This window comes from Mesocricetus auratus, unplaced genomic scaffold (genome assembly GCF_017639785.1).
Source record: "Mesocricetus auratus isolate SY011 unplaced genomic scaffold, BCM_Maur_2.0 Super-Scaffold_6730, whole genome shotgun sequence".
Lineage (NCBI taxonomy): Eukaryota > Metazoa > Chordata > Mammalia > Rodentia > Cricetidae > Mesocricetus > Mesocricetus auratus.
In genome coordinates this window covers 56,550,128-56,694,306 of record NW_024429184.1, presented here as the reverse complement: position 1 = coordinate 56,694,306, position 144,179 = coordinate 56,550,128, and the positions used below count along the sequence as shown (strand labels likewise).

Sequence of the window (144,179 nt, the reverse complement as noted above, 5' to 3'; positions counted from 1 at the left end):
CCATCTAGTTTTAGTTTCAGATGTCAGCACTTGTTCTGGGTTTTTATAAGATCAATGAGAATTTAAATATAGAAGACTGTAAGATTTATCAGCTTCTTGTATAATCTACCATGAGCCATTACTGTATGTATTATACTCAAATCCAAGCATTCAAATGATGGTGTAGCCATCTTTTTCCATAAAATATAGTAATTTCATCAGATGGTACATTTTAAGAAAACCAATTCCATAGTGCATACTTACATCTCATTAAAACCGCATAAACTTCTTGTCACATTAGAACCAAAAGAGCATGTAACATGATGAATCAAAGACCCAGATACTTATACATGCCACATATAGATGAAAGTTTCTTTCCTACCCAGTCCTGCAGTTGTTTAGGCCCAAATAAACACACAGAGGCTTATATTAACTATAAAGTGTTTGACTGATGGCTCAGGTTTCTATTAACTATCCCTCTCTTAGTTATTAAAAATTTCTATTAAATTGTGTATTGCCACTAGGCTGTGACTTATCAGTAATGCTCTGGCATGTTCCTCCTTCAGCAGCTACATGGCATCCCTCTGTCAACTCACTTTCTACATTCCTCTTCCCAGAATTCTCCTAGTCTTGTAGACTTGCTTATGCTTCCTGCCTGACTATATCCTCTTTGTCCATTGGCTGAAAGAGTTTTACTCATCAACCAATAAGAGAAACATATATTCACAGCATACAGAAGGACATCCCCCATCAAGAGCAAGGTAGAGGGCTAAATCTGTAAAGATCTTGCCACATAAGTATAAGCATGACAGAATGGGGCATAATATATAAAGTTACAAAACCAGGTAAAATAGTATTTTTGAAGTAACTTAAATTTTTCAAATGTGTTATACAAAAACTCAATGCATTAGTGTTCTTGTACTGTAATTAACTTAGTTTTTATTTTTATAAATTTCTTCTTCTCTCATACAATACATACTGACTTCACTTTCTTCTCTCTCCACTCCTACTCACTGTCTCCACTCGTCTTCTATTTCCCTTGAAAAAAACAGGAGGACTCCCAAGGATATGAACCATGTGGCATAATAAGACTAGGCACAAGCCCTCCTTTCAGCGCTAGACAAGGAATCAATCCATATGAGTAAAAGAATCAAACGCTGTCAAGGAGTCATGGACACCCCAACTCCCACGGTTAGGAGTCCCAGAAAAACACTATGCTACTAACTGAAGCATGTATGCAGAGGACAAAGTGCAAACCCATGCAGCTCTGTGATTATCTCTTTAGTTGCTTTGACTTGCTATTAACCCTGATCAGTTCAATCAGTGGGCCATGTTCTCATGACATCCTGACCCTTTGGATCCTAAAGTTCATCCCTGCCCTCTTGCACAGGGTTCCAGAGCTCCACCTAATATTTGGCTGTGGGTATCTACATGTGTTCCCATCAGTTGCAGGATAAAGCCACTCTGATAATGATTGGACAAGGCTCCAATATATGAGTATAGGAGGATATCATTATAAATCATTTTATTGATTAGGTCTCTGGACTATCCAGCCTCCACTTCTTGGCTATCCAAACAGTAACAATTTGAATTAGAAAATTGCCCACATTCTTTTCTTCACATATGTTGCTTCTGCTCACTAGTATATTGGGAGTGGTGATCTACTAAGGGTTATTTTTATCCTTGGAAGTTAGTCCAATCCTTATCTAGTGACAAGTTTTTAACAATACTGGCTTTTCATGACAAACTTACATTTAATGATTTTTGTTCATTTATTCATGCAAATATTTTTTAACCTCTGGATAAAGGCAGAGTACAAAAATAAAATATTCTAGGTTGACTTTATTAACCATATTAAAAAGAAATATTGTAACATGAGTCCACAGTTATATTTTGTTACATTGAAAGAAAGAAATGAGAGGTGAACAGCGGGTCCAGAGGTGAAGGGATGAAGTAAAACAGGCCCTGCATCCAGTCCTGCATTCTAGTGCCTGGGGATTGCCTGGGGACTGCCACAGAGCTTCCCATCCTGGCAGGATTGAAGCACCCCAGATCCCAGGTCTTCTCTTCCACCAACAAGACCAGGGGAGAGGTGGGAGACTACGCACCCCAGATTCCCGGGCTTCTTCTCAGGACCATAACTAGGACTAGGAATAAAAGAACTACCAGAGTATTGGACTTGCTTGCACCCAACGAAAGGGAATTCTGGTCCCCTAACCACCAGACTAGTAAGGGGGCTCTTTCTGCACCCGCTAAAAGGAGAGATGGGAAAGAGACAAAAGAAAAACACACTCAGCAACAGAAAAACAAATATGACACCATCAGATTCTAGAGACTTCTAGAGCAAGACTCCAACAATCCAATGCAAATGAAGCAAAAGAGAATGACCTTAAAAACAACTTCATGAAAATGATAGAGGCCCTAAAAGAGGACATAGGAAAATCCCTCAAAGAAATGGAAGAAAAAACAAACCAAAAAAAATGCAAGAAATGGAGGAAAAAACAAACCAAAAAAGGCAGGAAATGGAAGAAAAAACAAACCAAAAAATGAAAGGAATGGAAGAAAAAACAAAGCAAAAAAATGCAAGAAATGGAAGAAAAATCAAAGCAAAAATTGCAAGAAATAGAAGAAAAAATAAACCAAAAATTACAAGAACTGGAAGAAAAAGCAAACCAAAAAATGCAGGAAATGGAAGAAAAAACAAACCAAAAATTACAAGAACTGGAACAAAAAGCAAACCAAAAAGGCAAGAAATGGAAAACAAATCAAACCAAAAAATGCATGAAATGGAAGAAAGAACAAACCAAAAATTTCATAAAATACAACAAATGGACAAAAAGATAAACCGAAAATTGCAAGAAACAATTCAAACAGTACAAGGGTGAAAACTGAAATAGAGACAATAAAAAACACAATCTGAAGAAAGGCTGGAAATAGAAAAGCTGGGCAAACGGTCAGGTACTACCAATACAAGCATTACCAACAGAATACAAGAGATGGAAGAGAAAATATCAGGTGTTGAAGATACTAGGAGAAATGGATTCATCGACCAAAGAAAATCTTAAGTCCAACAAATCCTTAACACAAAACATCCAGGAAATATGGGACACCATGAAAAGACCAAAAGAAGGTGAAGAAAACCACCTCAAAGGGGTAGAAAACATATTCAACAAAATCATAGAAGAAAACTTTCCCAAACTTAAGAAAGACATGCCAATAAAGGTACAAGAAGCTTGCAGAGCACCAAATAGAGTGGATCAAAAAAAAGTCCCCTTGCCACATAATAATCAAGACCCCAAATATACAGAATAAAGAAAGAATATTAAGAGCAGCTAAGGAAAAAGGCCAAGTAACATATAAATGCAAACAATCAGAATTACACCTGACTTCTCCATGGAAACTCTGAAAGCCAGAATGTCCTGGATAGATATTCTACCAGCACTAAGAGACCATGGATGCCAGCCCAGACTACTATACCCAGCAAAGCTCTCATTCAGTATAGATGGAGAAAACAAGATATTCCATGAAAAAACTAGATTCAAGCAATATGTATCCACTAACCCAGCCCTACAGAAAGTTCTGGAAGGAAAACACCAACCCAAGGAAGTTAACTACAACCAGAAAAACATAGGCATTAGAGAATCCCACTCTACCAACAGCCAGAAGAACAAAGGGGTGGAATTCCACATATAATTCCACCACCACCAACCATTCCAAATCAAAGAAGAATGAGCAATCAATGGTCATTAATATCCCTCAAAATCAATGGCCTTAACTCACCCATTAAAAGACACAGGCTAACAGAATGGATTCAAAGACAGAAACCGTCCTTCTGCTGCATACAAAAAATACACCTCACCCTCAAAGACAGACATTACGTGAGAGTTAAAGGTTGGGAAAAGATTTTCCAATCAAATGTACCCAAGAAACAAGCAGGGGTAGCAATCCTAATATCTAACAAATTAGACTTTAAAATAAAATCAATCAAAGAGATGAAGGATGTCATTACAAGCTCATCACAGGCAAAATCCACCAAGAGGAAGTTTCTATACTGAACATCTTTGCCCCAAATACAAAGGCATCCACTAAAACTTAAATCACATATAAAGCCCCACACACTTATAGTGGGAGATTTCAACACCCCACTCTCACCACTAGACAGGAATACCAGACAGAAACTCAACAAAGAAACAAAGGGTCTAATAGAAGTAATGACCCAACTGGGATTAACAAACATCTATAGAACATCTCATCCTAATAAAAAAGAATATACATTCTTTTCACCACCACATGGAACCTTCTCAAAAATCGACCACATACTTGGCAAAATATCAAACCGCAGCAGCTACAAAAAAATTGGAATAACTCCATGCATCTTATCAGACCACCATGCTTTAAAATTAGAATTCAACAACAACACAAATTGCAGAAAACCTACAAACTCATGGAAATTAAATAATGCACAACTGCACCATTCCTGGGTCAAAGAAGAAATAAAAAAGAAATTAAAGACTCCCTAGAATTCATTGAGAATGAAGACACAACATATCCAAACATATGGGAAACTTTGAAAGCAGTAGTATGGGGGAAGTTCATAGCACTAAGTGCCCACATGAAGAAACTGGAGAACAGTTATACTAGAGAATTAACAGCACAGCTGAAAGCTCTAGAATACAAGGAAGCAAACTTCCCCTAGGAGGAGTAGATACCAGGAAATAAACTGAAAGCTGAAATCAATAAAGTAGACACTAGGAAAATAATACAAAGAATCATTGCAATGAAGATTTGGTTCTTTGCGAAAATCAACAAGATAGACAAACCTTTGTCCAAACTTACCAAACAGCAGATCATGAACATGCAAATTAACAAAATCAGAAATGAAAAGGGGGACATAACAAAAGACTCTGAGGACATTCAGAGAATCATCAGGTCATAGTTTGAAAACCTGTACTCATCAAAATTCGAAAATTTAAAGGAAATGAACAATTTCATGGATAGCTATCACTTGCCAAAATTAAATCAAGAACAGATAAGCAATATAAATAGACATATAACCCCTATGCAAATAGAAACAGTCATCAAAAGTCTCCCAACCAAAAAAAGCCCAGGTCCAGATGGCCTCATTGCAGAATTCTACCAGAAATTCAAAGAACAGCTTGTACCAATTCTTCTGAAAGTATTCCACACAACAGAAGCAGAAGGGTCTTTGCCAAACTCTACGAGGCTTCAATAACCTTGATCTGCAAGACACACAAACATACAACTAGAAAAGAGAACTTCAGACCAATATCCTTCTTGAACATCAATGCAAAAGTTCTCAATAAAATACTGGCAAATCGGATCCAAGAACACATCAAAACAATCATTCACCACGGTCAAGTAGGTTTCATCCCAGGGATGCAGGGATGGTTCAACATATGAAAATCTGTCAATGTAATCCACCATATAAACAAGCTTAAAAACAAAAATTATATGAGCATCTCACTAGATACAGAATAAGCCTTTGACAAAATCCAACACCCCTTTATGATAATGGTCTTGGAGAGATCTGGGATAACAGGAACATACCTAAACATAATAAAAGCTATATACAGCAAACCAATAGCCAACATCAAACTAAATAGACAGAAACTCAATGCAATTCCTCTAAAATCAGGAACAAGACAAGGCTGTCCACTCTCTCCATACCTTTTCAATACTGTACTTGAAGGTCTAGCCAGAGCCTGACAACAAAAGGAGATCAACGGGATACAAATTGGAAAGGAAGAGGTCAAACTTTCACTATTTGCAGATGATATGATAGTTTACATAAATGACCCAAAGAACTCTACCAGGGAACTCTTATAGCTGATTATCACCTTTAGCAAAGTGGCAGGTTACAAGATCAACTCAAGAAAATTAGTAGTCCTACTATATTCAGATGATAAAAGAGCTGAGAAAGAAATCAGAGAAACATCATCCTTTACAATTGCCACAAACAACATAAAATACCTTGGGGCAATGCTAACCAAACAAGTGAAAGACCTGTATAGCAAGAACTTTGAATCCTTAAAGAATGAAATTAAAGAGGCCCTCAGAAAATGGAAAGATTTCCCATGCTCTTGGATACGTAGGATCAATGTAGTAAAAATGGCAATCCTGCCAAAATCAATCTATAGATTCAATGCAATCCCCATTACAATACCAGCCAAATTCTTCACAGACAATGAAAGAACAATAATCAATCTTGTATGGAAAAACAAAAGACCCAGGATAGCCAAAACTACCCTGTTCAACAAGGCAATGTCCGGAGGCATCACCATCCCTGACCTCAAGCTCTGTCCTGAAAACAGCTTGGTATTGGCACAAAAATATACAGGTAGACCAATGGAATCAAACGGAAAACCCTGATATTAACCTACACATGTATGAACATCTGACCTTTGACAAAGAAGCTAAAAATATACAATGGAATAAAGAAAGCATCTTCAACAAATAGTGCTGGCATAATTGGATGCTGGTATGTTGAAGAAGGTGGATAGATCTATGTCTATCGCCATGCACAAACCTTAAGTCGAAATGGATCAAAGACCTCAACATAAATCCAGCCACACTGAACCTCTTAGAAGAGAAATTGGGTAGTACCCTTGAATGAATTTGTACAGGAGATAGCTTCCTGAACATAACACCAGTAGCACAGACAGTGAGATCAACAATTAATACATGGGACCTCCTGAAACTGAAAAGGTTCTATAAGGCAAAGAACACAATTAGCAAGGCAAAAAGGCAGCCCACAGAATGGGAAAAACTGTTCACTAACCCCACATCTGACAAAGGGCTGATCTCCAAAATTTACAAAGAACTCAAGAAGCAAGTCTCCAAAACACCAAAGGACCCAATTAAAAAGTGGGCTGCAGAAATAAATAGAGAATTTTCAATAGAGGAGTCTAAAATGGCTGCGAGGCACTTGAGAAAGTGGTCAACATCCTTAGCCATCTGGGAAATGCAAATCAAAACAACTCTGAGATACCATCTCACTCCTGTCAGAATGGCTAAAATCAAAAACACTAATGACAGTTTATGCTGGAGAGGATGTGGAGAAAGGGGAACACTCCTCCATTGCTTGTGGGAGTGACAACTTGTACAGCCACTTTGATAATTAGTATGGAGATTCCTCAGAAAAATGGGAATAAACCTACCACAAGACCCAGCATCTCCACTCTTAGGCATATATCGAAAAGTCATACAACAAGGATATCTGTTCCACTATGTTCATGGCTGCATTATTTGTAATAGCCAGAACTTGGAAGCAACCTAGATGCCCCTCAAACAAAGAGTGGATAGAGAAAATGTGGTACATTCACACAATGGAGTACTATTCAGCAGAAAAAAACAATGGAATCCTGAAATTTTCAGGCAAATGGATGGCACTAGAAGAAACCATCCTGAGAGAGGTAACACAGTCACAAAAATACTCTCTCATATATGGATTTTAGACATAGATCTGGGGAGTGCCAGCTTACAATGCCATGGCCAGAGAGTCTGGGAAACAGAACCTTCACTCAGTGGCTGATGGAATATGAGGCAGACTCCCACAGCTAAGCACTGAGCTGAACTCAAAAATCCAGTGACAGACGGGGAGGACTGATGACCAAAGGGATTAAGATTGGGCTGGTTTAACCCCAAGAAACAGCTGACCTGACAAGGGTTAGCTCTTGAATCCCAGACTGATGCCTGGGAATCCAGCATGGGACTGATCAAGACCCCCTGAATGTGGGTGTCAGTGAGGAGCCCTAGGTAATCTATTGAGCCTTGGGTAGTAGATCAGTATTTATCCCGGGTATTCAAATGGACTTTGGACTCTCATCCAACAATGAGAGATGCACTCTCACCATGAACTCTTGGAAGAGGGTCCAGGCTCTGTCCTGGATGAAATGACAGACTTTGGACACCCCCATGGAGGGCCTCCCCCCTCCCTGGGGAAATGAGGGGATATTGGGGGGGGGTTGGTGAGAGGGCACGGGAGAGGGGAGGGAAAGGGAAAAGGACCTAGAATTGACATGCGAAGCAACCTTGTTACTAATTTAAATTTAAAAATAAAAAATATCTAAAAAATAAAACAAAACAAAATTCAGATGTGTGAAAATAAAAGACACAATAATGAACCAAATATGAAAAATATTATCATTTAATTATAATTAATAGTCAGAATGAATATCGTATCTCAAGCTTTCATTAAAATAGTTATATGAGCTTGTTGGTATGGTTATTTGAATATTATAAAATAGACAAATAATCTTACAGCAAATGAATCAGATTTTCCTTTTCTGCAGTAGGGCCAGTGAAATAACAGCAGAACAAACACACTAGAAATTCAATGGTTCCTACTGCTTATTAATTTTCAATTAACTTTTCCTCTGTTTTTCTCCATTTTTCTATTAAGGATGGCAATTTAGCCAGTATATACAGGACCCGGGACTGTGAAGAGAAATTCCCGAGCACTGTTGAGAAGTCTTCTTTTATTGAAGAATTCTTTGCTCTGTAAATAGAGGTGAGCATTGCATTGACACACAAAATTCAATAATCTTAAGTATATTTTTATTATATTTGCTTAATAAGGGTGACTAAACTGATGACAAAGGTATGACTTGATTGCTTAATCAAAAATACAATAAATGTCATCCCATGTATCAGATATGTAACATTAGTTATCCTGTGAGCACAATTTAAGTTTCATCAACTACAGTTTTATCCTTTTTAAAAGAATCTGTTATGACACCTTCCCTATTCTCATTTAGTCATCAACAATCCTCAGAGACTGTATTTTATGATTTTGTTCTACCAAAGTTATGGAAAGCTTGCCGATTTTTGTTCACTTGCTTAAGCACAGAGGGAGGAGATTCTTAGAATTCCTCCAGGACTAAAAAAGTAAACGGTTCTCAACTTTTCCAGCTCATAACATGCTGAGCTTTCTTCAGTTCTAATATTTAGAACAGACTCATGAGTTTCAGGTTACTGAACTCTGAAATAGCACAATATTGCTACTACAGAAATAAGTTACCATTACTGGGGAATGTCAGAAGAATAAACTAGCATTTGAAGGGGTATCACAGAATCAGAAAAACATAGCTAAAGAAAAATCTGAACAAAAAGTTTTGCTTCATTAAGAGAGAAATAAATAGGTAGGGGGAAATAATTGAACTAACATTCTTCATTTTCCCAAATCGTTTGTGAACAACACTGTCCATATTTTTTTCTTTTGAAATAAAGTATATCTCATCCAGATAAATACATAGCATAAAGTAACAGTAACGAACCTGAATCCCCACATATGTGGAGTTTTTGTTTATTTACTTTTTAGGTGTGAATTGTATATTATCATTTAAAATAATTGCAAAACCTAAAATTTAAATTTTAAATCTTTACCCCTAAAGTAAAATTAATGCCTATAAGGTCTCAAATGTCTAACTTATTAATTTTTCAGTTATTTTAAAAGTTCAAAGTGTACTTCACATGACCATGTTCCTGAAAGAAATGCTGACATTTCATATGTATGCAATTGTGATTGATCCCTTTTCTGAGTAAGCTGCAAACATTCCAAGGGTACTGCAGTTGATAAAGACATTTGAGTCACTATTTGAATTCTTCATGCATAAATTATTTACATTTTTTATTTCAATATAGAATTTTAATAGTTACAATCCATTATGTAGCCATTATATTTACAATAATAATGTAGAGAATTTCCATTTTTAACTGGCTCAATTATTTCATGATGTTTATTCATTTATTTGTCCTCAACTTTAAAGCTTTCCTAACTTGTATATATAAGTTTACTTACATTACTGTTGCAAAATGTAAACAAACAAAAAAAACCAAACCACCAGATTGTCTTAAATATCAGAAACATAAGCTAGCTCTGTAAGATAAGAGGCCAAGGTCAAGATACTAAGGGCTCCAGAGTAAAGTCAAGAATATGTTCAGTGTCCCTCCTTGCTTATTGTTAATGAGTAGACTCCTCCCCTCTCCTCTTCTGTCCTCTTTTCTCCTCACCTTTTCTTGCCTCTCCTCTCCTACCTTCCCCTCTGCTCCCCTCTTTTCTCCTCTATTCTCCCCTTCCTTCCCCTTCCCTCTCCTCTCCTCCCTCCCATCTACTCTCCTTTTCATTTTCATCCCCTCTTCTTTTTACTTTTTTGTTTTTCTTTTATTTGTTTTGTTCTAATATTTCATTTCTTTCCCCTCCCTTATTTCCTTTATCTCTCCCTCTTTCTCCCTTTTCTCCTCTCGTCTTCCTCCCTTCCCCACTTACATTCTGTTATCTTCTCTTAGCTGTGAGTTGCTCATAACTTTATAGCCAACAATACTTAAAGTTCACATCAAGTTCATATATGATAAGCATTATACTCTTGATTTTATTAGTTTTTAATTTGGTATACAAAATGATGATTTCATTATGACTTGAGTGCTCAGTACAAGAGGACAGCATCACACTGAATTCAGAAATTATATTTGGCAAGAGAGACCAGATATGCCAGCAACTTGAGTGCCTTTTTTCTTTCACAGAAACCAGTCTTCTACAGGGTTTCCTTATGATGACTTGTTAGAGTCTTAAGTATCTGTTCCCCACATCTGAGTCCCATCAACAAATCTGTTATAATGATGTATCCCTGTTATCTTAGTACTCAGGATGCAGAGGCAAAAGACTTAATGACAGTTGAAGGCTAGCCTGGTCAATACAGAACACTCCAAGTCATCTTGAGATACTTGGAAAAACGCATTCACACCAATAAAAGAAACAAACACCAGCTGTCATCAGCATAGAAGTAAATAGATTGTTTCTAACATATGGTCTGTGAATTCATGACACTATATATGAACTAAAATGTGTTTAGTAGATCTAGAAATAAATATGCATTTAGATTATTGAATATTATTGACTCAATGCAATAGAGACAGAAAAAGATTAAAGGTTAGACTGCACTACCATTCAATCATTTTTGTCAACAGGCACTGCCAACATAGTAAAAGTGAAATTCATACGATAATGAAATCCAGAAGACACAATGCAAAAAACAAACAAACAACAACAACAACAAATCCCTGAAAATGGCTTGGCATAAAAGTGCATAGACAGAATGTGTCTTCTCAAAGCAGTAGGGTGAAACATAATTCCCAACTTGATGGTTTTTGGACCATCTCTGAAAGGTAATTAGGAAGTGAGGGCTAACCGTAACGAATATTAGTGCTCTGTTAAAAGTAGATCTGGAGAGCTCCCTTGCCCGTCTACTTAGTCTGGACTCATGAGAAGACAACCATTTATAGACTAAAAAGCAAGCCCTCCAGATCTGCTGACACTCTGACTTTGTATTTTTAATATTCATAACTATGAAAAGTAAAATCTAATGTTTAAAATCACATATACAGCATATTTTTTCTATGGTAGCCCAGGCAAAATAAAGTAAAAAAGATAAAAGAACATTGCAGTAACATAGGCAGGACACTTCAGAAATGCTTTAGATTAACAGAGAAAGACTTTCGTAAGAATATATGTATGTACTCATATATGTGTTTTGTATAATTATGATGTATATAAAGTTGATAAATTGCTTTTATGTTACCATAAACTGAAATTCAGTAACTCACAGTTTCCCTATGCAAGAGTCTGAGAACAACATAACTGAATCTTTTGTTAGATGTTTTACCAGCTATAATCAAAGCTTTAACTGGAACTATGCCAGGTGAGGTTCAGGGTACTCATTTAACTGAATTCATTTACTTACAATTGCATAAGCTACAAGGTTTCACTCCTTTAGAGCCAGTAGCCTAGTTTGTATTACCTCTCCATTTTGTTAAGAGGTGCATCTATTTAGCTCTGACTCATCTAAAGTAATCTTCCATTTTATGAACTCATAGTCAACTGAAAAAGCACCTTGTTAGCATCTTTATAATTCTGCCTTGTTCTCACAAAATATAACCTAATGCTAGAAGGAAGATCATTTATATTCACTTGATCCATCTGCTAAATGGGAGCCTTTTCATTGCAAGTAAAAAAGAAGGCAATTCATCTCTCTCTCTCTCTCTCTCTCTCTCTCTCTCTGTTTCTCTCTTTCTCTCTCACTGTGTGTGTGTGTGTATATGTGTGTGAATTTGTGCACATGTGAGTGTATTCTTGTTATTGAGACTTCTTATTACTGCCTATAACATTAACTCATATTTATTAGCCATTAGAAAAACATAAATAAATCTATAATAAAGTATTTAATATGTACTCAAAGGAAAATTATAATTTTGAAAAGACATTCTATATCAACAAAATTAATTTGCATTTACTGGTTATAGGAATTGAAATTACTATAAACATCTATAAAGTATTATAATAGAAACTAGTAGACATAAAGCAATGTATATATTATAACCTTGAGGACCATATATACACCTGTATCTGTAAATATCATTTATAGGAAAATTATATTGGGCTATTTTATTTTTATATAGACAGAGACAAAAAAGAATTAATATTAAGAGGGTTGTTGATTTCCTTTTTGTAGATATAACAGTTAGAGAAAGAAGTGTTGATAATATTGTTAATTGATCTTGTAGATGTTGAAGTAATTTTCTGAAAATTCATTGATGCTTATATTTATCTTTTTTACTTTTTACATATGATTACTGTAAGTCAATTATTTTTAAGGTAAACAAATATAGAAAATTTGACTTATTTTGTGATTTTATATTTTGAATTCTCTTCTCTCATCTTATTGCTTTTTTTTTTTTTTTTTTTTTTTTTTGGTTTTTACGAGACAGGGTTTCTCTGTATTGTTTCGGAGGCTATCGGTCCAGCCCGGCCTCGAACTCACAGAGATCCGCCTGCCTCTGCCTCCCAAGTGCTGGGATTAAAGGCGTGTGCCACCACCGCCCGGCCATCTTATTGCTTTTTATCTAGTGATTTGAACACTGCTTTGAAAATGAGTGGAGATAGTAGACATTCCTATGTTGTTCCTTATTTTTAATTACTTCTTTAAAAGTTTCATAAGGCATGTTTTGATCATATTTGCCTCTCCTTCATCTCTTCTCAATGTTCCCATTTCCATACCCATCCAACTCTGTATCTTAAATAATTTTAAACAATCAGGATCATTTTGTGCTGCACAAACATTCTTGGACTTGTGGTTTTCCTCCAGAGAGTGGCTGATAACCAGGAGCTTTTACACTTTTAGAGAAAAGTGTACCAACATCTCCTAGCAGCTAAAAATTGCCAGCAATCCCATGGCCAATGGTGGGATTGTGAATTCAATTATTCACTCCATGCTGGGATTTGGTCTCATTTAGGTATGCACAGATTTTGCACATGCTGTCTCCCCTGCTCTGAGTATACAATGTAGCTGCCTTGCTGTATTCAGAAGCTGTTTTTTCCTTGTAGTAATTAACAGTCAGATTCTTAAACCCTTCTTGTTTCCTTTTTACAGTGTCCCTTGAGTCTTGAGATGGGGATACGAGTATGGCATATATGTTCCTTTTAAGGATGAGCATTTGGTGTTTCATCATCTACTATAAAAAAATTCCAAATGATAATTGAGAGATACGTTTATCTAAATCATCAGGAGTCATTCAATAAAATAGTATGTCTATGTAATGGTTTAGTATTAGAATGTTCTCCCTAGATTATCATATGTTCTTAGGCTAATAACCTTGTAAAGCAGGTCTTAAGTACAATCAGAAAGTTGTTGGTTACTCACTCACAGAATGTTTGTGCCACTACTCCATTAATGGGCAGGTCATGCCAGGCCAGCTCACTGGATGCACAATGTATGATGGATGATTATGTTTCTCCTCCATTACCTTATGTAGCATCTTCCACCAGAATAAAACCTAGCTATTAGGGATGTCATTCACCAGATAACTACTGAAAAACAATTAGTTCCTTCTAGACACTGGTATTTTATTCACTAGCCTCTTGTACCTAATAGGGACATTGTTACCCTGATTTAAATAGAATTGCTGTGAGTTTTCTGAATTTAAGGTAATGTTCACTGTGGGTTTATTGTGTTTATGTATGTTGCCTCCATTTCTACTCCTGGAATATGAAGTCATTTTGGATTTTTGCTGAAGAATTTTTCTGAATCTTCTAAGATGTCATATGGTTTTAATGACAAAACTGCTTTATATGATTAATTACATATTGAACTACCACCACACCATTGTAATTAAATCAACTTGATCATAATATATTGTCTTTTTGATATATGTTTGTATTTGGTTTGCAAGTATTATATTGAAGATATTTGAGTATATATTCATCACCAGTATGGGCCTGCAGTTTTGTCTTTTCTTGTGTCTTTATTTGATTTTGGTATTAGAGTAATACCGGCTTCCGTAAAGTAGTTACAAAGTGTTTTTTTTTAAATCATAGACCAAATAGCGTTGTATGTATATTTGCAGGGAACATTATTTGGAATTGAATAACCAAGTGGTGTGTTCTTTCCTGAGGAAGACTATTTCCCTCACTGTCATCATTCCTTAGCTCTTGTAGTTCTTTGAGCAGCATTGAGGCCTCATGCAAGTTTTCTGCCAACTTTGGGATGTTTGTGGGTGACATCTTATTCAATCCAATTTTGGGGTACTATGTTGTTGAGATTTTATGGGTGTAGTTTCTGAAATTGCTAAGAGAATTAGTAATATATACAAAAGATAAATTCATGTATGCATGCTATAACAGTTAATGCAAAAGCATCCTCAATAAAAAAAAACAGGAGAGATATATGTAAAAAGTTACAGGGAGAAAGGGGAAGGGAGGTATGTTGTAACTATGTTATTATCTCAAAACTAAAAGGAAATAAAAAATATCAGGATCTAGTCTTTGCTATTAAAAAAGATTTTTAAGTGTATGTTTATGTGTATATGTTTGAGTGTGTGAGCATTTGTGAGAGCAAGTGTACCTGCATGAGCATAGGCTAGAAGAAGACAGGGAATATCTTTCTCTATCACTCTATACTTATTCCTTTGAGGTGTGGTCTTTCCCTGAAGATAGGGTTCACATTTTCTGAGATAGGATGGAAGGTCTAAAAGTCCTAAAAGTAAATAACTGTCAATCAAGATTGCTATGTCCAGCAAAGTTATCTCTTGAAATTAAGAGATGAATAAGAACATTTAGAGACAAGCACAAGGTAAATGTCAGCTAAGGTAGTAGGGCAGAAACTTCTCAAAAGGATACTATATACAAATTACATAGAAAGCTTCATCTGCAAATACATAAGAAATTATGTGTCTGATATATGTCATGAAGAAATAGCTGGACAGAGAAGTGTGAAGAAATCAATCATGTCTCAAGTCAAATATCATCAAATATCTTATGCATGAGGAGAGAGAGGAAAAACCAGCCAACAATAAACTATCCCACCAAGACACTGAAGAAAATGATTGATAATAACCCCATCTAATAATAAACTTAAGTATGAATGACCTTAATTCACCAACTAAAAGTTTCAAAGTAACTGAACCTATAAAACAGAAGACCTTTCTAGCAGATGCCCTCAAGAACCTGCTGTAACTTAAAAAGATATTCATATACTAAGAGTAAAAAGTAGGAAATTAACCTACCAAGCAAGTGAAAGCCTCTAAAAAACTGTCATTGCCATTGGAATATCTGATAAGTAGAACTGAAATTAAAACTAATCAGGGGAGATAAAGATGGCCACTGAATGAACATAGTTCAGTGGTGGTGGCACATGCCTTTAATCCCTGCACTAGAAGGTAGAGGTGAGTGGATCTCTGTGAGTTAAAGGCCAGCCTGATCTACAGAGTGAGTTCTGGGACAGCCAGAGCTATAACAAATCCTGTCTCAATAAGCAAATAATAATAATAATAATAAGAAGAAGAAGAAGAAGAAGAAGAAGAAGAAGAAGAAGAAGAAGAAGAAGAAGAAGAAGAAGAAAATGAACACAAGAAACAATTTATAAAGAGGGTATATTTATCCTACTATTGTAACTATTTATACACCTAATCTTCAGGCCCCAAACTTCATAAAATAAATGTTAAAAGCCATAAAAGGGTACATTGGCTCTGGAGCAATAACAGTGGGGTACTTCAGTCCTCTGTTAACCCACATAAATAGGTTTTTCACAGTAAAATTTGATGAAAATTCGTCAAAAATATTTATACCAAAACCTAACTGTGTGTAACAATTGTCTCTAGGATATTCTATTCAACAGATAAGGAATATACATTTTTTTCTTAGTACCATATAATGCCCTCTCTAAAATTGTTCATATTGCATACCAAAGTGAAAATCTAAATAAAATATACAAAAACATTAAATAATTTCCTGAATCATATCAGACCAACATGGTATAAAAATATAAAAATAAAATTATACCCAGGAAATGAGCAAATACTTTTAAATGGAATAATATACTCTGAAATGCACATTGAAAAAATTAAGGAAGAAATTTAAAAATATTTCCTAGAATTAAATGAAAATGAGACAACATTCCAGAACCCTTCGGATATAGCCAGAATAGTGCTAAAACAGAAGTTTAAGCTAGCAAGGTTCACGTAACTAAATCCTTATTCTCATCCCACACAAACATCAACACCAAATGAATGGAAGACCTCAATGTATAACCTGAAACTCTGAAACTGTGAGAAGTAAAGATACAGGGTGGGCTATAAAATATAGAATAATTAAGGACTTGTAAAACTGGACATTGGTTGTTCAGAAAATAAGGCAGAGACTTCACAAAGGGGCCCTCATACACCAAAAAGCTAGAGGAAAACAAAGAGATTAATCAATCAAACAAACAAGGAATTTACAAAATGTTAGAAGACTCTGCCAGCTGTATAGCTGTTGGAGGATTACTCTCTAAAAAACAAATCACAAAACAGCAACAAAACAAACAAACAAAAAACAGAAAATGAAACACCAAGAAAGCCAACAACTCAACTGAAAAACAGAGACTTCTCAACATAAGAAGAACAAAGGGCTATTAAACATTGCCCAACTTTCCTTTTATTTGCCACTATTAAATATTCTGACAAACAGTAACTATAGGAGCAAAGAGTTTATTTAGCTTACAAATTCAGGTCCATTACTGAGGGAAGCCAGGGCAAGAAACTAGATCAGTAGGCATGGAAGATAGCTGTTTGCAGGATTGTTCTCTCACTTACTGGCTTCTGCTCTTTATGTTGACCAGGAGTGCCTTGCTAGATATGATGGTGTCCACAGTGGCCCGGACTCTCCTATATCACTTATTAAACAAGACATTCCCTTTTAAAAATGCTCACAGTCAAATTTGACCTCTATGATTTTTTATTGGAGACTTCTTTTCTCAGAATGTGTCTTAGTCGACAGTTAGGACTAAGCATAACAAAGAGTTTCAACATTTTGGCATTATTATCCGTCAGGGAAATACAAATAAAAACCTTTGAGATCTAATCTCACTGCATTCAGAGTGACCATCATCAGGAAATCCAATGACAGCAGATAGAAATGGTATGGGAAAAGAGGAACCCTTGTTCACTGTGGTTGGGAGTATAAATGGTTTAAGTCACATGTAAATCAGTGTCCAGATTTCTTAGAAAACTAGAAGTAAGAGCTATCACATGGTTCATCCAAACAACTTTTGGACATATATGAGTTTATATCCTACTGTATGGATACTTGTTCATTCATGTTTATTGCTGCCTTATTTACAATAGGAAGGAAATGGAGCAGAGATGAGCACTAATTGATGAATGGATAACGAAAATGTGGCTCATATGTCCGGGTTTGACCTGAGGAAGCAGTCAAAGCACATCTAAAACCCTGGATTTTCTAATCCTGAAAGTGGCAGAAGTTTGCCTGCTTTCCCTACCTTGGTTGGCATGAACAGAGTCCAATGGATAGACTTCTCCAGGAACAGATGTGCATGGTGTATGTAGTAACTGATAAGTTCATGTCTATCTAAGGCTATCAGTACTGGCTGCTGTTCATATGACCACTGAAACAACCTGGGCTGGACTTTCTTTCTTTTGTATATGACCATATAATATTCCTTCCCCTGGCTCCTGCTGCTCCCAAGTATGCAGATGAGGTCTGCCTTGATGTTCTTGCCTTCTTGCCCCAAACAATAGCATGTCATCATATGGACTCAACCTGCCTTTCTTCCTGCAGTATTAAGTCCCCTGCCCCCTCTTAATAGATGAGCTGTCCTCTAATACAGTCTCCTGGGTGTTCTTTCTCTTTGTACTAACAACCTCTCATACTGGTATGAAGCAGGACTTTAGTTCAGCACATATTCACAATTGAATTTAAGGAATCATAAAGAAACATAAAGGTTAATTTTGACATATACATATGTATATATATATATATATACATATGGCAACAATATCATAGTCCTTTTAATAAGCAACAGGCCTCAAAGTTCCCAGAAGGTGAGCTATATACGTGTAGTCATGCTGGTATAGATGTAGTTCATTTACTGCTAAGAAAAGTTAGAGGTAGCATGGAATTTCATCACAGTACACAGAAAGACACACCACTTAAACAAGAATTGCTTATTTCTCAAATTTTCTATTCAGTATTCTCAGACAACACTCTAAGTAAGTACAAAATCAGAAACCAAAAGTGCAAATATGAAAATTACTATAATTCTAAAACCATTTAAACACCTTTAGAGGAACAGAAAACAGTAGAAGCTTCTGGTCTTTATATGAAGGTAGCAAAAATATTAACCTATAACAATACTTTAGGTTACTATCTGCTAAACCACTCCTCACAGAATGAACAGAATGTCATGTAGTCCTGCTTGTTTATAAATGAGAGTTATGTAACTAGGAAACAGTACCCTGAAGACTGTTAATAAGGAAGCCGTGAGCCTTATTTCATGGAAGTACTTGTCTAGCTGTCTCTGGATTGGACTGGTTGATACTAAGACACACATTTAACCTTTAAATGCCATTTCTCCACGTGTTATGTATGTCCTCTTATGGCTCCAGAATGCCTCATATGTAGATAACTTCTTTATACTTGCATTACTATTAGTCAGCAGTCAATAGTTTCTTGATGAATGCTTGCTCTCAAGCAGTCTGCTCCCAAGGTTTCTAAGACTTCCCATTTTCATAAGCTCCACTACCCCTCTCTCTTAAAAGTCCATCTCATATTTCTTTATGTTTAGATGAGAAGGTAGAAGTTTTCTTTTTCTTCTGGGGCAACAAATCTGGAGTACATTGAACATTTAGTTTTAGTTAGAGTTATTTAATAATATAGTGGTTACTTTAGGAAGCAACATGTAGAATGGCTGCATTAAAACCAACAAACTTGGATGTATTTATAAAATTAAAAGTAAATAAAAGCAACAAACTCAAGCCAAATGTTAATATTATAAGTAAATATACTATTTTTCAAAGTCAAGATTAAACACTTAAAAATGCTGATTCAGTTAGTGCTGAAACCCAGAATAGGAAATGCTAAAGGCAGAACAACCCAAGGGATAGCTTACTTTTCTCATTGTCAACTTTTCCTTCCCTCTTATTGTAGTCACCATGATGTACTGTCTGTCATTCTCACTGGGCCCTATCATGCAAACATTTCCTGAAGTCTTAAAGTTCTACTCTCATAAAGACTGAAGCAGGCTTTTGGGATAAACTAGTCGAATTCCTTTCTGAGGACACTAGGCAGTATCAGATTTCCTTACTGATGAAACCAAGTGTCTGTCCTGATTGAAAGGGAAATGCTACAGAATCATATACCTACTGTTCCAAATGCAAAGCATAAGATTAGAGTTAATGCTTTAGGAAAGGGCTAGAAGTAAGTTAATTCTTTTGGGGTCTTGCCGGGACAAACATAAAGTAGTAGAGATTAGGTGTGAGACAAGGTGTTGAAAAAACACTCAATTAAAGGTAGACTACCAGTGGAGAGGAGGGAAACTGGGGCTTCAGATCAGCAAAGTAGCAAGTCCAGACATACAGGACTCCCTATACCTGAGGTCTGGAGCAGGCAAACCAGCTTGAGTCCATCTATCACCATAGCAGTTATTGGCTGCAGGGGCTGTTTGAACCCCAGATTCCTGGAGAGAGCATAACACCACAGTGACTACATCACAGAGTTTCTGACCCTGAGATCCAGTAAGTAGATGTCCATAAAGTATGGATCAAGAGGTTTGGTTCTTCCTGGGCTCTTAGCTCTGCTGGGGAACAGACATTCATCAGAGAGATAAGGCTCAAGTTCCAGAGATATTTCTTATGTATTAGCAAGAGCCAATCTGGGTCATCCCAAAGAAAAACAGCAGGCCATTCGCCACAGCAGAGAAGGCTCAGGGAAGGTACAGCTGTGGCCATCATAGAAGGTTTGGACCTAGTGCATAATTTTATTATAAATGATGGAATCACCACGAAAAGCAAAATTCCTGTGGTGAGATAAAGACTAATCTTCCAGTCCCAAATAAACATATCTGTCTATTTTCAATTGATTTGAGGCATATTTTATTTCTGGTAGGTATGAATAACTATATGCAAATTTTAAAGTGAGATTTCGAAAAACTTTTAAAATGGAGTGCGAGGTGTTTACCTATCACTAAATGAAAGAATGGAATGCTGACATTCCACAATTATAGTAACCCATGCTTATATGCCCTGTATGTGTAAGCATAAACAGTATAGGGGATGTTACCTTATATGTCTTTAAATGTTACATAATAAATATGTAAACATAATTGAAGATATAGATCTGCATATATACACAGATACAATATAGGTGAATCTTGATATTAATAATAAAATGTCATATGTACATATGTAATGATATATAATGGTATATGTACATGTACATAAATATGCATACTTAATATAAACATGTAACTTTTTTTGAACATGCAATTAAGAGAAATATGGTATATTGCTAAAATAAAATAGATGAGATGTAGTAGTTTATAAAAAGATTTATTTAGCTTACAGCAAGTTTCTAACATCAGTCCCTGCCCCAAAAGCCTTATGATGGGAAAGTGTACAATAAGAAATCTCATGGCGAACCAGAGAACCAAAAAATAATATAAAATCAAAGCTAACCTCCAATTGGTACTTGAATTCCTTCACAAAGAAGTGTTTTAACACCCCCACTTGCTTGCCATTTATGCCTTCTAAATGTCATCACTTCTGCTTAACTATGAACAATGAGGACCAAACGCCTAACACAGGAACCCTTGGGAGACAAACCCAAACCATATACAAGTGAAGCAAATAGACAGCATGTTGTTCCTTGAGTCAAGTCATGTATAGAAAACATTTTTTACTGTCACTGCAGTGGAAGTGACTTTTGCATGCTAGATATCATGAAAAACTGAGTGATGTGAAAATATGGTGGGTTTTTTTTTGTTACAAAATTTGGGTTAGAATCATATCCTTTTCTTTTTTCTTTTTCTTTTTCAAACTTTCCTCATCTGGCCACTTTTTTTCTTGCCTTTTCTAAATTAAATGTGTTTTTTAAAATTTCATTTTACATTCAAACAAAAGATCTCCCTTCCACCCATTCTCCCGCCACTACCCTTGCCTACCTCTACCAAGCTCAATCCCTACCCATCCACTCCTCCTAACAGATAAGGGCTCCCATATTGAGTCAACAAAGTCTGACACACTGAGTTTGGGCAGGGACAAGTGTCACTCCCCCCCATCCCCTGCTGCTTTAAGGCTAAACATGGCATCCCCTCATAGAGAATGGTCTCTAACAAGTTGGCTCATGCACCTGGTATAGATACTGGTCTAACTGCCAGGGGCCACTCAGATAGCCCAAGCTTCACAACTGTCTTCCTCATACAGAAGGCCTAGTTCTGTACCACACAGCTATTGGTTCAGAGTTCACAAGTTCCCACAAGCTTGGTTCAGGGGGTCTCTGTAGATTTCTCCATCATGATCTTGACCTCACTTGCTTGTATATTCCTTCTTTGCTCTCTTCAACTGGATTCCCAGAGCTCAGTCTGGTGCTTGGCTATGGATCTATGCATCTTGTTCCATTAGTTACTGGATGAAGGTTCTATGATGAAAGTTGGGATATTCACCAATCTGATTACAGGTGTAAGTCAGTTTGAGAACACTCTCCACTATGAGAGTATGAGTCTTATTGGGGGTCATCCTTGTGGATTCTTTGGAATTCCCCTAGGAACAGTTTTCTCTGTAAGCCCATAGTGGCTTTCTCTATCAAGGTATCTCTTTTCTTGCTCTTCCTTTCCTTTCCTCCCCTCCTCAACTATTCCTTTCCTTCATGTTCTCATTCCCCCATTCTCTCCTCTATACTGACCCCCTCAAGCCCAGTTTACCCAGGAGATCTCATCTAATTCCCCTTCCATGTTTCCCCTGCTAAGGTTATCCTTGTTACCTAAATTCTCTGGAGCTGTGACTTGTAGTTGTAGTCTGATTGTCCTTTGATTTACATCAAATATCTACTTATAAGTGAGTACACACTGTTTGTCTTTCTGAGACTGGGTTACCTCATTCAAGATGTTTTTTCTAGCTGCATCCATTTGCCTGCAAACTTCATGATGTTCATGATGTCATTGCTGTTTTTTTTTTCAGCTGAGTAATACTCCATTGGGTAAATGCATCACATTTTCTTTACTCATTCTTCGCTTGAGGGGCATCTCGGTTCTCTGCAGGTTTTGGTTATTACAAATAATGCTGGTATGAATGTTGTTGAGCAAGTATCTTTGTGGTAGGTTGAGTATCCTTTGGGTATATACCCAAGAGTGGTATTGCTGGGTATTTATATAGACTGATTGTCAATTTTCTGAGAAACCACCCTATTGATTTCCAAAGTGACTATACAAGTTTACTTTCCCAAGACCAGTGGAGGAGTGTTCCCCTTACTCACAATTCTCTCCAGCATAAGGTGTCATGTGTGTTTTAGGTCTTAGACAATCTGACGGTTCTTAGAAAGATCTCCCATGCTCTTGGATAGGTAGGATCAATATAATAAAAATGGCAATCTTACAAAAAGCAATCTACAGATTCAATGCAATCACCGTCAAAATGACAACACAATTCTTCATAGACTTTGAAAGAAAATATACTCAGCTTCATGTGGAAAAACAAAAAAACCAGGATAACCAAAACAATCCTGTACAATAAAGGAACTTTCAGAGGCATCATCATCACTGAATTCAAGCTCTACTCTAGAGCTATAGTAATATAAATAGGTTGGTATTGGCACAAAAGCAGAAACATGGACCAATGGAATCAAATCAGACATCTTGAGAATAACCCACACATATAAGAACACCTGATTTTTGACAAAGCAGTCCAAAAGGTACAACAGAGAAGCCAAGTATCCTTAACAAATGGTGCTGGCATATCAGGGTGTCAACTCTTAGAAGGTTTAAAATAGATCCAAATATAGTGCCATGCACAAAACTCAAGTTTGAATGGATCAACGATCTCAGCATAGATACAGTTACATTGAACCTGATAGAATAGAAAATGGGAAGTAGCCTTGAATGCATTGGCACAGGAGACCACTTCCTAAATATAACAGTACCACAGACACTGAGAGAAAAAAATTAATAAATGATACATCCTGAAACTGAGAAGCTTCGGTATAGCAAAGAACACAGTCAACAAGACAAAATGACAGCCTACAGAATGGGAAAATGGAACTCCAAAAAATAAAAAGAATACAAGAAACTAGACATCAAAATACCAAATAATCCAAATAAAAAATGGATACATATCCATTCTCAACAGAGGAATCTCAAATGATGAAAGACACTAAAGGAATTGCCCAACATCCTTAGCCATCAGGGGAATGCAAATCAAAATGATGCTGAGATACTATCTTACACCTGTCAGAATGGCTAAGATAATAAACACAGATGACACCTTATGCTGGAGAAGATTGTGAGTAGAGGAACACTTTTCCATTGCTGGTAGGAGTACAAACTTGTACAGCCACTTTGGAAATTGGTTTGGTGTTTTTTTTAGAAAATCGGCAATCAATCTACATGCAGACACAGCAATATACCCAAAGGATGCACAATCTACCACTAGGATATATGCTCAACTGTGTTCATAGAAGCATTATTTGTAATAGCCAGAACCTGGAAACAGCCTAGATGACCTTCAGCTGAAGAATGAATAAAAACAATGTGGTACATTTACCCAATGGAGTACTACTCAGTTATAAAAACATTGATATCTTGAAATTTGCAAGCAAATGGATGGATCTAGGAAAAAAATCCATAGTGAGGTAACCCAGACCCAGAAAGACAAACATGATATATACTCACTTATAAGTGTATATTTGACATAAAACAAAGGATAACCAGCTTACAGTCTAAAACTCTAGACATGCTAACTATCAAGTAGGAACCCAAGGAAGACAACCCCCTTGGAAGGGGAAATAGATCTCTTAAGTGTGGTAAAATATTATTTTAAGGGGTATGACTTTTATTTATGCTGCGTTTGCTTAACTCTGTGAAGCTGTGTTACTGTGCCTGCTAAAATACCTGGTGGCCCTAATAAGGACCTGAACAGCCAACAGAATTGCATGAGCAAGGCTAGATAGGTCTGAAAGGCAGAGAGTGTAAATAGAAGGAGAAAGGAAGAGTGAGGAGAACAATGAGAGAACAAGTTGAGGAGAACATAAGAGGTCAGTCATCCAGCCACCCAGCCACCAAGACAGCCATGGGGTAAAAATGAAAGTAAGATTTATAAAAGAGAAATAAAAACTGAGAGGGAAAGGTAGATGGGTTATACTGAGATAAGAAAAGCTGGCTAGAATTAAGACAAGCTAAGGCCAGGCATTCTTAAGTGAAAATAAGCCTTCTTTTGTAATTTATTGGGAGCTGGGTGGCAGGGCCCCTCAAAAAGTCAAAAGACTACATATGAGTAATCAGCAGAATGGGGGGAAGGGGTGAGGGTAGAAGGGGAGGAAGGAAGGAAGAAGGTGAGGGGGAGAACAAGTGGAATGGTCCATTTGGGGGTGGGACAGAGAATGAGATCAAGGAATGAGTTATCTTGATGTAGGGAGCCATTATGGGGTTACTGAGAAACCTATCACTAGGTAAATTTCCAGGAATCTACAAGGATGACCCAATCTAAGATGCTAAGCATTAGTGGAGAGAGTGCCAGACCTGGCCTTCCCCTGTAATCAGATTGGTGAGTATCTTAATTGTCATCATAGAACCTTTGTTCAGTAACTGATGGAAGCAGATACAGAGATCCACAGCTAAGCACTGGGCCAACCTCTTGGATTCCAGTGGAAGAGAGGGAGCAATAACATTAGCAAAGGGGTCAAGAACACGATAAGAAAATTTTTAGTAGGTCATAGCTTGTAACTGAATTTAAGAAATAAGGTAGCCATATCACAGGATAATTGGAGGATAAGGAATGTGCTGGCAGTCCTGTTATCATCAAGACCTTTTATCATCATTGAGGCAAGATGTGCTTGGACAGGGAAGTAGCCATAGTATTATAGTCTATCCTGAATACAAGAGGTACGTACTTGTATGCTTTTGCAAAGCATGAAGATGTGTGCTCTAATATAGTACTGAACACTAAAAATTGCCCATGCCTGAAGAGAGCTTAGGATGTGATAAGAAACGTTGAAATAAAATATTAGATGTGTATTTATTTGTATTATCATAAATCTTATGATATATATATTTTATGAGCATGAACATCCATGGAGACTTACATCATCTAGTGGATTGGACAGATATAGTTTTCTGAGAAAGTGTGTTTGGATATGAATAAGTGATGGGTTAAGCATTTACATGGAAGGAAGAAGGATTAGAGAAACTGTCCTAACAATGGAAAGAAAACCAGCCTTTCTCTATTAGTGTAAGTTGGGAGAAAATGAAGCCATTGAGGTCAGCATAGTCAGAAATCTTGGCATGTAGGTTAAAATTTGTACTTCATCTGTGCACATCCTGTAGCTGGTGAGCATCTGTGGTTGAAATAAGAGAGCGCTGCAATCAAAATAGTAATTCCTGTTAGTGTTTCTCCAGTTACCTTCTTTCTTTCTGTATATGGCATGATTAAGTGATGTGGTGAGCCCTAATGAAGACTGATAGCCACCCTTTCTGTTTGTGAAACAAGAAGAATGGTTTCCTGGCAATGTTGGAGTGACGTCTCCTTTCTTTACCACTGTCTTGGCTCATTTTCTGTAGAAAAACATAATATTTCTACTACTACAGCACAGAGGCTGAAAAACATGTGGGAATTATAATCCAGTTTCCTCTTCCATGCACCAAACCCTCTGGTTGTGGGTCAAACACTATAGAAATCAACACAAGAAGTAAAGTATCACAAAGATTTTGTTCTCCTAAGAGGGTCCTAAGCCAACTAGTCAACAAGGCTACAAGATATGGTAAGGACAGATTGTACTTGTGCCCATACAAGTGTCTGTACAGAGACATAAGGGACTGCATAAGGACAAGAAGTACCTGTAGAGACATATATAAAGAGACTACTCAGTACTCCTTGCTTTACTTTATATTTCTCTCATTCAATAACTGATCCTAATGTTGTGAACTGTCTTATTCCTTCAGCACTCTCTGGATTTCTTTTTTACTTTTGTAAATGCATTTTCTTTTAAAAAAGGACATAATAGCCTAAGGTAGAAGGCTCTGCCTCAGTCTTCTGGTTGCTATGGATATTTTAGGTTGACATTTTCTCCTGCTGTAGTCATTACAGTATTCCATTTTGTTTACATTTCCTTCACATTTCCCCACTAGAGGCTTTGGTAGTAAGTGCTAGTCTTGTTCTCATTATTATTTTATTCTTACATTTAGAAACTAATATCTTCAAACACATAACACCATTATTTTCTTTCCCAAAGTTAATAAAGTAATGAGTATTTTTGTATTATTTTTTGAAAAAATTTATATATGAATACTGTAATCACATTAAACTTCCTATCATTTCCTTCCTTATAGTTCATTCCTAGCCTATCTAGGGTCTCATCCTTGGAGAGATTGATCCTCTATCTCACAGCAACCTTCAACCGAGAGTTGGTAACTCCTCTTTTATGATGAATTCTTGTAGAACTGTTCTGGTCACATTGGTGTATGTCTTAGTTGCCTTTATATTGCTGTAATATGAGACTATGAACAAACTTATAGAAGAAACAGTTTATCACAAGCGTATAGTTTCATAGAGTTAAAGTCTACAGCCATTATAGCACAGAGCACGTCAGCAGGCAGGCAGACATGGTACTAGAGCAGTAGCTGAGTGGTTAAAAGTTGGTCTACAAGCATAAGGCAGAGAGAGCTAACTGTGAATGTAATTTTTGAAACTTCAGAACTTTGAAACTGGGTGTGGAATTTTTGAAACTTCTAAGCCTGACCCCATTGACACACCTCCTAATATTTTCCCGAACATTTCCAACAAACACTCAAATACATTTGTTTATGGTAGTCATTCTCCTTGAAACTGTCATAAATAGCATATACATAGCATATGAATTGGTATTCCCAAGTGCATGTCTAGAAAACCACATCTCACAAATGATATCCTGTCCTGGTCCTCTGACTCTTCTAAGTTTTCTGCCCTCTATTTCCATGAGGTTGCATGTGGGGTTGTTCGTAATTGTTTAGTTGAGGACAGTCAGTCATTCTCTTCATCTTGACCAGTTGTGGATTTCTACAGTGGTCTCTGCTGCAGAACAAAACGCTTCTTTATGGAGCGGTGAGAACTACATTTACCTGCGGGTATAGGAATAAGAATTTAGACTGCAGTTAAAAATTATGGGCCCTAGAAGAGAACTTATGATTGCCACATACTCCTATTATTTCTGTAGCAGGGTTCAGCTATGGTTGCTTCTAGTTATGGATTAATGGTGGAGGGAGAATACACATGTGACCTGATTGTTTCACTGCAAGGACACATTTTACCAGTTTAGCACAGAAGGAATAGTTTACCAGAAAGAACATACATACTTTAAACATCTTGTTAAATAACCTAATCCGTAATGCAATTTACAAAGCAAAAAAAGGAAATAAGAGAAATCAAGTGCATAGAACCCTTTCAAAAAATGCATTATTAATTCTGCAATAGTGAGCTCCAGCGATTATTATCTATGGGGTATCACAAAGAATTTAAAAAATAATTATATGGTTGTTTATGAAATCATAGATCACACATAGATGAATGCATACATTCACATTAATGCCCAGTAAAATAAATTCAAAGAGAGTATAAGGTGTCAGCTGAATGAATAAAGATGCCATGCAAGTTATTAAAATCAATTCAATAAGTATTAAAATAAAGTTATTCCTCTAGAAAATAAGATCAAAGGTAAGAAAATAAAAAGTGTAAGAGGAAAGCCTGGCCACCTGATTGGAAGAATTACATAGCTTGATAATGGCAAATAAATTAGACCATATAGACAATGATAATGACATAATAATAAAATGTAAACCAGCAAGATATATGAGATACCATTTAACTTTCAAATTTTGTGAATCATGAGCACAGGAGAATTTGGAGAATATAATAGAAAATACATTGAATAAATTTAGAGTAGAAAAATTTCAAAATCTAGAAAAGGAGAAGACTATTTTGATACAACAAACCAAACTGACATTACCAGAAAATAACCTCCCCCTTCATATTATAGTTCCAAAAATAAGAAAGCAGCACAAAGGAAGAATAGTGAGAGTGAAGAAATGAATCACTGAGTCATATATTAAGGCAAGCACATCAAAAAATAACAAATTTCCCAGCATAAACTCTATAGTCCAGAAGAACATGAAATAAGGTATTTCACATTCTAAAAGATAATAATTTCTTACTCAGATGTCTATATCTTTCAAATATATACTTCATAGACAAAAGAGAAATAAAACTTTACATTTATGAACATAAACTAAAGAAAATTGATCACCACTTACAGACATCATTAACATGCTCGTAGAATCCTACTTACAAAAGAGATAATTAAATATTTCCTTGGGTCATAGGAGACAACAGAATGCATACAGTAGGACAAGAAATTAAACAAGCCAAGACAGATTAGAAAAATACCAAATACTATAAATGAACAAAAGACAGAAATATATGTAATTATTTCAGTATTGACTAGTCCCAATTATACAATTGAAAGACGCAAACAGAAATTAACATCAAAAGAAAAAACAAACACAGCATTAGAGTGGAAGGATGGGATGAACATTGCAAGGATACAAAACTAGAAAACATGTGATTTTTGTGAGAAAGGAAATTTCAAACCAAAATTAACAAGATGAATTACACTTCATACCCATCAAAGAAACCATCCATGAAGAAACTGTTATAATTATAAGTCAGCATACACACACACACGCACACACACACACACACACATATATATGTATATATATATATATATATAAATTCACCAAACACGGACATTCCCAATATTATAAAACCAAAACAGTGTAACAGCCAGACTGTTATCAACAATATAATAGCAACTTCAACACTAAACTCCCATTAAATAATTATTCTATAAAACAGAAAGTGAAGGAACACTACCAAACTCATTCATGAAGCCAGTATTTTCTTGACATAATAGCACAAAGAAAAAAAATCAACAAATGGTGTTGGTATAACTGGCTGTCAACATGTAGAAGAATAAAAAAAATAGATTTGTATCTATCACCATGCATAAAACTCAAATCCAAATGGATCAAAGACCTCAATTTAAATCCATGTACACTGAATCTCACAGAAGAGAAAGTGGGAAATACATTTCAACACAGGCACAGGAGACCACTTCCTAAATAGAACACCAGTAGCACAGACTCTGATAGCAACAATTAATAAATGGTACTCCCTGAAACCCAGAACTTCTGCAAACCTATGAACACAGTCAACAAGACAAAAACGGCTCCATCCAGAATGGGAAAAGATCTTCACTAACCCCATGTCTGACAGAGGGCTCAGCTCCAAAAAGGGAAAAAAACTCACGAAGCTAGACATCAAACCACCAAATAATCCAATTAAAAATGGGTGCAGATATAAACAGAGAATCTTAACAGAACAATTGCAAATGGCGGAAAGACTCTTAAGGAAATGCTCAACATCCTTAGTCATCAGGGAAATGAAAATTAAAACCACTCTGAGATCCCATCTTAAGCCAATGACTGCATATTCTGGAAGCCATGTGGAGAAAGTGGAACACTCCTACATTGCTGGTGCGAGTGCAAACTTGTACAGCCACTGTTGAAATAAGTACAGTGATTTCTCAGATAGTTAGGGAACCAACCTACCTCAAGATCCTCCAGTACCACTGTTAGGCATATACCCAAATGAGGCACATTCATACCACAAGGGCATTTGCTCAACTATGTTCATAGCAACATTATTCATAATAACCATATCTTGCAAACAACCTAGATGCCCTTCAACTGAAAAATGGATTTAAAAATGTGGTATATTTACACAATGGAGTACTATTCATCAGTTAGAAATAATTACATCCTAAAATTCACAAGCAAATGGACAGAGCTAGAAAAAAACATCCTGAGTGAGGCAACTCAAAACCAAAACCAGAAAGACAAATATAGTATGTACTCACTCATAAGTGGATATCAGACATAAAGCAAAATATACCCAGCTTACAATCTACAACCCCATGGGTGCTAGAATCCTCTTTCAGAAACAGATGGAAGCAGGTGCAGAAATCCACAACTAACCAATGGGCCAAACTCCTGGAGTAAAATCAAAGTGAGGGAGAAGCAATAATATGAACAAAGGTGTCAAGGCCATAATGGGGAAACTCACAGTCTGCTGACCCAAGCTAGTGAGAGATCACTGACTCAGGTCTGACAAGTGGAGAGACTGCATAAGACCAAACTAGATTCCCTTAATAGGGGTGACAATGGTGTGGCTGGGACAATACATGAGGCCACTAGCAGTGGGTTCAAGACATATCACTAATGTACAAACTAACTTAGTGGAGCCCATTCTATATGGAGAGATTCCTTGCTCAGCCTAGACACAGGGGCGTGGGGGTAAAGAGGTGCATTGGTCCTGCCTCAATGAGATAATGGGAGAGATTTAGTAGACATCCCTAGGAGAAGCCTTACCATTTCTGAGGAGCAGATGGGACATGGGGATTGGGGGCAGTAGTGGGAGGACAGGAGGGAGGGAGAAGTGGGATTGGAATGTAAAAATATAAATTAATAAAAAATTTAAAATATTTTTAAAAAGCAATAAATAAAATTGTAAAACTATCACTGTTGAATGTATACGCAAAAACTTTTAATACAACACTGCAAACCAATTTAATAACATATTAAAATATCATTGGACATGGCTAACAGGGTTTCTTTAAAGAAAATAAAGATGGTTTAAAATAGCTAAATCAATAAATACTATAAGTAAAGACAGACACCACATAATCATCATTACATTCAGGAGAGGAATTTAGCAAAATTTCATCATTTTTTCATGGTAAAACACTTGAAGAAACTATTAATTTGGAGTATTTAGAATTACACACAATTTTGAGAAAATAGATTGTATATACATTGGCGGTAAACATTTAAATTACTACAAACACCTATAGTATATCTTAACAGGATTAGTAATAGTAAATGGATGTACACATGCAAGAATAGAGATAGTATCCGTCAACATAGTAAATGTTACATTTCATAATTTTGTAGGTAGCATTATAATAAATGGCAATAATCCAAAAGCATTTCATCTAAAAGTAGGAATAAAACAAGGATGCTGACTCCTAATGCTCTTATTAAATATAGTACTTGAAGTTTTAGTTACAGGAATAGAACAAGATAAAGCATAAAGTACATATAAATGTGGTAATATTTATATAATTATATATATTGAATCTAGCCATACAGACTTAAAGACCCCATCAAAAATCTTTCAATTGTGATGGATACTGTAATAATATACAACATCAATGTACAAAAAGTCATCAACTCCACAATAGACAACAGACATATAGAGAATGAGCCAAAGAAACAACCATGCTTACAATGGCTTTATGAATTCCTAAGAACAATCCTTATCAAAATAAGTGAAAGACCACTTCAAGCAAACTTTAATTTACTAAAGGAAGAACTTTAAGAAGATACTAGGATATAGAAAGACCTACCGTGCCCAGAGATGGGCAAAATAATATTGTGAATGCATGATATATCCATGTTACACAAAACAATGCAATATTCATCAAAATTCCAACAAAATCCTTCACAAGAATTAAAAATAAAACCTCACCTCTCAGAGGATTAAAATTCACATAGAATCACAAAAGTTTCCAGGTGGTCGATACAATTCTGAACAATAAGAACATTGCTTGAGATGTTAAAAGCCTCACATTATGACACAGAGCCGTGGAAATATAAGCAGCATGTTACTGGCAAAAAAATATGGAAATCAATGGAATAGAATAGAAGATGCAAAAATATACTCATGCAGCCTTGGCCCTCCTGATTGTTGATGAAGACACCAAAAATATATATTGGAGAAAAGGCAGTCTCTTCAAGAGATCGTGCAGAGAAACCTGGATATTCTCATGAGGAAAAATGAAACTTGCTCTGTATCTTTCACCCTCACAAAAAAATCAATTCAGAGTGGATCAAAGGTCTTAACGTAAGATATGAAACTCTGAAATTGTTAGACGAAAACACTTTAAGATATAGGTATGAGCAAAGAATTTCTGAAAAGCACCCCAGTATATCGGGAAATAAAGCAAAGACAAGACAGATGGGGTTGCATGAAATTACAAAGATTCTGCACAGCAGAGGAAGCAGCAGGGAGAAGAGTCGACCCAGAGAACAGGAGGACACCATTCAGAAATCTCAGCTATGCATTTAACAAAGGGCTAAAAAATAGATTAAATAAAAAACTCAACTATCAAATCAACAACAACAAAAACTCAACCAAAAGTGATCCCAAAGATTAAAGTAGGAAAACATACATATTTTATCATCTGGAAAATGCAAATTAAAATTACAAAGGAGAATCTATGTCATTCCAGTCAGAAGAACAAAATTAAAACAAATGCTGGTGATGATATACGAATAAAGGAATGTATACACACCGCTAGTGAGAGTGTAAATTGAACCTGTTACGCTGAAAATTACGGTGGAGGTTCCTCAAACAACTAAAAAGAGATACATTGCATGTCCTAGCCATAACAACCTTAGTATATAAATAAATATGGCAATCAACATCCAACATAGAAACAAACCCGTCTGCGTTTATTAATGTAATATGCACAAGGGCCAAAAGTTCTGACTAACTTACCTGTTGTTGTAATAAGCACCATGACAAAAAGCAATATTCAAGGGAAATGTTTATTTTACCTTACAGGTACACTAAGCAAGAAGGTACATCCAAACAGGGAATCAGTGACAGAACCAGCAAGTAGGATGTGAAACAGAGAGGACCATGGGGCTTGTTGGTTTGCTGTCTTCTAGCTTGTTCAGCTAGTTTCCTTGCATGGCCCTGGTCCATCTGCCTAAGATGGTACCACTCATAGCTAGCTGAGCCCTCCCACTTTGCACTCAACAAAATGCCCACAGACATGTCCACTGAGCTGTTTAAGGAGCGAAATTCTTCAGTTAGCTATGCCTGAGTTTTTGCTGAATTGACAAAATTTAACCAGCTCATAAACATATGGGATCAGAGTGTGTGTCATCAACAATGAGTGGTGTCCTGATCAGTGTCTGTCTACTTGCTACTAGATAGGTACATATGCAAAGAGTGAGTCTCAATTGAGAAAATTCCTCCAACAGATTGAGCTTTAGATAAGCCTGTGGGATATTTTTTTGATTAATGATTATATGAGAGGATCCAGCCCACCATGGGTGGTAATACCTCTTGAGAATGTTGTCCTGATAAACATACATATATATATATATATATATATATATATGTGTATATATATATATATGTGTGTGTGTGTGTGTGTGTACATATATAATTTAAGAAGAGGTAGCTATACATTATCTCAGGGAAAGATAAAGTAAGCTGTGTTACTCTATGCTCTCTACCTTAGCTATTGATTTCAGCTCTGCTTAAGTTCCTCCCTTGGCTTTCCCTGATGACAATCTGAAAAATAGAAGATGAAATAACCTTTTTCCTCCTAAAGTTGCTTTTGCTCATGGTGTTTATCACAGCAATAGAAAGCAAATTGGTAGAAAAAGTATAGTGTATATATACAAAGGAATTTTTCAGCCATAAAGAATAATTAGTTTTTAAAATTTTTTTATTTAAATTAGAAACATGAATGTTTCACATGTCAATCCCACCCCTCCCTCTCCCATCCCTCCCCCCATCCCTCCACCAAACCCTCCCAGCCCCCCACCCAATCCCCACATCATTCCCCAGGGAGGGTGAGGAATAATTAGTTTTTTAAAGACAATTTTATGAAAACTATGACAGACTTTGAAAGAAAAATACAATGTATCTAATTTTTGGATCCTGGACAGTATATGCATATGTGTTTGTGTGTGTGTGTATATGCGTGTGTTTGTATTTACCCATTTGTATATGTAAGATGAAAGAAGTTAGACTCCCTTGGGAAAGATTTGGAACTTAGTAGGAGTTGGAGAAGGAGGTAAGGGGAGGATATAGTGGCTGCCTATGGTCAAAATACATGATATCCATTAATAAATATGTTTATAAAATATATTACTATGTACAAAAAATATAAATCAAAATTATAAAAATATACTCTATTACGAACTGATATTCATGTCTTGATACACTAGACATGCAGATTGTTGAGTTTCAGTAAGCTTTCCTGATGGAATTTGTTTCATCATCACAAAGAAATTAGGGTGTGAAATGGACTAAATGCTTTTATCTCTTCAAAATTAGAATTTTAGTGAGCTTATGAAGGTAGATCATGAAGAATAAGGACTATGCCCTTATACAGGTTCCCTATTTATGAAGAAGGCCTCTCATTTTCCAACCAGTAGAAAGACATAGAAAATACTACACTGCATGAACGGGAAAGGATACTTTATCAGTCTCTGACTTTTCTGGCACATGGATCCCGTACTTTGTAGGCTTGACAACAGGGCATAAATAATACTGCTATAACTGATAGAATGAAGCAAATTTTAAGAAACAATAATCTTAATTTTAAATGAATGTTTCTCTAAATAGATCACTATAGCAGAATGAAAAAAGGATGCCTTTCAGAGAGAAAATATGATTCAAAAAAAGGAATTAAGAACATTTTGTATCTAACGTTTTCATAATTTCTAGCATTTCACTTGACTGCTAAGGCAAAGAACTTAGTTCTATTAGTATTAAGCACCCTACAGCATCTCTGTGCAGCAACATTGCAGCCCATTTAACAAACAAACAGATTGAGGCTTATGAGTGGTGAGCAATTTTATTTATTTATTTATTTATTTCCTCGGTGTGTGTGTGTGTGTGTGTGTGTGTGTGTGTGTGTGTGTGTGTGTTTGCAGGTGCACATGTGCGGGCGCGTAGGAGGCATGTATAGAAAACAGTTTTCTGTTTCCACCATGTGGGTTTCAGAGATCAAACTTAGAACATCACACTTCCTAGTAAGTGCTTTTACACATTGATCATCTCAGTGGACCCCAAGCACAAAGCAATAATGTTATTTGATAAATTAGTAAATAAATGTTAAAGTTTTGATGCCAACTCCAGTTTGTATGTAAACTCTGCTTAGAGGTTTTGGTCATTATGACAATGTGTGAGTTTTTCATCATGGATTCTATTTTGGCTATTATATTAAATGGACCAGAAACCTGTGAAATGCCACAGAAACTCCAGTGACGATTAATATCACTGATGCGACCAACCACCCATCACTAGTGCAAACTAAGCAGAATTTAAAAAAAAACAAATAAATAAAGACTATCTTGTTTACATCTTTAAATAGTGATTTTTTTCTTCCATTTGGAATAAAGTACCTGAGTGCCATGATACATAGGATCAGTCTTCCTGTTTCTACCTCAAAATTAACACAGCCCCTTATTCCTGTCAAGTTTACTTAGTTTTTACTGGGGAGTGCTAGCATTATCATAACTTTCAGGATCTGCTCACTCACACATTTTTCAATTATTGGAAATTATAATTATTCCATTCCTTCATTACTAAATCGCCAAACTGTCAGGGGTTGGAGAGATGATTCAGCGTTAAGAGCAACTATTACTGGTACAGGAGACCCTGGTTACCCAGTGCCCACAGAAAGGCTCAAAACTATTTGTTGCTCTAGTCTCAGAGTATTCAGTGTGGTCTTCTGGCCAGTGTACTGGATGATACCCATGGTACACAGACCAGTAGACAAACACCCATACATGTAAAATACAAATTTAAAAATCAAGATAAACATCTACAAGATTTTATAAATTAGTCTTTCTGTGGATATTGTCCACTAAATCCAATGGCCCAGTGTATATTTGGTGTGTCACCTTTGCTGTTATTGGTTGTTTCATTACATATTTTGTCCAACATTCATGAAAACTCATATCAGGAGCAGAGTTAGGGATACAGAATATAAAAACAAATACCAACAAAGACATGAAAGATCAAAGACTGTCCTCATTGTAAATGGAATTGCTACCTTCTTCAGTATATTACATAGAGTCAGTCTAAAGAGTATTTTATAAACTTCAATAATCAGTCATGATGGTTCTGCTGACATAACTGAACAGAAATTTAACTTCCTTTTATTTTGTAGTTTAAATAGCATCATGTTCTTACTAGAGCCTTTAGTAAAGGGAAGTATAGAGATAATATATATTTATTCCCTTTCTTGGTGTCTACTACTTGGTGTCTACTATCTCCTGATTTTTAACTTCAGTCTTTATCAACTTGTGTAATTCAGTATCTTCTAATGTTATGTGATTTCTGACCTGTGGGCTTTGTGCTTTATGTATGGTTTTACTGAATCTGCTTTATGATACACAGGGTCGACAGGACACCATATAGTTTTCCTAATGCTTTCTGTCTGTTTTCTTGGTTGTCTATAACTATGCACATTTCTACTTCTTATCTCCATCCAACAAGTTCATGATGAAGTCAAGCTAGTCATTCATAAGCAACAGTGATTTTTGCAATTTGATGATTGCATTTTGGTACTGAGTACACCTTCCATCATACTCAAGTTTCTTGTATGGATGCAAATGAAGCAAATACACTGAAGAGAGGGGAATGATTTACTTTCTATTTTTCCTAAGTTTAATTTAAATAAAAAACAGACTTGCTTTGCAAATGGTAGAAATTTCAAATCACAAGATTAAATCTTCCTTAAAAGATGACTTGAAAGCACAGTGATTGGGAAATCTGAAATATGTTGACTATATCAACACCATCATATAAGTTGAGATTATTATAGCAAAAGTCATATTTTAAGTTAAATATCAATATTAATGCATTGTTTTCACAAATAGTGATTGTTTTAACAAAAATTCTCTGAAATTTAAGTGACTAAATAAGATCATTTGTATGAAATACTTTGGCAAAGTACAGTATAATTTATATAATTTAACAAGCACATATTAATTAATTCCAAAGTTAGTCAAATTGCTTCTGCATATTGAAACAATCCCTAACTGAGGAATATCTTGGCTATATAAAACAAGGGTACAGGTGTCATGCTTTAGGCTTATTGAAAAACTATGATCATAGTTGATCCTGTACCCACAGGCTCAAGAAATTGGTTTCACTTTGGTATTCCTAAGTTTTTGCATTTACAATAGCTATACTACCAGAAACCCATGCTTGTTTATTTTTTTTTCTAAGTGAGTCTATAGTAATGTTTAGAGACTATAATGAATGGAATATATCTAGCATCATGCACATTAATTTCCCACTTTAGCCACATTCTTAAATGCAACTCAAACAATAGCAAAAGGGTACAAATGTGAAGAGCACAGAGAGCAAGAATCAGTGGAAACAGCTAATAAATGGCCCATATGTTGGAGAGAAGGCTGTTCTTACGCTTGAAATACTAGAAAGATCTAACAGGCATTGCCCTTGGGTGTCAGTGCTACCCAACAAAACCGAAAAGTGGAACTTGTTTACCTGGGAAGGCTGAGAAGGCAGCTTGAAAGATGCTTTGCAGTTGCCAGGAAACAGGCTTGATACTCTGAGAAAACAGGAGATATCCCTTTAGAAATTGCATTGCAATTGATAATGAAAGGAGAAAGGATCTCATTATGATATACACTGATTTCCAAATTATTGAGAAATATTTAAGTTTTCTGAATTCACCATTCCTGTTTCTTTCTTCTCTAAATATAAAATGTACATAAGGTGTTACTAGTATAAATGTCATCAACTTCTACTTATAGATTTAAATTTAATAAAATTGTTATTTATCAAATCATGCCTCAGTATGTCTTGGAGATAAATCGGCCAACATTATAAGCATAAACTCTCTTGTATTTATTCTACATATCAGAGACAGAAGTTTACTTTTCTTAGTAAGAGAAATGATGCCTCAGAGAGGAAAAATTAACATCTATTCAATTTAAACCACCTGTCCAGAGAAGTGTATATGCCATCTGTACTCAATAGTGTCAACACAGATAGATAACTAGGCCACAGCTCTGGTCTGCAGAAAGCTTGTAGACCACTATGACATACAGATTTTTGATATGTGCTTTCCATCTAACTATACATATTTTTAAAAGTTTGAAAATGGGTCATTAAGACTTTATAAGAATCAGCATGAAATTCAATTAGTTGAAATATATTCTACTTTTTATAATTCAATTTCTTAAGTGTTTTCTAGTTCCTGAGTTTAAACACATATTCACAAAATATTTATGATAAATTTTAGATTAGACTTTCAAACACATATTTTTTTACAAGTACAAACTTCTCTTTGAATATGAAATGTTGTAGATCTGCTTCAGATTTGGGAGTAAATGAGTTAGCTACTAAGAGTTTTTGGACATTTGAGTTTCCATGACAAAACACACATATAATAAATAATCTGTTACATTTGCAAGGACCTTTGAAATCCTTTCTTATCTCTGGCTATTTAATGGGAGACATCACTGAATCCAGGTTAAATTTGACATTCCTTAAAGATAAATCATTTGGGATTGAGAAGGAATAATAATAATGCCTTAAGAAATGTGTATTGTGCTGATACACATCCACACAAAGGCGTTGCATTGTATGCTGTTTGCTGAGTTTTGTCCACCTGAGAAAATAGGTTAATATAAATAATTGTTGTGTTAAAATTTCAGGCACACATAGCTGTGGGTTTTAAGCTGTCTATAGTAATTTTATGTTCTCAATGAATAATGTTTAACATTTGAACCAAAAACAGTTCGGCGGGAATAATTAAAGGCTTAAGTTAAATACATAGACAGTCATTTAAATTTAGATCTGCAATAACATTTACTATTATTCTCCAAGGCCTTGACTGCTTGACAGAAACAAAGTACTCTGGGATTAATTTCAAGAAATGGTGCCAACTGTGCTGCAATTTGCTGTAATTAAGACATGAAAGAACACTAAATATTCAGATTAAAAGAAGCATGATGGAGCATGATAGAGAGTTAAGGTGTGGCAGGGAGCCAATAAAAAAAAAGTCAGGAGTACCATATCGATGGATATAAAAACAGAACCAACGGAGTCGAGTGAAATTTCCATTGCAGGTTCACATTTGTTTATCATTTCAGTCTTTGATTATATTCCATATATTTCTCACTCAGATTCATGGTAAAGCTATCATGTGCTGGAGAGATAATAAAGCTGAAAAAGAAAATGGCAAACAAAGTATTCTCATAAAGCTAATGAGTTTAAGTGGTGTGGAGAACTCATTAGGAGGGCGTCATAATTATCTTTATGGTGGAGGAATTTCCTCATGTGTCACATTAATGTAGTTTCTTTGGAGCTAAATGAAAGAGCTACATGGGTGTTAACTCAAAGAGATTAAATACACCTTTTGTATTCATTAAATTCTTTTTATATTTTAAAGAGAAAGGATTCATTTTGATCCAACTAGTCCCCCTTTTATTCTCCAAGAATCATGGGAAATATTTTATTTGCCTTTGAACTTTTATGTATTGATTAATACTGTATTGGAGCTAATGGTGAATCCTTCTTCCTACTGACTTTTTTTTTAAGAGAGAGAGACACTTAGGTTTTGATCTTAGAAGAGGTGTGGATACTTGACCCAGTTGCTAATGAGGGGCTATAATCCCCAGTATCCTATACCTCAAAATAGCAGGATGCAGTACAAAAAGTACACTATAAAAGACACTAGTGGAATTCTCTTTGTCTTCACAGGCAGTATGCAAAGGATGTGACTTGCAATGAAAGTCAGTCACTGGACTCCTACAGGCACACAGAGCCGTCAAAGTCAAGGGCTGAAGAGAAACAGCTCACCAGTGTGGCAGGAGACTGAAAGCAAGAACCTAATGTGTCCAGGAAGGATAACATCTGGAAAGAGAGCCTGTTAGAAGAGGACTGCAAGATCTTCATGGAGAAGGACTCTGGACCAGAATAAGTGTTGTTAGCTAAGCCCATGTGTGAATGGGTTCTAGCCCGACTAAAGGGAATTTCACATTTGGGATATATGATTAGGAGCTTGAAATAGGAAATATGAATCTTTTCAGGCAGTAAGGCAGATGCTGCAAAGAGTCAGCATCTTTGGGGAAAACCATAAAAACAAAACTGAGTTGTTTCCAGGCACTGAAATCTTTAGAGAAAATGTGTTTAATGTCTCATTGATACAGAATTCATCTCAATTCTTCCCTGGATGCTTCAAATCTTCATTTAGACAAAAAAGTTGTTCATGGGACAGTACTGTTTACAAATTCAAATCAGTAAATAGTCTATAATTTCCCCATTTAAGTGAAAGTAATAGAATGGTTAAGAAACATCAGCATAATTTAAAATATTGATCTGTACAATTTATGCTATCGAAAAAATTTCATAATATTGATATTGTCTGTAATCTATGGCACATCTATATTTCTTGATGAGGTTTCACTATATAAATAGTTGTGAACATTATTATTGCTATTATTATTATTATTACGGTGGAGCTATTGTTTGATTTAACGTGGTATATCACATTTTTGAGCTAAAATATTAATATAATTATGAGAGTACAATAGGCCTTTGTCAATCCCTTAATTTTTCGTTTCTCTGTTCACAATGTTGCCAGATACATGCTTCTTGATAAAACCCCCTAGAGGTCTCCTGCAAATTCTTTTTCAATACAACCAGATCATTGCAGATAATTGTATTACACAGTGTATCGATCCAAAATCGTTGTGCACCGGAAACATCTGAAAAAAACATGATTATAGCTTTCTGTTTATTGTTCGTACATCATATAAGCAGGCTTTTGTGTGAATCACCTGTAAGAAAGGCAAGGTGGAAACATCAGAGAAATTACCTCTTTACAAGAATCTATTGATCACTTTAAATCAAAGAAGTATGTTTGACATAAGATTACCTGCCAGTTTGAACATTAGGTACACTATGTTATAGCCTGGGGCAGTTGTAAGTCTGACAAAGGGATTGTAAATAAAGCATGCAGCTGTGAGTGCCTCTGGCTGGGGATCAACTCAGACTCAAATCCAAGGCATAGGTAAACTTAAAATAATTTACCCCTTTTTAACCAGCACATAAAGACTTAAGAGTAGACTCTTAGGAGAACTCGTACACATAAATCTCTTTGTTACTTTGAAATAGCAAACTTTGTAGGAAAAGTCATATCATACATAGTTGAGAAAACACAGTTTATTTTTTGTTTGTTTTTTTGCTATTTTCCAAGTTGTCCTTTGTAACCTCAAGTCAGTCTATAGGTTCACAGAATGTCTTCAAACACCCGGCCCCCTAAAATAGTTTGTACCCATAGTCACTTATTTATACCAGGCATGATATATCCAGACCCTTGTAACTTCAACCCCCTCTGCATCCTGTCTGCAAATGCTTGTCAACAGTTCACTTAAGAAGCTGTGGTCTCGTTTTCTTTTTTAATTGAAAGTCAGATTCTAGAAAGGTGAAATATATAAAAACCAGCTATTGCATTTAAACTGTTTATGCTACTGTGTGGACAATGTCAGGATCATACCACCACGAAAATACTGATTGCTTCTTTCAGCTGTATTTTCTTATTGGTCAAGAGCAGAGGAGGTATTGGTGACAAGCTCTGTTTTAAGCTTGAAGGATCTATTTTTGTTGTTTTAATTTTGAGAAAGTGCATATTACAAGATCTTTGTTGGATTTTTCCCTCCTGCATTTTAACATGTGCTGAAATTATTAAACATTTAACTCATTTGTCCAAGAGAGATACTGATGTATTTGGAATTTAATAAAGATGAGCTCTGGGTGATGCATTCTTCCTTGTTAAATATTTAGCTGTTTGCATTAGCTCTGTGGTTTCCTTAGGCACAAATTTAAACTGTTAATATATAGCAGGTTTAAGCTATAAAAATGTTAGGAGCTGTAATTTCTTCTGGGGCAAAACTGGCCATTTTGCACACTTGCAAGAAAATAATGCAAACATGCATGTACATATCTAGTGAAATATAAGCTCTCTGTAGCTCAGTCTATAAATGAGAAACTGACAGCCACATATTTTTAGAACTACATTTCCAGAGCCATCATTTAACTTCAAAGATGAGTGATAAATGCAGAATATTTATCTATAGTAGCTTTTTTATGGGGTTGTCTGTAAAAGATACCTCTGATGTGAGACTATAATATCTTTGTTCACAACTTTATTGTTGTTTAGGATAAATACCATTCTTTAAACATGAACACAATATGAAAATCACTAAGGGGAAGATACTCCTTTTATAAAAAAATATGCTAGCATTTGCTGCTTTTTATGTTGATTTGTAGATCTTAAAAATTAGTTCCTGTCCTTTTCATTTGTGGTTACAAGACTGAAACTATTGATTTTCATAAAATATCATGTGTTCAATGAGAGGCATTAGATATAAAATTTAATTCAATGTGGTTCCAGAAATGTATCATATAACATAATGAATAAGTATATTCTTAAATATATAATATTAAAAAGTCCATAATTCCTGGTATCATTTACATTTGATAGTATAAAGTTGAGGAAATAAAAATACAATCAGATAAACACTTTTATAAAGGGGAAATATTTGAACAAAATGTACAGATATTTATCTCTGGGAACACGGTCAACAAAGAACAAAGGAAAAATGTCTTTGTCTTAAATCACTTATTTTTTGAGAGCTTGAAGCCTGCTGCCTGTTTGCTTGGTTCAATGAAAGGGCGCCATCTATTGGATGACCTTGAAAAGTACGTATATTTCATAAACACTGAAAATAAGTCAGTAGTAAAAAAGGTCATTTTTGACATAATGTATATGTATTAGCCTTTGTCTGTGTGGATATATTTATGCTTCAAACCTTTGCTAACAAAAGAATAAGATTTCTGCATATCAATAATATTTTCCTATAATACATAGTAACAGAAGTAAAACTCTTGTTAATTTGTTTTCTGATTAAGCCATGAAGCTTTATAAATTAAATAATTTATGACTCTGAGATTCAGGCATTCACCTTTAATTCTCAATATATACCTTTGTTTCCTTAAGTACTTTAAGCAACAGTGTGGAAACTGTAAGAGCTTAAATTTTGACAAGGATTGTTTAAGTCTCTCTCAACGTTATATGGCATTAAATTTAAAGGTTAAAAAAGTAAAAACAAAACACATTAGATGTCTTGTGTCTGTGTGTGTGTTTTCAAGCAGTGTTCTTGTTTTATCTTTCAGCGCAAGAACTTGCCAGTCAAGATGAAAAACTTCTTCTAATGGAATCCAGCTTGAAAACTGCTCAAGAGCGGCTGAGCGAACAGCAAGAGTTCGCCAAGAACACAACAGTTGAAAAGCCCAGGCCGAGCCGAAGACAGTGACAGAGGGAATTATGGCTTCTGAAGAAGAATCAAATGACAGCAAGTGAGTTGTTTTTCAGTATTTCACAAAGTTTGACTTTCCATACTGAAATCAAGTCAAGCCTTTAACTTTCATTGTTAAATACTTAATTTTACTGTATCTTGCAAAAGGCTTTCAGTATATTTACTGGCTTATACAATACAGTGTGGGTATACAGAGCAGAAAAACATAAGATTTGCCTTGTTTCTTAACTGCGCTAGCACATGATGAAAGCTGGAAACCCCCCACTCCCGTTTCTGATCTATGGTGTGGCAGTCACCTTTCTCGTTAACGTTCACAGATACGGTCAAGGTGGAAGCGTGGAGAGATGTGCTGTGTCTCTGCAGCACCTACCTGCCAGGGGCCTTCTCATCTTACAGACTTTAGAGTCCAAAGGTTACATATGGCTCTGGTTGCCTTTCTTTTTTGTTAAAGTAGCGGCTCTGAACAAATGGCGACTAAATCGAGGGACATTTAGAGCAGAATTTGGGCACAGACCATTGAAGCATAGAAAGGGCTATGAAGAAAACTTCTGGGCCAGCTTTGAGACCGTAAAGAAAACTGTTCTTAGTGAAACCTTCTGAATACTAACTCTTGTTCTGATCATTCAAACGCTTATTTAATAAGCATATCTAATAATTAGGCTATGGAAGTTCTGATTTTATCATTTACCTGTCAAATAAGTGTTACAGAACCTTTTGAGAGATTTCCTCATTTTGTGCTTTTTCCTCTGCCTTTTCCTTAATTATATTTAGCTTGTTATTTAAAAAACAATAATGAAAATGTCATAACCTACGTAAATTCTCCCTTTCTCACTCCCTGCCTATCCCTCTGTTTCTCTTTATCAAGTATTACAGTTTAATAACTGAAGCTTGATTATATTGAATAATCGAAGTTTGATAGAAAACACATATATAAACTATTTTTTCTTTCCTAATTCATCTTGGAACACAGTCCTGAGGCCAAAACTGAAATGTGTGTTTGATATTAACTGATCCTTGGAAGCCAACTCATAAATTCACAAAATGTACTGCATATCCTTATATACCATTTTCAACTTATAAATCTGACTTACATTGTTAAAATGAAATTATAACATAATGAGTTTATTTTTGGTTTTTCAATTCAAAGGTTCAGTACTTTTAAAAAATAAAATACAAAGAAGTATTCTACAATGTAGATAAACATTTTCCTCCCTCTAAATAAGACACTCTAATAAATCCTGTTCCCATTAATGCATCAGATGTCAACATTTACACAGCAAAAAAGCTATGTTTAATAAATGGTAAAAAGCAGAAATTGGTGCTAAGGAGAAGAAGTGTATTAGGCAATGTTTCTTTGCAAATGATAAAGTCATAGACTATTGTTATAAATATTAGGATTCTTTAAGAGACACATTATATTAAGGAAAATGATATTTTGATATATTTAGAAAATAAAATGTAATAGAGGCTGACAGAGATGTGTATATGTGCTGAGCATTAGGAAAATGGTGCTTATTAGTTCAAACAAGTAGAGATCATGTAAGAAACACTCAAACAAAATAGCCCAACAACAAATCAAAAAGCCTGGCTGTAAAGATCCACTTACAGTCCTAGATTCCACAGGAAAAGGGATAGAAAGTGATTTATCTGGTGAAAACGCTGTGACTGAGCCAGGTAAAGTTCTGTTTTCTCAGTCTGTGCACAGTTCTCTGTTTAATTTTACAGGTCAGCTTACGTGAAGTTAACTAAAGTATTCTTTCTTCACATGAAATTCTTATTTTGTGTACAATTATTAGATAAGAAATGCAGAATAGAGCTTATTTTAAAACACTGTATTAATGAAAAACTAAATATTTTCAGTCAAATTATACCATGTTACAAGGAAAAATTTTAATATGTAACCAAAGACTGATTTGATATCCTCAATTTGATATTTTCATAAAGAAAGTAAGCTCGCCTTTCTTCTGTGATTTTTATTTTACTCTATGCACTTTTATTTAGAGACAGATCTTGTAGCTCAGATTGGCCTTTGAATTTGTGTTTCTCCTCTTTCGGTTTCCGCAGTGCTGGGACTCCAGGTGTGCTTCATCATACCTGGCTCCTTTTTCTTACACAAACAAACAAACAAAAAGAAACAAACAAAAGAGCTATACTTCACATTGCAAAGTACGTCTTCATGCTCAAGGAAGCGTCGACATGTAAACAAGCATGCCCCTGATTTTCATACCAAACTAAACACAGCCCTTGGTGGCTAGGCCGTCAAGCATTAGGTTTCTCATTTGTTTGTACCAATGCTATCTTCAGGTGGTAGGAGCTGAGGGAATTCACCAGCATTTTGGCATGAGTGGCTCCTGGCATTGTGGGGCTCACCTGTCAGTAGAAACATAAGACTTAGGCATTCAAACATGTTAATGAGTTCATTTAACATAGCATTCCTTTTCTGAAAAATTCTGGATCTTTACCGGGTAATTCAGGTAAAATAAAGATAAAAGAAAAGTTAGCTTTCAGGTAAAATAAAGATAAAAGAAAAGTTAGCTAAATGTTTGAGCCATTTCTAGAATGGAAACCAGACCAGAGTTCAGAGAATCCCAAATGAAAGCAACACTTGGGAATATTTTTCTTCAAGTATAATGTAATCATTTCTAAATTGATGGATTTGTTATCATTTATAAAAGAAGGAACAAAACACAAAACCTTGATTTTAAGTGTTTTTAACAAGTCATAAATACAATAACAAGAATTTGTGTTTTAAAGCACACACAATGTCAAGATTTCATCTTTATCTTCTTAATACTCATCTTGTATCTGGGAGGGTTTTGACATCTATCTCTACCTTATCTGGCTTAGTCGTTCAGAAATAGTCAAGCCGCCATACCACCAAAATTCATACTAGGTTAGCTAATGCATTTCAAAATGTAAAATAAACTGAAAAAAAAGATGCATACAAAACTTTGGTAATTTAAAGGAAAACTTTTAACATATTAAAATATGACTCATATTTTGTTGGTATAAAATTGAATTCATGAGGACCCTAGGGTTCCCTTTCTCTACTTCTTCTTTTGAAGTAAATATAGAGAACACACACCATGCAGTTGGTATAAGCCTGTTACACTTGAAAGATTTGTTCTGAATGTCCAGTGGGAACCTGGAAATCGTAATAATTTGTAGTATCGATTGAGTGAAGCTATGCAGCTGGGGCCTCCGGTGAATAGACAGAAATAGACATTTTATTGATTAACTTTTACAGTCATATTTCCAAGACTCCTCTGCAACATAATTTTCACTTCCCAGCTTTGTGTTGTTGTATCATGAAACTTGGATTCCTCTCCCTTAGCATTTACCCACGTGAGGAAAAAAGTATGGGTATGAACTGCTGGGGCTGTGTTCTGCTGAAATGCACAACTTTCTGAAAATGATTTCTCCCAAGTACTCCTCTTCCACGCACAATATAAGGAAGCTGCTAGAACAGTTTTTTTTTTTTTTTGGAAATGTCACGATAGCAGATGGTTGGTAATTAAACTTCTTCATATTTTGCTCACTCTTCTCGTACTTAAGAATTCTAATCTACCTAACTTAAAATTGTGCATGTAGTTGTCAAAGTTAATTGTCTGCTGTTAGCTTTGTTTGTATTCATGTGTGCATGACATGTTATTTATTACAAGAAGCAGAAGAAAAATTGTTGTGATAATAGTTTATAGCATAGTCTAAAAGGAGAGCTCCTGAATTATCATTTTGACTACTATTTCCAATGATAAACATGTGAATATGAACCTTCTATAATACTGAGAATGCTCACATTCTATTTATTCAGAAAATGTTATATTTTCTAAGATAAACATCTTGAAAATATATAGAATTTAGCCATTTGTTTACCTCATGTTCTTGCTATTTTGCATTTGTTTTCCCTGGAGCAAACTGTTAAGTTTCTATTGAAAGTGTTTTCCAAATATGATATTTTATATAATTTTGATTTTATATAATATTGAAGATAAATATTGAAAATTGAATTGGTTTGGGAAAATACTCTTTTTCACTTAATACTCAACACTTTTACAAATATCTACATTTTTCAATTTAAAAATGTTATTTTTAAAAGAAGTAGTACAAAGGTAAATTTTAAATATTTAATGTCATTAGATGAACTAAAAAATTTCAAGCATGGAATTACAGTTAAAGGAAAAGGAAATTGAACATCCGAGTATGATATATGCATTCTGAAATTTCTTTCAGCTATTTTTGGGGAAATACTTTTATCTTAATAGGCTGGTAATATATAATTTGACTCTAAACATTTATAAATTGGATTTAGGAAGTATTCAAAGCATGGAAAATTCATAATTTCTTATGCAATTCAAATTCAAAATTGAAACCATTTTTAATTGAGTGAAACATTTTTTTCATTTTCAATTTTTTTATGATTTTCAGGCTGGTAACTTGTTTTCTATTGGTTTTTAAAGATGCATCTATTGATAATTGATTTTAAACTTTTCCTTGTATCATTAATTTGTTCTATAGAAATTAGTAATACTAAAGCATCACATTTTAATATTTTTAAAGTTTTCCTTTGTTTATCAAAATTTTTCCAGCTTCATTTAAGTTAAAACATAACAATGTTGTAATGTACTTGGTGGCTACTTTGGGATGGCTAGCTAAAATTCAATGGATAAAGACAATTAGTTCTCAAAAATAGTCCCAGATATGTCATACATATTAAAAAGATAAACATGAAATCTTGATGTAGAATTTGCCATAAATTTCAAATTCTATATGTAAAATCAGTCCTTTTCAATCCAGTTATTATCATCAATTACATATAAACATAAATGACTATCCTCTATTTATTTTTACAGTTTAATATTATCCAGAAATTATTTCTTTCAAGAAAATACAATGAAGAAAGTAATGTGGAAAGATCATAGTAGTTTAATACCTTACATGGCTTTTCAAATGAAAGACTCTTGATTGCATAATTAATTTTAAACTTATCAAAATAAAAACACAATTAAGACAGATCAAGTAATAAACTTAGTACACAGGAGCCCTGCATTGAGCTTGATTTCACTATAACCCTGTAGAGGAATCCCCACTTATTGATCAAATGTTGAAGCCCATGCAAAGCACTTAGAAAGATAAAGTAAGCGAGGTCAGATAATCAAAGCATTTAAATAGTAAAAACAGCAGCTGCCACTGTAGACTGCTAAAATAAATCCATAATACAAATTGCTTTAGTAAAAAGCGGATGAGCAGCTGATCTTCCTATTGAACTCTGATACCGTTCAGTGACCACACTGGGAAAAGGATTGGGAGAAACGCTTTGCAGATCAATATTGAGTGAGATGTAGCAGGGATTCATTTTGAACACGGAGGCATCACAGGTGTGAGAGTACAAGCATTGCAGGAGATGTTCTCAACTGGAGAATGTTTAATGCAGTTCAAAATTGCTTTCTATGCATGATGTTGCCAAACAAGCCATAGAAATACTTTTGGAATAATTTCTAGAAGTCATTTGAATAGCTTTAAAATAATTGTAGCTTTTGAATGTGTAGAAAGATCACTTTATACTAAAATATTTGTGAAACCACCTTTAAAGTAAGGTAATACTTCCCTATGAAGAGATTTCATGTAAATTCATTAATATCCATTTAGGATACCAAATAGAATGGGATGGTGTCCAATTTAGAGGTGCAAAATCAATTAAAAACAGAAAACAAAAGTAATGTTCTCAGGAACCTCATGGGATGGAGGATTTCCAGAGACTGTTAAAACTTTATGGCATTTGGATAGGCCTACTGGAACGACAGTGATTGTATCCTGGTGACTTATTACTATCTTTTGGATCTTATGAACCCCCTGAGAGTTGTCAGTATATAGATCTGTGACCAGAAGAAATATCTTATAAACTTTGATTGCTTTTATATACTTTTTTATTTTTAATTTCATTTTACATTGCAACCACAGTTCTTCCTCCCACACCTCATCTACTCCCCAGTCCAGCCCCAATCCACTCCTCCTCACAGGAAAGTGCTCCCATGAGGAAACAGCATAGCCTTGTCACAATAGTTTTGTGCAGGTCCAGGACCCTTGCCCATTAATTAAGGCTGAGCATGGCATCCCACCATGGTGAGTGGACTTCAACAAGGGAGGTCATATGCTAGGTTTTTATCATGATCCTACTGCTAGGGCCACCTCAGTTAGTTCAAGCTTCACAAGGGTCTCTCACATACAGAGGGCCTAGTTCAGTTCCCCTGGAGTCTCCACAGTTGGAGGTCTAGAGTTCATGAGTTTCTAAACCCTTGGTTCAGCTGTCTCTGTAGATTTCTCCATCATGGTCTTGATCTCCCTTGTTTATCTACGCCCTCCTCCCTCTCTTTTACTGGATTCTGAAGGTTTGCCTGGTGCTTGATTGTGAATCTATGTCTGGTTCCATCAATTACTGGATGAAGGCTCACCAATCTGATTACAGGGGTAGGCCAGTTTTGGTATCCCCTTCATTACTGCTAAGAGTCTTAGCTGGGGTCTTCCTTGTGGATTTCTGGGAGCTACCCTAGCCCCAGGTTTCTCTCTAAGCCCATAGTAGCTCTCTCTATTAAGATATCTCTTTCATTACTCTTCCACTGTACCTCCCCGCCTCCACTGTCCCATTCCCTCCAGTTCTCATTCCCCCTTTCCTCCCACTGCACCCTGCATTCCCAGTTTATCTTATAGATCTCATCTAATTTCCCTTCTCAGGGTGACCCGTGTGTCCCTCTTAGGATCCTCCTTATTACCTAGCTTCTCTGGGGCTATGGAATACAGTCTTGTTAGCCATTGCTTTATATCTAATATCTGCATATGAGTGAATACATACCATGTTTGTGTTTCTGAGTCTGGCTTACCTCATTCAGGATGGGTTTTCTAGTTCCATCCATTTGCCAGCAAATTTCATGAGGTCATCATTATTTAGAGCTGAGTAGTTATCTCATTGTGTAAATGTACCACATTTTCCTTATCCACTCTTCAATGGTTGAGGGGCATCTATGTTGTTTCCAGATTTTGACTATTATGGATACTGCTGCTATCCTTGTCTTTGATGAGAAATTGCCATGAGTTCAATGAAGTATTGAGACAAACAATGTGAGTATATACATACACTTGTAGGTTTATTATACTTTAGATTTAAATAGTCCAGCAATATGGACAAGAATATGATTCAATCTGTATTTTTCTCAGGCTTCTGCAGGTGTCAGCCTTAAGTGGTCGGTTTGCATAATCCAGTTGGTCCACATGTTCATCACACAGATGGCACTGTGTCATGACAATATGGTTTTCCATACATATAATGACCCCAGATGTTTCCTATGTGAAATGATCATCATTCTCTGGTAATTTCAATGTCGTGATTAGAACTCCATAAAACTGTTAATTGATCCACTTTATTCATGATAACACTTCTAAATCAGACCCTTGATTAAATGATCTATCACAGAATTACATTAATCCCTTTTCCTCTATACCAGAGAAAATTAATAGAATGGAGATTAGTTACATTTGTGACTGAGTTTCCATATCAAAATAAAATTTAAAAAACCAGGCTCAGGGCTTAAAAGTTGTGTAACAGCAGCTGAGAATTTTCATTTGGTTGTACTGTAATGAATAGTTATTTACAACTATTGTTTGCTTGCTGTTTACTGAATGAATTGCTGATAGCAGCGATTTTAATGGTAAAAGTGTGAAACTGTATTCATAGTTGTCAGAAAAAGGTCATTCTATTTGCATTCATTAGGAACTTCCAGGACCATGCAGTGTGCATTTCCTTCGGGATGCTGCAGCTATTGATTTATATACAGCTGGGGGAAAATTAATTAGGATTATATTTCACTTATTACTGCAGGCTGTGTAATAAGAAAGAAAAACACTTTTTTTGTTAGAAAGTTGGACAGAAATACCTAAATGGGATCATTGTTTCTTAAATCACAACTACTTAATCATATAATTTTTCTTCTTATAATGTGGTTAGAGGCTTACTGCATTTGTGGAAATTTAATTAGCACTTTGAAAAATGAATGTTTTAGTACATATCCTAAAATAGTAATGATGATAATTTGAATTAAGCAAAAGAGACATTTCCCCTTGTTAATTGAAACTTTCCCTTTTTAAGCTAACATGTATTTGTCTACAGTAAACTTTCCGGAATTGAGTAGCTGTGGGGCAAAACAGTTAAACAAAACAGGGGCCAGGATCAAGTGCATTCTCTGGGTAGAGAAAAAGATCCCAGAAATGAGACTCTCGCTTTATTTAGATATTTCAGTCTTGGGAGCTGACTGTATTAGGCTATTCTGTGAATTTAACACTTCAATTGAACTGCAATATGTTGTATTAAGGATATACTTACTGTAATGAGATAGGATTTCAGGTTTCTTTAAAAAGTATATTTGGTTCTTCCTATGAACATCATGTACACTCTAAGAGGAAAATAATTGAATTCAGTCCTTTACATTGTTTATGTGTGACACATGTTTGAAATTAATCAAATTGTAGTCACTTCTCATTAACAGCAGAGAATAATTTCAAAATGGGGTATATCCAGAAGACAAAGGATAGGGTATGTGGGCTCAAGACACACTTTATGAATGGAACCACATGCTTTTTGTGACATCCAACTTGATGATTTTATTTTGCTACTATTGCTCTATCCACATAAAGCAGTTTAAGAGAGTCTGACTTATAGTGGGCTCCCTGGTACAGAGCCAGCATTTGGGGACAAACATATCAATAACTTGTCTTTTTTATGATATTACAAAAATTTCATTGCATGAGCCTATTTGATATTATTAGACATTCTTAGGTTTCATTAGAGAGTTTGTAAAAGATTCATAGGGAAGCATCATAAATGCAAATTTCTATATATAACAAGAAATGACATGTCCTAACATTGTAGGATTCAAAGTGTGTTCTTCCTCTTTTCCCCAATGCCCAAATGTAAAAGTAAGAATCTGTTACTCAGTATGTTTAGTGAAATAAAATTTGGTGATCATCATGCCTTCTGTTTCTGTTTCAAATGCTTGGTATCTTTTATCAGAATGTACTGCTTTTATTTTAAGGAATATGTGGCTTTGTGTCTCCAGAAAAAAAGAGCATTCTTTTCAACTGTTTTATATCTTGTGCTTTGTCACTCAAATTCACAAGATCATTATGAAGGATTCATTACAAATCCATGTGATGACTTTTATGCTGAATATCACTTTCACACTTATTTTCAGGATGATGCTCCCAGCAATAACATACATAAGAAGTTTATAATATCTTGAAAATCTAAGACTAAGTATTTGGATTGATTTCTTAACTAAAAGAAGCATATCTGAACAGTTTTGGGGACAATTTATTGATCAAGTTTTATATTGGTACAATTTATTGAAAAAGTTATATGTTAAAGCTGCTTATGTTCTGAGAGACACCGAAAATTACCTCAAACATGGTTCTTTGTAATGAGATTTTTTAACTAGTTGGTACATAGAAATGCAATAGTGGAGAAGCTACCTTATATGCCCTTCCCCAATAATAAGACTGATGACTACCTTGTAAGCCATCCTAGAGCCTTCATCCAGTGGCTGATGAAGGCAGAGGCAGATACCGACAGCTAAACACTGAACTGAACTCCTAGAAACCAGGTGCGGAGAGGGAGGAGTGATGAGTAAAGGATTCAACCAGGCAGGTAAAATCCAAAGAAACAACAGGGGAAGCTCATGGACTCCAGACTAATGGCTGAGAGGCCAGCATGGAAGAGATCCAGACCCCCTGCATGTGGGTGTCAGTGAGGAGGCTTCAAGTACTATATCAGTATTTATCCCTGGCATCCTAATGGACTTTGGGAACCCATTCCACATGAAGGGATACTCTCTCAGCCTGGATACATGGGGGAGAGCCTAGGCCCTGCTCAGGATGATATGACAGACTTTGGAGATTCCCCATGAAGGGCCTCACCCTCCTAGGAGGGAAAGGGGAATGAGGTAGGGGGTTGGGAGATTTGGTGGGGGTTGGGGAAGAGGGGAGGGAGAGGGAGCTGGTATTGACATATGAAGCAAGCTTGCTTCTAATTTCAATAAAAAAAAGAGGAAAAGAAAAAAGAAAAAAGTTAGAGTAGTTGGCTAAAGACATGCCATCTCAAAAGCTTTATTTTACATCTTAGGACAGCATGGTGGCTATAGTTGACCTCAGTTGTAGACTTTTAAGCCACTAAGAATGAATTTTGAATATGCCAGTTAAAGAAGGATAGTTGATTTGATGAATATGTTACTTTGATTTATTCATTTCACAATGGACATAGGTCATGTATTATTTTAGACTTCATGTATATTATAGGACTCCAAGTATGTAATAAGAGTTTGGTTGCCGCTTTAGGCCTCATGTGGTAAAAAGAAGAGCACAAAAGCACATAAACTAGAGATTGAAAATTATACAAATATCCAGACATGTATAGAAGGGAAAGGTAGGTATTTCAATGAGCCTAAATTTAAGGGCAGTCTAAAACAAATGGCAACAGTGGGTGAGGAGTAGGAAGGATTAGAAGGATGTCGAACAAATAAGCATAATCTCTAACAAATCCTAATACCAGAATCAGTATAGTGTGAGCCTGTCTGAGCAGAGCCAGGAAATCTGGCAAAAGTCATTGGCAGTGATACAAGGAGTTTGTGTGTGTTAAAGTGTTCTTAAGAATTATTTTTTATTGGACAAAAGTAACTCAATTCAAGACAATTTATTTCTTTAATTTCCTTAAGTCATACTAAGTGACTGATTTAAGCTCTGAGTATGACATATGCAAATTTCTCTAGAGCCTTCAAATAGGGGCTACTCACTATTTCCTTAGATCATACTGTGTCCTGAATACTCATCCACTCATCCAAACTCTGTGTATAAACACTGAATTGGAAAACTCACTCCATATGATCAAGAGACTCTTCTTTGCTACACAAGCTAAAATCTTCAATGTTAGTCTCTCTCTCTCTCTCTCTCTCTATATATATATATATATATATATATCTTTCCTCTCTCTTTCTCTCTTTTTCTCTCTCTCTCTCTCTTTCTCTCTCTCCTCTCTCTCTCTCTCTCTATATATATATATCTTTCCTCTCTCTCTCTCTATATATCTTTCCTCTCTCTTTCTCTCTTTTTCTCTCTCTCCTCTCTCTCTCTCTCTCTCTCTCTCTCTCTCTCTGTGTGTGTGTGTGTTTACACATGTTCATGGGAATGTCTGGAAGACCTCGTGTGTAGGTGCAAGAGGAAGAGAATGCAGTGAGAGTTGCTGGCCCCACTGCACTTGCACTTTGCGGCCTCTCTACTCTGTGTTGGAGGATGGAGATGTGACTTTCTGATTCATGCTCTTGCTGCCATGCCTGCTGCTTGCTGTGATGCTTCCCACTACCATGGACTCCTGGAAGGAGCTGTATTTTCAAGCATGACACACTTGACTGAGTAGCTTTATTCATTTCCTCTTTAAAAATAAAATATTTAATTGGGAACATACCAACCATTTTTCTAGTTAGCAAGCCAAAATAAGCTATTTCTTCCTTAAGTCAGGTTTGGTTACAGTATCATAATAACGTAAATGGGGTTTTAATTGTTCTAAACAATAAAATCCCAGCGTCAGATATAGTGGAAAATGCTGAGAGATCAAAGAGAAGAAGGAGCAAGCCAAACCCAGCCTTTCCTTCATTAGCTTCCCACAGAAAAGAGAGTTCCTTATTCTTCCTGCTTATATCCTCTCTCTGCCCAGTCATCTCATTTCATTCCTGTCTGTGTGTACCGGCCTCCACACTTCTAGGGTTAGCTAGTGGGAAGCTCCATCCTCTGATCTTCAGGCAAGCTTATATGTGCAAGTAAGATATCACCACATAGTAAAAATACTAATAAATATAAGAGGCTACTGTGAGTGAAAATAGAAAATAGTATTAAATAAAGATTATTCAGTTGTTTAGTGAACATTGAATGTTATATTTTATTTAGTACCATTTTAAGTTAACAAAATGCTATTGCTATTTTATATTACGATTTTTAGTTTTGAATGTAAAATGCAGTTTTATTGCATGTGTAATTAATGGAATTGAAAAAAGTTATCACTAATAATATTGATTTTAAATTCTGCCCATGTGGTGTTTACAGGGTGTGTTTGTGTGTGTGTGTGTGTGTGTATGTTTGTACATACATGTGTGTTTTAATGTGCATAATGGAGATTCACTTTTGAATGTGCATAGCAGAGGTTCACTTTGCTTGTTTTGCTCTTTCAATCTCAGCTTCATACTTGAACCCAGAGATCACCAGTTTGGCTAGTCTATCTTACAATCCTGCTTCACAAGCTCTTGATCTACAGACAGGTTCCACACCTTCCTGGCATTTAGGGGATGTTGGGGATGAATCTATATAATCATCTCCTTAACTACTGCTGTCATTTTTCTATATGAATGCTAAAGACTGTAAAGAAAATAACTTTCTGGTATTCAACCCCAATTTTTAATTTTAATTAATTTGTCAAGTTGAACAAGAAACCAAGGGTCTTATGAATACTAGACAGACACTTAAAAACTGAGCTCCATTCTTACCCACAACTTTCTATGTAGTAGGCCTTGAAACTTATGTACTGATTTAAAAAAAATGAACAATATCTTCTTAAAGCTACAAATATACAATGAAATACAAAATTATTAACCTAGAAGTTGCAGAATGTTTATATAAAAAGTAGATTTGAATTAAAATTTATTACAAGGGTCAAGGATTATACTAATAATTATATCATATTGCTAGAACTATGTACTTGGTAAAAAGACAACTAAGAATATTGTAAGATAAACTTTAAGAACATTAAGAAATTCTAGCAGATCTACCAAAGACCATTTTAGAAAAAAAATTGTTTACAAAGATTAAGCACTTTTAATGAAGGGATCAGGATGTGAGACAAATGTAAAGATGGGAAAATCTCCTTTGCTTGAGATACTTCCAGAAATTGTAATTAGGCAAACACATGCATGCCTCGCAATGATGGCTTTATTTGGGGAAATTGTAAAACTGTAGAATCAGAGTAATCTTTATTACATCTTTTCAATGGACTTGAAAGTTGCTTTCTGCTTTACAAAATGAAGCCTCCATGATGATTTGGAGAAAATTTGAACATTGGCCCTAAAGAAGTTTATATCTGTCTTTGTACATATTTATTTTTTGATTATTTCTTTTATTTGGAGAATTATAGGATAATCACATCATTTCATCCTTCTCTTTCCTCTTCTGAATACTACCATATACCCCATATACCTTTCCTTGATCTCTTTCGAATTCCTGGCTTAAATACACACACACACACACACACACACACACACACACCACACTTCTAAGCAGAACCTGTGCAGTCTGTGTAACATTACTTGTAGGTTTTCAGAGCTGACTATTTGGTATTAGACAACCACTTGAAAAGTTCCTCCTTGCAGAAATCTGTTTTCCCTACTCTCAGCATTCCTTATTTGTTGGTTGTGGTTGCTTGAATGCTTGTATTGGGTCCCCATAAAATCATAGAGAGTGGCACTATTAGGAGGTGTGGTCTGGTTGGAGAAAGTGTGGTTGTGTTGGATGAGGGTGGATAACACTTGAGACTGGAGGGCATACCTGTAACCTATGCCTCACCTTCTGTTGGAAGTGTGTCATGTGGGTGTGGGTTTTAAGGTCTTTTTCTCAAACTCCCCTCAGTGTGACAGTCAGTCAACTTCCTGTTGCCTCTGAGTCCAGATGTAGGGACTCTCAGCTTCAACACACATCTGCCTGTATACCTCCATGCACCACACCATGGTGATAATGTACTGAACCTATGAAACTGTAAGCTAGTCACCTCAGTTAAGTGTTCTCTTTATAAGAGTTGCCATGATTGTGGTGTCTATTCACAGCAACAGTAAACCCTAGTTGAGACCGCACTGTCTTTCACCTATATAATCTGGTATGCCTGATGTTAGTGAGGAATGAATTGACAATTATATATCTGATTTCATAATATAAAACATGCATTAATACTTTTGTCAAAATTCATAAATGAAAAATAACAGGAAGTCAAAATTCACCTTTTGTAGTGAAATTAAATGACAATGAAACAATGTGAGTAAGCATTGTCTGTAAGGACAGTGGTTACTAGGGTGAGGGGAGGCTGGAATCACTGTGCCTTTGCATCTGACACTAGTAAATTAACAGGTGGACTTTATCAAAGTGAATTTGGTGATGGGTGGGTCATGTTGGTCTTTCGCTTTTTTTTTTTTTTTGGTTTTATGAGACAGGGTTTCTCTGTATTGTTTTGGAGGCCGTCGGTCCAGCCCGGCCTCGAACTCACAGAGATTTGCTTGCCTCTGTCTCCTGAGTGCTGGGAAGGCCTTTCGCTTTTGACAAGGATTCCAAGGAGAACCTAGAACATTGAGGTGGGAGGACTTGCTGATAAACAAGTAGGTTGACAGGATGTATCCCTAATCCATAAATGGACTTCAGGAGCCCATTTCCCATGGAGGGATACCCTCTTAGCCTAGATACAGAGGAGAGGGCCTGCCCCAAATGACTTGACAGATTTTGATGATCCCTCATGGAAGGCCTCCTTCCCCCTCCCTGGGGAGTGGAGGGGGAAGGTATGAGGGGGGTTGGGCTCAGTGGGGGGTATGGGAGGATGGGAGGGAGAGGGAACTGGAATTGATATGTAAAATAAATCATTTCTAATATAAAAAAATGTATAAACAAACAAACAAAAAGAAGTAGGTTGACTCCACTCCATCTTTTTGATAAAAGTGTTTGAGGTTTTTGGATGGATGTGATTGGTTTCAAATAAAAGATAGGAGTTCCCAGGAAACTCTTGTGAAAAAAAGACAAATTTAAAGGTTCACACTAGGAGTAGGGATATGGCTCAGTGTAGGAGCATTTGCCTAGCATGTGTGAGGTGGGCAGCTAAAATTCTCAGTGCTGATGATAGAGGAAAAATAGCTGTATCAGATCACCAACCTCAGTAAGTTTTACATACACACACACACACACACTCCATACACAAAACAATAAAGAAGACATCACCAATTTGAGAGGGGTGGCGATGGGAGTTTTGGAGGAAAAGGGAAGGGTGTCAATGATGTGAAAGTACCTATGTATTAAATTCTCAATTACTAAAATGTACTAGATTAAAGGAAATGTAATAAACAAAAAAAAAGATTTTAGATGAGTAACAATAAAGTGAATTAGGAGCTGTTTCTAAAACATCTCAAGGTAGTTGAAATACTTAAAAGCATTTAAAGCTTTGTATTGAATACCGTTGCAACTATGTACCTGTTATTCTCTTATAAGGCATGCATTATTTTCTGAAGTGCATTTTATTTTTGGGGGGGTGGGGGAAACTCCCTTTTATGCAAGCTATGTACTTAGATATATGCACATTACTTCTCCTAAATACACTTCTTCCTAAAAATGTTTGCCAGGGTTGCAGATGTAATTTCTTCGTTGAACATTAGACACTAAGTTGAGAAGCCAAAGCAGTTTTATGACATTGCTTCTTTGTAGGATTGCACATTGTACCCCAGACTCAATGGTCTCATATACAACTTGCTTTTGGGATCCAGCTCTGAGTTGGCCAGTTACATTGAGCTTACTTTTGGCATTCAAGGAGATATTTGGTACAATAGAGCTTCCACTGGCTACATTTTAAGGGATTTTATCTATCTATCTATCTATCTATCTATCTATCTATCTATCTATCTATCTATCATCTATCTATCTGTGTGTCTGTCTGTCTACATTTTTAAGGGATTTTATCTATCTGTCTGTCTATTATCAATTTGTATATGTGTTAATGTCTCTATGTGTGTGTGTGAGAGAGAGAGAGAGAGAGAGAGAGAGAGAGAGAGAGAGAGAGAGAGAATGGTGAGTGTGTGTATATGTGTTTCATGTGTATTTGCCTGCCAAAAGGACCCTAAGATGTTATTAGGTATGCTGGAGCTGGAAGTGGAGTTATAGGCAGTGCTGTGGAAATACAGTAAAGTCGATGCTGAGTATATCTTTAGGCCTGGAGTAATATCTTAATGTTTAGACTGATGGACCTCAAACTCTAGAACTAGTTTTATTTTTGACTGTATATATCTAGACAAACTACCTCACAGCTATGTCCAGGGTTAAAGGACCTTGTATTCACATATAGCAAGCAGGAACAGAGGGAAGAAAAGTAGAGGTTAAGGATGAAAGAAATGCCAATTTACCTTTTTATTGTATTTTAGTTTTAATTTTAATTTTTTTAGTTTTAATTTAATTTTAATTTGGACTATCTGACTAAGTCAAACATACTTGTTACTGATTGAGGTCTCTTGATGCATCTGGCATTAGCACACTAACATTCTAACTCAGGTGCATCATCTTTCAATTGGAGCATACAAAAATGTCTTTAGACTAGAAAAACTCCACTGCATCTAACTTAGCATGAGAATGAGCATCTTTGTACTCACCACCCAAGCAATAAGAATGCAGATTTCAGGAGTCCTTACCCTTAGGTGAACATTTCAAATATGTTATTCAGTGCTTCAGGTTAAGGTAAAATTTGCACATGCAAGATATAAATTCTGCTTAGGTAAAATGTAGTGAATTACTTTCCTATTTATAATTAATAAGTGGCCTTGAGAAATCAAAACTGCTGAGTACTATCAGAATGGGTGGTGGAGATATATTTATCCAAAAAATACTTTTTATTCTGTAATGGAAACCTCTTCAGTCAAATGATATCACAGAATTAATTCTTCTTAACATTTTTTTATTTTCCAGGATATAAATTATCTAGTAGCACTTGAAAATGGGCTTGCCTAGGCCCAGGAGATAGCACATTTGAAAAAAAGGAGGGTCCTGGATCTCTAGGATCCAAGGCTTCTGCTTTAGAGAAATGACAGCATCCCCAAGAGGAAATAACCAGAAGAGCAACAAAATACCCCTCCGCTAGTAAAATAGGAAGTTCTCTCTCAAGGATTTTACTTCATAACTGAAAATGTGTGTGCAGTTACTTGCACATGACATTTGGTTTGGCTTACAGAAATGCTGAAGTGAAGCTATTGAATAAGTTTCTGGTTTCCTTTAAAATCCAGAGAGTATGCACTCAAGTATGGACTATGCAGAACACAGAGTCACAAACTGAGGTTAGAGCACTTGGCATCCATTGTCTGCCTGGGCATGTTACTTGTCTTCTTTGATGTGAGAATTCAGTTCCTACTTTGGAGATGACGTGCTCCTCCATGAGACTAGGATAGATGGTAGATAATACAGCATTGGGGGAGATAGACCTGGCACAATTGTGCTGTTGATGACATGTGGACATTATGAAGCCAGGAATTGTTCATTGTCAGATCCACATGGCTGCACATTCTCTAACATCAGCAACAGCACTGTTAACCCCTGTGACTGGAAATGATATGCAGAAGACTAAACAGATCAGCTTATTTAGAAGATGCTTTACATGCTTGCTTGTTGAAACATCAATATCAAGAAGACCTTGCAACTCCCAAAGCAAGTTCTATGTTTTCAAGGATTTGTTTTGTTTCTTTGTTTTGGTAACACATGGGATAGGGATTATTGACTGGCAGACAAGAAGAGAACTGAAGCTTTGCTCTCAACACACAGCACCATCATACCCACTCTATTATTAGTATCTTTAGTATAAGGCAAAATATTATTTTGGCAGGGTTATCTAGAAGTATTTCTTGGAAATTTTAGCCTTTTCTAATTCTGTATATACCAAATATAGATAGAACTTTAACATAACTTTCAAGAAGAGAGAGATTAATTTACTGCTGTCAAGAGAGCTCTTTTTACCTATCAAAGGATGCATCTGCTTCCTATTCTGATTGTGGCTCTACTTACAATCTAATTGCCCCATTCTACATTGCTCTGTTATTTTCTGATCCCGAGTCTGTGTTTTAGGTCAATCATCGAAGACTACAGGAAGAGAAGACTTGGAAATTGAAGCCTACACATATACATATTAGTCTCATTATATTCACATCAGTATAGCTGCTTCATATTTCATAAGCATGAAGTTCTGTGGCTCAGGCTTGTCCTCACAGTGTTCTGAGAAGAATTAGAATTATTGTCTCTGTATGAAGTGTGATATTTGTCATCTAATGATAAATGTCTGAATTCTTGAAGTAATCTCTTTCAAATCAACTTTGCTCCTTTCACAGACTCTTGAACCATACTGTCAGAACAGATATATGATGTAAGGGCCCTTTCACAGAACAAAAATCAGACTGAATTGTTTTGGTGGTTTTAATAGTAAAAAATATTGTTGTGGAGAGGAATTAAATGAGGACCTTGATAACACTCAAAAAGTCATTTTGTAAGAACTAAATCAAACTCAGATTCCATTTTTCTCCTGTTTTATGGAGTGACTTAAAGTTTAGACTTTGATACTATGCATTTTCTAAATAACCACCAATGAGACCAATTCCATAACTTGAAGATTCCTGTGCACACTGGAGTAGAGTTGCTTTGAGAGACTGATGCGTCCTGGAAGGAGCTTTATTTTCAAGCATGACACATTTGACTGAGTAGCTTTATCGTATTTCCTCTTAAAAAATAAAATATTTAATTGGGAACATACCAACCATGTTTCTAGTTAGCATAAGCGAAACCTCAGTGCAAAGGTTAGTTCAGGAGAAGAACTCTTCCTCAGAACAAAATAGTAACTTAGGAATGATACAGGGAAAATCCAACCTCTCCAAATGTTCTCTTCTGAATATCAGTTATACATATTGTCTTGGGAGAGTCTCTGGCTGAGTAAATGAAGACCACCAAATGTTACCCAATATTTGTGCTTACCATGCTTTAAGGAATGATTGGAGAAGTTCCTGTGACACTCCATACAATCTTAATGCATTGATCTGCAACTTCATATAAATTTCAGAAAGCTTACCTTCAGTGAGGTCACGCAGTAGGTTCAAAGTTCAAATCTGGAATCTGAAGCAGCAAAGGCAGCATGTGTTCACTAATGTGATACTGTTAACTCATAATATTGTGAATATCAATGGAATTTTAAAAGGATATAAAAAACTCAGTATTTGACATGGCCTTTCCCTCAAAATGGCAAAACCAGTGATCATTTATTTAACAAGCTCCTCGATGAAAGAGTCCTCTTCCTCTTTTTCATACATTCTGTACTTAGTAATACAGTAGTCTCCAACAACCAGTGTCTGAAATGACTGAAGAACATTCTTCATGTCATTATATGCCAAAGGCAAAATTTTTGTTTCTATAAGATATATATATATATATTCTGTCTAAATGTCCCAGAAATCATAAAAATATCTGTGCTTTCTCACAAAAGATATCTTTCTTATACTTATGTCATTCTAAGGTATCAAAGCATTTCTTTTATGATATCCCTAGGAAATGCTTTATGAAAAATTACCTGAATTTCCTCTATTTTCCCAGAGAGTTACACTTGCATGTTTTTCTTCACATTTGGAGGATGAACTAAGACAATATTAATAAAGCTGCAGAGAGGCTTTAAGTAGTATTATGGATAACAAATGTTTCCTTGATGATGGTGGAAGTCTTTCTGTGTATTTGTTTCTCTTATTGGTTAATGAATAAAACACTGATAGCCTGATTGGCCAGAAAGGAAGTGACATAGCTCTGCAAAAACTTGCCACTAGCTAACCATAGAGGTCTGGAGGTCTGTACAGACAGGCAGGAAGTGATGTAGTTGGGCAGACCCCGGATATAAGCAGGGACAAACAGGAAATCACTCCTCTCCTGAGATGCTTAGATGTCCCCATGCAGTAGAGGTAGAAGTAAGAGGTCTGGACCATTCTCTGGTAAGATAAGCCACAGCCTTGTTGCAATACATACATTGATAGAAATGGGTTAATAATTAGGACACAGATAGCTGAGAAACATCTCAAGTCATCAACCAAAATTTTCATATTTAATATAGCATCCTTGTGTTCATTTGGGGCTCCAGGGTAGCGGGACCCTAGCCAGAATAAAGAGAACCTATTGTTACACTTTTGTTTTGTACCCTATGACATAATATTCCATGAAATAAGGCCAATAAAAGGTGACAAAATGGGAATCTTTAGCAATACATTTTACAGTAAGTATTTTAAGGAAACACTCATAAATTGATTGACTTTTACAAAATATTTTTATGATGCAGGTTTCCAATAGTCTTTCTTCGTCAATAATACTAATAAGATATTAAGAACCTCTCTGTTCATTCGACATTTAGCTGAAGATACTGCAGATTCTGATGATAACAAAACAATTAAATAAGTAATGAGCAGGTGAATGCAAACCTTTTCCTCTCTGAGTACAGTGAAAAATCTCACTGGGAATATGTGAAATTTAAAGTAAAATAATCATTCATATAAGACATGTTCTCAAAAATTCCCTAACTTTGTGCTTAAATTTTAAATTTAATTTTAACTTAAATATTGCTTGTATATAACTAATTTTGTTTATATCATTGGGAAAAATCAGTATATCAAGCCAAATAGAGAACAGAAGCATATACACAGGTAACAGTCTTGCTGTCTAAAAGTGTATCAACATATATTTATTGTCCCTTACACTGTGCTTTGTACTTTTTAAGGACACAAAGTGGTATAACAGGAAATCAGATAGACAAACAAACAAAGAAAACATTCCTTTTTCTACAGTTCCAACATCAAACTAGAGATATAGAAAGAAATCTATTTCTACTTTTGATGAATTTTGCAAGGGAAAGCCTTTGTGTATTAAGAGGGTATGTGTATGTGTATATATATATTCGATCTTCACTGGTAACTCTCCCTTAATTAAAAACAAAATAAATCAAAAAATAAAACAAAACAAAAGCACCAGTGCTTTTGTCTGAAAGCCCAAGAGTGTCAAGGTTTCTCAAATAATGGTCATAAATGATTGTAGACAACAGATTTTGTTTATGGTGGGCAGTAGTTTCAAAGTTAATGTTTGATTTTACATCAAATTTAGATATTTTCCTTGAAAAATAAACCATTCAAAATCAAAGTATGAAAATTATTTAAAAACTGACTTTTTAATTTCTCCATCCTTACACTAGAAAGAAGCAAGGTTAACAGCAGCATGGTCCCTCTCTCCTGAGCTGCCAGTTTGTACAACAATGTATTATAGTGAAGAATGAGAAATATAAAGAAGCCATAATGTTTGTTTTGAATTACAGTTATGCAGGACATCTCATAGATGAACAAATGGGGCATAAAACAAGGAACTATTATCTTAATCGTATGCGCCAATACTACTCTAGTGTCTACATACAGACTCTACATGAATCCATATAAAAATGCTGATGAAATTTGTATGGAATGATCATGTAGAGAATATTCTATAATTAAGTATTTATTTATCTATATGTGTGCATAGGTGTGTGGAGGCACATATATGCTGAGGCTAGAGGAGGATGCTCTGTACTATTTTATAAAGGTACAAGCATTTAACTCAGCCTAGTTTGAGGATGCCAACAAGCTCTAAGATTCTCCTCTCTTTGTCCAAAACACTGTGGTTACATGCATGTACAGAAACACTCTGCTTTCTACATGAATTCTGGGGACCCAAATGCATGTCCTTATGTTTGCTCAGAAAGAGTTCTTACTGTGTTACCTCCACAATTTCTCCTCTCATACAATACACCCCAACCACTGTTTCCCTTCTCTCCACTCATCCTGACTCTCCCCACCTCTGCCTTCCCCCAGACCTCCACCCCTAACCTTTCAGTTTTATAAAAGTGTAGGCTTCCAAGAGATATCAGCCAAACTGGACAAGAAAACTGACTGGGGGTGTGGAAAAGAGTCTCAAAAGCAGGCTAGTTACCACTGTTAAAAGTCCAAAATCCCTCAACTCTAGCTGCTGTATCATACAAAGAGGACTCATGTAAGCATTGTGCCTGTGTTTCAGTTTCTGTGAGCCCATGTGAGCCCTGCTCAGTGTATTTGGTGATGTGAGTATTTAAATATATTTTCAAATAGTGGAATCACACTGTATTTTGAAACCTGTTTTAGGGAAATTACTCATAGTGATATTTTCATAGACTCTAATTCACATTGGAATTAGGAATCTGGTTTTCAAATGAAGTGTTCCATAGGTACACAGGCTCTGCACTTGTGAGGTCTAGGAAGGAATGGAATCAAAAGTGTATGGGTCTTGGGGAGCTCTGCAACTGTCTGGAATTGAGGAAAAGACATTAAAACCCTCATCACTGTCTAATCCAGACCTGGGTTCTAAACGGCACCGAATCTTATGTAGTCACTCATGAGTAGAGTCATCTCAAAGCAGACAGTTGCTAGTCCAGTACTTCTCACAGCTAGAGCATAGATGTGCCTCTAGGGAGGAAATGCCTTAGAATTAAAGTGTTTGTTCCAACCATACAGGGATATACAACATAAAACAATTTTTAAAATCTAACTGTGGTGAAACTCCATCACTTAAATGTAGATAAAGTATGCATCCATAAAACCTCTGTTTTAAATCCTGAAACAGCATGTCTTTTCTACAGAGTTTCTATTCTCAAACAGTTTATCTTAAAGTTCGAGTATAAAATCAGCTTTTCCATCACTAATAAGTCACCAAACCCATAATCAGGAAATGAAAGGATGCTGAATGGACAAAAGCTTCTGTATAATAGTGTTCGTAAATTTGCAGAGCGTTTTGCCCAGTGTCTGCATTAGTGGTGTTTTGTCTCTAACTCAGTAATCAGAGGCATCATTTCTTTGCTAATGAAGATACTGAGCCACACAGAGCTAAGGTGACTTCAGCAGCGGGGGGGCTTTTGAAGCAAGCCTCTCTTCTTACTACTCATCATGGTAGAAACAATTTCTTAACCAGATGGTGAAGAACAAGAACAATTCATCAAAATTTGATTTTCTAGTTTGCAGTACCCAAGTTAGCTGTTACCCATAAAAGCATCTTTGTTTTTGTCTTCTTTTGTTTTTGTAGTCTGTTGTCTTCTGGCCAAGTTGGCCTCAAACTGATGGCATCATGCTTCACCCTTTAGAGTAGCTGGAACTATTTGTGCACAGAACTTTAAATATATTTTTAATGAGTGTATTATATGTAAAAATACATGATTCATTGAAATATGTCAAACCTAATGCTGGGATTGGTGATAATGGATTTTAAAACTTGCTTGCTGTAATTTCTTCTTGAACCATCCTTCCAAAATCTGTAGAACATGAGACACAGTTGTGGGATTTATCTTTGCTTTTCAAACATCCATCTGTGTACTGACTATTCACTGAGTTGAAAGACTTTTGCTCATCTCATACATTATAATTGAAAGCTGATCAGGGTTAAGCCACTAATTGTGAATTGATTGCTACTTGGTAAATATGTAAATAATATAATGAAAATATGACCTAGTCATATGGTAATGGTCATTCATATTTCTCTTAATGTATTTCTAAACCAGGTCCACCTTATTGCACTATTTGTATGCTACGTTGTGAGTCTATTTTAGAGTGATTGTGTATATGAAGGAAACTTTATAGTCAGGAAAAATAGTGTAGGCTATTTGGTTTTAAACTTTATAACTTACAATTTGACTTATGAAAAACCTTCCCTTTGGGAAATTTACAGTACAATGTGGTCACAACATTGATTTTTTATAGTCTATGCTTCCCAAAATATAGCTCAATGAGATTATTTTTCAGTTCAACACTTTCCCACAATGGTACTTGTTTTTATCTTGTTCATTTTCAGTAGATTTTGTTCAATATATTTTAGAAACCAATTTCACTTGTCATAAACCTTTTTTCTAACCTAAAAATTCCTCTATTCACTGCTGCTTTTGATTGACATACTATAAACCTAAATAAATACACTGATTTATAGAGGTCTAACTAAAAAATAAATAATCTCAACTTTGCAGACTTGTCAGATACATTTCAAATATCAGACGAATTTGCATTGTTTTTTCAAATATTAAAAAAAGCACAAAGGTCTGTATCCTTAATGACTGTCTGAGAGTCACTTTTGTAAAAACTCCTTTGTAAGAGATGTTTAGTAATAGACTCACACTATATATTTTGTAGAGAAAAATAGTTCATCTTCTTAGGGTCATGGATAATATGCTCCATTTTCAAAAGGTCAAATGCTAATAATATTTAAGGATTTGTCCATCAAGAGAAAAATTAAAAAATATTGCAAAGACTCATATAATTAACGAAAATAAACTACAATATTCTTATTGATGAAATTCATAATAGTTCTATAATAACTGAACAAATGTTTTTCTTTAATATGATAACTAAAGGGCAAGGAAGTAGGTCATTTTTTAAAATAGTGATTTTAGCTGAGATTCAAAGTCATTGTTCTTGATCATTAATTAAACTCCAAGTATTTGTCTGCAAAGAAGGTACTAGAGTAGGAGCTATTCCAAAGCAGGTAGCATTTGTAAGAAGATTTCAGCAGAGGTAACTACCTGTCTTGAAAAACCCGAGTGATTCCATTGAAACTTCTGCACTTCACAGTGATCTTCCTCAGAGAGAGAAGCAGGAATGCATACAACATTGATTTGACTTGTGAAAAATTAATGTACGAAGAATAATGCAGAAGAGCTCTACTTCAGAGATACAAATCATTGAAAATGGAAGACAAATAAAAGTCATTTCTGTGTCGAGGTAAAACCAAAACCAAAATCAAAACCAGGTGGTGCCTGAAGTGACCTGAACTAGTGATGGGGAACAGGAATAATACAGACACAGATTTAGTAATTACTCCCTCAATACTGCTGCTACCATATGTAAACTTTGAACATTATTATTCCTGGTACACTCAAAAGCATTTGTAACTACAGATATAACTTTTATTTAACACTCTAATGATTTTAGAAGTACTTTTCATTGGTTTAAAACTAATATTCATTGTAGTTTAGTTATGCTGGCTGCAGAGCCTAATTCCTTTGTTTTAATGACTCCACTGTTATTTTACAATTTGTATAACTTTACAGTCTTTTAGCATTTGGTGAGTTTTGTGTTAAGACGTCTAATATAAAATTGCCTGCCATGCTTTTTAATAAATATTAAATGTGTACCTTAGAACAATCCATCATCTGCATAATAAGATTTGAACTACTTGATAATTATGTCTCTCTAATATAATTGCTTAACAAAACACCTGTCTTTTCAACTTCTGAGTAAGATACACTTAAGCATAAATGTGTTTATGACTGTATTTTATATTACAGGTAAATGCACAGAGATTTAAAATTCATATCATACAATGTTTCACTTTAAGTGGAAGATCATCATGACTTGTCCTTTTATGTCTATTGCTTTCCTGTCAGGTTTCTTGTCCTAAAATTTATCTAAATCACAATCTGAAAAATGTTTGCTGTATTTTCTATTTGCTACTGTTATTATACTTTTATATTCTACCTGTCCTTTTAGAGATTCACATGGCTGGATTTCATTCAGAATATCACTTTTTATGCATTGTGGATTATTTGATACATATAGTGGTAATTAGGCTTACTTATATTTGGATTAATATATAAAAACAAAATACATTTTAAATTTTCTTAATTTAAAAATTTTTAGTTTTGCATCTTTTTGGTTATTATTTTCATTTATCCTAACAAGATGAAATAGTTCAATACTTTCCATTTTTTCTAGGAGCAGTGTATTCATATATTCCCTTATCCTCTATTTCTGCTCCATCTGTTTTGAGGAAGATACCATCTCCTAGTTTTATTTCTCTCAGTTTTCTTTGACACTGTCTCCTTCATGTGTTTGCATTTCAGCAATCTGGCTGTGGTGATGTGATAGTCCTTATATTAACAGTGTTTATCTGCAGTTTATATCTTCCATTGGCTTAAAAATATCATGGCTACCTTTTCAAATCAATTCTGCCTCATTCTATATAATATCTTTCTTGGGAGCAATGTATATATTCACAGTGGAAAAATCAATTAGGTCATTTATATATGTCTTGCTTTTTCTTCCTGATATTTTTCCATTTTCTATCCACTTTCAATTCGAATTATTTAGATTGACTCATCCCTAAATCCAAGTCTTACCTTTAAAAAAATTAGTCTATGTTAAAACCAGTTCCATTTAAATGATTTTCAGTAGTAGAACTTCTTGTTTCTTCCTATATATTCTTCTCATTTTGGTAAAACAACTGTCTTTTAATTACTTTTGTCTCATTACCTTTATTACAAATCATTGTTTAAAATTTTTCTGGGTAATGTCAATATCTCATGAGTTTTCTTTTGGGAGTGCATCATATTTCCTATTAGTTGCACTAAGTGATAAGACTTGACATTATGATATAGATGTATCCATTGAAACTGAGCTCTCTTGGATCTATCTACTGAATTCTACCTTTTGTCCAATTGTGATTTTCTCTGTTGGTCTCCATTTGTTGTAATGGGGGCTAACTTATTTCTGAGTGTAAGAATAAGATTTAGAATGTAGTAAGGAATTATTTTAGACTAGCAATGTAAAGGTAGTTGATTCTTTTCTAATGTTTATAACAGTTGTTGGTTAGGTTTTTAGTACCAGGCATGGATTCCCTCTTGTATACACACACACACACACACACACACACACACACACACACACACACACACACATATACACACACACACACACATACCTCATGCATGTACATATGAGTGTCACCTGTGTTTGTGTGTAACAATGTTATTTAAAGCATACGAGGCTACCATATTGACAGTAGGGATATGGAAAGGATTGAAGAGGAAGTACCTGGGAGAGACTGGAGGAAAGAAACAGAATAGGTAAAGTAACAAAATTATATATCAAAATCATATTTTTGAAGTTTAAAAATGATTTGTTACTCATTTGTAATTTATTGTAGTGCTACATATTTGAAGCTTTAAAGTCAAAGAGAATCCAAATGCTATAACTTCCCATGGGGAAGCTCAGTGTTTTTTATTTATTTATTTATTTATTTATATTTAAATTTTTAATTTAAAATTTTCTATTCATTTTGCATACCAACCACAGTTCCCTTTCTCTCCTTCTCCCCACCCCTCACCTGCCACCCCCACTGCTATCCCCATCCTGCCCTCAACCTCCCCAACCCCCATCCACTCTTCAGGAAGGGCAAGGCCTCCCATGGGGAGTCAACAAAGCCTGGCATATCAGTTTGAGGCAACAACAAGCCCCTCCTCCCTGTATCAAGATTGAGCAAGGCCTCACAAATAGACCCAGGCACATAATTGTCACCTATATGCAGGAGGACTAGTTTTATTAAAATGGTGGACAACAACATACAACTAATTCCTTTGGTCAGATACTGCCATAGTGAGGATCCTTCAGTTACTTCATTATTTACAGGTAGCTCCTTGCTATCTCCAGAGGCTAGACTGCTTTAAACTTAAGTGCTTCCGGAACCCAAATGATTTAGTCTCCTTTTAGCATTCTATATATTAAACCTTTCTTTTCCAATAGAAAGTTTCAAATGTAGTCAAATGCTTTGATAAATCAACTTGAAACAACTCAGTTCCTTAGATTTTGATGTTGTTTTGATTTGCTTTCTCTGTTCTGAAACTATATTTCCTGGCCTCTCTGTCCTCTTGAGTAACAACCTTTAACCTGAAGTTTAATCTCTTACAGGAAACATATACCACAATTCAGTTTACAATGGAAGGGAATTCTCCTAAGCTAACATCCATAACTTTACTATTTTAAAATTTGTTATTAAATACTGATTACTGATTGGGTACTACAGCATTTGTCAATATTGCTGATAGTTCCAAATTTCCAAAGAGTGTTTTCTCCTTTTCTTTTTCTTTTGTTAATTTTACATTTACTCATCATTCTTCCTCCCTCCTCCCCTCCCTTGCCTTCCCCTATACTGCCCCCCCATCCATTCCTCCATTTGTATTAAAAATGGGCAGGACTACCATGTATATTATTAACAAGTCATGTCATATCAAGTTGGAGTAAGACTAAGCACACCCCCTCCCCTTTGAATTAAGGATAGGCAAGACAACCCAATGTGAGGAATAGGTTCCCAAGAACCAACAAAAGAGTCAGAGACAGACCCTGCTCCCAGTTTTAGGACTCCTATAAGAGGACCAAGCTACAGGACTGTCACATATATACAGAGGGCCTAGGTCAGTCTCATACCAGCTCCTTGATTGTCTGTTTAGTGTCTGTGAGCTCCTAAGAGCCCAGGTTAGTTGATTCAGTGGGTTTTCTCATGGTGTTCTTGACTCATTTGACTCCTACAATCCTCTCTCTCTCTCTTGTCAGCAGGATCACTAAGATCATCCTAGTGTTTGGCTAGGGGTCTCTGCATCTGTTTCTATCAGTTGCTAGAAGAAACATCCCCAAGGACTATTGAGCTGGACACCAATATACGAGTAAAGCAGAATATCATTAAGCATCATTAAATTTCTCCAGTTAAGTCCAAAGAACCCTTTTATAAGAATTGACTCATGAGACGTTGGAGAACTGGCAGTACCATCATCTGAATGCAAGGTGAAAGCAGGAAAGCCATATGCACGCCCCACTCCAGCTCCTTGAGCCCTCCTTCTAACTTAGCCTCTCTGACTCTGTGAGTTGTAGTATAGTTACCCTTCATTTAATAGCTAATGTCCGCTTATAAGTGAGTACATTTCATGTTTGCCTTTCTGGGTCTAGGTTACCTCACTAAGGATGATTTGTTTTTCTGGTTCCTTCTACTTGCCTGCAAATTTCATGTTGTCTTTGTTTTTGTAACTGAGTAACAATCCATTGTGTAAATATACCATATTTTCTTTATCAATTAATTCTTCAGTTCAGGGGCATCTGGGTTGTTCCCAGTTTCTGGGTATTATGAATAAAGTTGCTATGCACATAGTTGCACAAGTGTCCTTACAGCAGGATTGGGTGTTATTTGGGTATATGCCTGAAAGTAGTCTTGAGATAGATCAATTTCTAGTTTTCTGACTAACTTCCATATTTCTTTCCTTAGTGACTGTACAATTTTGTACTCCCACCCGCATTGGAATAGTGTTCTCCTTGCTCCAATCCTCTCCAGCATAAACTATCATTAGTGTTTTATATTTTAGTCATTCTGAAAGTGTAAGATGGAATTTCAGAGTCATTTTGATTTGCATTTCCTGATGGCTAAGGATATTGAGCATTTATTTAAGTGCTTCTCGTTCATTTGAAATTGCTGTATTGAGAATTATCTGTTTAGATTTGTACCTATTTTTAAAATTTGAATTATTTCATTTTTTGATGTCTAATTTCTTGAATTCTTATATTTTGAATATTAGCCCTCTGTCAGATGTGGAGTTAGTGAAATGTTTTCTCATCATATATTTTGTGAGTGAACTGAGGGCAGGTGGGATAGCTACAAAAGGTACCAGGTTGTGGGGTGGAGTGAAGGAGTAATTGGAGAGATGACTGGAAGGAGATCATTTGACAGTGATGTAGAAACCTAGTGCAATGTAAACTCCCTGGAATCAACAAGACTGGCCCCAGCAAAGACTACTAGTACTGGGGAATATGGAGCCCAAACCAGTTATACCTATAACCAGGCAAGGCTTCCAGCAATGGGACCGGGACACCAACTGAGCCACACAACTTTCGACCTAAAATTTATTTGTCCTGCCTCCAAGATATATTGGGGTAATAATGGTGGTGAAGAACATGTTGGAGTGGCCAACCAATGACTGGTCCAAATTGTTACCCAAATTGGGAAAGGAAGTCCATGCCTGACACTATCTGGATGGCAAGGAAACAGAGGCTGGATATTCAATAAACTCAGGATAGAAGCAAACACAGCTGGGAAACATTCAATGGAATAATTATTAATTATATTGTGTTATACTCATATATTGGCACATAGTCCAATTGTCAGACAAGAGTCATCCAGCAATGATTGGAGAAGGTAGAGACCCACAGTCAGATACTACGCAGATTCTGGTGAACACTGCAAAAGAGAGGCAGGGGAAGGAATTCAGGAATCAGGGGGGTCAAGGACACCATGAAAATGAAGCAAATAGAATCACCTAAACAGGCCTATAGTGGCTTATAGAGACTTAAGTAATAATCACAGACTCTGTATGGATTTGAGCTAGGTCCTCTGCATCTACATTGTGACTGTATAGCTGGGTGTTCTTGTGAGACTACTACAGTGGGAGTGGGGCTGCCTCTGACTCTTTTGTCTGTTCTTGGGACCCATTTCCTCCTACTGGGTTGCCTTATCCAGACTTAATATGAGGACTTATATCTGTAGTCTTACAGTAACTTGGTAAACCATGTTATGTTGATATCCCTAGGAGATCTTCTCTTTTTTGAAGGGACATAGAGGAAGAATGAATCTGAGGGAGAGCAAAGGTAGGGAGGTATGGGAATAGTGGGATGAGGAGGAAATGTATAAAAAGTGTGATTCTGTTCAAGTCAAAGTCTTCACAGCTAGAGGATTCAAATGTAACCCTCAGAATGAGTCTAGGGACTTAAGAATTTTGGAGGTGTTGATATGAGTTATGGAAGTAAAAGGCCATGGATTCAACTATATGTCAGTGATAGAAGATGTGTGTTCCAAATCAAAAAGATTGTGGCAGAATTCACACATCCCTTGCCTATTTGTTCTGTGGTGTTCTCAACAGATTGGATTATGATGGGAATTCCTTAATAATATACTTGTTCCTATCCTAATATATTCTGAAAGCATTCTCACAAACACACCAATTGATAAATATTATTTTATTATATATCTGGTTATTCTTTGCTCTCATTAAAGCAACATGAATTAATGGTAATTTGTGTATATTAAGATAATATTTTCCCATGGTAATTGCACATAGTCAAGTTTACTCATTAGTGTTGAGCAACTGAACAATAATTGGCCAATATTATCTAATTCAAACATTAAACTTAATTTGTAAATGCTGATGTGTGTGCCTGCCTGTATCTGTCTTAATAAAACCATCAAAAAAGATGAAATGAGCTAGAAATGACCTGCAGTTTGTAAACTTAATGTGCAGCACAGTGTTACTTTTTCACATCTACTTTGCTCAATGATATCCCTGATGATTTGGAGGATGACAAGGAAGATTCCTTAGGCAAGACTACAAATGTGAGAGTCAGTGCATCTCCCATGTATGGATGGGCACTGGAAATGATACTTAGGAAAAGCAGAACCAAGCACATTTGTATTTTCTTCTACCATTTTCTCTTTTCCCCAATAGAATAGGAGTGTGTTCTGTTCATAATGTGGTGATTCTGTATTTTTTACTTTTCTTTACCTTATGACCCTGCATAATTTACTAACAACTCCCACTTGAATAGTGTTATATTTTCTACTAGCTTATCCATCTGGCTACAATCTTCAATGATTTTTTTTGTTTTTTAATTAATTTTTATTTAAATTAAAACAATCTTCATTTACATACGAATACCAGTTCCTTTCCCCTCCTGTCACACTCCCCTCAATGTCTCCCCATCCCACCCCCATTCACTCCTCAGAGAGATTGAGGCCTTCCATGGGGAATCATCAAAGTCTGTCACATCATTTGGGGCAACACATAAGCCCTCCCTGTTGTATCTAGACTGAGAGAGTATCCCTCCATAGGGAATGGGCTCCTAACGTCCATTTGTACGTATTGGTTCCACTTTCAGGGGCCCAACAGACTTCCCAGGCACCCCAATTGGCATCCACGTTCAAGGGACTTAGTTCATTCTTATGCTGATTCTCCAGCTGTTAGTCTGGAGTCCATGAACTCCCTCTCTCAGGGCTGCTGTTTCTGTGGGTTTCCACAGCATGGTCTTCACCCCTGTGCTTATCACTCCTCCCTCTCTACAACAGGATTCCAGCAGTTCAACTCAGTGTTTAGCTGTGAATCTCTGCTTCTGCTTCCATCAGCTACTGGATGAAGGTTCTATGATGACACTTACGGTAGTCATCAATCTCATTATAGGAAAAGGGTATTGTTTAGATTCTTAATTGGGGTCATTTTTGTAGATTCCTGGGAGTTTCTCTAGTATCATGTTTCTTGTTAGCCCATAAATGCTCCCTCTGTCAAGATATCTCTTTCCTTGTTCACTTTCTCTGTTCTTCCCCCAACTGGACCTTCCTGATCCCTCATCTTCAATGGTTTTTAAGCATAAAATATTCATTTTCCAAAGGAAAAATAATATCTTCTGGCATTGGGGGCACAGACAGAGACATACACATACACACATGTACAAGGTAAGTCTGAAATATACACACACACACATACAGAGATTTTTAAATAGCCCTTTACTCACCTATTGGTCTTTCAATAACTCTTTCATCCCCCAGGTGAAAAAGTTGTAGACGTGTCCCTACTTATCAACTTTCTCAGGTTTCTGTTTCTCCAAGACAAATATCATGAATATCAACCTCTGAAATTCACTCATATCTGGAACCCCCTGCATGTTTACTCTTAGTACAGAACTGATTAGAAGACAACCTTCTCTTAATTCTATAGGCTTCATCTTCATTTTTCTTTTATCTATTAGCTCACACCTTTTCCTAAGTTAGTTTTCATATTTTTTATAATACACTGTTTATTTTACAATCTACACAGGCCTTCATTTCCCTCACCACAAATGCAATTATGACTTGGACCATGCATCAGGTACTTGAAGTTTGAGATTCTCTCTGCTGTATTATGATGAACCTTCAAAAAACTTCAGTTTGTGAAGGATGACAACTATTCTTTCTGTGTTTATAAGGACAAATGTTTAGAATGTTCTTAGTATTACACTGAGTTAGTAAAGTGGCCGTTGTAGGTTCTCCTTTAAGATCTAAGATTTCACTAACGTCGGGTAGTTGATTAAGTTACCAGTACCAGACATGATTTCTGTCTTGTTGAGCAGGTCTTAAGCCCAATTAGAAAACTGGTTACTTCCAAGGTACTCATGCAGGTACTTCACTATTAGGGTTTTCATGATGTGCTAGCCCTTGTGGTGCATTCTCATCCTGTATGGGTAGGAATGTTATTTGCTTTACTCTTGGTAAACTGTATGGTAACTTCTGGCACCATGAAAACACCCAGAAGATAAGGGAGTTTGCTATGAGATTGTGTCTCTTAGTGGTGTCAGAATATATACACATAAAATGCTCATCTATATGACTGCCTACCCATGAGCTGAAGAAGGACAAAAGCAATGGAAATGTGGGGATAGCTCAAAGACCACAAGGCCTCAACACTATATACAGAAGTACCGGAAGCTAAGGATTGATTAGAGTGGGAGAAATAGTTGTCCCCAGGGAAGAGCACACCAATTAGTTATCCAACTCTAAACGATAAGTCCTGAAAATATACATACAAGTAACATTATTCAGAATGAACAGGTTGTATTTACATGTTTAGGAATATATATGTGTATGCATATATTTATCTAAAAACAATGAAAAAATGGCAATGATTATTAAAAAGAGTAAGGATGGGTACATGGGGAGGTTTGAAAGTGGGAAAAGAAAAAGAGAAATTTTATGAGTATACTATATTATCAAAAATGAAACAAAGCACAACAGTCACTAAAACACCTCAAATATATATTTTATTTATTTATTTACTGTGTGTATGTAATGATTGACAGGAGGAGGTCAGAGGACAACTTGCAGGAATGAAATCTCCCTTTCAAATATGGATGGTCAAAGAAATGAATTCAGGTCATCAGACTGCAGCATGGACCACTGCTTGCTGAGTCATCTCCCTGGCTCGAGCTCAAATGGTAAATGACTGTAATTAGTACATTGATATTGCAGAGCTGTAATTCAGATCAAAACAATCTATATGAAGAGTTTGGAGAATGAAAAGAATTTATAATGAATAAATTCTGGATATAGTTTTATTGCTCAAATGATGCATTACAGCCTTATATTCTGATGGTCACTGCATCTAATTTCCTGGTTCATACTGATAGACCTGTAGTGAAAATGTCTACCTCTGCACTCTAATATGGTGGTCTTTCTCTATACAAGGTTGTGTGTTTGAAATGTGGGTAGCATGAATAAGGGTAAATATTTTTAATATTACTTGATTTTTCAATACTACTATTTGAATGAAGCATCTGTGACTAGGATCTGCTCTGTTGATGGCACAACTCTAGATGTTCTCTCTTGGGTTCTTACAGAATGCTGTACTAACAAATTTCAAGCATATCTGAAAATATGCTTGCTTCTCCATTACAGTCCGTGCTCTTTTTCTGAATTCCTCTTTTTAGTTAATGGCATCACCGTCCAACAAGCAAAATGTTCAGATGTTATGTGATGTATTAGGATTCATTCTGAAATGAAAGGGCCATGACCTTTGAATCAAACACACCTGGCTTCAAACAGGGCATCTCCATTTCCTTGCCATATGACCTTGGGCAAATTAAATAACCTGGGAGTCTCATTTTTTTTCATTTGTAAAATAGAAATATATATATGTGTATCACACAGAGCTATTACGAGGATTAAATGGCATAGCATATGTAAAACACCTGGCATAGTTCTAGGCAAAGAAAGCACATATACTTCATAAATATACATGACCTCTTACTTTCCTCCCCTTCAAATGGAGGAACAGATCCAATTGATCTACAGCTGGGATATTTTTTGAGTCTTTACTTTCTTTCGAATCCCATTGAATAAATTCCTATTAATCTTCTCATCAAATTTTCTACTCTACAACTTCTTAATCAATACCTTTCCCCTAGTTCACTTTAAGGAACATCTCTTTTCCAATCTGTTCTTTAAATTTCCATGAGTGGTTTGCCAAAGTGGCTTCAATATTTCATTAATTATTGATTTATTTCCTTGATGCTCATATGCATAATTCTGTGTAGGCAGGGTCTAATTTTTGCAAAGCTAGTGTCAAGAAATACATTAGAGTACACATATTCTGAACTGTGGACTTTTGGGTACACAGACATATTTTCATGTATACATGATTGTGATTCATATTGATTTAATAGCACATTTTAAAATATGGTATTAGGTATCTATGTTTTCATATTTATATGTATTTAAGACTTCTTTGAATGATCTAATATAGTTATATTCTTGAGAAGAACTGTGATTTATTTTGTAGGATGGATATCTACAAGTAACAAAGAATTAGGGATGTGAATTCTAAGTGTACCACTCATTGAAATGATTTATTTTGATTATTTCCCAGTTCTTATCAAATTCATAGCCTTATGGATGTTGTCACTGTAATATATGCTCAACCATTATATTTTTTATACATTTTGATTATATCTAATTAACATATGGGGGGCTTTAGAATAAAAATATCTTAGTATTTAAGTGATATCATAACAAATGGAAATTTCCATAATCATGTAAATGCTTTCACTGAAAATGTAGAAAAACTAAAAACATTTGAACAATTATCTTCTGCTTTATATATGTATATAGTCACACATATATTCTAAATTAATTTCTTGGTCAGACTTGTGCCTATTAAAAGATACTTCTGTCATGCATATGCAAATGTTTCAAAGAGCAGGAAAATTCAAAATCTATAATACTTCTCAGTCCAAGTATGTCACATCATCATTTCAACTTGTATACAAAGTTTGTAGCTGCAAATCAGGCTAAAACGCAGTATAGATCCAGCATTTTGGGTGGCTATTATGTTTCATGACCTCTGTGAATCTTTTGTTGTTATTTTGTTTTGTTTTAGTCTTTTGTTCTTTCTGTTTTTCAAGACAGGGTTTCCTTGTAGCTTTGGAGCCTGTAGTGGAACTCTCCCTGTAGACCAGGCTGGCCTTGAACTCAGAGATCTCTGCCTATCTCTGCCTTCTGAATGCTGAGATTAAAGGTGTGCTCCACCATTGCCAGAAGTTTAATCAGTCTTAACAGGCTTCTATCCATAAATGTTGTGTATATCAATTTATCTTTTGAATTCACGCTATTTTCCTAAATACTAAGGCTGTGAAATTTATTTAAGTTCTCAAGTAGCCTTGATTCTTCTCTTTGTCTCCTCTTTGAATAATGGAATTGTCAGAGGTATTCAGGGTTTGTAGAATGATTTATGTAAATCCTTATATTTGTCTGCCTCATGTTTATTATTCATTTGCATTATTTCCATTCTATTCCTCTTAATAGGAAAAATATCAAAAATTGCATTTATATTCATTTCTTTTCATATTTTACCTAATCAAACTCTAGAGCATAGAATAAGTCTATTTTGCTGTAGGAACTCTATCACAGTGAGTAGCACTGTTACTCATTTAAACTTTTGAGATTAGGTTACTTATAAGTTTTATGTTAAATGATTTTGATATTCTGCTAATATGTTGCAATTTCAGATGATTTGCTATAGTTTTATTCTTTCACCAGCTTCTGTTTCAAATTATTATTTCATGTGACCACTAACATGTGTATGCTCATTTTCAGCCATTCTTTCTCAATACCACACCTGTCATTATATTAGTTTATTTTTTATTTTCTTGCCTTTCAAAATATATAAGACTTCATGTAGTCTGAATTCGATCTCTTTTTAATCACATATATTTCAGATAACTAACTTCTGGCATGTTTCACTCTTTTGGGGTTTGGGGTTTATATTGGATGGAAATAAGTTCCAAGTTTTATGTAGTATACATTTAGATTTTTAAAAATTTCTTTTTAGTTAATGAAGTTACAGTACTATTTAACATACTAAGTTCATCAAAGTATTTCATTTTTCCTTGCATTTCATTGTCTTAAATGTTATATATATTTTTATGTATGATGCATAGGGAAATGATTTGTGAGAATTAAATATTGTTACTAATCCATAGTTTCCATGTGAATATTTGGTTGAGCCACCACAATTCAATAAAAACACATTAATTTCTGTCTCCTAATTGTAGAGGTTGATTTGATATAAATTAAGTTACTGAACATTGGTATGCATTTGGAAATCTTTTATCTCTTTTTATGTCATTGAAAAGCTTTCTTTTTTATTCTGAGATGTTGAAGTTTTCAAACTGTGTTTTACTAACAGGAATGCAAGGGCTTCATTTTTTTTTGATACAAGGTTTCTCTGTATTGTTTTGGAGGCTGTCCTGGAACTTGTTCTGTAGACCAGGCTGGCCTGGAACTCGCAGATATCCACCTGCCTCTGCCTCCTGAGTGCTGGGATTAAAGGCGTGTGCCACCAACGTCCCAGCAATAAGGGCTTCAGTTTTATTATTTATTTGTTTTGTATGTGTGGAGCACATGTTCAAAATATCTAGACATGTATGCTCATGCGTACACATGTGTGCATGGTGAAATTGTATGTGCAATCAAGGGTTCGATGTCGACAATTTTTCTCAATCATTTCCACTTTATTTTTTATTTTAAACTTGAAGGTGGCTAATTTGGATAGATTTCCTGATCAGCAAGCCCAAGGGTTGCCAAAATTTCTGCATCTTTAGTGATGTGGTTTTTGAAGGATGCTACCACTCAGAGAATTTAACTCAGCATCTTGTGCTTTCTCAGCAAGTACTTTACCAGCAGAGCTGTGTCCTTAATACCAGTGTTGTTATTTGGAAGACGTTATTTTTCATTTGTTTTGTTTTGTAGGTAGGGTATACAAACATTTGCTGGACATGTATTTACAGAAGTTTTCTCTTGAAAAATTTTAAGTATGTTTCTTCCTCTTCTCATTTTGGTTTCCACTCTAATTTGGTTTTCGTGTAGATACTTTCTCTTTTAATTCTTTTTCTGGGATTATCATTTTTTTACAACAATTCACTCTTAGTACTTGTATGATTTTGCTTATCAGCTGTGTTTCATACAGTTATGTCAGTTCTTGATTCTTAGGCAATTTCTATTTTTATCTAGAGAATTATGATCATTTACCGTTAGAATTTTATTTAAAGATATATCTTAATTCCTACCATTTTCTTGGTTTTCTTCTAGTTGTTTCAAAAACTAGTTGTTTTCTTTCACCATCCTTTATGTCAGAGGTTTTATTTGCAAAATGCATTAATGGTGTTTGATACTCTCTCTCATTTTCTTAAATACCATTTTTGTGGGATTTATTCTTTTGAAGGTTTTTGTGCCTCTATCATTTTTAATACATTTTATCCTACATTCTATACCTTAGTTTATTCCAAGTGTCTTTTTGAAGCTATCTTGTTTCTTTTGAATAGACTTTTGCAATCATTTTCTAATATTTTCATACTTTTTAATTCATTTAGCCAAGGAATTATGGTGTTTTGGAGAGTAAAGTTGCCTTGTTTTTTATATTCTTAGTTATATATTAAGATTTATTCACCAAGTGAATGACTACTATGGGAGTTGTCTTGTGAATAAACAGCCTTCATTAAAAAAACATTATACTTTTTATCACTGAAATAGAGGAAGAAATGAAGTCATAGTAAAAACACCCTAACAACCCATATATATATATATATATATATATATATATATATAGACATAGATACAGATATGGATATAGATATAGGTAAGGATATGGATATAGAAAGAAAAAAGAAAGATATAAGATAGAAAAGTACTGGAGAAAGATAAACAATATTAAGACAGATAGGGTAAGGAAAGAAAGAGAAAATAAGTTAAATCCTTCTAAGGTGAAGAATGGTGAGGAAGCTGTTTCCTGAATCCAGTACTGGAATTATGCAGGTGTGGATCAAGTAATGACTAATTGTCATTTTACTCTATTATAGTTCCTCTTTGTTCTCATCGAATATGATGATATGCTATGATAGGGTGGAGTCTGTGCTTTTCAAGGAATGTAGCCACAGTAGGAGGGCATTATTCTAGAAGTTTCTGGGGTTTTGTGTGTGTGTGTGTGTGTGTGTGTGTGTGTGTGTGTGTGTATTAGAAGTTGATCTTAATCCTGTGAGTTTGGTTTCTGGTAGACTTTCTAGGCTGTTTATGTTCCCAAGGAGCACAGTGTATGCAACAAGAGCCAAAGCCTCTATTGCACTGGAGAGAAGAAACAAATGAACTAGGCAGGAGGCTCAGAAACTAAACAATCCAAGCTTAGATTGTATTCTCAGGACCATGTTCTACAATTAACAAGACATTAGCAGATAAGAAGTCATTTATGGTAATGGAAGAACCTGTCAGCCTGGGATTTTTCCTTTTTGACTTGTTACAGGTCACAGCCATCCTTGGCTCTCTGAACAAAACTAGCCCTAATCTACAGGGCTTGTTCTGTGCCATTGATGGCATGGCTACAGGGTCATTAATCACTGATTACTGTGCCGAGCACAGCCTAAGTACTTGTGGACCTCTCCTCCCGACACAAAGCTGTTTATTCCTAAATGTCCAGAATTGGTGTTGGTCTATAGTGGTTCTAATAGTATCCTATTCAAAATCAATATTCCCCCATTTTATTGTTCCTGTTTATAGCACTCAGAGACATGATGAGTAAAAATGACTGGTCTCAACAAAGTTATCTGGACATGTCAGAGGATTCACACAAAATCTCCATGCTGTATTTAAAGCACTCAAAAACCTGGCTGGGGGTGGGAGGGTAGCGGGCATGGAGGCGAGGGAGAGGAAACTGGGACTGACATATGAAGGAAGCTTGTTTCTAATCTCAATATATAATATAAATATTAAAAAAGAAAACAGGTCTATTCCTTGTGTAGCCAGGCTGGTCAGTCTGTTCTCTTTTCCTCTTGTGGATGCATGAATTCTCCAGTTATGACCTGCTTTGTTACATTGGATTGTTCTCCTCTTGGGAAGGTAGGGTTGAGATTGTGAACTGCCTCCAACTTTCTCTTGAGTTCCTGTCTGTTTTTCCTTGTAGTTTTATCATTTCCTCTACCTACCTAGTGTAGCTGAGGAAGGAATAACAGGTCTGGATCCTTCTCTGGTAAGATAAGACCACTTGGAAATACTTAGATTAACAGAAAATGGGTTAATAATGAAGACAGAGCTAGGCAGTGAGAAGCCCTAGCTATCAGCCAACAGGTTAATAATTAATATAGCATCTCTGTGTGTTCATTTAGGACTGTAGCAGCAGGACCTGGTGGGACAAGAAACTCCAGCACAACCTATTTTGTAGTTCTAGTTACTCTCCTGTTCTGTCACATAGGAATATGTTTTCTTGGATGCTGCCCTGAATTTCTCACTCTGAATCTTGGAAGCGAAACTTGAAATTTGCTTTCCTATTCAATAATCTCCTTATCCTTTTAGAATATGCATAGCATGGACATGAAATCAAAATCTGTGTATCCCACTGGAGTCAATTATTAGTATCATGCGTGTGAACTTTGCATAATAACAAATCAACGAGTTATTTCCTTGAATTACCCTTTCTCATGTTTGCTATCAAAAACCTGCAATGCTTAAAAATTGTTCTCAATCATTTGTTTTTAATCTTTTGTAGAAGACTTTTAATAAGATTAAAATATGTTGAATTAACTGGTGAAATATTCCTAGGAATAATATTCACCTTGGAAGTTAGTTTTGCTTAATGATTTAGAAAGATATACAGAATTATAAAAACATAACCTTACTGATATCTACTCATGATTATAAATAATTTTGCTTCTCATTTAAATACTTGTTTACTCAATTTGCATTGGACATGAAATAATTATAACTTAGTCAATGATTCTGTGACTATGGAAAAGATGCTATAATATATTTGATCTCTTTATCTGTGCAATAAAATTGAATATATTACCAATGAGGTAGTCTATCTGGTAGAATGACCCCATCAAACAAATTAAGTATAATTCTCTCACATATTTAAATTTTGTAATTAAGGCCCTTCAAACCTCTTTAATCAACATAGTCAGTTTTTGATTGTTAATTACATCCACCATGATGTATAGTAGATATCTCAAATATTTCTTCTTATATAACTTGAATTAAGTTGTTTCTCTTAATTTGCCTGTGGTGACAAACATTCTATTCTCTGTTTTAGTGTTTTCTTTTTTTTTTTACTATTCTATATCCAACTGAAATAGTAAATTAGTCTTTCTATACTAAATTATTTCGTTTAACATAATCTTTCCTCTTTTTTCATGTGTATGTATGTGCTACAATCTCTTCACAGTGTGAACTGTTATTGACTCTTTAGAACAGTGTTGCAATAGGCATGGGTACATATATGCCTTCCAGACACTGCTTTCCTTTCCTGTTGATATATATTCAATACTCAAATTACTGAATCCTCTGGTTATATTAATAATTGTTATTTAACCTTTTAATGTATATGCTGTTCTTTATATTTTACTGCTTACCCTGGATTGTATAAAGCAATCTAGTGAATCCCGTTGGTATTATATAGTCATGCTATTGGTTCTGATTCTCTAGAACTCTGAGATCTATGTCTTCCAAAGTCTGCTGTGGTAAATATTGCTTGCATGCTCATATAGTTTTTTGAAAGTGCCTATATCAGTATGGAATTACTGTATCAATGGTGTAATTCACTGAAATGATTGTGTTTGTTAGTGTTTTTGAGATATGTAAATCATTCAGAGGTGAGAGCTGACTGTGGAGTAGACCAAAGTGGGCATTGAAGAGTACCTTGACTATGGCAATCATGTCTCTTCTGTCTTGCCTCCATGACTTACAAACATTTGTTTGCCTCATGCTGTTTTAATATACATAGCATTCTGAATCATCACATCCCTGTAGCAGCAAAGTAAGCTGACAGTGTTGAAATACCACCTCTAACAGTAAAAGCCACTGTAAACATTACCTAGCCTTTTACGTTGTTTCCACAGGCATTTGTCACAGTGACAAAAGTCTGACCTGCAGAATAGGTTTGACTATGTTTAATTTTTGTCATCCAGAATCATTTGGCATATCTCTACACAAGGACAAGGGTTATTTTTAAAAGATTGAAGTGGCAATGTCCTCCTTGTTATTTGGTGTTTAAGATCTACTCTCATTTCCCTTTTGAGAACTAGAACCAGCCACTTCTGAGAAAAAGTGATATTTTAAAAAACACAGTAGAACTACTTTGTGTCATCATTGCCACTGAATTCCTCATCATTTTTGTCTTTTATGGAAGGAACAAATGCAGACTGTTGTTACTAGACTAACTGAACTGCCACCATCCTTGTGAGTTCAGCTGTGTTTGCTTGGGGAAGATTATCACAGGTGAACTTTATTGACTATTTTCCTTCATAGGAGATTTAGGGAGGATTAGAAACTCTTCACCTAAATATAAGTCAATTTTTCAACAAGTTGTATGAAGCTCTAATCGCACGTGGCCTCAGTGATGGGACCAAGCATTTATGCTGGGAATGACTACAGATGGGTGTTATCCAGACGGGGCGTGTAAACCAATAAACTTCTCTCCTATTCACATCAAGGGCACCACTTCTTCGACATCTTCAAGAAACTTGGTATGAGATACCATTTGAACATAATTTGTTTTAGTGCTTTAAAATTGTGATTTTGCTTTATAATGACCAAAGCTATTAAAAGTTTTGCATGTGCTTACAATTTATTTGTTCCTCTCTCATTGTGAAATGTCTGTTTGAAATATTTTCCCTTCTTTTTGGTTTGCATATTTATTACATCAAGACTTTATGTGGGTAAACATTAATTTCATGCAATATGAATAACATGAAAATATCTGACCAAGTCTTGTCTTTTATCCTATAAACATTTTTTCCTGAAAAGTAGAAACTCATAATTTATATGATGGTCAAGGTATTATAACTTTTTCACTTTATGCATTCAGTTTGGGCATCATCATTTTAGAAAACAAAACCAAGGTCATGACAAGTGTTTCTCCTATGGTTTCATTTTAATTCTCAGCTATTTCTGGATTAATTTTGCCAGAGATTGCCCATTATGTTGCCTTCTAGTATTCTCAATAAAGATTGCCCATTCTTTTGCCTTTGTTCACTCTTTAAATATTAAAAATTAAGTTATTTGTACATTTTAGGTGCCTTACTTAGGATGATAACATTCAATTCAATTCTAGTTTACCAGAGTTGCCAAATGGAATGATTTGTAGACTTTAGTAGAGGCTCATCTCATATAAAATAATCTTGTATTTTTAAAGTAAGACAGGAAAAACTATATTATTTTCAAGTGTTAAAATAAACTTCTTTCTTGCTATTATATCCACCAATTATTGAAACAAAAACATTTTATATATTCAATTAATTGTGCTTTTCCCTGAGAATTTTTACAAGAAAATTTACAGAGGAAGGCATCTGTATAGCTTTTTCCACTCCATTAGTTGTCTCTGTAATAAGTCTAGCCTTATAAAATGAATAAGGAAATTCTTGCTTCTTTTCAAAGTGATGAAATATTTTGTAGAATAGAATTTACCTTTAATTGTGTGCATTAATAGGACATATAGGTCTGGAGTCAGTGAGTTCCCAATTGCTCAGGTCAGCTGTTTCTGCAAAAGCCTGAACCAGGCCTCCTGAATGTGGGTGACAGTTGGTGGGCTTGGGCACTTTATGGGGGCCTCTGACAGTGGAACCAGTATTTATCCCTAGTGCATGAACTGACTTTTTGGAGAACACTCCCTATGGAGGGATACCTTGCTTAGCCTAGTTACAGCAGGGAGGGCACTGGTCCTGCCCCTAATGATGTAACAGTCTGCTAATTCCCAATAGGAGGCCTCACCCTCTCTGAGGAGTAGATGGGTTGAGGGAGATGGAGATGATGGGGGAAGGGGAGGACAAGAGGGAGAGGGAACTAGAATTGACATGTTAAATAAGCTTGTTTAAAAAAAAGGACACATGGGATTTTTGTTTTGTTATTTGGCCTGTTTAACAAATTAAAAAAAATAAAGGATATTATGCCCTACATATTATCTTTTAGAAGTAACTTTGTTGGATGATATATCGTAATGATTTTTCACTTCTTACAGGTTTTAAATTTATTATTATTTCCTTATACTCAAAATCTGTAGTCACATGTAGCTTTCATGATATCTGTAACTGCACCGTTTATTTTGTCTTTATTAGCCTGTATAGAATTTTTACTTGCTATGACCTCAAAGACTTATGCTAAATATTAGTATACTATACTAACTTCACTTTCTATTTAGCATCAATTTTGAGTTTATTATCTCCCGTTTTCTGAGAACTTATATTTGCTAGTCTTTAGTTTTTAGGTGTATGCTTAGATAATTAAAACTTTCTTTTCTAACAAGGAAATATTTCACGAAATTGTTTTCTAAATTCTTAATTCTGTTCCATCATCTTTTGTGTTGGTTTCTTGGTTTCTATCATTAACTTTAAAATACTGTTAACTTTTTTTTGGTGTTTCAAGACAGGTTTCTCTGCGACTTTGGCGGCTGTCCTGTTACTAGCTCTGGTAGACTATGCTGGTCTCAAACTCACAGATATCCATTTGCCTTTGCCTCCTGAGTGCCTGGCTAACGTTTTGTTTTTAAGATGGATTATTTAGAATATGTTATCTAGCTTCAAAAATTTATCTTTGTTTTATCACAGTGCCTTAAAAACATTTTGATTAATCCATAATTTTTATAATCATAAAATAATGCTGATTACTTGGGAAAGTGTTCTGTCAACATTCGATTAAAATTATATTTTTTAACATTACATAGAATATGTTATGTATGTCATTTAGGACAAAGCAATGATGGTTGTCAAATCTTCCACAATCATTCCATTTTGCAGTTAGTGAGAAAGGAATACTGAAGTCTACCAGAGCATTTTTCTTTTGACTATTTTCTGTGCTGTCCAAAGATTTTCTTTTTTCCTGTCTTGAGGCAGAGTCTCGTGTAACCTAGGCCAGCTGCAACTTCTTTGTAGTGGGGATGATTTTCTGGCCATATGTCCTTTATGCTAGTATTACAGACGTGTACCTATATTTCTGGTTGGTTTATGCTGTGCTAGGAATTCCTGCATCTTAGACAAGCATTGTAATAGCTGAGATGCATCCTCAAGAGTTTTATATGTGATAACTTGTAGGTTTATTTCTTTTACTCTTTGTTTTTTAGTGCTAATGGTTTCTTAAACTGATAGTTATTTATCTTTAAAATAATAATTTATGATATGTGTACAACTATTTATGTATATTTTATACACAACCTAATATATATTATATATCCAAATTTTATAGTCATATATTATTCTTATAACTATTTTATAAAGTATATGATAGATTTTTATTCATGTTTAAGCAATCTATTGTATGAGCACAGTCACATTTTCTTCCATGTAGTTATTATTCAATACTCTTCAATTCTTCGCAAAGATGCTTCTTTCCACATGCCATGACATGCCATATTCCTAGAGGACTTCTTTACCTTCCTTTGTAGGGTGGGTTTTCTGTTAGGATTTAAAAATAGTTTTATATTAGGAACAGCTTATATCATCATTAGATTTAAAATGTCTTTTCAGTCATTAGGAAGTATTATATTACAGATAAATTTATTTCAGTATTTTATAGATTTCTTTGTCTTTTGCATATATTGTTTTTATTAAAAGGCAATACTATGATTAGTTTTGCCTGTTCATATGCAAGCAACATTTCTAATTCCTATATGTATTCTGCTTCTCTACTAGTCAGTTTTTTGATTTGATAGATCTTCAAAATTTTAATTCTATTATTTTTCTTTCACTCCTCTTTTCTTCCTTTTAAAGGTCCTAATCATATTGAAAGTTGCATTACTGATAACTAGCTTCCTGGTGATAGCTTTCTCAAATTAAGAATGGAATATCACATGCATAATTACCATTATCTTATTCTAAATTTTTTAGAATATCTTCTTCATTTTAGCTCACATCACTTTATTAAGAGTTCATTTTTTTTTAAATTTGGGAACCTGTAACTTGACAGTAAGTTTATTCTCTTGGCTAATTTTCTGGATTTTAATAAAAAATTGGGCAAAGTTTTCCACCAAATTTTTGAATCATATGGAAATGTTTAAAAGTTTAAATGATCTTTAGTCTTAAGTCTATTAACTATCTGTTTTGATCAATTTTCATCCAATAAAATCTCCCCTCATTGCTAAGATTTAATTTTTAATCTTTTGAAAATTTTGATATCAAATGTCAGATCCAATTCTCTATGGTTTTCTTCTGCTTTAAATATTTGGTTTCAAATGTTTACTGCCTCCGTGACATCTCCAATATCTTTAAACATAAGCCTTGTTTTTGTCATTTTTTCTAACTCTTCTAATTATGCTTTAAGTAAAAGATAATATTAATCAAACATGAGATACAGGATTCAGCAAGTATTTCATTTTGACCAGAACTTCAAGTAGTTTAAAATAAAAAGAATCCTGGCTGGAGTTTGCTGTGTGAGTGTGTCTTCTAGTAATGTCATAAGCCGCACCCACACAGTTCCACCAACATCAGTGGTTAAGCATGAAATAATTGAGGGTGACAGCAATAGACATGCCAGAGCACATAGAGGAAACTTAGCATTGTATCCCCAGTCAGGAAAATCAAAGCTTAACAAACAATTCTTGCTGACTCCCCAAAGAAAACAAAATCAAGTGCTTTGTTTTGTTCACTTAAATTCATGTTACAAATTATACATTTAACTTTGTGTATATTCTGTGAAGTACATTAGAAAATTACATTACTGAGTTTCTGGAAATTATGCTTTTGGTAATAACCATGGAGAGGAGACACTTTGGAGTTAGAAGTTGCTTTTGGGCCCAACCTGCATCATTGTCCCAGCATTGGTATTCTGTGCTCAGTCCAGTAACAGCCAAGGGAGCTGAGACTTGACTCTTGCTAGCACTACCCTAACCCTGTGAAGCCCATGGGATACAGATCTCTGTTTTACTGTCTTCTGTCTTACTGTTCTTTGCCTCCTGTGCATTTTGAACTGAAGCCTTCCTCCTCCTATGCTTATCATAGACCCAGAGTATAAACACAACATAGGAGTGTTTGCTCCACTGATAAGCACAGCTGGTAACAAATCTCACTCTCCTCATTCTAGGATGGCAACCTAGGATTTCACTGTTCAGTGAAGACTGTAGCTCAGAGGAGCAAGGGCTCCCTTCTAAGGTCATTTGCTCTGATAGTGACAACCCAGGTCAGAGCTCTTCCCTACCCACTCAGATTGAACAAATGAACCACACAATCCTTGAAATATATTTCAAATGCCAAAAAAAGAATGATAGTTTATTGTCCCATGCCAATCCACATGCCATTATTTTAATGGCCCTCACAACTGCAAATATTTTTGTAAACATAATAGCGACTTATAGCTCTACAGTTGAAATGACCCTTCTCAAAGTTTTAATATTTTGAGAGTTACCATTGCAGAAACATTTACTAATATTGTACTTCCATTTATTACTTAAAAATATAAACAAGCCATGTGCCTAGTAATACAAGACATTCATGTTTATCCACTTGTCTCTCAAGATTTTCCTCAGTGTAAGCATCATAAATAGCTCTCAACTTGTTCTCCAACATATGCTCTTGGCACGTGATAAACCATTTATATTGACAGACTTTGGTCAAAACAAAGCACAAATTAACTTAAGAAAAATATTTCTTTGCTTCCCAGTGATAAATATGTTTTTTAAAGACTATTTAGAGTACTGCTATATATTGTTAATTGTGCTGATAACTTTTCAACTTTAATTGTAAAGATATTTTTAATAAGAAAGAAATGATCAAACAACGTTTCAGGGTGAAGTGCTTTTTTTAGTCTATTTACATTATTATAGGAAAGACTAAGTGCATTTAAAATGGGTTTAAGTTTTCCAAGTAATTTTACTTAATTTTCTAATAAAACGAAAATATTCAAGACATCTTTCTTCAGTCTTTAAATGGGCAACTTAAATAAACCTTTCTAAGGTGATCAATCAGATACATATAATGTCCAAAGGATGGGGGAATACTTTGTTCACTGCTGTTTTTCAAATTTTCATTTAACTGAATGCCTTGTATTTTTATGAATTTTTTGATGACACCTGAAAAAACTAGAGTGTTCTGTGATTAAATTTAATAAATTTATTTTTAAACGCTAATCCGCAGTTGCATTCTTGTTAATGTATGCCCTTTCTCTAATACATTTGTGCAGTTGGCTCGCAGCTTTAGGCTTGGACTTTGAACTTCTGATTTTGAAAACATCAAATATTGCAATCAAGAGCCCTGAAGAAATCCCTCATCAAATTAGAATCCGCCAGAAAATTTGGACCTTTGCTAATTAACTATGCTCTTAAGAATTTTTCTGAGAAATGAACTCAATTTAAAATTAAATTAAATAAATTAAATATATTCTAAAATATGATAGCTTGAAACCCATTAATTTCAGTCGAGCTGTTTCTATCCAGCCAACTCTTGTTTTATGACCTGAAATATCTCTCACTTCAGGCAGTTACACATTTAACAGTACAAAGGGCAAGGGTTGTATACTAGAAAGTGTCAAGTACCATTAGGTTCACTGAATACAATTGTACATACTGCTTGCATCGTTCAAGCATACATAAAAGTGTAAACACAAAGAAGTGCTTAGGTTTCTTAAATAGTACCATTAAATTGACTTAGAGAAAACGCTGACTTTTGAAACTAGTAATTGTTTCCAATGCAAAGTGTTTGCTGATGTGGTTCATAGGAATTTTACTCTGTTTTGTATAAGAGAACACATGACCTATGTTTTTCTATCCCGTTGCATATGTCTCTGCACACAGAATCTTCTCTGGAATCCCACCTCCTACCACAGGCTTATGCCACTTCCTTATTTAACTGTTGTGAAGGACCAAAATGTCTGTTTCTGTCAAATGTCTAAAAAGTGACTTTGCAATTCTGTGAGAGATTTAAGGTGGAGATGGCAACTGTAAGGCATGCTAGCTGTAAATGTTAAACATGTACTTTGATTTTAGCAATTTCTAGAAGGTAGATTTTGGGCACTTCCATCAGACGGTATGTAAGCAAATGTGTATAGTGAGCTTGAGTTAGTGATTTTATGATGTAAAAATAGTTGTATATAATAATTATGCATAGCATTATTCATTAAAATAAAATAAATAATTTTCTAAAATTAAGAACAAAAATATTTATAACAGGAACAGTTTTTCTTATGTGATTTTCAGGAGAAAATGGGCAGAGGTGTGTAGCTTTGGATGAAACAAAAGACTTCAAGTGAACATAGCTGGACTGTGATTAGTCTTACACCTTGTGATGATTTGTCTTGATGAGATAAATGAAAATCACTGTGTCCTCACATCAGCCTTTTACTTCATTATCCTTGTGTACTTCAAAATTAGTTTGTTTTTACTGAGTCTTAAAATGATATGCTAAATTAATTGTAGGATTTCTTTATGCGAATGGAGTATTTATATTTAAAGAAATATGCTGAATTACATGAAGGTCATAAAGATCAAATATTATGGATTAGAAAATCACAGTGTTTTCAGAAATAACATATTGGACAGAATGAAATACATGATCCTTGAAAAAGACATGTTGAGTTTTTAGAATGCATATACTTATTTATTTATGTCAACTGAAATAAGTGCTTCATGTAAATTTGGCAAGTGTTTTATCTCTAAGCTAAATCCCCAGCCCAGGAAATATGGGTTTTCTACAGTGTCTCAGCAGACATTTCAGTGACTAAGTGTAGGTTGTGACAATACATTAAGGGAGAAAATCAGCAGGTGATATAGCAAAGTCACAAAATAAGCGAAGTGTTTCACATTGATGATTGAACTTAACTCAGTTTTTCTCATACATTTGCTTATATTTTACACTGTCTACATTGTCGTAATTCCACAACATTCTACATGTTTTAATAAACAACTATGTTGGGACAATGCTTAGAATATCAATGGTTAAGGCCTAATCAAGCAGACAGTTTTAATATCACACCCAATGTACATTGTTTAGTGTTATAGAGATACAGAAGAACAATACAACTTAAAGGCTAGACAATGGTTCCTGGGTCATTATCATTCTGTTGTATTATTACCAGATATGTATGGTGAAACATAATTATCTCTTATATATATGTGACAATTTTCTTTATTTGATTTTTCAACTTTACTTTAAAGCATTGTTAGTAAAATAACCTAAACAAAGTCTCTTATAAAACAAAATCAAACTTTGTTTTTATTATCTTGCAAAAGACTAAAATGGGAAACTACAAAAAGGAATAAAAAAGTACTTGGAATGTTACCAAATGTTTAATAAGGGAACAACTAAAATTATACATATTATGTCAACAATAATGTAATGATGATGTTTACACATTATATAATGTTTTAGAATTCTAGATTTTTATTTTTCTTTTCATTGAAAACAGACTATTTTCTTATATAGTATATCCTGATTATAATTTCCCCTCCGTCTACTTCTTCGAGTTCCTCCATGCCTTTTCTCCCCCTCCTGATCAACTACCTTTCTGTATATCTTTTGAAAACAACAGGCTTTTAAGAGATAATAACCAAGCATGACAAAATAAAATATAATAAGAAAAAAATCAAATCAAAGTTGGATAAGGCGACTCAACAGAAGAGTTCTGAGGGCAGGCACAAGAATCAGAGACCCACCTGTTCTCACACTCAGGAGTTCCATAAAAATGATAAGCTAAAAGCTATAATGTATTTGGAGAAGCTGGTTCAGACCCATAAAGGCCCTGTGCTTGCTGCTTTGGTCTCTGTGAGTCTATGTGTACCTTAGTAAATTCTGGGGGCTTTGCTTTGTCAGTGTTCACCCTCCCTCCTCTGGCTCTTACACTCTTTCTGCCTCCTTTTCCCCTGTGTTACCTGAGCTTTGAGGAGAGGAATTTGATAGAGATCTCACATATAGACTCGCTCTTTGCAAACAGTCTGTTGTGGATCTCTTCATCTGTTGCCATCTGCTGCCAGAGAAAGTCTCTGATGACTAAGTAAGACTCTGATTTATGAGTATAGCCGAATACCATTAGGAGACATTTTATTGATGTTTGTTTGTTTGTTGTTTTTGAACAAGTAGTGCTTTGATCTCCAGGCCACCTAGTCTCTGGTTCCTGGTTACCCAAGCAGAAAAATTAACTTGGTAAGTGCTAGAGAGATACTCCACATTTGAGAGTACTTGCTGTTGCTGAGGATGTGGCTTCAGCTCCCCAGCACCCACATGGCAATTCATAACCTTCAATATTTCCAGCTCTGATATATCTAATGCCATTTTCTGACTTTCCTAGCCACTGGACATGCATATGGTTCACAGACATATGTGCAGAAAAACAAAACGCCACACACATGAATTCTTTAAAAATTAAAAAAGATTACACTAAATTGTGGAAACATGATGCTCTCTATTTTAAAAATACTTTCAAGTCTTGGTAACTTTGAATTGAAGCTTTAGTTAAAAAGATATATTTGTCTAACTCAGCTTAGGCTTGATAGTTCTTCATATTTATAATGGACATGGAGACCACATTTTTTATGCATGTTGAATTATTGGCACTTACAGAGCAACTACAGTTTATGATGTTTGGCTCATCCCATAATTCCCACATGGAAACTTTCTGCTTTTGCTTATAAATAGATATAAAGCATAAATCTTTAATGCACTGACAACAATTATAGTTTCATACTTTGTTTATCAGACCATGTTTCTCTGAATAGCAGGGGAACACTAGCATGGAGGGAATGGACTGAAGGGACAATATGACACCTTATGTCGCTAAATGCACACGAAATCTGGAAAACTAAACAGACTCCTTCATGATCATAGCATGGAAATTCATAACTGAGTGCCCCATACTATAGGATACAGTTCCAAAATTATGCCTAAGCAAATTTTCCAGTCTATGAAAGAACACTCATAGCAGGTTTATTTGAAACTATTTGTTCACTATTTGTAATTCTTTTTGCTGAAGAGAATATCCTTCATCAGACTTAGACTAAGAAAGTACAAGAAAGCAAAGTCCATTGTGTGATTCCCCCAAAAGAAGAGAAATAAACAGACCACAGCCTTCATGGATATTTCCTACCAGAGTTCCCACTGTAATCCATCATGTGTCACGAATGCCACTTTTACGTGCATTTCTTATTTTATTGCTTTGGTAACATTCCTGACATAATGAAGCTAATTAAAAAACACGATTATTTATTCTGGTGCACAGTTTGAGGGTACCGTCTATTGTCATGGATAGCATGACATCAGGAACCTAAAGGAGGGGTCATATTTTATCTTCAATGAGGTAATGTAGATCAAGGAGGTCAGTTTTCTTTCTCCATGTTTAGTAGAGGATTTCATCCCATGGGACTGTGTTACCCCAGATTTAAGATGGGTCTACTGACCCAAATTTTAAGAAATCTAAGGATCTCCTTACAAACATGCTAATGCTGTTTATGGCGTGGGCCATTCAGAATTCTGTCAATTTTAATGTCAGTATCAAACATCATGATACCCATGAAGATTTTCAAGAGAAATAGCTCTACTTTTTCAAGGGCTGCCCTTTAATGTTTCTGTTTTCTTCCACTGGTTTCTTTTGAGTATTTTGGTAGAATAATGTCAATGATGAATCTTAGAATCCAGAACAGTATTTGTCTGATAATACCAAAGTTCAGCAAATGAGAAAGAAAAGTGTCTGTTTGAAACAGTAAACAGTCTCAACAATATCACGACTTCCTATGTGACTTGCTGGTCTCGTGAACAAATAATCTTCAAGTTTCCTATTTAAATACTGAAGGAAAAATATCTTTTTTTAAATTTATTTTTCAGTTTAAATTTAGATAAGAAAGAAGGTTGTTTCACAAGTCAGTTCCAGGTCCCTCTCCCTTTCCCTTCCCTCCTCCTGTGCCCTCCCCCCCAACCCCCCCACTATCCCCTCATTTCCCCAGGGAGGGTGAGGCCCTCCATGGGGGTGTCCATAGTCTGTCATTTCATACAGGGCAGGCCCTAGACCCTCCCCCCAAGAGTTCAGGGTGAGAGTGCACCTCACATTGTTCGATGGGAGTCCAAAGTCCATGTGTATACTCAGGATGAGTACTGATTTGCTGCCCAAGGCTCAATAGATTACCTAGGCCTCCTCACTGACACCCACATTCAGGGGGTCTTGATCAGTCCCATGCTGGATTCCCAGGCTGATGCCTGGGATTCAAGAGCTAACCTTTGTCAGGTCAGCTGTTTCTTGGGGTTAAACCAGCCCAGTCTTAATCTCTTTGGTCATCAGTCCTCCCTCTCTGTTACTGGCTTTCTTGAGTTCAGCTCAGTACTTAACAGAGGGAGTCTGCCTCTTCCATCAGCCACTGAATGATGTTTCTGTTTCTCAGACTCTCTGGCCATGGGATTGTAGGCTGGCATTCCCCAGATCTATGTCTAAAATCCATATATGAGAGAGTACAGGCCATGTTTCTCTTTTTGTGACTGGGTTACCTCACTCAGGATGGTTTCTTCTAGTGTCATCCATTTGCCTGCAAATCTCAGGATTCCATTGTTTTTTTCTGCTGAATAGTACTCCATTGTGTAAATGTACCACATTTTCTCTATCCACTCTTCGGTTGAGGGACATCTAAGTTGCTTCCAAATAATGCTGAACATAGTGGAACAGACATCTTTATTGTATAAATGGGCATCTTTTGGATATATGCCTAAGAGTGCAGTTGCTGGATCTTGTGGTAGGTTTATTCCCATTTTTCTGAGGAATCTCCATACTGATTTCCAAAGTGGCTGAACCAGCTGGCACTCCCACCAGCAATGGAGGAGTGTCCCCTTTCACCACATCCTCTCCAGCATAAATTGTCCTTGGTGTTTTTGATTTTAGCCATTGTGACAGGAGTGAGATGGTATCTCAGAGTTGTTTTGATTTGCATTTCCTGGATGGCTAAGGATGTTGAGCACTTTCTCAAGTGCCTCTCAGCCATTTTAGACTCCTCTATTGAAAATTCTCTATTTAGTTCTGCAGCCCACTTTTTAATTGGATCCTTTGGTGTTTTGGAGACTTGCTTCTTGAGTTCTTTGTAAATTTTGGAGATCAACCCTCTGTCAGATGTGGGATTAGTGAATATTTTTTCCCTTTCTGTGGGCTGCCTTTTTGTCTTGCTGACTGTGTCCTTTGCCTTACAGAAGCTTCTCAGTTTCAGGAGGTCCCATTTATTAATTGTTGATCTCACTGTCTGTGCTAGTGAGGAAAAATATCTTAGATGCTATGCTTTATTAGAAAATTGAAATGAAAGATAAACAATCTCCAAAATATATACCTGTAGAAAGTTGTTTGAAGTATTAAAATGAATCGTATCATTATTTTACTGAAAAAACATGTATAACTAAACAAGAAAATCTATTAGCACAATTAATTATATGTAGCACAACTGGAAATAGATTTTTAAAAAATAAACATATTTATCTTTTGGGGGAAAAGAAAATTATATTTGATTTTCTAACCTAAATTTTTGTTTTTTTTTTTTTAACCAAAGACTGTGAATATAAACAGTCATCACTGAGCAGCTAAGTTGGAGAGTGAGGTAAGGTTTATTTACAATGCTTACACTTGGTCAAATCTTGGGAGACAAATAGGCAAACATGAATTTCATGTATTCCAAGTCACGAGGTTCATTTGATCTTGGCTGAATAAAATTGATACACGAATAGGACATATTCGTAAGTGTATTTGCAGTGGTAAGCCAAAAAATATTAAACTATTGATAAGGTCATTCTAATCAAGGAACAATAATGTCTGTATGTGTTTGCTGACATCTTTGCTGTTTTGAAGGTCATTACAGAACATGTTCTCGATTGGCAAGGAGACATAAATTAGCACCTTTTAAAGTGAAATATGTATTGTAAATGTGTGCAACTTGAGTCAGAAGAGTTAAGCTCTGGCTTAGCTGGCTACTGTTTGAGCAAATGACCTTAAAAGGGGAGCCTTTGTCCTCTGTGCTATAGACTCTAGTCTTCACTGAATGAACTGTTAAACACTAGACTCAAATTCACTTTGGAAAAGAATGGAGAAGACAAGTTTATGACCAGGTGTGCTTCTTTTGAAGCAAACCAATCTGTTACAAATTTTAAAAAATACAACTTCCATTAAAATACATTTATACCAATATCCTTAAAAGTCCTTTGGACTAGGTCTCATACTTACCTTGAGGAAGATGACATTCAGAGTTGACCACTCTGTCTTAATTTTCATTTCAAGATTAAAAAGCGATAATTTTTCTAATAATACATCACGAAGGTGTTTAAGGTTAGCTCTTTAGTATACAAGCACACTTACAATTTGCTAAGTATATATGTATACAAAAGCATTTACAATACTGATGAGTGGGATGCACCTGATCAACTATTTAAGATATTTTCTTTATTTTAGAGTAATCTATACATGTATACAGTGACCATGTATCACTTTTCCCTCTCCAATTCCAGTAAGATACCCCTCAACAAATTCTTCTTCCGATCCCATGTAGTTTATTTTTTTAAATATAATCATCTATGTAAAATTAGTGCTTCCCGCATGTACATGGATATGGGAAACATTCATTGAAGCATGGGAATCATTCCATTGGGCCCATCCATGTAAAGTAACCTGCATCATTACAGTTTTGTTGTTCACCCGAAAGCATAAAATTATGATATGTAAATATAACTTCATTTTTTCCTACAAACTCCTAGCTATAATTTTTCTCTTCAGCTTGAAGTATTGCTTCCTGCTTATGATTGATCTGCTGTATATAAATACTTTTGCCTGTTTTAATCATGGTACTTTTTTTTCTCTTTCAACTGTGGCAGATAATTTTGTTGGGTATAGTAGTAAACATGGCAGTCATGTTATATTAAAACTTGAAATACATTGGTTCAGGCACTTCCTTCTTTCAAAGTTTTCACTGAGAAATGTGATGTTATTCTTATGTCTTTCTTTTATATGTGACTTGTTTTTTATTTTCTCACAGTTTTCAAAATTCTTTGTTCTATATTTTGGTATTTTAATTATGAAATGTCTTGGGTATTTGTTTCATCTGGTCTGTTTGATGTTCTCTGTATTTTTATTTTATTTTTGTGTTGTGTGTGTGTTTCTGCATGGGCATCTCTTTCCTTACTTTTGGGAAGTTCTATTCTAAGATGTTGTTGAATATATGGTCCATGCTAGTGACCTGGGATTCTTCTGACGTCTGTGCCTATAGTTCACAGACTTTGCATTCTCATGGTGTCCTACATTTCCTACGTGTTCATTTCCAATGTTTACTTTTTACCATGATTATTTCCTTTTTTGAGATTATATTATATGAGATTCTATAACTACCAGTTTACTAAATCAGCATAATCTGTTACTACTTTTCTGTGCTTTTAAACATTTTTCATACTATTTTTTGTTCTGGTTTCCCTATTTTATCAGTAAGTTTTAATATTCCATCTACTACTTGATCCAGTCTACTTATAAGAATTTCCTTTTTGTTACCTAATTAGGTTATTGAGTTTTTCAATTCCACCTTCATTTGAGATTTAGTTCTATTCAATCTCTCTCTCTCTCTCTCTCTCTCTCTCCATGTGTGTGTGTGTGTGTGTGTGTGTGTGTGTGTGTGTGAATCTCTATCTCTCTATCTCTTTTTCTTTGAATTTGTTACTGAAATTTTTTATTGACTTTGTTGTTTCATTCAGATTTACAATTGGTTTTCTTGGATATCACTTAGATTTTTTTTTACTTTCTCATTGCATTCACTGAGCTACTTTTTAGTGTCTTCATTAAACTAATCTAATTCTTTGATGGAATTTTTGATGACCTTTAAGTTCTGTATGCTGGGGTTCATCTAGGTAACTCTCACTGAAAAACATTTCTCTAGGAGTGCTTGATTTGGAGGGAAGACATACTGTCTTGACCATTTATAATATTTTTATTGGAAGACTTAGGCACATATATATTATTGCTTATACATCTGCAGACTGACCTGGTACATAGCATGTGACAATAGCCTATACCCACAGGTTAGATAAGGTGAAGATGGGACTCTTCGGGCAAGAATGGTTCTGTTTGAAGAAATAAGTGTTTACTTAGGAAATGGGGAAGATATAGACAGTGGGGGTTCAGTCAGATTCATAAGGTTGAGACAGAACACAGAATGTACTTGACTATACAAGGAGGACTGATCTGGCATAAGGAGTTGCTGAGTGCCCAGAGTTGGTAGGGAAAAATTGGGGTGCTTATGGGGGGGTGACTTAGCCAGGCCAATACAGGAGATGTGGTGGGGGCAAGTAATAGCAAGAAGGATGTTTCAAAAAGCCATAAAGAATCACATCATTATTTTTACTTATTCCAAATTACATATAACATAGATTAATTTATGTGTATGGATATACATACATAGGTTACATGAATTTAAACTACCTGGGCTCTCATTGCTTCCAGGAAGGGCTATAGACTATCTCACAAAATCTCATTAACACACATAATAAACCCATTGAGTTGCTTAGAGGACTCTAAGCAACTCTGTAGGGTATACAGACTGTTGTTGTTGCCCTTGACTGTTTTCAGGAGGTTGAAGATAAGCTCCTATCACAGAAAGACACCATGAACTTTGAGACAAGACCCAGAGAATCCAAGTTGGGTCTGACTTAAAAGCCTCTTCCTTGAAGACAGATTTCCATATGTCTTAGTGAGTATTTTTATTGCTGGAATGAGACACAATGTCCAAGGCAACTCTAATAAAAGAAAATACTGGGATGGCCCACTTACAGTTCAGAGGTTAATTCCATTATCATCCTGGTGGGACACGGTGGCATGTAGACAGACATGGTGCTAGAGAAGTACATGAGGGTCAAACAGTTTGCAGGTAACAGGAAGTGGTCTGAGGCACTGGCTGTGGCTTGAACATACATGAGACCTCAAAGCCCACCTCCACAATGACACACTTTCATCAACAATTCCACACCCATTCCAACAGAGCCATATCTCCTAAATTGCCACTCTTTTTGGGCACCACTTTCTTTCAAACAACCACACCACTATCCTAGAAGAAGCCATGGAACTTCGAAGGAAGTGAATCAACTAGCAGTTCTACCCAGCTGTAAAGTCAATAGACTATAAAAATGCCCAGCATGATGAAATATAACAAAATGTGCAATAGTGGTGCTCACCTCTTAGCAGTAATCAACAGTTATTAATCGGGGTAAGGCCTACTCAGAAGGAGGAAAATCATGGCTGTTCATGGAATCCTCTGGAGTATTGATGTCATGACCTTAACAGAGAACTTATTACTGCCATTTTACTAAGCAAACATAATTTCTAACTTCACTCTCAACACTTATCCTTATACTTATAGACAAGTGCAGCTCCAAAATTTCACAAAAGAAGTTTCTCTATGCAACAGAGACTGTAGTATAGAGACTGTTACAGTAAACTGCCTCTAGTCATAATGCAGAGAAAAACTGATCACTGGGTTTCTCAGTCCAAGTGAGTGATTCTACAATACAAGTTTGGCACCAGAGACTCAGGGGACACTATATAAAATGGGACAGAAACACTATTAAAACAAATAAATCAGGGAATCTGATGTGAGAGCATATATTCTAGAAATAACAAGGGAAGCTACATTCTTGATATCTCAGCGGTGTGGCTACCTATATAAGACCTAAACAAACACCACTCATATTGCATAGGCATACATATAGACAAAACACAAATGCACATAAAATAAAAACAAATCATTATAAAAACAGTTTTAAAAATTATATGGATTAGTACTAAACTTGTTTGTTCTAAGCATCTTGAAGTGGCAGGAGTTACTACACTCACTTTGTTCCACCCCACGGAAAGTTTCTCTGACTAAGGATGGATGCTTTCATGGATATAAACATATATTTTTAAACTGATATTTGTTGCCTTGTCAATTTAACTAAGCCCTAGAAGTGAGGCCCCTTCTTTGGTCTCTGGAATATTTTTATTTATTTATATTTTGAATAAGTTTATAAAACCAGGTTTTTAAGTCCTCCTATGTAACAGGCCTCAAAACCAATCTAAAAGTTGTTGGTTACACCAAAACGGTACTGTCACTGTTTTACAAACTGGATAAGTTTGCCAGAATTTGACTAGGAATTTGTCTCTGTTCATCAGGAAAACTAATATAATATTTTTCTTTCCTGTATTCTTACTCATTTTTATTATCAAAGAAATGGGAGTGTTGTAGACATTAGGAGTGCTCCTTACGTCCCTATTTATAAAAATCTCAAGGATGGCACGTCCTTATGAATGTTTTGATGAATTTCTAGAGTGTATCTGAATGGTTCCTAGCTTTCTCTGTCCACAGTACTTGTTATTGGTGTTTCAAACTCATTATCATGTATCAATAGCAGTTTTTTACAGTTTTTGATTCAATTATGTAGTGTTCATTTATCATAATTTTGTCATGTTATCTAGCAATGTACCCATTTCTTCTTGACAGCATAGTGTGTGTTGTTGTTGTTTAGTTTTTGAGACAGGGTTTCTCTGTGTAGCTTAGGAGCCTGTCCTGAAACTTGCTATGTAGACCAGGCTGGCCGTGAACTCACAGAGACCCACCTGCCTCTGCCTCCCAACTGCTGTGATAAAGGCGTGTGCCATAATTGCCCAGTGTGTTTGTTTTTGTGTGTTTTTAATATATTTTAAAAAATACTTTCAAATTATTCTGTAGATATCATTGTCATATGAATGCAATTCCTTTTTCTTATGTCTAATTTATCAATGTACTCTATATCATTTAATCAGTTAGACTAAAGGTTTAGTTTTCAAAAAAAAACAATACTTTTAACCAATTGTATATAGTATTCTCTGAGTCTCGATGTTATTAATTTCTGCTCTGATTTTTGCTGTGTATTTTGTTCTTTGGGCTATGGTGTTATTGTTTTGTTGAACCATGCTACATATCATTAGTTTATTTGTTAGAGATATTCCTGATGTTTTCTTATAAGCATTCATTACTATAGTGTTTGAATTAAAACTTATTCATACGTCAAATGCCTAGAAGGTAGTGTAATCATATTCATTGGATTATAGAAGTTTTTAAGTTCCATATCTGGCTTCTTTAATGACTCACTGGAAATTCCACAGTGTACTGTTGAATCTATTGATATTTGGGCAGTATATATGTTTTTGTGCTATCCACTTCTAGTTTATTATACTTTTTCTGGTAAGAGATTATATTTATTGTTTTGGGATATTTTGATAAGGGTTAATTTGTTGTCTTTACATCAATTATTTTTATAAAACAGGTCAAGGACTGCCTTAGTTTTTGTTTATCATGAAATGACTGTATTTTATATCAATTTTAAGTATATCTTTTCTGATTAAAGCAATCTTGATTGGCACTTATTTATTTACAGAGCATAAGATATATATTTTTTTGAGATCCATGCTTTTCTTGATTTATAGGTTGTTGACAGTAAATATAATATTATTAAGATTCAGAGTTTATAAATGAAATAGCATTTTATTTAATATTTTTATTATTATTTCTTTACATTGTGATTTTGACATGTTGACTTTACTAGGTCATGTTTCTTCTCTGATCATGTCTTTGGAACCTGCTTGAATGTTTTTCTACAGAAGGTCAGTCATTGCACTTGCCTTAAGAAGGCTTAGTGATGAGACATAATTGATACTGATGATGCATAATTGATGTATACATACAAGACCCTGCAAGACCTAATCTGAAACTAATTCCTAGGTTGATTGTATACACAGTTCTATTTCATCTCTTCTGAGTCCTTTTTTCCTTTGGAACAGTTATTCACCCACATACAACATGTTGTTTCAAATTTATCTAATTTGAGGGATATGTTACACATCTGCATGCCTTCAAAATTACTAGTTTATTTCATAGGTAGCCAATCCACAATCATTTCAGTGACTGAAAAATGGATATATATATATATATATATATATATATGTACATATACATTCAATGAATTGCTAGTCAATAGATGAAAAAAATTAAACATGTAAGAGAGCCCAAGTCTTCTTTCATATAAAATACAGTCTACTGATTGATGCTAATATTTAATGAGTGATATAGTTAATTAGAAATACAATTGTTTCTATGAAAGAAATGTTCAATACTCTGTACATGAATTCAAAATGTGGAATAGAGAAGTAGGTTGAGTAGTCAGAGAAGGAATCCACAAACTAAGGGCACATAAACTGAGTGAGGCATGGTAAGGAGGAGAAAAACTGGTGAAGTGTTTTGGGGCTAATTTGCTATGGATAGCTATGTATAAAAGCCTGAGAACAAGAAGGAATGTCACAAATCAGTGTACTGAGCAACATGGGAATTACAAATATCTGAGGTAGGCTGTGTAAATTATACACTTCTCACCTCAATAAGAATTTCAAGCTAATTTTAATATCAATTGGAAGCAATTGCAGATTAGCAAGGGAAGAAACTACTTGTTGTTCAAATTCTGATACACTGCTCTGTTTGGATTATCTTTTTAGGCTAGAGGAAAGCAAGAGCAAGCTGTGTTTGTAAGAAGTACAAGCATAGCCAAGCTCAGTTACCGAGATAAAAAATCTAAAATATTAAAACGTTGTGAAGCATGGGATGTGAACAGAACACAAACAGAATTGTAAAATGTCTCACTTCCATTTTTGTCATAAAGTCCTAAGAGGAAGTTAGTACTACATCAGACATAAAGATTACAGGGGAGCAGAATTAAAGTTCCAGTTTGTTACGTATTCTTGTCATATCCAGTAGGCAATGCAAAACACACCACCTGTGGAGCATCTTTAGTGTGGGTAAACATAAGACACATGGACACATTATATTGTGAAATTGATAAAATCACCTAACTTGATTAAACTGTTTCTTTTAGCCGTGTCCATTAAAGAAGATAAGTTTATCACAAAGTTAGTTTTATCTTCCTAAAATGGAAAGTTCATAAAGACTGTCAGAGAAAGTTTGAAGTATTAAAATAAATGAAAGGGAAGGGGAAAAAGACATACAAAGACAGAACAAAGGAATATGAAGAGGGAAAGATTACTAAGGGGCAGGAACAGAAGGGAGGAGAGGGGAAAAGAAAAGGGAGAGGAAGGGAGGAAAGAGAAAGTAACATCTTCCACCAAGGTCACTCCCTGTTTTTAATGAAGACAAATGTAATACACTTAGTGCTGCCCAAGTTGAATAAACATCTATTTCTAATCCCAGGGTTGAGTTTTTTAAATTGGCGTTTCATATTTTAAAAACTATTAAATTTGATTTGGTGCACTTTTGAATTTGGGTAAAGTTTAGTCTGAACAATACCTTATTGCAAACCATAAGCTAAGAGAAAAGGAATGTGTTTCTAATAACTAGACATTTCCATGAAAGTTACCTGTTTCTGTGTCCTAAGAGAGTCCCCAAGAATAATTTAAAAAATATACTATTCAAAGGTTATCCTCTATGAACTGGAGAAATCACCTATCTAGAGTAAATACAATGTGAAATCTCTCCCAGGTTGGCTCTGCGGTACAGGTTTTGTAGAGTGATATGAAGAACTCTTGCCATGGCATTATAATTGAAGTGCTGTTGTGTGTTACAAGATTCCATTTTTGATCTTCCTTCCATAATAGTTATTCTCTAATCTTTTTCCCTCCATTGCCTCATTTTGCCTTCTTCGAATATTACGCATGCTGAATACCATTATTGCTTTTCATTATTAACTAGGGATGAATTTGGAAAAAGTAATTTTGTGCAGGCACGATGTTACAGAATAAGCTGTCAAACATCATAGCAGGTGACAGTGTGCTGTCCTTCTGTGGAGCTGTGGCACAGTGTGTGTTATAGCTGGAAGGTTATAGGTAATCAGAGAGGATTACGGACGGCAGCTTTATTAAATATCTGTGGAGGTCTACTGTGGCTGAGGCCAGATAATATGAGCTTCCAATATGAAAACAGGAAATTATTAATAAACTGGATTGGCTGTTCTGAATGCCCTTGCAAAAGTTTATCTAATTTTATTTTCTAGGGAGATGAATGTCAAGTATTAGATTTATTATTACTTAAGGTGTAGGCCTTTTATTCTTTGAAGTGATTCTCTTTTAATTTGCTATATTTCCCTGGATGTTTGATGATATTAACATTGTTTAAAGCAGAATGTTTCCACTCTCATTTTCTAGTAAGTAAATTTTGACAGCAGGTTTTATGTGTTTTCTTTCTGATAGTATATGATAAAACATGGCTTGCTAGGAGACTTAGCTATGCATGGAACCTGGCATGCTGCTTTTTCACACCCTAATATATCATCCTCATCAATGATCACCAGTGATTATTTATCTCAACTTTCCCATGCACGTTGTCTAAGTCTGAATACTTCCTCTGCTCATCCTAGAAAAGAATTTGTGTGCTGAGTAGAGAGGAAACCCTAGATTTACTCTTTGATTTCACCATAAACAGCAAAGTAAAGTATACAGAGAATATGTGCAAGCACCTTTCCACATGCCCTGAGAGGAGAGAAGCAGCCCCTGGAGTTTAACACTGAAGTTTGACAAGCATTGAAGCTAAAAAGGAAGTGTAAATTTACTAGTCAAAACATCTGTACTGTTCAGCCATTTACATTTTCCTATCAAGACATGAGAGAAATGTTAATTTTAGACGACTCTTTTTATGACCTATAATTACTGTCATTAAGAAAGCCCAGGAGACTTACAGGGAGCTTTGACTGAAATACAGTTTGACATGTTCTATAATTAATGCTGAATTAACGTGCTACATGAAATGCCTAGAAAAAGAGAGAGATTTTCCTTTTTCAGAGAGAAGTCAAAGAAATTGTATTACAGGAATGCCTGCCAGCACTTCAGTGTTTCAACTTCTATCACTGAGCCTGCAGAGAGAGTTGACTTCTCAAGGCCTTCATGCCATTGTTAAAACTTTCCTTTGGTTTCAAATGGAGTAGCATATGTACATACAAGCTCAGGTCTGTGCTTCTCAATTATTTTTCATATCCATCAAAGTGGTTAACTCATAGTTGAAAGTCGTTGTTGCTTTTGGACTTCAAAAACTCACGATGTACATAACTTTTTAATTGATCATTAAATGTATAATTTACACTTTCCTTATGGTTTTAATGCTTTAAGTTATCAACTATTATCATTTCTTCATGAGAATAGAAGTTCCCCAAGGAAAGATAATGCCTTTCTTCTTCCTTTACCACTCATGATCTTTGAAAAATTGTGTACAACAGATAATTGATGTCCAATAAATATTTGGTCAATATTCTAAGAAATGTATAATGTTGAGATTTTCCATATTTTCAAAAGTGTTCATTATACGAACCCACTGTTCAGTTTTTTTTTGTCAGTTAAAAATTGGATAAGGAACGTGACATTAGAGCTCTTAAGTACGACATGTCTATAATTGAGTTTTAAGTTTTGATCTAAGAATTAATCAACAGTATTTTAGATTAAATTTTGGACAAAAGTTTCACACTATGCTTTGGATGGTGACTGTTTCTCAGATGACCATGAACTGAAATCTCAGTTTTCAGCTGGTAGGGGCTTTAAGGAATGGATCCTAGATATTACGAAGTGCATAATGCACATGAACGTGAAAGAAGAGCCTCCAGCCTACCTCGTTTTAAAAAATTGGATTTATATTTATTAATTTTCTCTCATGCGTGTGAGTGTTTGGACTATATATATATACACTTGTCCCACATGCATGTCTTTTGCCCAAGAAGGTCAGAGGAGGTCACTGGATCTCCTGGAACATGTGTTATGGATGGTCCTGAACCACCATGTGACTGCTTGGAAACAAACCCAGATCCTCTGCAACACCAGCAATTGCTCTTAATGACTGAGCCATCCCATTAGCCTTCCTACCTTTCTTAGATTTCTTTGTTTTCCTTCAACCATAGGTGAGAAACTGAGCTAAATCTGTGTATGTGTGTGTGTGTAGGGGAGTGGGGTCCATCCACAGTAGATAAGAAGAAAGATATTGGAATCAAGATAACTACAGTTAAATTAAGGTGACAATAGTGTGCAACAGAATTTTGCTTGTTGTTTCTGGAAATTGGTACTCATTCTATAGCCCATGATTTGGAACTTATTTTGTAGCCCAAGCTATTACAAATATGCCACCATGAACAGTAGCAATAGGTGTTTGTAGAAATATTTGTCTATTTTTCACCCATTGAACAAGAGAAAATTAAGGAATATTTTAATATGTCATATTTTCCCATGAATCTCATTTTATATTTAGCAGAACATTTTCCACTTGGTTGTGCATGCTTGAACAATGAGACTATGTATTGCCGCTTTCAGTATCTTACTCACAGCACTGATGTTGAGATGGCTGTGTCTCAGTTATAAGTGAATTCTGATGTCTGAGAGAATGAACCAGTCTAGGAAGCTAAAGTATCTGATAAGAGGGAAGACACAGATGGGACTTGAGCAAACATTACAATTCACTGGCAGATTTCTTTCTGTAATCATTAAAAGGTATTTATTACTGAAGGGCACTAACAGAACAGAAATTTTGTGTAATATTATCTCTAAAAGATGGGTGATGTGTAAGAAACTCTCTTTGAGCGTGTGACTTGTTTAAACATCAAATAAACAATATATTAAATAAATTGCTTATAGTTTGTCACACAAATAATACTTTCTTTTGAATTTGACTGTTAACTCTTCTTAAATATAGCCCTAAAATTATCTTAAATACTAATTTCAAAGATCATATTTGTACTCATAATTTGCTTAGTTCAATATATTTTCCAGTGTCTTATCCTCTTTGCATGAAGCTAATTCTTTACACCATGGCAAGCCCTGTGAATGGAGATATATCACATAGAGTAGGGACATTCAGTGTTCAATATCCACTTTTGATTCCTTTTTTTTCTCATTGTGCTGTTCTGGAGAGGCAGAATAGTGAGGTAGAGTCAGGTGACTTTATCCTGAGGATTTATTCAGACTCCCTGGGTATGATTAGTATGACTAAACTTACCATTTTCCTTGTGAAGATTTGGGGAACAAATTGGTATTTACCAGTACGGATCTTATTCTGTTACACTCTTGCCTCACTCACTTCTGGTATATTCTGCCATTATCCTTTTTTGTTTGTTTGCTTGCTTGTTTGTTTTTTGTTATTGTCCTTCACTAGACAAATTTCTCTTTTCTTTTTTTTATTAATTTATTTTTTTTTTACAGCCCAATCGCAGTTTCCCCCTCCATCCTTTCCTCCTGTTCCCTCCACTCCAGCTGTTCTCATCTGCTCCACTGAGAGGGTAAGTTCTCGCATAGGAAGTCTACTAAATCTGTCCCATTATCTAGTTGAGGCAGGACCAAGGCACCTCTCCATCCCCACATCCCTGTGTCTAGGTTGGGCATGGTAGCTCTCTATGTACAATGGGCTCCACTAAGTCAGTTTGTGCATTAGTGTTAGATCTTGGACCTACTGCCAGTGGCCTCATATATTGTCCCAGTCACAGCATTGCCACCTATATTAAGGGAATCTAGTTCAGACTTATCCAGGTTCCCCATTTGTCAGACCTGAGTCAGTGGTGTCTCATTCTCTTGGGTCAGGTGAGTCTATGAGTTTCCCCATCATGGTCTTGGCTCTTTATTTATATTTTTGCTCTTCTCTTGCTTTGATTGTACTCTAGGAGCTTGGCCCATTGGTTAGTTGTAGATTTCTGAATCTGCTTTCATATGTTGCTGGAAGTGGGTTCAAGTTTCTCTGGGGTTATGGATTGTAGGTTGGGTATCTTTTGCTGTATATCTGGTATGCACTTATGAGGGAGTACATATTGTATTTGTCTTTCTGGTTTTGGTTATCCTCACTCAGGATGATTTTTTCTAGTTATGCCAATTCCTACTGCAGATATTCTTTAAAAGACATGGCATCAAAATAGAATACTAGGCACATATGTGTGGGTTGCTCTACGATTTTTACAGAAGTGCATTTATGCTTCATAATCTTTCTTTTGTTTTAGGGAGTATGCATCAGCAACCCCCTACAGGTCTGCAGAATTCTCTTACCAGCTGTGTTGGTCACTTTTAAATGTGAATTTGGCTAGGATAAGGTATACCTAGAAATTTGGGCAAAACAATTATTTTTAGATGTTACTATGAAAATTTTCCATAATAGGTTATCATGTGATTTAGGAAAAAAAGATCCACCCTTATCATTATGCATAGTCAATATCTCCTGCTTTGAAGACATAGAAAATAATATGACAGCAGAAGAACAAATTTATTTTCCCTCCCAGTGGGAAATGGAAAGGTAGACAATGAGGCCTTGTCCTCATTGCTACATATGGAAGTATCAATTGCTATGAGTGCTGTGTGGTAAAGCTGCTTTCCAGTGTGCTCCAAGGATGCAGTTTACAAGAGTCTTCACATGTACAGTGAACTTTAGCAGCAATTGAGTTGTCCAGCTCTTCCATGCCTGTGTAAGTAACTTCTCATCTGTCTTTTAATGGATTTATTTACTGAGGTAGGCTTGGCACAACTTCTCTGGTCTATCATTGGTCCTGTCTCAAGAAAATTTATCTTTGTTCATGGCTCTACAATAAGACCACAGAAACCTTTGTAGCTTGATTATCCATCTACTTCCACCAAACGTAGGAACTCTTGGTTCTCAGATACTAGTACCCAAACTGAATTCCTATCCTCTTTTTCTTGCCTCTCTGGCTTTCAGATACCACAAAGCATCATCATTACACTCCAAAATTGCATGGCTCTCTACTCCTTGCAAATCTCCTCTTATATCTCTATCAATATTTTCTAGAAGTTTCATTTTTTTCTGTAACACACTCTATAATATACACAATATATGGTCAATAATTCACCCTTTCACCATGTTCCTAGCATTGGAGATAAGATAGCCAAATTGATTTTCCTCAAACATGTATTTATAGTATGCCACTTCTTTTTCTTCTCTCTCCCCCCATCTTCCTTCTCTGCCTTCCTTTCTTGTTCTCTAAATCTCCACCAGTAAGCAATTGTCTGGAAACTGCAAAACACACAAACATACCACCAGTAAACTTGATACTTCAAACCTACTGTCTGTTTGATAGATTGTTGTGCTTTGACACCCTTTTCACATTAACAAGAGGTGTTTAAAAATGGTGGCAAGTTGGGCTAACAAGTATTTTGAAATCAAACTTAAATGTTTGTCCAAATCTTAACATAGTAGGACTATTTCATCAAAAGAAAATACACTTGCGTGTGGAAAAAAAATCCCTGAGCCATTAAAGTAGTTTCAGTATTCTGAGAAGCTAGATCTCTTCTCCTTTTTTATGACCTCTTGACTTGTAGTGCCTTCCTCATTAAGCACATTTGACAAACTATTTCTGAAGATCATATGATGAATAATGATGTTTAAAACAAGGCTGAATAAGACAACACAATTGAGCTGGTTCTCACAAGAAAAGTTCTATGTAAGATATAAGAAAAATATTTTTAAATCCATTGCTGTAAGGATTTAAGAAGACAGAATATTTATATTGGTGAGTGATCAATAACAACACACATTTGATCACAGTTATTTATATTGATGGACCAGATGCATTTTTGGGTAATTTCCTGAACTTCAATTTGGAAATTAGATACATAAAATCTTGTGTTAACATGTTAAGTTTGAAGGCCTCTCAGACATGGTACCCATGCTCTTTTGGCAACACCAGTTCTCTATCTAGCCTGTCACAATGAGAAATTAATATAGAAAACCGAACACCTTGGAACCTTACCCAAGATAATTTTGTCCTTAGAGAAGAATAATCATCTCAGAAATTTATTTCATTCACACAGTAGTATAATTATAGCAAACTATCCCACTTGCTACTTACATAATTAATGGAATTTCTGAGATTAAATATTATGGGGGCCTTTCTCACAGAAGGGTACAGAGGGATTCATGATTTCAAATTTACAGGTAAAGAATTGCTTCCTAGTTGTTATAAATGATGTCCTGTTGAGGAGGTTATACATTCATTACTATGAAAGATGACGTTTTTATAGTATGGATTCCTATGGGCATGGGTGTTAATCAGAGTACTCAAGATTGGATAGCATATTGACTCCTAACTTCTGCAGTATTGTGTAGTTTTCAGTATTTTTTTCATTTGTATTGTGTGCTTTGTTTTTTCTTTCTGAAGCCTTTGGAGTCAAAAGTTAAATACTGACAAATAAGAAAAAAATATCCTTTGGTCAGTTTGTCAAGCTTCCATGTGTCTGATTTCAGTGTGTGCTTACCCAGGTGTCAACATCCATACAATATTAAGCAAACAAATAGAACTTCAAATCCACAAACAATATAATTTTTCATGCTTGAGTTTATTGTTTTGTCAGTGACACTGCATTGGTCCAGTGACAGCAGATAAAATTATGGGCATGGCTCTTGTCTATAGTACAAAATATAAAAACTACACACAGATATAGGGGTTAAAGCTTCAATCTGAAGATCAGAGGAACAAAGCAGTCATGCCCTCAATGTGACTGGAAAATGAATGCCAGCTCTGAGACCCTATTCCAGTTTTAAATACCTCTCATGAGTCCTGGGATTAAAGGTGTGTGCTCTGTTACTCTTTTAGACTGATTCAATCTTGTGAAGGCCTGGTTGGCCTTTCACTCAGAAAGATCCATCTGCTCCTGTCTCCTGAGTCTTGGAATTAAAGGTGCATGCTACTACTGCCTGGCTTCTGTGGCTAACTGTTATGGCTGCTTTGCTATTTTGAGCTCCAGTGGCTTTAATAAATCATAAAAAATATATCACCATATGTGGCTTTTTGTCACCTGTATCCATCTAACCTAGCATATGTCTGAATAGTGTTATAAAGTACACACTGACTGAGAAATTGTCTGTGAGATTCTCTTCCCAGATAAAGTTTGAGACCCTTAGAATGGCATAGTGTCTGTATTCTAAACCTTTGCAGACTTGTAGAGCATCATATCCTGTAGATTTTCATACATATTTTCTTTTGTACCAATCATGATATTTTTTCTTTTCTTTCATTTTGGGTTTGAGTTTCAAGACAGACTCAAGACAGGGGTCCTCTATGTAGCTCTGGCTGTTCTGGAACTTATTCTGTGGACTAGTCTGGTCTCAAGCAGGGAGATTTGCTTGCCTCTGTGTCTTGAGTGCTAGATTAAAGGCATGTGCACACTACTATACAGTTGAAAATTTTCTGTTCTCAGTCATAAACTAAGAAGCTGAACACCTATGCTCAAGATGTACTAAAACCTTTTTGTCTTAGAAAATATTTATTCTATCTCAATGTTTTTCAAGCATTTAAAATCTGCTTATAATGACTTTTTCCTGGAATTAAATTTATAATTTAATATTGAACTGGTACAAATAATAGAAGACACCAGTTGTCATTTATATATATATATATACATATGTGTGTGTGTATACATAATAAAATGTCTGTGAATGACATGTATACACCCATTTATGCAACTGGCATCTATATCTATATCTATATGTCTGTGTGTTTGTATGACAGTAATTGAGAGTTTGCATGTTGAGACAATAAACATGAGTAAGAGAAAACATCAACAAATTGGAATAGTTTTGAGTCCACACTTCCCCCAATAAGACTACATATTCTAGTACTTCCAAAAAAGTTCCACCAATTGGAGACTAAGCATTGAAATATATGAAACTACAGTTGTCAATCTCATTGAAACCACCACAGAAGGTAAGAATATAACTGATACAGTACCAAAACAATGTGAGGTGCACTCTCACCCTGAACTCTTGGGGAAGGGTCTAGGCCCTGCCTTATATGAATTGACAGACTATGGACACCCCCATGGAGGGCCTTACCTTCCCTGGAGGAATGAGGGGATAACGGGGGGGGTTGGGGGGAGGGCACAGGAGGAGGGGAGGGAAAGGGAGAGGGACCTGGAACTGACTTGTGAAGCAACCTTGTTTCTTATCTAAATTTAAACTGGAAAATAAAAAAAAGACAAAAAAATTTATATGCAGATTATGTTGTTTCCTTACAATGCTCTAAATTTAGAGACACTAAGCCAAACCTTTCCCGCAACGTGTTCCTGTTGGCTTCTGTGTTTTCAAAGTGGGTGTGTTCAGGAGTCAACAAAGTTCACAAACTCTCTCCCAACATTTAGCCTAATGTTATTTTGGCACTGAATGTGAACTAAGGATTTTACAATTCTAAATGTTTGAACAAAATCATACGTAGTCATGTTTATTGCCACTTTAATATGATATTAAAATTTCTGTATTCATAAAACTTTATTGGTACACAAGGAAGCTCACAATTTCCAAAGTTTCTATGTCAGACTTCTTGCTAAAAGAATGAATAGAATTAGATTTGACAGCTGGGCAATGGGAATGCAAACCTTTAATCCTAATACACAGAATACAGTGGAAGGTGCATCTCTGTTAGTTGGAGTCCAGCCATGTCTAAAGAATGAGTTCTAGGAGAGCCAGAGCTGCACAGAGAAACCCTGTCTTGAAACAAAAACAAAAGCAGGAACTAAAAAAAAACAAAAGTAGGTTTGATAGACTGAATGGACTGAAAGCCTGTACATATATTTACATTCCAGACCTTAACAAAGAAAGTTCAAGATCTCTGTTGGAATGTTTGTCTCGATGGAAGCTATTACTGCTTTCTTCTCCGTGTTATAATTCATTATAGGGTTCACATGTAAAAGGAGGCAGGCAGCTTCAGATCAGGATGTAGCTTACAAATTAAACAAGGCTTTATATCAGCAAAATCCTGTCTATGTAAAAATCATAGTTTAGAATTATTCCAATAGAGAACATATCACTAAAACATTGTCATATAGAATTTTCATTGTAGAAAGATCTGTGTTCCTGTGATGTTTTCTCTGTTATCTTGGGCCACTAACTGCTCTTTAAATATCATTATTTAAATTTATAAACTGCTAAAATACAAGCTATATTTTCAGTGAATCTTCACTCTTTTTAATTAGTACATCAGCTTCCTAATTTATTTAATTTAATGGATTTTATTACTGATATTGAAGGAATATTTTACAATAAAGTTTTATGTACATGCTTGGCAAATAACTGAGCCACACTCAATGTTAACATAGCTAAATTAAACATAACATGAAGCTAAAGATAATAAATAAAATATTATAATTACATGATTCATGAGTTAATATACGGCAAGTACACAGTATTCCAAGCATATTTTCAAAGGAAAGGGCATGAACTTATGTATAATATAAATCAGGAAATGTTACACAGAAAAATTTAACTTTTGAGAATTCAAATCACACATTTAAGCAGTTTATTTGATAGCTTAAATGTTGCCTTATAATATACTTTTGAACGGATGGATTTAAGTTGAAGAATTTGTACCATTTTAATGAATAATTTCAAATATAAATTTAAATGTGCAATTATATCGTAAAAATTTATTACAGATGATACCATACAAGTTTTCATATGACATTGTTGCATTTATTTCCCTTGTTGAAATGTTAACATCCCTGAAAATAACTCCGGCCAGTTACGTTTAATTTGAGCTTTGGGGCTTCTTGGAGTGGAAAAGGGAAGAGCTTGCGATTTTCTGGACATGGAAACTCGCTTTTCATGGTAAACTGGATAATCACTTGTGCTACCTCATGGGAATACAGTAAAAACGAGTAGGGGGATCTATTTTCCTAAGATGCCAAGGGCTCCATCTTCTTTGAAAATCAGTGGCCTTTGAGGGATCGTGAACCGCTGAGGTAGAACAATCCTTACTGCTCCTTATCTCTCATCCACTGCCTTTGAAATCAACTGCAGCCTCGGACTTGGAAGCTGCACAAAGAGCAGGGCTTGGAATAAAATATATGGCCCAGGATTTGTGATGCTCAAGTGATTCCGACTCATTTCTGCAATCTCCGCAGCTCTGAAGCAGGCTAGAGTTATCGCTGATATATTGCATCTCATAGCACTCTAATTCATTTTCCAGAGGTAATCCTCGCCAGCTCTCCCATTATTCTTCTAAAGCGAGCTTACGATTTGGTTTCATTTGAAATAATTCATCCTTAGTTCATGATTCCCGATTTTATCAAATTATGCAGATCCATAGAGTGTCCCAGAATTCTTTGTGGCTAAAATCAAAGTTGTTAAAATGTCCCACAATAGTTAATGCCCACCTGAGATGCAAAACAAACCTTCCAACTACACAGCTTTCTCATACTCAACTGAGCAGTTTAGGTACTGCATATTTCTTTCTCACCAATTAAGAATAGGTATAGGACAGACGTCTTGATTATTCAATGAAAACAAAAGGTACAGTTATTTCTTCTTAAATAACTTAGTTTATCACAGTGTGTTTGATTTCAATATTCAGAAGTCTGAGAGAAGAGGCTTATAAGGGGTTTAAGTCAGACCACTGCTACAAAGTGAATTCCAGGCCAGCCTGAGTAATTTTACTGTGTGACTATCTATCTCAACAGACAAGCAAACAAACTAAAACAAAAAAAAAATAACAACACCCCACACAACAAGCAAACTACTTTTCTTGATATACCTTAACATGTGCCTTTGTTCTTCAACACCTGAAAGTTTGAAGTACAACAGTCTCTCCTAGAAATGTTTGTGAAAACACGCACAGAAGAATAGCATTATTAATTTGTAAGGTAGAAAAGGTTAGACAATGAGTCACAAAAAATTAATGACTGTTGGAATAAGGAGAATTAGACTTCTATGGATGAGTGGCCCTTCTTGGTTGTCCAATATATAATGGTAAACCCTGACAGCATATACATGCAAACAGCAAATATGTACTCAGTGGGGATATAGTTATGCAACACACATACACATATATAAATGTATGTATGCTCATAACAACATTAAAGAAAGAGATACAATTAGCTTGAGTATGGGGAAGATACGGAAGGTGTTAGAAGGATGGCACCTTGGAGGAACTGGAGGGAGGAATGACAGCAGAAAAAGAGATGTACTTCTATTTTAAATAAATATAATTTAAAAATTGCTATTGTTTTTCATAGTGCCTGATCACATTCATGAGATTACTATATGTTAACATTGTTATATACCATAGAATTTAGCCTGCCTATTTAATATTGTTTTTCATCAATGCATATTGATTTTTATATTGATGGAATTTACCTTCTATTATGAAGATTTTATTTTTAGTGTTAAAAAGCCCAGATGAGGCTTCAGATACTTATTTGATACTTACCTTGAATATGATTCTCCAAATCTGGGGTTTTGTTCTCAATATTAACCAGCCATAACAGTACACACCTATGATCCCAGCACTTAGGAGTTACAGGCAGAATGATAAGAAGTCACAGTTATTGTTAGATCCTCAGTTACATGGTAAGGTTGTGACTTGCCTTGGCTACAAAAGACTCAGAGTCAAAAAATGTCAGAAAATAATTGTTACTTCATAATGTTTTACTATGAGCCATTATCAAAACGAATATGCTAGCAATAATTTTCTTCTCTTAATTGTAACACATTGTTGGTTTCATTTTAAGTGATGTAAATAGTAAATATAAAGGTCATTATATCGACTGTTTACTAATAGCAGTGAGAAAATAACTGTGTAGTTCTAAGATTCTGTGAAAGTAGTGATACTGTTTAAAAAAATTGAAAGTTTTAAATGAGAAAAGGTAGACATTTAATGATTTTAGAGACAAACTGTCTTCACCTAACAACATTTTTGAACATATCAAATGAGACTTGAATTTTTGTGAATAATTTCAGTTTCAAAGGATACTTTGAAGGATACTTCATGTTAACGTGTTCATCTTGCACAATAATGCTCTCAGTAATGGAATATGGTCAATTTCACCAAAAAACAATAGTTTAGTATCTTTGCAGTCTGGCTGCACATGAAGGACTCTTATTTTCCGTCAAAATGCTATCACTAATCATAGAGGAACAAAGATGTGTCTAAAGTTTGAAGGAACATGGGTGTCCTGCGATTCAGATAATGAATTTTAGTTCTCTCTGGAGAAAAGACTTTCCAGGATGTAGTCTGGCAATATTCCAAGATTTCTTTGTAAAAGTAACTCCATATGTTGGCTGAAAATAAGCTAGTGATGTTTTAAATCAACTGGAAAGAGAGGCTGTACCTTTCAATATTTTTTTCCTGAGCATACCTTTGAAGTGCAGCATTCGGGGATTACGAAGGTTTGGGTTACCTGCTGTATGGAAGCATGGCAAATTATTTGAAAGTACTCTTCATTTTTTTTAAGGAAATGGACATGAAGATCAAGAAATATCACCTGTGGTTAAGCAGACACATGTATTTCAAACCATCTTTTTAGCCTAAGGAGAAAGATTTAATTTTAAATTGAGATTATGTTATGCCTACTTTCTATGGTGACAAGATGATTATAAAAAGTTTGTGGCTCACTTATCTTTTAAGGGCAATAAGTGACTGGGATGAGTAGACACTAGTAAATGAAGAAGAATATGAGAACAGTTATATTGAGTCCAAAACTGTGAGCAAACTGAACCAAAGACTGTGTAAGCTGTATGCTAATTAGTGTCTCACAACAGGCATCATTTTAAGTGTTTTCATTCCAAACAGATCCAACTTGTATCTATTTACTTGGAACAAATCTGAGTTTAGTTGATGATTTGAGGTCTTGACATTAAATACATACATACATACATACATACATACACACACATAACATACATTTTTTCTGGTATTCTGGAGTTGTATCATATAAATGGAATCCAAGACACATGTTTCAACAAGCATTCCTTCTCAAAAAAAAAAGAAAGAACTACAGTGGGTTCAACAACACATACCAGATTTATATACTGAGAATATCTTCTCTTTAGGATATCAATGACATACCTCATATAGTCAATATTCTTAAACAAAGTTTTACAAAGTATGACAAAGACTCTGTGAATAAATACTTATTTTAGTATGCAAAATATTTTGCTATAGCCAATAAGGGGATTGGCTGCTTCTCTTCTCTATCAGTAATAGTAATTAATAATCATAACAATAGTAATAATAGCAAATATTGTCTCATACCTAAGATTTTACTTTTAAACAGTATTGCATAAGAAATTCCTTCCTAAATTAAGCTAATAGTTATGAATAGATTAAAGACTTTAACTGGTACAATTTAGATAAGAATACATCAAAGTTCATAACTAATGTGAACACAATAACAGAACACATGTTTTAGTACATCAAAATAAGTATCTATCTATGCCTCACATGTGGAAGCTCTGTGCCAAGGTTTGAAGAATCAGTCAAGTGTGTTGCATATTTATCTTCATGAATGCTAAGGGGCAGAAGTGATAGATAGAAAAATTGTGATACCTTCAGAATGTTTTATGTGGTGTTTGCTGAAATTTTAAGTAGGTAGGCTAGAGAACATTTCTTATGAGGCTTTGGAGTAGAAAGCTTTCTACTGATGGGAATAGATATTGTAAATATTAGAAGTCTCCAGTAGCAGGCACACAACACATGAGGATGTTTCTGTTGGGTTTTATGGACTGAAAGGAAAGCATTACCATGAGAGCTTCTTCTTAAGGAAAAGAAATATATAACTTCTATAGCCCAAGGAAGAATGATAGTTTGAATATGGCAGGATCCCAAAGGCCACAATGAACTCTGGAAGTTACCTACAGAGTAATCTAGGATGCAGGACTTTTCCAGTTCTGGGGACTGGACTCAGTATCAGTCACTTGTGTCAGATAAGCTCTCTGCCAACAAGAGTCCATCCTGAGCAGGAGGACTTTTCACAAGGAAGTAACAGAAGATGTATTCAGCTTCATCGAATCACTGATACTTTCAAAATGGGCAGGACGGAGGGTATAGCTTCAGTGAGACAGCATGAGATTACCATTGCACCAATCAGAGAGTTTTCTGAAAGGAAGAAGTCAGCTGTGGTGTAACACACCTGTAATCAAGCACTTTGAAGGTAGATTCAGGAGGATGAGGATTTGATGTCATAGTAGGATGCAAAGTGAAGTCATGGGCAGCCTGGATTACTTGATTGATGTCTCAAAAATTACAAAGAAATTGATTAAATAGGCAATTTACAGAATTTGAGGGGAAAAAGAACAATCAGGGTGTCTGATAGACACAGAGAAAGAAAGAAACAAGTTAGATAGTGCCAAGGAAAATTATGCTAACAATGAACAAGTGTTAGAGAATGAACAGGAATGGCCAGAAAAATATGATACCTTGATTTGGATATGTAGTGTTGCTATGATATCAAACTTCTTTTAAAGTTAATTAATAGAAACAGCAAAAGCTGGAATTAATACAGATTTCTAGATTGATATGCTAATTTTAAAATCATTAAAACATAAATTATATTTCAATCTATAAGCTTGGATGAAATCAACTCATCATATATTTTTAAATATACTATTTTAATTTTAAATATGCTTGTGGATTTGTAAATGTGAGTGTTGGTACCTACAGCAGACAGAGGAGTTGGATGCTCCTCAAGTTACAGGCCATTGTGAAACACCTGATGTGGGTCCTGGCAGTGAAATGTAGGCCTTCTGAAAGAGCAGAACATACTATGAATAGTTAAGCTGTCCATCCCATCCAATCATGCCATATTTGAATAACAGAATAATATGCTGCTGTGCACTTAATCACACAGAACAATTTTACCACATTATAATAAAGAAAAATAAGTCACAGAGAAAAATATTGACCATGTTATTTATTTTTAAAATTATACTTATTAAAATAAATACTAGTATATATATTTATTTTGCTGTACATACTTTTTCTTCAAGGTTAAGTAAAATGACTGCTTTTGGGGCAGTAGACTTGACAGAGGAACATAGAAGACAACCTTGCTTCCATGATTTGTTTCTCAAAATAAATGAGTATATGAATAAGTAACATGTTCTCTCTCTGTGTGTAAGTGTATGTAACTGAAATAGGAAATATTCATGACTTTCATTCCCTTTCATGAAGCACAATGTCATTACCCGAACTGCTAAATGATTCATAAAACACTTGGAATTTATAAAAAGAATTTTTAGTTAGTATTTCTCTTTGACAATTGTCTTAATTGACTTTAAACTCATCTGATCATACAAATTAATGTCAGAAAGAAGGAAGCATGAAAGAAGGAGAGGGGGAAGAGATGGAGGGGGAAGAAGGGGGAAGGAAGAGGAGGAGGAAGGAGAAGGAGGAGGAAAATGAGAGGAAGGAGAAGGAGGAGGGGAAGAAGAAGAAGAAGAAGAAGAAGAAGAAGAAGAAGAAGAAGAAGAAGAAGAAGAAGAAGAAGAAGAAGAACAAGAACAAGAACAAGAACAAGAACAAGAAGAAGAACAAGAAGAAGAACAAGAAGAAGAACAAGAAGAAGAACAAGAACAAGAACAAGAACAAGAGCAAGAAGAAGAACAAGAACAAGAAGAAGAACAAGAACAAGAAGAAGAACAAGAACAAGAAGAACAAGAACAAGAACAAGAAGAACAAGAACAAGAACAAGAAGAACAAGAACAAGAAGAACAAGAACAAGAAGAACAAGAATATGACGACAAAGAAGAAGAAGGAGAAGGAGAAGAAGGAGGAGGAGGAAGAGGAGGAAGTGGAGGAGGAGGAGGGGGAGAAGGAGAAGGAGAAGGAGAAGGAGGAGAATAACCATTTACTTCCTAAAGGAAAGCCCACCCCGCTCATGTAGTTTGGAAACTGAAATAGAAATCGTGGAAAGAAATACAAACAACAGATGCTGCTGTTAACTTTTCAGCTATTGTTATTAAGCAAGAACACCTCTGAGACTCCACATCCTGTGCTTACGGATTACAGTTGAAATGATAAAGCAAAATATTTTGATACATTAAAATATTTCAAAATCCAGGACTTTTATAATGAAGAAACATTTTTACACACAAAATACTAGCTTTCTTTATTGTCTCTCTTATTTTAATTTGGAAGGCCATTCTATTGTTTAGCCTGTACTGAAGGAGATGGACATATTGAGAAATGTGCTTATACATGTTAACTGGGTGAAAAGTTACAGATTTTGTTTTCACAGAGAGAAATATATAAATCAACATATGAAATAAAATTAATTTTATTATTGTATATGAGATTCTCAAACTATAATAAATTAATGGATTTAGCAGGCACTGTGCAAAATCTTAAAATTTAGCTAGTTGAATTAAACATGAGTCATAAAAACACTATTACAAATATATATGATTGTAATAAGGTAGCAAAGTGAAGCTTTCAAAAAACATTTTAAAGCATTGTTAATTTTCCGATCTGTATAAATAGTTTGCATAGGTACTTCATGAGAAACTAACCTATAGTCGACAGGGATTATATGTAAGGTAATTATGAGGATTTTACTGATTAATTGTAATTTTTAGAAATTTTAAAGTATAGGTGTGGGTGCGCATGCATTTGCATGCACACTTGTACTTGTGTAGGTGCCTGCAGACGCCAGAGATGTAGGATGCCACAGAACCTCAGATACAAACATCCTAGAGCCATCTGGTGTGGGTGTTGTGAAGTTCCTCTGTAAAATACTGCATCCTTGTCAGTGTTGATATGTCTCCCCAGTCCCTTTTTGACTAATTTCTATCTGAACACAATTTTCTTGATAAACACGATAGCTCCAGTAGTAGATGATCTGGATTTGAATGGTTTGATCTCTTTCATTTTTACAAGCTGTAGGTGGAGTATTCTATTAGTTTGCCATGCACTTGTAGCCAGATCTCATCTATATTTAGCTTAATTGCCATTCTTTTTGTTGTGGTAATAATGGATTCTGCTGTCTGCATAGTCTCTGTTAAATGCATCTTTGATTCATTTCTAGTCATTCTAATTTTATAATGACTTCGAATAATCACATCTGATTTAGTCCCTTCCCTAGTAAAACTGCAACATGTTTTAATCGTTTTAGAGTCAATAACCAGAAATACTGAACACATTGTTAAAATATTGTGTAATATTATTCTCATTTTCAACATCAGTCATATTTCTAAAACATTTATCCATTTATAGTCACACTTCTCTTTCACTTCATTAAAACCATAGTCTTCCATTATAGGTTATTATTGAACCTCCAAAACTAGCTCCATATACTACAATACTACAATCACACTCTCTGGGGCTCCCAAGAAAATCTTTGAAGTCTCCTGCACAAGATATCAACTGTCATACACCCCCTTTATGTTTTGTAGGTACTTTTATTGTAATATGTTGTCTTTATATCTGCAAAATGAGATTTTCGAAGAGAAGACCTCTGTTAGATTACAGCAGACACAGCTAGTCCTTTGCCACTAGCATTGGTGTCTCCAAACTTCTGGGCCTTCTGTGCAAATGGGCTGCAATTCAGTTCATGGCCTCTTCTGGGCTATGTTCAGGGACTCCAGCCCAGCCATTTGGTTCCAAGCCTCAGCTGCTCTCCACGACCCTTTCATGCCTTCCAAACCAGTCCCACCTGAGTGACATATAAATTTCATATTTAAATTTGAAACAAGGTTGCTTCACATGTCAATTCCAGGTCCCTCTCCCTTTCCCTCCCCTCCTCCCATGCCCTACCACCAACCCCCCCAATATCCTTATTTCCCCAAGGAGGGTGAGGCCCTCCATGGGGGTGTCCATAGTCTGTCATTTAATCCAGGGCAGGGCCTAGACCCTCCCTCAAGAGTTCAGGGTGAGAGTGCATTTCTTATTGTTGGATGGGAGTCCGAAGTCCATTTGTATACCCGGGATACTATATTACTGAGTTCAGCTTCCAGCCTGAGGTACAACCTTGGCCATCTCTGAAATACAGCCACTGCATGTAATCCTCAGAAGATATTACCTCAAACATGCTGGTCTCATCTTAGTTAACGCTAATTTCTCAGTTCCACTAACAAGTATCTGATTCCATTGCTTACACTTAAGTGAGTCTGACATATTGTTAATCACAGCTAATTTTTCAGCCCTATCTTAGCAGAACCACTTAATTCAAAATAGCATTACCCATCAATGAAGGATACCTTCACTTATTTTCTTTTCCATTTTTTGGTTTTTTAAAAATTATGATCATTAAACTGATGGAATAGTAGATTTCCATGAAGCTTTCCCATGTATTTTTGACTCTGTATCCCTGTCGTCCTCTCTAGTCTTTTAATCCTTTGACCTCTTTTGGCTCATCATAGATTTCCTCATAACCCAACTCTCCAGTCCACTCTCAAGTCCTATGATGGACTATCCTTTCCCTTTTCTATAATGGTTGCTATTTCCCATGTCTTTCTTACATATTTTATTATTTTTCTGAATAACATTTCATTATGTACACATACCACGTATCTTATTTATCTTCTTTTATCATCATCATTACAATATTTTCTCATATACTAATTAGTGTGTCAGATTTTTATTCTTGAAGGTATATTGTCATTAGAACATTTTCTAGTATCACTCTCATCAATTCATGAAAAAAGTCATATTTTATGATTCACAATTTATCTTTCATAATTATAATGAGTAGATAAGGAAAATATATTACATGTATACAAATGGAATTTTACTAGGCTATCAAAGTCAAAGGAGCTATAAAATTTACAATAAAATGAATGGATCTAGAAATTATTACATAATCCAGACACAGAAAGACAAATAATGCATTTTCATTCTTTTTTCTCTTCTCGTGTGTAGATCCAATCTCTCTCTCTCTCTCTGTGTGTGTGTGTGTGTATGTCTGTATGTAAAATATGAAAAATAAAAGACCCAGAAACATATGTTTGGATTCCAGCTTCAAGCTGAAGGTAGAGAAGCAAAGCAGCTTGCTACTAGCTCTTGCCTCTACCTCAGGTTGAAAGGGCTGATACTGTCTTCACAGGCTCTCTACTAATCCTCAAACTTCTGCCTCTCCTTAGCGTGGCTGGAGAATCAATGTCTTCCTATCTTCAATGTGGCTGGAGAATGAATTCCAGCTCTGAGCCCCTGTTCCTGTCTTAAATACATTTCATGAGTCCTGGGGTTAAAGGTGTGAGCTCTGTTACACTTTCAGACTGATTCAATCTCATGTAGCCCTAGGTGGCCTTGAGCTCAGAGAGATACATCTGCCTTTGTCTTCTGAGTCCTGGGAAGAAAGGTGTGTGCCACCATTGTCTGGCTTCTGTGACTAACTGGTATAGCTGCTTTGCTATTTTGATCTCCAGTAACTTTAATAAATCATAAGCAATATATCCCCACATGTGTGTCTGTGTGTGCACATGAGAAAGTGCTTGTGAAAAAATAAATAAACGGAAGGGGAACATTTCTAGGATGGGGGTAAGGAGGATCATGGAACACACATACTACTTGAATGTGGACAAAAAGGCAGATATTGGGACCACGAGCACACTGGTGAAGGTGGCATGGAAAAGGATGAGAGAGAAGGTGACATAAGGAAGGTCAACAGAAGCATTATGTTTGAATAATATGATGAAGTCTAATACTTATGCACTAATTAAACTTTAAATTAAAAATAGTATTCTTAGAGCCACTGTACGTTAATTATGAAGACATGTAATAGATGATGAACACATTTTATTTTTTACACTCATTAATTGATTTTAATATCTTTATACTTAATATGTATTGAGTTTTATATGTGCGTGTGTTCCTCGGCACACGTTCCAGAGCACATGTGTGGAGATTAGAAGTCATTTTTGCAGAGTTTGTTCTCTCTTTCCTCCATGTGAATTTCAGGGGTAAAGCTCATGTCATCTAGCTTGGTGGTGAGAATCTTTATCCACTGACGAATCTTGCCACCCTATATACAAAGTAGTTTTGAGTAAATGCTGGTTCATTTTATGTCAGCTCGGAACAAACTGAAGTCATCTGAGAGAGGGAGCTTCAACTGAGAAAACACCTCCATAAGAGCAGATTAGAGCCAAGCCTTTAGGGCATTTTATTAGTTAGTGGACGCTGTGGGAGGACCCAAATCATCCTCGGTTGTGCCATCCCTCGGCTGCTTGTCCTGGCTTCTATGTGAAAGCAGGCTGAGCACGTCATGAAGGGCAAACTAGTAGACAGCACTCCTCCATCGTCTCGCATCAGCTCCTGCCTCCAGGTTCCTTCAGTTTGAGTTCCTGTCCTGACTTCCTTCGAAGATGGACAGTGATGTGGAAGTATAAATCAAATAAACCCTTTCTTCCTCAGCTTTCTTTTTGGGCAGAATGGTTCATCACAGCAAGAGAAATCCTAACTAGGGTAGCATCAAACCTTTGAGTGAAAAACACCAAGTAAACATTTTTTTTAATTTACAACATTTTTCTTTCATTGTACATACTAACCCTGGTTCCCCCTCCCTCCCTTTCTCCAGCGCCCCACCTCCTCTCCTTCCTATCCCCTGTCCACTCCTCAGAGGGGCAAGGCCTTCTTTGGGGACTTAACAAAGTCTGGCACACCAAGTAAAAGCAGGATCTAGCCCCTCCTCCCTGTATCAAGGCTGAGCAAGGTATACCCTCTAAGGGAATGGGCTCCAAAAAGCCAGTTCATGTACCCAGGATAGGTCTTGACCCCACTGCCAGGGACCACCCCCCAAAAGATCAAGGCACATAACTGTTACCCACATTCAGAGGGTCTATTTCAGTCCCATGCAGGTTCCCCAGTAATCAGTCCATAGTCAATGAACCCCTAACTACGTTGGGTTAGCTGTGTCTGTGGTTTTCCCTATCATTATCTCGACCCTGTTCATATTATCCTTTCTCCCTTTCTTCAACTGAACTGTAAGTGTTCAGCCTACTGCATTTGCTTTCATCAGTTACCTGATGTAGGTACTATGATGACAATTAGGGTAGAAACAGCAAGTAAACATTTGCCTGCAGAGCCTATGCAATCAAATTGTAAATATATGAATGAAAAGAATTTTTGTTTCCTACTGTTGGTTGACTTCCTACTGTCCCCTAACAGTGACTTTCCTGCACATCACAGTTGATAGAAATATTTGTGATCAATAAAAAATTAAAACCTGAGTTACACTATACTCATAAATTTTACCTAAGGGATATAATATAATTCAAAATAGAGTTCCAAGTTTTCACAAGGCTCTTAGGATGCCCTTCTAAACTGTAAAACTCTGCATCTCCCTTGCATTACTCACTTGGTGAGATTTTAGGGCATTGAACTAAGTAAGTTAAAGAATCCTTTCATCTGTAAAATTCATTGGCATCAAATTGTGTTGAGTAGAACTATTCAATTTTATAGCAACTATACAGAATAATTTGAAATTTTACTTTTTCTGTGCAAATCATGCACTCCCATTTTGGGGTGATAGCTGTATGGAAGTCCTGTTCTCCGTCTCAAAAAATGATGCCTAAAGTTATTTTTGTATTTCCTTCTTAAAATAATTTTTTACTTAATTTTTTTTTGGTTTTACGAGACAGGGTTTCTCTGTTTTGGAGGCTGTAGGTCCAGCCTGGCCTTGAACTCACAGAGATCTGCCTGCCTCTGCCTCCCTAGTGCTGGGATTAAAGGCATGCGCCACCAATGCCCGGCTCATTTTTTTACTTAATTATGCATGGGGAACTCACTATTTGGCAAATCATCCTGTGTCCTGTGAACTCAATTATTCATTTTCTATTTTGTTCTGATAGCTTTGAGTTTTAATTTCCTTGTAAGGCCCGTAAGGTAAATGTTTGGTTATTAGTCCTTATAGAACATGGGAGGTGAGGCAATCTTCATGGGATGGAGCCCAATGGAGGCAGGTCAGGTCACTGTCCTTGCCTTTAAAGAGGTGGTTGGAGCTCTACCTCTGCCGCTATCTCTTTTTTTACCCCAGCCACATTAGGGTTAGTAGTTTATTCCAACATAGACACACACTCACAAAATAGCCACCTGGTAGTTGACTGAAGCTTCCACAATTCTAAAGCAAAATTAGTCTTTTTTTCTTTTCCATTAAAACAGACTTATCTCCAGAACTCACTATAAATAAGAAATAATAAAGGACATACTTATGCAAAAGAGGTAGATATTTCCTAAAATGCAACATGTTTATCTATAAAGAGCATTGATCCCAAGCCATATTTCAAATGCGAAATTTTATGGAAGTCCAATAACAATTTAAGTCATAACCAGTAAATTCAATCTTATTGTGAAAGTCATAATCTAAACATGAAGATTCCTTAGTAGCATTCATGGAAAATGAAGCATCAACAAGAAATTTTTCTATTTTACTTCAGTGTAAGAAAAGCAAATTTACCTAAACTAGAAGAATGTCTAAGCACTATAATCCATGTGCTATCAATGTGTTAAGCTTTTATGAGACTGATTTTTACAACCACTCCATGGTCTCCAGGGCCAAATATAACATTAATATGGATAATGATTTATGTCTTATATATTAAAGCAAACCACATTTTATAATCTCAAATGAAAAGGAATTCATCCATTGTTTTTGTAGTATAAGGAAATGATCATGAAATACTTGCAAGTTTCTTTTATGTAATAAAAAACCCAACTAGACTATGACAGTTAAAGATCATTATATTTCATCCAGCTCTAGTGTGTTCACAGTTCCACTCAATTGTGTTTCAGTACTATAGAAAACAAAACAAGCTTATGCTATATCCAATTTCCAGAAATCAGATAAAATGTTTTGATAACCAAAAGTAATGCAATATACCTAGCAAAGCATGTTTGTAGTATCTACAGTTTTGTTGTTCAGTCTTCCCTCAGTGGTACAAAGAAGTGCTTCCAAGTCCTATAAAAACGCAACATACCTGGTGAAACTAATAGGTTGATGTAAGTGGAAATTCAATATAAACAGGCTTGACAAATGTGGAGAAATTTAGCTTTGAGCCTGTGGGATTTTTCGCCAGACATTTAAATTTGATTGATAGACAAGAATTATATATATATGGATTCAATACAAGTGGGTATCATGGCATCATAAAAGGTGTATTATCAACTAAAAAAAAAAGTTGCAAAATCCCTTCTCCTGGGCATTGGATGCACACTGTCTTTTTAGCTCCTAAAGTTAACTGCCGCAGTCTCCTTGTCTTTATCTAATTTTGATGTTATTCTCCGACTCAACGTGTTCCTGGCTGAACACCTTCAAAGTCACTGTTTTCATCAAATAGGCATTTGGTGATGCACCCTGAGGACAGCCTTCCCTACCACTCTTTGTTTGATTAAAGTTTTGTTTCCAGGGCTGTCTTCAAAATGAGGAAAATGAAATGTTTCCCAGCTTTAAATCTAAAACAGACTCCAAATGGTGGGTATATTCTTACAGACATCCTTAGACTAATAGGAAGATATGACATGAAATGGTAATTGTCACCCAAAGTAATATTTCATTGTCACTTACTTACTGTTCCCTTTTTCTTTTATTAAAAATAGAGTTTATTTCGACATATATTGCTCAGTTTATGTTCAGTTTAAACTGTACATTCTGATAACAGATTTCCCTCTCTTAACCCCTCTGAGATTCTCCCCATATCCTTTCCATCTAAATCAGCACCCGCTCTGTCTTTTCTTAAAAATAAACAGGTATCTAAAGGAGAAGGATTAAAAAAAGTGAGATTAAAACAAAAAACAGATTGAAATGGGGAAAACAAACAATTCTTTAAATGAAGGTGACACTTTCTATTAAAACCTAGAAAAATAATTAATAATTTTAAAGTCATAAATTTTAACAAATCATATCAACCTCCATGAATATTGCAACAAACTGAAGTAAAAATCACTCTTAGGCAAACAGTGCACACCAGCCTCATCCTCTTGTTGTTTAATTTGTCCCTTCTTGCACCTTATAAACAAATTTACGTGTTGTATTTTATTCTCTATTAACTAAAATCAAATATGTTCAGTATTTATTGTTTTCTTTTTTCTTTTTTTTGAGACAGGGTTTATGTGTATATCCTTGGCTGTTCTGGAACTCATTCTGCACACCAGGCTAGCCTTGAACTCACAGAGATCCTCCTGCCTCTGGCTCCTGAGTGCTGGGCTTAAAGGCATATGCCACCACTGGCCCAGCACTCACTATTTATTCTTTTGAGATAAAGAGTTGTGAATTATATATTTAGCTTGTATGTCTGTGTGTGTGTGTGTGTGTGTGTGTGTGTGTGTGTGTGTGTGGTGTGTGTGTCTTTGTACATGGTGTTGATTCCAGTGGTGGCCAGAGGAGGGTATTAGATGTCCTGGAGTAAAGTTACAGGAAGTTGTGAACCATAAATGTGGTTTCTAGGAATGAAATTCCAGTTCCCTGAAAGAACAGCAAGGGTTCTTAACCACTGAGACATACCTTAATCCCTCAAATATTTATTTTAATAGCTTTAATTATAATAAATAGTGATAATAATGGTATATATTGAAATTCATATATTCTCAATGAAAATGAAATATTTTAAGTTTTGTCAGTAACTACATATGGTGATCCAGTCTGATTTGAAACTTTTTTAAATTAATGATAAATATAGAGTATTTAATCCACTATAAATTTAATTCCAAAACTTTATGCATGAACTAGATTAAGGATTCCTATTAACTAATAATTAATTGTATACTTTGTCAATAAAACGTGGGTAAATATAAGCTCACATGACAGAGAGAAATGTACCTTATCTTAACTAAAAATTGCTTAGGGAATTCATAACCCCTAAGAATTAGGTACTTAACTCTAAGTTAGCAATGATAAAAACATTTTTGCAAATTATAAAAGCATTTTTTGTTCAATTTGAGGAGTTCTGTTTTACTGATTTAAATTAAAGTCACACAAATTATTCCTCATAAAATGTTATTTTAATAAAATACACCAGTGTACAAAATATCTTTAGGCCAGTATTGATTGTTTTTAAAGTAAATGTTCTTAATTATTTTAATACTCTGATTACAAACCAATTGTAATGAGAAGAGTGCATAGGGATCCTTAGAAAGATCACCGCTCATTACTGAATTTGATTTTGTAGAGTTAGATATTAAAGGAAATCTGAATGATGGAAATTATTTTAAAAGAAAACATCATTTAAATATGCAATCCTTCTTAAGTTTAGCACCAGAGAGCACGTGGGCCTCCTCTTCTCTCTGTTACCTTTTGATATTTTTAATTAGGAAATCACCAGTGGCTGCTTAGCCAAGCACTATAGGTACATAAAAGGTTTCCTGTCTCCTTTGACAGGCTACCTCCCACTCTTCAGAAACAATGTGCTACGTTCTTACTGTCTACACAACGTTTATTTGAGCATAGACTGATTCTTCCTTGTAGTTCAATAGAGGCCATTTAAACTGTCTCAATTTGTGACACCTTTTTAGCACTGGAAATTTTTATGTAACCAGAACCCAACAAATATATTGGATATATTATACAACTCAAACACTTACTGATAATGAATTATAAAGAAATACATTAAATATTTTCTTTGCACATAATAGTTTTTATCATAATAGTTAAAATAAAAGCAAAATTTTATATTAATGAAATAGATATACTCACTGTTTTTTACATTAAAAATTCAAAGCTCATCATAATTTTGGATACATCTTTGAACATAAATTATCCAGAATTTCTCAGTGCTGATTATGTTTTATCCTTTAGAATTGCCAGTTCTGAGTGTACCACTTGATAGCTCCATGGTACAAAAGGCAGAAATATGTTTAGGGAAACTTCAGAAATTGTTGGGAAATACTTTTCTAATCACAAGTGAACATTCATTAAAGGGTTGGTTATTATGAAGTCCAAACCAAACATTCAAGCAATATTTAAATCATACAATAATATAATGCATTCAAAAATATTAACTTGATACAGGCTGAAGAATGATGGTGGGGAAATGTTTAGGCTTTGTTTTCTGTAATTTATCCAAGATGTTTCTATAACTGCAAAAAACTATACAGAGTGAAAAAAAAGTGACTCCCTAAATAACACACATTGTCTCAAATCTGAGCCCAGTGCTCCAGCAGGAGTGGTTAGCTTTGTGTAGTGAGACAGCAGACGCCATGCCTGGTGCACTGTGGAAGGGTGTGTGTTCTGAACCAAGAACCAAGGCTTCAGTGTAGTAGGTAAGCGAGACATGGTCAAGTGCTGCCAGCACATCCCCAGCTCCCAAGTCATTACATGTTTGATTTTGAAATAATTGTTAGCTTTTGCACATTCAGAAAATCTTTTATTTTGCCAGATTTCTTGAATTTCCCCATATAGGCTCACAACCATAATTTAACAAACTGTGGTTTCCAGGATGATATTTTACAGAGTTACTGACTAGGGATCATTTCTTTGTTTTTCTTTTAAAGTCATTTTATTTACTGTTTAATTTCTCTTTGATCATTTTCATTGGACACTCATTTAAATGTTATAGGATTGAAAGTTTCATGTCTTCCAGCTTTTATCATACACTGTGAGCAACATCATTGTGAATATTAGTTTTTGTCTTGTCCATTGTCACACCCTCATAATAATGCACTTCTTTCATGCAAGCTGATCACCTGCTCTTGTCACAGCAACCTTGTCTATCTGTGATGGACTACTATGAGACTCAATCATTAAATGCAGTTATCCTCAAATTTCTGGGATAGTACAGACTGGGGAAACACGGAGTGACTGATGCTTACACAGATTCTTCTTTCTTCCCACAGATCATGGAGAAATGGAACTAAAGACAGAACCATGAAAGTTAAAATCCTGAGAACAAGACAGCTTAATTCAACCCTCTCTGAGGGCTTCATTCATCCGTAGTAACAATTCCAGTGCACATATTCATTTTAGGCTAATGCATTAGTTTAGGTTTAAGTCACTTTAAATCTAAGGAGAATTAATATTTTATGCATTTTCTTAATACATGAGATGCTGGGATGTTATCTTAGCATTATATAATATCAGATATAAACTCGTTATCAAATTATTATCCATGTGATTATTTATTTGCAAATATAAGTATTATATGGATTAATTCAAATATTTTAACTTAGACTTATACAGATGTTTAGTAGACTTTTGAATTCATATTCATATTTATCTATATAATTATTTTTTTTCCTGTTGTAGGTAGAATTCATTTGCCCAATTAATTTATGTTTTCTAAGTAACTTTTTATATAATAGGCTGTATGTATGATGGAAAGAAAAATCCATGCATTTCTGGTATGTATCTCAGAGTTCTTTCAAGTTGTTTGAAAAATGGATGGTGAAATTGCCATGTAGGTAAATGTCAATAGGAATACCATTCTAAACAGAAAGAGAAAAACAACAATACCCTAAGTAAAAACTGTGAATAAAGAAGGCAGGTACATTCTTGTGAAGATAGGGACTGTAATGACTATGGGAGAAGATGAACCTTTGAAAAACTATTGGAATTTCTAATTATCTTCTGAGAAAAGCTAAAACAATAACTTGGATTTGCTTGTAGAAGAGCCTGGATGCACACATTGTTCCTGATTTCATGAGAAACTTATAGCACAGGAAGTTTACTCCAGTGACCAGTCACTGAGTTATAGCTGTCAACCACCACATCTATCCCCTTGTTATAAATGCCCATCAATCAGATCAAAGAGAGCAGCGACCATCTGAGCAGCTGCAGGAAGCAGAAAGATGCTGAGCGAATTCAAGGAGGATTGAGCTGGCAACCTTTCACCTCAGCCATGTGCTGGAGAATACATCTGATAGATACACATTCTAAATGCATTTCTATGGTTTTATTAACAAGGTTGTCTGGTGTTGCTAGTTTACCAGAAAAGTAATGGACCATTGCAGTTTCTTAAGGTTAATAGTTGTAGTAGAAGGCTAATTCTTTAACATTAAAATTTTACATTTTAACTTTTTACCAATGCTTGCTTTGTAATACTTAAACTGTTTCACAAAATCCAAAGGAAAAATATGTTTTGTAGTTTACTGTCTCTCTTTAAAGAGCAAAACATGTTAGTAAGCTGTTGTGAAAAATCAGTAGTCCTGATCTGTGAGTTAATATACACATTAGTTTAGAGTCATATTGGTAACCAACACACATTTTTACCTCTTTATGTATGGCTTCCTGAAAATTTCTGAGGTTTTCCCTTTTATTCTTTCCATTTTAGATTTCTGTTTTATGGCATGATTTTGGATGATGCTCTAATTTTTTCTGGCTTAAGAAAGTCTGTTTTTAGTTGTAAATAAATAAAGAGAAGGCAAAGACAAAAACAAACAAACAAAAAAACCAACAAATATCTGAAGCACAATACTCTGCCATTCCCCCCACCTCTGCAGAATTGACTATATTCCCTAAGACTAGGACAAAATGACTGTCTCATCTTGTATGTTGCTTTTCTTAGTTATTTTGTCTTAAAACTGACCAGTTACAAATATGAACACTGCAACCATTAAAGCATTCAGATACTTGCTGAAAAAGGCTAAGTTGACCTAAATCCAAGGGAGATTTGTCTTGAGACTCAAGTTCTCATACAGTAGGACAGTGGTGATATTTGGTCAAGGAGTAGATGGGCATCAATGGACTGGTTTTCCAATTTCCAAATTGCTAATGAACATCATCAAGGATCAACAAGATAGATATGTTGATGTCTTTTCATCTTTGCCTGCTTTCAACCTCAGTCTTGTTTACTTGGATATATTTAGAAGATCTAGTTGTTTTGGGTGGGGTTTAGTTTATGAAGATATCAGGAACATGTCCCAACAGAATAAAATACTAGGAACTCTGTTTTTTTAAATACACCCACTTCAACATTACCTGAAAGATGAATAAAATATGAATATTCAATTGGTAGATTTAGGATGAAATGAAAACCAATTAAGGTCACATCTAAAACTATAGATGTCAGCCTCTCCGATTGTGCTCAGTGTGAGTAATACTCGGTAAAGAATATTACTCTCTACTGAGCTATTTAATCACAGTTTTCAAAACCATAGAAGGGTATAATAGGACTAAGAATTGTCATTAAAGTCTCCATTGTAAAATAATAATGTCTATCAAAATGGATGGAAAAATTCTACTCAGTAATTTAAACTGCATCAAAATTGAACAGAATAGGTGATAACACATATATTTGCTATTGTAAAACGCAAGAACATGCGCAACATACAAGTTTTGGCATAACAAGTTTGATTCATTTCATTCTTATGAAAAAGTCCTGATTTGAATTAAAACCACCTCTGGAGGTAGGCTAATGCATATTATAAAAAATGGGTTAGTATAAAGCGTGGGAAAAGTTCAGACATTCCTTTCGCATATTGAATCAATTAATACCATGTACAAGGAAACCCTGATTATTTGAAGGAGTGGAGAAAAATGACTTGATTCTTTACAAGTAGTACAGACTATTATTAGTATTCCAGATAGACTGTGTTGTAGAGAACCCATCACCGGCTTTGATCTGTCTGCATCCACAGCTGGAAACTCTGCACAGGGCTCTGGAAGCAGCACCGGTTGACAGTTGCCCCCATCAGGAAAGTGAATTAGTGCTTGCAAATGTTAATGAGTGGATCAAAGCACAAAGGGGCAGTACTAGGTTCTTGCAAAAAAAGATCCGATTTCATTTCCTGTGGACAAAAATAATTAAAATATTCATAACTTTTCAACTTACTTTATATTTCTTATCCATCACACTTTGTTTAGTCTTTCATCATTCTTTTGTTCTAGTCCTGCTCTTGTTAGAGGCCTTCTTCTCCCTATTGCTTCTCTTCTTTGTGACAATACTTGTTTTTAGCATGAAATAAAGAGTGCCTTAAATGATCAGAAGGATAAAAACAGTGACTTGAAACAATGATGTGTAATATTACAGCCATTACAAAACTGCAGGAGCACATGCACACTGCAAGGACCCAAATGCAAATCCTCTATGCCATAGATATTTCACCTACACTGAAATTAGACATATATTAACTCATACTGCCTGGCTTCTTACAGTGATAACTGAGGTGCTTGACTTAAATTTTATATGTCTAAATTTTCTTATATGTGGAATTGTCTTAGGTTAGATTCAATGTTACCCATCATGCATCATTGTGCATTCCAAAGGTATGGCTAAGAATTCAAGGTAAAGAAGACAATCTTAAATTTATTCATTGATTCTATAACTTTAAAAATTAAACTAATTCTTCTTCTATGAATTGTTATGCCTATTACTTTTATATTTAATTGCTAGACTTTATTATAGAATGTATGTTTTTGTTTTTTTTATTTTTTATCATTTTTTATTTTAATTTTAAATAGCTTGTTTTAGATGTCAATCCCAGTTCCCTCTCCCTCCCCTCCTCCCGCACTCCCAGTCCCCCCCCAGCCTCCCACCCTATTGCCAAATCCTTCCACATAGGGGATATCTAGAGTCTGTCATTTTACTCTGGATAGGGTCCAGGCACTCCCCCTAAGAGTCCAGGCTGAGAGAGCATCCCTCTTTGTGCTATAGGCACACGAAGACTGTTTGTATACCAGGGATAGACACTGATCCACAGCTCAGGGCCCCATAGGTTGCCCAGGCCTTCTCGCTGACACTCACATTTGGAGGGTCCAGATCAGTCCCATGCTGGCCTCCCCACTGTCGGTCTGGGGTCCAAGAGCTCTCCCCTGTTCAGATCAGCTGTCTCTGCTGGTTTTGCCAGCCCATTCTTTGCCAATTTGCTCATCACTCCTCTCTCTCTCTGTCACTGGGTTCCTTAGGTTCAGTTCAGTGATTAATTGTGTGTTTGCCTCTGATTCCATCAGTCACAGGATGAAGGCTCCCAGATGGTTATAGACATCAAGTTCATTATCAGGAATGGGCATTCGAGGAGGTGGTCTCTCCACTATTGCTTAGCTTGCCTATTGGTGTTATCCCTTTAGATCACTCGAGGTCGCTCTGGTGCCTGATCTGTATTCGATCCTATGATTCCCTCTTCCCCCTATTCTACCCCTACCCCCTAGAATGTATGTTTTTAAATGTCATAATAGAAGAGACAAGAATTCAGTAGTAGTTGGTGAATCTGCTTATTGAGCACTTCATTTGGTATAGTATGAAAGAAACATTTCTAAAAAATGAGCGTCAGCCCTCATCATCCTCCAACACTACACTCACATTTCCTTTTATCTTTCTCAATAGTTTTCTTTACGTAAGATTTTTTAACTCCACAAACTTTTTTCCTATTAAAAATAGTTCTTAGATTTTCTTATATTTTCTCCTTCCTTTCTTCTTTCTGAAACTATCCATGTACCTTCTTTATTCTGTTTTAAATTCATAGGTGTGTTTCTTTCACTGTTGTCACACATATATCTGTATATATTCCCACTTATATATAAGTGCCCAGTATGTTACTTAAGACATAGGTATACAGACTGTTAATTTATTTTATGCCCTCAAATCCATTGTCCCATTGTTTAATACTCTGTTTCATGAAAGATCAGCATTACCTATTCTATAAATATTAGCATTCTTTTTTTTCTGGGATTTTGAGACAGGGCTTCTCTATATTGTTTTGGAGACTGTCCTGGAACTCGCTTTGTAGACCACCTGTCTCTGCCTCGCAAGTGCTGGGATTAAAAGCGTGCACCACCAACACCCGGCTGAAATATTAGCATTCTTTAACCTATGGCATTTGATATTAGTTGTGTTTGCTAGATAAGCACATGACAAACAAAAGATTGCATTACCCTTGGTGTGTCTTATAGCATTAGCGGTAGTGGGTAGCACTTAGGTGTTTTTAAAGTTTGCAGTTTTAGCTTCAATATAACTTAAATTTTAGAAGTTTAAATTTTTTTTCAAGATAGGGTTTTTCTGTATTGTTTTGGAGGAAAAGTTTAAAATTTGAGATTTAGATATACTTTATTGCGTTAAGGCGTTTTAACATTATTTTTTTCTCATCCATCAGGTAGTGAAGAATCTGTGAGTCCCAAGATGCTTTAGATATAATGTAAACAAGCCATAAAAGCTGTCTAGTGCAGTCAAACTCCAACTGTCTAGAAGCCCTGGACAACCAATATGTAGGAATTTTTTAAACTTATGTATATGTGTGTACATCTGTGTTGGCTATGCTTGTATAGACCTAGAGCTTTAGGTAGGTATGAGCTGCCTGGCATGGGTTCTAGGAACTGAACTTGGGTCCTCTGTAACAGTATGTGCTCTCAACAACTGAGCTCAAGCCCTCTAGAAAATATTTGTCTCCAAACAGTATATGTTTCTAAATAGCCTCATTTTTTTCTGGTACTTTAGATTAATGGAAAATATTTTCTATAAATTCATGATATTTTTCTTTTGTGAACAATTTGCCTCATTGATTTTATAGCCTTATTAATAAAATGTCAAATATTTAAATACTCACCTTAGTCAGCTAAAAAGACTCAGTCATGCTATTTATTTATTCTGAAAATATGCCTATTGACTAGAGAAATTCCATTTCAATACCTTTAGATTCTTCAGTTGTCCCTGGGTTCCCTCTTTTTTTTCTACCGTTTTTCAGTTAAATTAGAAACAAGCTTGTTTTACATGTCAATCCCAGTTTCCTCTCCCTCCCCTCCTCCCCTGGCCCCACCCACTATCCTCCTATCCTATCCCTTATTGGCTCCCCAGGAAGGGTGAGGCCTTCCATGGAGGATCTTCAAAGTCTGTCATATATTTAGAGTAGGGTCTAGGCATTCCCCCATCTGTCTAGGCTGAGAGAGGATCCCTCTATGTGGAATGGGCTCCCAAAGTTCATTTGTATGCTAGGGATGATAATCTTTATGATTCTGTTGATATTTAGAACCCTTTAATACCATCATCATCATTATTATATTCTGTCTTTCCATTAGATTTTATGTTCACGTTAACGTCTTACTTCTAAGTTACTTTCATTTTAATTTCTTATCCCTTATTTGTGTACCTTTTACATTATTACATATGTAATACAGTAAAGGCTTTTTTTTCAGTTTATTGGGGAATATTTCTGGTTCAGAACTGAAGGTGAACTTTTCTTCAAAAGATTTAGAAATCACTAATATCATTCAAGCAGTGTCTCCTTCTTCACATTTAATTATATTAATACAATGAACTTGGAATTTGAGTCACTAAGGAAAATACTTTACCAAATTCTTACTAAATACTCCAATTCTGAATGCATCTTTTCAAACAACTCTTATTTGTTTTTTTTGGGGGGGTGGACAGGGTCTCACTATGCACCCATGGCTGGCCTGAAAATTGTTACATGCTTCAGGCTGTTTTCTTATTCAGAGAGATGTGCCTGCCTCTGCTTCTAAAGTACTGGAATAAATGTTCCAGCTGAATTTTGCTGTGTAACATGCCAACCCCAATACAGTGCTTTAAAAACTAGTATTTTTCCTTACCATTCTGGTATTCTATTGTATAGTTATTATTTTCTCAGTTGACTTGATTGGCCCAAGACTGAGTGATTCTCATGTGTGAAATCATATAGTAATAAATATAAATTACATTAAGAATGGATGATTAGAAGATTCTCTTTCATATATCAGCAGCCATTTGCCCAAATTGATGAAGAAAACTGGGATCAGTGCCTCCTGTATCATGTGACTTTTCTTTGGCGTATGATGAGGTCCCAAGACCAATCAAAGGACAAATTCATTGCACAAGTAGTTTTTAAGTTCAGTGTATTACATAGATTATATCTCCAGGTGTAAAAGGAAGAATATGTGGAAATTCTCATAAGCCGTCTGTCACAGAATTAAGTTTCAGTTCTGTTCCTTGCTCTGTTCTTGAGTTTAAGTCACCTTCTGTTTCATTTTCTACTTCCCTTCTAGAGAGTGAACATGTAGAATGTTTTTGAATTTCAAGATCTCTTATATGCTTTGAAGAAAAATACCTAAACATGTTCCAAAAATATTAAAAATCACCACTTGACATTTGTTTTCCGTTATAGCTAAAATATACTGTAAATTGAAAGCTTGACAATAAATTAATAATATAAATAAATTACATCAAATTAGTTTTGTAAAAACACACACTTAAAATGCATAAGTTAAAAAATATATCACTTTGTTTTTCAGATGGAAGAGTTTTAGTTGATGAAGGATAGATCTAGATTAACTGTAGTTATAGTTAATAGAATTCCAATGACTGATCATTTGACTGCAGAATTGATTCTCTACTAAGAAGACACTCAGTACATTTCCTAGATAGCTTGGAACTCTCTCCACTGTTTGCACATATCCTATTGTCCTCTTATGAACATGTGAGTGAGCATGCCACGGGGGTTGAAATAATCACATTCTTAGTTTGAGTTTGTGTTCTGAAGCTTTAAGAAAGCAACGGTTAACTGTTCTAGAAAAGGTCTATTGATCGACTGTTCTCAAAGTCACATTACTTCTTATTAGAATGCTTAAATATTAAATAATGTTTTTCTTAAAATACGTCAATCTAAAGCATTCAGATTAGGTTTAGGAAACCATCTGCCATGAATCATGCTTCTAGAACTCATTCTGTAAGATTTGTTTATGTTGAATTTTTCAACAATAGACATTCTAAAGCCAGAGACCTCAACCCTATGCAAAGAACTACTGGCAGCTAAGTCTACCCCAAAGAAGAACACATCAGTTAGTTACCCAGTACCAATGGTCAGCTCTAAAACATACATGCAAGTAAACTGAATACACTGGGCATGTTTTGTTATGTATTTAGAAATGTGTGTGTGTGTGTGTGTGTGTGTTTGTGTAATGATGAATAATTAATGAAAACAAAGACCATGAATTTGAAAGAAAGGAACAAGTGGTGTATAGGAGAGTATGAAAAGAAAAACAAGAAGAGGAAATGATGCAATTATAATTTTAAAACACAAAATAAATATTTTAAAAGTGGTTATATAATAATAGCTTTGTTTTCCTGGTTTGTAATTTCCTGAGAAGAAGCTATTAAGCAGATTCTTATAATTTCACTAATGATAACAATTGTTTGGGTTTCGATTTGCTTATGTTTCTGTGTTGATGCTTTTTAACTTGCACTGTATTATGTAATAATTGAAGGCTATGATGATACTATTAATGAAATAAAATAAAGATTTTATCAAAAATTCTTTGATTACTTTCATTATTTTTCTTTTAATTTTTACATGTTTAGAGTCTGAGGGCTTGGGTATTAATATTAATAATCTCATATTCTTTAGAAGAATTTAGAAAAAAAAGCCCTGTATACTAAGTAGATGTTAATGAACTGATAAGTACAGATACTACACTCTATGGGGCCTCTGGTAGTGGCTCAGTATTCATGCCTTGTACACAAATGGACTTTGGGAGCCCACTCCACATAGAGGGATACTCTCTCAGCCTAGACACATGGAGGAGGGTCTAGGCCCTGCTCCAAATGATATGACAGACTTTGAAAATCCCCCAGGGAGGGTGAAAGGGTATGGGATAGGGGGTTAGTGGGGAACGGGGGAAGAGGGGAGGGAGAGGGAACTGGGATTGACATGTAAAACAAGCTTGTTTCTAATTTAAATAAAATAGAAAAATAAAATTAAATTAAATGTTCCAAAGGGAAAAAATAAAGATGTTAATGGGTTAATGGGCACTATCTCATTGAGACCATGGTTTTACTAGACAAGGTGGAGATCCCAAACAAAACCCAGATCTAATCCTGATTCCTGCAGAACTCTCTCTGATCTTTCTAAACTTTGCTCAATGTAGTGATTTTGCTCATCTGAAAGACATGCACTGAAGCTTAAAAATAATATTCACTCATTTCTTTTTTAACATTTCATGAGATTAATTCATTTTATAGGAGACAAAATAGAACATTACACAGTATTTAAAAATGTATGAAATTATCTACATTCACTTTTAAGTGATATTTTTCTGATGTTTCATCTTTTGATAAGATCTGAGATGGAAACAAATTTAGAAATCCTTTAAGCCAAACAATATGAAATTATTTAACACTGTCACTTATGTTTCATTAATCTGTACCAGAATTTACCCACCCACCCACATTATAACACTCTGGTCCCTGGGTCACTCAGATATGGGGATAATGTCAATTTAAACCTAGATGCTATGGCAGCAATTGTAATTTGAAATTGAAAGATTCTGTTCTATGAATATTCTCTGGTAAGTTTTGAACCAGTCAGGATAAATATTTTTCTAATGCATTATATTATTTTTTATCTTTGTAAATCTTTGTTGAGGACAAGTCACCTGTTAGGAATAATTACTAAAACTTTCATGATGGTGAACATAGTGCTTTGTCCACCAGCTTAGCACATAACTCATGGTAACTGTGATAGATAAAATCTTAATTTTGTTACAAGATGAAAAGCAATTAGGGGAATAACCAACAATTTAAAATAAAACGGATACATCAGGCATACTGTATGGAAGTAAGTGACATGAATATAATTTTTCTTTCTCACTGGGCCTTCTGTGCCAGATGAATTCATTCTCATAGAGAAATATAGGTGTAAATCAATTAGACTAATGACTCATTGGTTTCGTTCAGTCTATGTCCTCTGTCCACTGTATGCAAGGTGCATAGTTAGCATAAGATGTCACTAATTTTTATGAGAAAGAGCAAAAGTAAACAGATTTTTAAAATCTCTGCTTTGGTTATGGCATTGTTTGTGGGTCCTTAATTTAGGGAAAGAATTTTTAGTAAATTGTTCATTAAAAAAGCAGTATCTGATTATTATAAAACACAGAATGAGACTTACATTACCTTTGAGGATATGGGAATTGCAAACATTCGGAAAAAGACATGTGCAAAACTAGTTATCTCAAAACAGTTGTGAAACATACGCAAATGACTTGGGTCTCAAAATATTAAGGTTGTCTATTTTCTTCCTAGTTCCCAAGTGTCTCCTTGGTTTTATTTATGTATGAATAATACTCTAAACCTTGGTTCATTACCAAATTAAGATCATACTTAATTCTCCATTGTTTCATATACAGAATTCTATTATTGTATTTTCAAATTTAAGGACTTCATTTTCAGAAACCAATTAGGTTGACCATTAAGAATATACATATCAGCCGGGCGGTGGTGGCGCACACCTTTAATCCCAGCACTCGGGAGGCAGAGGCAGGCGGATCTCTGTGAGTTCGAGGCCGGCCTGGACCGATAGCCCCCGAAACAATACAGAGAAACCCTGTCTTGTAAAAAAAAAAAAAAAAAAAAAAAAGAAAAGAAAAAAAGGATATACACATCTGCAAAGAAATGTTTGGTTAAAAGAATAGGCTCTAGTTTTGTAAATGTTCTGTTACTTACATATTCATTATTATTCTTTGTAAAAACTAGTTTTACTTATGTTCATTGCTATTCATTGATATTGTTCATTCCATAGTCAAGTTTCAAACTGAAGACTGAAATTTTTAATTAAAACAAAAAAGAAATGTTGATTAATTATATTTCATTGTAACCTCAAAGATTACAACAGAGTAAAATGATAATTCTATCAATCAAAGTTTAACAACTTTTTAAAGTAACACAACTGCTAAGAAAGTCATAATTTCTGTACATCATTATTAAATTGTAATTGAATAATTTACTCCATATTTAGAAATATTAAAATAGTTTGCTTACCATACAATGAAAATATCAAACTGTTGTTTTCCCCTTTAATCTGTCTAGTACTTATATATGAATAGTCCATTGTTTTGATAGAAATGGCTTCATAACATGGAGTATATGCAATAGTTGTCATTAATTATAATATTTTATTGTTAAAATTACTTCATAATTAACAAGACTACTTTCATTTATTATTTTTATGTCTGAAAATCTTCAACTAAATAAAATATTGTTCTAATTTTATTTTTAAAAACCATGATACTAAGAAAAGTTGTGATATTTTATGTAACACAGGTATTGAGCAAGTAAGTGGACATTGCATGGATAGAAACTTTATTATCTAAGAAAATCATTGG

At 35.3% G+C, this 144,179-nt stretch overlaps 1 long non-coding RNA gene across 1 annotated transcript; it reads left to right on the top strand.

Moving 5' to 3' along the window:
- Nucleotides 1–43,670: 43,670 nt before the first annotated feature.
- LOC121138760 lies at nt 43,671–134,180 on the top strand. The gene is made up of 3 exons (XR_005875619.1): nt 43,671–43,833; nt 109,680–109,756; nt 132,998–134,180. It is a non-coding gene; the product is annotated as an uncharacterized LOC121138760 (long non-coding RNA).
- Nucleotides 134,181–144,179: the final 9,999 nt, after the last annotated feature.